The 105,235-nt window shown below is 41.0% G+C and overlaps 3 protein-coding genes across 4 annotated transcripts; all 3 read left to right on the forward strand.

Annotated features, from left to right (window-relative positions):
- The first annotated feature begins 537 nt into the window (after positions 1-537).
- mlxipl (MLX interacting protein like) lies at positions 538-18,282 on the forward strand. Of its 2 annotated transcripts, none has more exons than XM_072374666.1 (17): positions 538-1,064; positions 2,041-2,147; positions 2,916-2,998; positions 3,071-3,160; positions 4,106-4,147; positions 7,882-8,056; positions 10,133-10,213; positions 12,420-12,571; positions 12,724-13,294; positions 13,377-13,453; positions 14,493-14,754; positions 15,294-15,409; positions 15,553-15,675; positions 15,886-16,013; positions 16,114-16,237; positions 17,616-17,745; positions 17,874-18,282. In XM_072374666.1, the coding sequence occupies exons 1-17, from the start codon at positions 718-720 to the stop codon at positions 18,020-18,022; spliced, it is 2,757 nt and encodes a 918-aa protein (XP_072230767.1). In that variant the 5' UTR covers positions 538-717; the 3' UTR covers positions 18,023-18,282. The 2 variants fall into 2 exon arrangements, with proteins under 2 accessions (XP_072230767.1, XP_072230768.1); XM_072374667.1 differs by having other exon boundaries at positions 539-1,064; positions 14,496-14,754.
- Positions 18,283-18,877: 595 nt separating this feature from the next.
- On the forward strand, positions 18,878-87,066 carry srrm3 (serine/arginine repetitive matrix 3). The gene is made up of 14 exons (XM_072375119.1): positions 18,878-19,092; positions 52,020-52,318; positions 60,563-60,664; positions 66,627-66,713; positions 67,214-67,294; positions 67,526-67,594; positions 70,022-70,057; positions 70,287-70,331; positions 70,898-71,005; positions 71,311-71,473; positions 79,671-79,966; positions 80,097-80,348; positions 80,441-80,566; positions 82,887-87,066. Exons 2-14 carry the CDS (start codon positions 52,032-52,034, stop codon positions 83,161-83,163), a joined length of 1,929 nt encoding a protein of 642 aa, XP_072231220.1. The 5' UTR covers positions 18,878-19,092; positions 52,020-52,031; the 3' UTR covers positions 83,164-87,066.
- A 1,730-nt stretch (positions 87,067-88,796) lies between these two features.
- hspb1 (heat shock protein, alpha-crystallin-related, 1) lies at positions 88,797-93,938 on the forward strand. The gene is made up of 3 exons (XM_072375411.1): positions 88,797-89,278; positions 93,194-93,257; positions 93,733-93,938. The coding sequence occupies exons 1-3, from the start codon at positions 88,888-88,890 to the stop codon at positions 93,881-93,883; spliced, it is 606 nt and encodes a 201-aa protein (XP_072231512.1). The 5' UTR covers positions 88,797-88,887; the 3' UTR covers positions 93,884-93,938.
- The last annotated feature ends 11,297 nt before the right edge of the window (positions 93,939-105,235 follow it).

The raw sequence follows: 105,235 nt of genomic DNA on the forward strand, positions 1-105,235 counted from the left end.
TCTGACCCCGTTTGTCCATCATGGTTACACTCCTCTGTCAGCTTTGTCCTCCAGCAGCATCTCTACGGCCAGCTCTGCATGTTCCTGCTCTTCCAGATCACACCATGACTTTCACTTCTCACTTGACATTAAGTGAAACCTGCAAGGTGGAAGCACTCATGTGATCACTTTTAGCCTCGACATCGGTTATCACAGATTTACAGCGAAAAGGGTGTCCAAACATTGTCATTATCATTTTTAACATTGAAAACAGTGTTCAGTCCTTTAAAGTACAATAAAGGAACTGCTTTACTGTGGACTATAAATGTGATTATTTTCTCTGCAAAATTCAACTAAATGTGTGATTTGGAGGCTGAACTTGCACACAACTTCATGACACAGTCTGAGTAAAGAATATTTCATGTTGGGGTTTGGTAATGGTGTAATTATACAAGTAGTATTTTAGAGCTTTGGCCTATTAATAATTACCCTCCTCTGTGGTTTCACTTGAAAATTTTACCACCGCAGGAAGTTGACACAGTGATAGTATGTCCTTACACAACAGTGCGCTCATATTGTGGTGCTGAAGTGTGTGTTGTGGTGCTGACAGATGAGGCACCTCACTGCAACTGGAAAGTAGCTCTACCTTGAAGTAATATTAGCAAACAGGAGGAGGGGGGCGAAGGGTTAGTCAGCTGAGGAGAAAGTTCAGAAGCCACTGCCGAAAGAGAGCGCTCAATGGCGAGCAAAGGGGGTGGTTGTTCGGCCCCAAAGAACCCGCTGCAGGACTCCTCTGAGTCGGACTATGAGCCGGATGGGGGTCTTGCTCGGCTGGCGGGTTCCGGACCTTCGAGCAGCTCCTTTGCTTGCGCCCAGGTCATCCACAGCGGACACTTCATGGTGTCGTCGCCCCACAGCGACTCGGCGGCCCGCAGGAGGAAGAGCGGCGGGTCGCTGCGGTACGACTTCGACACGGTGAACAGGACGTGGTGCCAGACGTACCGGTACGGGCCGCTGAGCTCCGGGAGCCTCAGCATCGACCCCACGCTGACCCGCCTGTTTGAGTGCATGTCTCTGGCCTACAGGTGGGTTCCAAGCCAGTTACTCTTTCATATAGATTTTCCACACTCTTTCTTTTCAACTTTACCCCCTTCTCTGGTCACTGGAACTAACATTCATTCACCAGCCTGATATGCTTGATGTATTTTGTGGTAAGATGAGTGATAGAGGCAGAAATGTTGAATAAATAACCGTGCAGGTTACATTTGTTGTGTCCCCCTCTATGTTTAGTTTCTGTACAGATGTTTAGGCTCAAACAGCTGTGGTCGGGGAAGTCTCTGTAAAAGTGTGTTTCCTAACAGATCTCCCCTTTGAAACTGATAACCAATGCTGTTGTTGTGTGTGTGTGTGTGTTGTCAGAGTCTTGTGCAACAGCTTTGAAATCCTCACTAAAATCTGGACTTTGATTCTAGTTGGCAGGAATGGAAAGATTACAGCATAACTGAGGGAAAGGAGAGACACTCCTGAAACGATGCCACAGGCTTTTCCTGATGAAGATGTACAGAAACAGTTCATTTCAATCATTTCATTTCTTTAAATAAATATATATATATGCTTTAAATATGTCTTGCTCTCCTGCACTCCTCCTACACAGCATTTGCCATTAATATGAAGGGAACTTTTCTTTTTTCTTTATTTATTAATGGTCTCAGCTCTTTGAGGGTAAGTGACATGCAGCCATGTTACTCCATTAAAAGCATGCTGGCGATGATTCACTTGGCTTCCTAGCAACTTCCAGTGCACCTCACATTAGGAGCCCTTGTGTCAGCACTCGGCAGGTGAGGGGATGTTAGATAAAAGTGCAAACAGCCTCCTAGTGTACTGAGGAGAAAGCTGATGGGGTACAATTAGTCAAAATCAGGACAGTTTTCCAGCAGGGTAAGGCAGTCAGGCTACATTTGTTTTTCTGAAGACAATTTTCTCTGCAAAGCTGTCCCTCATACTTCTCTTTGCACATTTTGCCCACACATATGTTCAGCTTTTTCTTTCTTTTCTATACAGTGGCAAGCTCGTCTCCCCCAAATGGAAGTCTTTCAAGGGTCTGCGGCTGCTTTGGAGGGATAAGATCCGTCTGAACAATGCAATCTGGAGAGCTTGGTTCATTCAGTGTGAGTCCACCTCTCTTAACCTCCACTTACTGCTGCTGCTAATTTTCTATTGTCACAGTTTGACAGTCACATAAACCAATATTAACACCTGGGAACTGAGGAGACCAGTTGTTGGACCTTTGGGGGAGGAATGTTGTTCCATCCTTGTCTGATTTGGGATTCTGGCTGCTCAGCAGTCCTGGTTCTTCTTTGTTGTATTTTGTGTTTCATGAAGCTCTAAATGTTTTCAGTTGATCAAAGGTCTGAACTGCAGGCCGGTCAGTCCGGCACCCGGACTCTTCTACTATAAAGCCAGTGTGTGGTTTACTTTAGTTTAGTTTAGCAGGTTTTGAAAGTCCAGGACTTCCTGGCAGAAGGGATCTCATACCTCAGTGGGACATTCTTGGCTAAATAAAGGAAAGCTAAAAAAAGACGTCATTGATGGTGTCTTTTCAGATGGGCAAGTTGCTAGTTCCATAGTCACTAATTCCCCCCCACACAGAGTTGCATGCTTTTGAACTGAGCGATCTCTACAAGCCATCAGACTGAAGATGAGCTCAAGTTTTTCATGAACTAGTCAAGTGTCTCACTTCAACATTTGAGATGTTTTCTATCTTCTATTGTAAGCTAAATGTTGGTTTATGACATTTCCCAGTCATTACATTCTGTTTTTGTCTACATTTAACACAGCGTCCCAACTTTTTCTGTAATAGGGATTGCACGCTATGAACATAACCGTACGCAGGTATGAATCTGCTGATTCTGTTGCTCTGTGTCTTCTGCGCTCAGATGTGGAGAAAAGGAAGAACCCAGTGTGTGGGTTTGTCACCCCACTGGAAGGCTCAGAGGCAGAGGCACACCGAAAGCCCGAGGTGAGGGATCTAATGAAGTGTTGAGGTCGCTAAAACATTTCTTCTCTTCTAAAAGTTGTGTTGTGTCAACAGGCGATCATATTAGAGGGCAGCTACTGGAAGAGAAGGATTGAAGTGGTGATCAAGGAGTACCACAAATGGAGGATTTACTATAAGAAGAGGGTGAGAACTCATCCTTTACACAGTGCATTTTCAGCCTTTTACCAAATGATATTGGATTAACAAGTATCTAATAGACATGAGCCTAAAGCATATTTGCAGCTTTAAGGAAGAAGGAAATAGAGTTCTTTAAATTGTGCCACTTTTTTTGGAAGGGGGGTGTTGTAATGTAGTTGACTCAAAAGCCGTTTCATGTTTAGATGTAACCGATTTGTTCATTAAAGCTTCGTCATTTAAGCAGGTAAAACATATACTGTAGAGTCAATTCCCAATACAGCATTTACACTTGGAGGCTGTTGCTGTGCTCATGTCACAGGTGGGCAAAGGATTTCTCAATGCAAGTGAAACAGGCCGTAAAAACAAAGCTAATCCATCAGAGAGACAGACTTCTGTGACAGAAGAATCTAAGATCAGCCTGAACCAGAATGACAAGAAAAACTGGCCCCTGATCCCAAATCCCAAACATCTTGTACAAAGATGTGAGAACAGTCTCACTGCATGGGCATCCATGACTTCCAGTGGCATTACGTCAATATTGTCTATCAATGACATGACTGAATAAAGAAGCATCCGGATGAATTCTGACGTGTAAATTTACAGAGGGATCGGGTTCAGCCTGTGCAAAAAAGCTGAGGGAAATTGATTTGAGTTATACTGCAAAACAACTCCGAAGATTTTAAAGGTAAACTGGTGAAAAAAAAACTAAATAAGCAACCTAATCTTATTCTGAATGTCACTTTTTGAGTAACTAAAAGCAGAACGACCTACAAACTTTAGGCAGTAATTTCCTAAAAAAAAGATTAATCGTATCAAACGAAAAGAACATTTTATTTTTGGTTCTGTTAATTTGACCCATTATAACTGAGCCAGTGAACCAGATTCGATTCTGAAGTGAAGTCTCTTTCATTCTAAATCAAACGTCATCATTTCTCCTATTTCCTTTTGCAGCTTCAGAAAAAGAAGGATGACATTCTGTCGATGCTACACGAGGTATGTGAGAAGACCTCTCTGGGACCTCCTCTGATCTTGTTGCAGTGTGTGTTTCTGTAGGTTGTGAAATGCATGAAGGTGGACTAATATTAATATTGATTTTCGAAGGCTGAAGTTGGCCGTGTGACCCAGCCCACATTCTTTGGGGTGGTGACCTTTAGGTGACCTACTAACATTATTCACATCCGCATGGATTTGAGTCAACGTATGAACAGTATGTCCTCCGAGGGACTTTTTTTAGCATGTGGATTGAGCCTTTTTTTGGTTAACGTGACAGGAAAAGAGAAGAAGAGAGAAAAAAGAACAACAAAACAGCTGGAGTCGTGCGTCACAGCCTGACATTTGTAGGCAGTTGACACACATTGATTGCCAGAAGTGACAATACCTCCAACACTTCTGGTTTTTATCTTTATTCAATTGAAATAGCTGCGAAATTTAAGGTAATTTAATCAAATCTGACCTACTTCCAACAGCACTTTGTAAGTGTTTACCAGAAGAGGAGCAGCCAGTTCGACAGTGACGCCATGGGAGTCAGAAACAAAAGATTCAGAGATGGAGGGACACTGGGGAAGGACCTTGTTGCACCTGACGGTGTAACACTGGGACTTAGACAGCTTGCAACATCAGCTTTAGTTTACATTAGTTTAGTTTACGTTTAACTGGGGTCAAAATTAAGGACACTGTATTCCACTGCCTGCTGATGCTTGCTTTGTGTGGCACTTAAAAGGGAAATTATCAGCCGCTGACAGGTGAAAGATCACTAATCCACGTTTTTATGCTCCACGTTCCCATAGTGTTATCTCACTTGCACATAAAAAGTTACATCCAGTTGCTGGAAAAACACTCCAGTCAAACCAAAAGGCTGTTTTTTATCAAGTTAGTATTTGTACCATTTCTGTTAAAACAGTTTTCATCTTTTGACCTTTAAAATGTAAGAGCAGAATCATTTAGACGCTATATTTAATTTAATTTAATGTAGTACAAAGACACCATATCTCACATCGGTACTGAAACCGATGTTAGAAATAACCAATAGCTGAAGCTGATTTTTTAAATAGTTTTTTTTCCTTCCTTCAATGTTAAGGAAACAATAAAATATGTATTATTAAAAACAAAGTAACAGAGCAGTTGGTATTTCAGCCCTATCTGTGAATGATTTCATACAGATGCATTAAACAACCTTTATTAGAACCTTTTACACGAGAAAAATGCTTTGTGTGAAAGAAAAGAACAGTTTCAAAAGCCGTTTTACCCTGGTAAACTATTACCTCCTTATTGGTTGGCCAAACAAAGCGTTCTTGTGAAAAATAAATTGTTGGCATTGGCATTAGGCTGCCACCTATTGGATATATGCTGAACTTGCAGCTCCAGGCTAATCGCGCCAGTTTCTGGGCAAAGTCAGTGCAGCATCAGATAAACATCGGCCACTGCAGTCGATTTAGGTTATCGTTTTACCAACAGGCCAAACGCAGTCAACAAAGCTGAATATCAGTTGATATCGAAGTTAAGCTGATGTATCTGTCCACATCTCACAGCTATTAAGGCAATTAGCAATGGGTTAGAAACCTGACTGGGATCCAGCACTGTGTGAAACACCATGTGGGTACACCGTTTAACAACTTTAGAATGACGCTTCTCAACATAAATTTCATGATCTACATCACATAATATCATTAAAAGATTCAAACAAGGCTGAAAATGAATAATGAATGGCGGTGGTCATCTGAGCCTCGGGCAGCAGTGCATTAAAAACAGAGAGAGTTCTGTAGTGGAAATCAGCGTATTAGCTCAAGAACGCTAACACAACTAATCACTGCTGTGACCAATGAAAGTCAAACCTCTGTCATGCATTAAGGAAAAGGGTTTGGCTTAAGCTTGCAAAAGTTGGACTGAGACAAACTGGAAATTTTACTGATGATCAGAAATTCTGTTGGTAAGTCATAGATGCTGCGTCCTCCAGGCAGCATAAGTTAGGGACCTTCCAGCTTGTTATTGGCACAGCGTACACGATGGCACGAAGCTGCATTAGTGCGTACAAATTGGGTAACTAGCACATCTGTAAAGCCACAATTAATTCTGATACGATATGATAAAATACGACAAAGGAAGACTTGAACCACCGAGCAGCTGAAATCCCATATAAAGCAAGAATGAGAAAATATTTTGCTTTTTTAAAAGTTTGAGTTTGAAGTAAGCTGACAGAGAGCTGTTAAAAGAGCAGATGATGCAACACTAAAGCAAACATGAACCCGTCCAAACTTTCCTTGAAACATACTGCTGGTATCAAATTCAGAGGTATCACATATTTTCCAAATAGGGCTGTAGTAGAACAGAGCTGGATTATGGACTGAAGTTACACACGAAGCAGTCCATCCTCAAATGAGAACTCAGTCAGTCTGAGAGCAAAGTGCAGTTCAGGTGACAGAGTCAAATCAGAAGATAGTAGACAGCAAAACCCACGAGGAGTCTGCACTTTGACAATGATTAAATATTTGTATTGATTTTTGGCCAAGCAAACAGCGTCGCTACAGTGCTGGAAACATTTTGATTGCGTCTGAAATATCATAAAATTCACTGGAAGGGCTACCATGAAACTTCCTACGGACTCCCAGAACACAAATCTGTCTGATGATCCTCTGAGTTTTACTGAATTTCTGACATGATGCTGACGTTTATGATCAAGGGTCAAAACTCTGATTTAGCATGAAACTTCTATCTACCCTCAGTATTTGACATTAACAAAGATTTATAGTGATGTGTCACCCAGCTGCAGGAAACCCTTAAAAAAATTTAAGCACTCACAATCGGAAGTGAGAAATTTGAAGGTTTCTAGGTGTGTTTTTCCCCACCTCATGAGTGAGAGCAGTTTATATGGGCTGGGGCCTCAGGTTTTCCTGTTTGCATGCACGTGTGCATGAGACTCCCAGAATTAGGTCAGGGACAAAAGGCTGCCACTTTTATTGAAATTGTGAGACATCAAAATAAAGCCACATAATGAAAACCTGTAATGGGCTTGTGTTTTTGAACAATATATCAAAACCGCTTTTGTATAATGCAGTACACACATAAACACACACACACGCGTGCAAACACTGCAATCTTCTAAGAGGGGATGTCGTCTGCTCAGACGTAATCAAAAGAGTTTCCGGCTCAATCCGGGCTTCCCTATAAAGAGCAGCTCCCGATCTAGAGTGGAGAGTAGAAAGAACGGCAAATATCAGGTGGAAACAAAGCAAGTTGCACAGGGGGAAAAGACCTGGTGAGTTTTTCAGTTGTTTTACAAGAGAAAATGCTTAGTTTTGGGGGGAAATGTTATAAAGCGTTTCTATCTGGCTGTGATGCAGAAAGACATTTGTTTTTGACTTTGTGTAAATTGATATTGATCAATTTTCCTTAATATCTGTCTTTCAATGTCTAGAGTTGTATTTCTAAGTTTAGCCTGATGCACAAGATTTGAACTAAACGAACAACTTAGACTTATTTTATCAATTCAACAAGAATGATGTGGATGTGTTCAATAGTTTTTATCGAACAGCATGCTGTACATGTACAAACGGAGTGAATCAAATAGCATCAATCCATCACTTTCTAACTTTTTCAACTCTATCTTTGTAGGGAGCCCTCTTATGGCACTGATTTGATATGCTACCTTATAGATCTTAGAATTGCCATTCTGTGGGAGGGTTCAAAGTGGTTTTTTTTGTTTTTTTTAATTACTGGCTGATGTGTTCCAGGGTCAGATCAGCCAAGCCAAGCTGGAAAAACGGTCCAATCAGATATACCAGATGCCCGAGCCTGCCCCAGTGGAGGCCCACATGTTTGACCTGGACTGCCTTCTGTCTGACATCTCTGACACCCTGTTCACCATGACACAGAAACCTTGCCCCTGGACCAGTGACCGACACAACAGTGAGTAGTCCACTTTCTCAAGCTTCCAGGGTGATATTCAGCAAAAGTAATTTATGGGTCCCATTTCCTCTTTTAATGCAGTGATTGTCAGAAGTGCTATCATTAGCTCAGCGTATTCCCTTCCATGAAGTGGGATGACAGACTTTAAAAATAACATAATAATTTGTTTGTTTGTATGAATATGTGCAACCCTCCTGTTTCGAAAAGTTTGGTATGCTGGATTGAAAAAATAGAAACAGAGTGCAATGATAAACTTTAACTCATAATAGAACAAAGATGATATATTAGATGCTGAAAGTGAAACATTTTATTATTTCATGAACAATATCAGCTCATCTTAAATTTGATGGCAGCAACACATATATAAAAAGTTGCGACGGGCAACAAAAGGTTGGAGGTACATGTTATAACTACTGTATTTAAGTTAATTTGTAACCATCATTTACATGATTGGTTACATTTTAAAAGAGCACCTTAAAGAAGCAGAGTTTCTCAGAAGAAAGAAAATTCAGCAGTTTGCAAAAACCGCATCTACAAATTGTGGATAGGGCTGAAGCTAATATATATATATATATTTTTTTTAACTACTATCTAAAGATTAATTTTCCAGTTAATCTCAGAATTATTTTTGCCACTTAGTTTATTCAAATTGTGATTGATTTACCAAGGAATAGTAACCATAACTTCCAATAATCTTTCACCCAATATTAGGCCTGCTCGATCATAGCTGAGATCATAATCATGAATATTTAACTTTCAAAGCAGCATTCATTTGTTAGTCTTTTCAAATAAAGATTGTCTTTTCAACATCAGATTTCATCAACTGTATCAACGGTAAAGCACTGAGAAAAACAGATTTTTAAAAACACGTCGCTGCCATCAAATTTAGCATGAGTTAATATTTTTCTTAAATTGGTTAATCATCTCACTTGCAACATTTTATAGGTTTTCTATGTTCTTTTGTGAATAAGATATTGGTTTATGAGATATGAAAATCATAGCTTTCAGGTTTTTATTTACATGGTTTTTATTTTTATTGACATAATATTCAACTTTTTTGTAATATACAACCCCAATTGTTACTATAATAAATAGTAACATATGGAAAAACTTGAAAATATGCAATATTAAATATTTCAAAGCTTTTCAAAGTTAGTGTTTTACTATGGAATGACATAGTAGCATACAAATGTGTTTTTTTTCTACAAAGAGTTCAACAGGGTTTCAAAAGGGGCTAACAGCTAGCTTGAATCTGGCTGAAATTCACTGGCTATATTAAGGTTTAACAAAATATCTGGATGCCGTAGCCTCCTTGAGTCTTTGTAGCTTAATAAAGACCAAATAAACAAGCCTTAATTATTGTCCTAGAGGTGCTGTCAGGCAGACTCTTTTGTCCTCAGGCAATCTGTTTCTCCCAGTTTTCTTTGCGCTAAGATAAGCTAACAGCTGCCTGCTGTTGCATAATGTTGACAGAAATGTGACAGATTTTGATTAATATTAGGGCTGCCAAAGTAAAGGCATCAATATTGTGTTCAACTTTAATGCTGTTGAAAAAAGTAAAAAGAAACATTGCCTGTGTCTGCTAACCGTTGCAGGCTTACTGTAGCCTGGAACACCAATCACTTGATGTTACTATTTGGACCCAGCAGGGTGTTTATTTCCACTTCTGAGATACTGAACAGTGTATTAATCTTGAATAACAATGTTATTTTGATTTAGTCTATCTCAGTCGACATGCATTCATCAGTTACAGACAAGATGTGTTCCAACAGCATTTACAGTCAGGTTATTCATGATGCCACCTCTATAAAGGGGAAGGCTTGTCGGAGTACCTTTGTATGGATAATATTTGTAACTATCTTTCATTTAGGTACAGTTATAACAGATTAGAAAGTAATGATTTGCAGGTTTTGTCGCAATTGATTTTGATTAACTACAATAAAGAAATGTAATCACTTGACAGTCTTAATAAAGATACTTTTGGGCTTATGCATCTCAGCCAATGGTACCCACCCTATAAATCAGAAAATCCCCTTTTAATAAAAGATTGGTTTTCTATGTTCTCTTTCTCCTCAGCATACACCAGCAATGCTGACATTATTCAGCCGGGTCTGACTCCATTGCAGCCCAACCTGGATGATTTCATGGATATACCAGGTACGTTTTACCCATTTGTCCCTCTGTGTGTCTGTTTATTGGCTGATTGGATCTTCACGTGTCAAGCATATCATCAGATATCCGTCTAACTGCTTGTGTTTGTCCAACATAGATGATTATTTAGACTATTTTACTCATTTGCGTTTGGAATGCTGCAAGAAGTCAAACAAGATCTGATGAAGTATTTTAATCATTTAAGATTTATTTACTTAACACAGACTTTACAGGGCATTTTATCAAATGTTAGTGTTTTTCTAAAAGATGCTAATGTCTCTAGACTTTATTATGTGTTTCCCAGAGGTTAAAGCGTTACTACTGGCACGGTTGAGCTGGAAACAGGAGAAACTGGGAAATAGAAGAGGATGTGTTTGGTTACTGTTCTAGGCTTTGCCATTATCTATAGAATACAGTGAGGCGTTAGAGATCATGAAAATGATCTAAAAAGTAGCACAGGTGGCCTGAAGTAGAAGGAATTACATGATTACTTGAAAAAAGTTTGCAAATTGTTGGTTTGTGATGGGATTCACGCACAGTTTTCTGTAGGCACTTAAAAACTGATCAAAATCAGTGTTTTGACATTTTGTATTGACCAACTTAAGTGTACTATGAAAGGATAGTTCTTAGTGTTGAATGATCAGTTTCTGATTAGATTTTCAGGGCTGAATGGTCCTGAGTATAGTAGTCATGTTTTGATATTTGTGGCCCACGGGTCTTTTGATTTCACTGCTCTTATTGTTACGTCTATTTTGCTACGTTATGGAGCCATTTCTAGTTAAAACGCTGCATAAATGTGTTATAAACTACCTGCTCTGTAGATTACATCTGATGTTAAATGCTACTATTTGCTATTTCTGTGTCTGCTGCCTCAAATTCCAAAAAAAAAAAGCAAATTCAAGTCCAAATAAATATCTTAGGAAGGTGTTTAAATACCACATCAGGAAAAAGAAAATGGTGCACTACAAATGGTGTACAAGTTAGCATCCAATCCAATCCAATCCATTTTATTTATAAAGCACAGTTTAAGTAAACACAAAGGTTCTCAAAGTGCTGTACAATAAGCATACCTGTTGTGTGTGTGTGTGTTTGGCAGTGTTTGCTCCCACAGAACTGGCAGCATCTTTGTAGATCATCTGTCTCTTTTGGTCACAAGGTCTATGGAGTGCAGTGTGTTTCTTTGTGCTACTCTTAAATGCAAATACAATATTTTTTTCTTACTGAGATGAAAAAGATGATATTTGGTATGTGTTTTCAACTCAGCTGTCATGCTGCAGTTGACATACTGTTCATGTTACTGCCAGACGTTTGCACCTCAGAGCAAAAGCATGATATTAAAGCATGACATGATATTTGTTTGTGCAGGCTTTGTTTTAAAGTCAGTAACGTCTGATGTGAAGAAACTGATTCTAATCACTGATGGCAGCTTGTTGCAGTCAGTTGCCAACGTGGCTCCAAGAATATGAGACCTGTCAGACACGAAGCACATACCCTAAATAAACACCACCTTTAGAGGGCCTGTTTGATGTTTTGTCTGTGTGTTCACGCTTTCTCTTTTGTTGCTTGAGTCTCTGAAATCTCTAGGAGCAGATTGACTTTGAACCTGCTACACAGATTCACATCGTTTGTGATGGCAAAAATGAACATTATGAACTTGAAATGAGAACTTAAACTTCAAGGGGAATTTATTGTCTAGATTTAGGTTATTCAAGTAATTTAGTTGCCTTTCGATCCATATTCAGATACTTTTTTCCAGTTTTGTATTGTATTCCTTATAAAGTTAAGATATGGACACATTATTCACAGTTTAGTCATCAAAGGCTGATGCAGACCTTCAATCATACATGCAGTATTTGTTTGACCAAAAGTGGAGTCTATCCCAGCTGACACCGGGTGAGAGGTGGGATACACCCTGAATAAGTTGCCAATCCATGATGAAACATTGTCACTTATATAGTTATTCCACCAGAGAGCACTGTCCCACTTTGTATGCATCTTAGTATAAAACAGTACATAAAAAAAGATCTGTTTCAAGATAAGTTTTTGAATAAAACATACTATTTGTCTTGCAATTTTTAAAACTCCTACATATCAGAATTGGTATTGCCTTCAGTACTTTTTTCTGGTCTAGAGAACATTTTTTTCGCATTATATTCTGTTCTCTTTTTAACTGACTGCCAGATTAATACGTTAATGCGTGTGTTTTTCACAGATATTTTTCTGAACTATCGGGGCCAGCCCAGCGAGCAGACTAGTTTTGTTGACTGTGGCTATTTCGAGAGCTCATCAGGCACAGCATTTGCTCCAGGTCCCTCCGCTGTGGTAACAGCTTCTCAACTACTTATCGACACCCAGCTGACTCAGGTAGCGCTGCTGATAATATCCCCTCTTGCTTTATATTAGAGAAATTACTGCAGAAACCTTTCATCAGAAGCTTATGTTATTATTGTTGAATCAATCAAATTAATTGAATCTTTCTTAATCAGGTTTCTGATAATAATATGCTTTTGCCCCAGCCCTCCACATCCAGTACTCACTCAGACCAGGCCAGGCCAAGCCAGGATTGCGGAGAATACCACACGTCTAGCATTGTATCAGGATCCATGCCATATGGCCATCAGCCATACCATGATGCAGCTGTTTCTATTGCAACAGATCAGCCGACACCTGCAAGTATTCCTTTTTTGCATGAACTGCCATGCCACAAGTTTGGTTACTTCACAGCAACCAGTGGGACCTCCTCTGTCATCACTCATACTGCCTCCACCATGAGCACTCAGGGCGCTGCGCACCAGCCTCTTAGCTACCCTCTTGCAGGGGACGCATACTCCCAGTCTCACTGTGAGTCTCTCAGTTACCCATCCTCCACACCTAACCCGGTCCATACAGCGCTTCCCTCTGCCACAGCCGCCCACTGCTTCTCAGTCCCAGAGATGGTGGCTATTTCAGGGGTCAAAGGGAAGCACAAGCAAAAGACAGGAGGAGCGAAGACAGTTGGCCTCTCTGCAATGCCATCTGGTCCTCCGTCCACTGCCTCCATGCCCGCTAGCTGCCTGGCTAAACTGCTCTCCTCCAGTGCACGAGAACGTGAGTCATTTCAAACATACGATTCATCTCCTGCAATAGTTAGTCCCTGAAAAAAAGTTACTTTTGTTTCTTATGGTTTCAGGAAAGCCAGCACTTGCATTTAATGATACTACTCTAATGACAGCCAAAGGTCAGAGGTCAACATCGAAGAGTTCTCTGGTGAGCCTCTCATGAAATTTAATCAAATGTTGATGTCTAACTTTTTACAGTATCTCAACAATACATCACTTAAGTTTAGAGGAACCTTTTCATAAAAGATGTGCAAAAGATGTGAAGATATGAGAAAACTGACATAACTCATGCCAGTGCACTAGAAATTTAAATACAATATCAGCTATTTTGGATAGTTTAGCCTAAACAACAAAGTACCGTAGTTGGACTGACTACTCAGTGGAGCTATCTGCTTGCTAACATCTTTAACAGTTGTTATTTTGCATTCTCATTATACAGAAACCAAAATGTAAAATGGAAATGTTGCCGATTTACAAGGAATTCCAGTATTTTTTATTTGAGCACAGTCACGTCAATGAGTCTTTGCTAATTGTCAGATGAGTGTCCAGGATGTCATTTGCCCAGCTTAAAAATGGGCTTTTTTAATAGTTAAGACAACTGATGTATATTCGTGTTGTATAACTGAATAGATTTAAACATAAGGTTAATCAGGTTTACAAGACTACTGGTTTAGCTTAGCTTAGTTTACCTCATCTCATCCTAGCTTAGTTTAGTAGATTACAAACAGATGGGGAATAGCAACAATTCTGTTTCCTTTCAGGGCATTTAAAGCTTAACTAAAGTTATCTGAGATTTTCTATACTTTTTTGTACAAATCAGCTCACTGAGTTAGTTATGCTGTTTTGTCCCATTTGCCACAGCAGACCATCTGTGATACTGCTGAGCTTTATTATTGGTGAAAAATAACCAGCATCTGTCTTGTGCTTACATTTGTTTCCACTAATTTATCCTTGCTGTTTGTTGGCTGTGATCCAAACACTAACATGTCTGTCATTAGAGGACTAATACCTTTTCCTTTCTTTTGGGGGATTTCTGTTGATACTTAATAGAAGTTAGAAGAAAAAGAAAGTAATGTATAGGCTCTTCATCAAATACACTTGCTTTGTTGCTTTGATTTACTTGCCCAACATCAACTTTTGCGTCAGATTGTATTTCTAACTGGACATTAAATGTATTATATGTTCAGCAGACTAGCAGCACTGCTCACCTTGGTGGAGTTTCCTCACAGCTGCAGCACAGAGTCGGTTGGCCTGCAGTGTTGACACCACTGGTCAACCAGAGTGCCACTCGGGGTCACAGCGGAGCCCACCCCAACACGTCCAGAGACTCAACTGTGTCCTCCCTGCTCACCCACGGCCCCACACACACCGGCACAACTCTCCTCATTCCCAAAACTGAGAAACTATCACCTGTCCAGCTCTACGGCACGGACAGGAACAGCTTGAACAGTACGCTCTCACTGCTCCAGTGAAACACATCTCACAAGCTCTCATAAATCACACATTGTCAACGCCAACATAGCATATGTAGACATTCAGCAGGCATTTTAATTATAGTTTTGATTTGCATACAAGATTTTGTAGCAGCTGATGCAATTAGTTAAAGTAAACAGAAAATTGCCTGCAGCACATTCTGACTGTCTTGAGGAAAATGGGGATGTAATACAGATGTTTAATGTGCAGTTGCATGAGTGAAATAATAACAGGATATGCATTTAGAAAAAGTAATTCAAAGCAGGTAATGTTTTCTAATCTCAGAATAAATCCAGAAGATCATTCATAAGTTTGTTTCTGTTTCACAGAAGATGTCAAAGTGTTGTGAAATGTAATTAAACATGCCAAATCTGGATCGGAATACATCAACAAAGATATTAATTTCATGATTTTTACTGTGCGTCATAATTACTAATTAAGTTTATACATAGTTTACAGAAGTAATACCACATGTAAATTTGATCATTTATATTTATATGTTTGTTTCTTTTTAGTTAATTTTACAACACATCCAGGCCAGACATCTCCACCAAACCCTGTAGAGAAAGCCTCCAACCCCGAGTCCCCACAGCCAGGCTTCTCAGGCCATGGAAAGACAGAATCAAGTAAGGTAGGGCAGTCTGTTTCTTTTAGATATAAGTATAACCAGTCCTTATTGAGCTTCAGTGAAAAAATTTAATTGACTCATCTGCTGTGTGAGCGTTGGTGTGAATTATGATCTATGTACATTGTTCTGGGCTGTGCTGTCTGCAGCAAACAGAGACGAGGAGGATAACTCACATCTCAGCTGAGCAGAAGAGGCGTTTTAACATCAAAATGGGATTTGACACTTTACATAACCTTGTGACAACACTCAGCTCTCAGCCAAGCATAAAGGTACTGTTCAAAGATGTGCAGCTGCATTACAGATAAATGTGCTGAAAGGTGGAGGCGGTGAGCATCAAAGAGCTGGAGCCACTGCTGAGCTCAACTGGTAAACTACAATATATGCATTTTAAATGCAACTGAAGAAACGTGTCATAGCGAATGTAAGCATTTTAATGTTAATGATAATTAGGGTTGTATTCTTTTTGTGTACCGGCTTAGATCAGCAAAGCCACCACACTGCAGAAGACTGCTGAGTACATCAGTAAGATGCAGCAAGAGAGAGCTCAGCTCCACGAGGAGGCTCAGCGACTCAGAGAGGAGATCCAACACCTGAACTCTACCATCAAGTCAGACCTTTAGCTAAGCTCAACTTCTGCAAATGAGTTTTGCTTTCACTGGTTGTGCCAAAATGATGAAACTGATGAAAATGTGTGTCTCTTCATGCAGTGCTTGCCAGCAGCAGCTACCAGCCACCGGCGTCCCCATCACACGGCAGCGCTTTGATTACATGAGGCAGAAGTTCAGAGAGTATGTCCGGGCCCAGACTCTGCAAAATTGGAAGTTCTGGATCGTATCCTGATGAATGTGAATCTGCCAAAAAGGTTATTAAACATTACACTTTCCCTCACAAGTGTTTGAACAAATACTACCCTCCATTCCTGTGTGAAGTTATCAAGTTTACCGATCATGTTTTGTTTCTGAGCTTTTCCTTTGAATATAGATGAACGACATACTCCCAACTTTATGCTGGTCAGACTGGACACAGAGAAATGTACCGTGGTTGTAAAGTTCATACCACACACGCTACCTTTCCAGACCTAGTTTATTTGCACATATTTGAATTTAAATTCTGTGTTTTAGCTCATAAAAGTATGCCAATAAACAAGCAGTAAAAAAGCTTCTTTGATGTAGAAAAAGCATTAAATGATTTTATTCAATAAGCGTTTTCATTGATGATGAAAACCCCACTTTTAAAAATGTTGGGTCCCTGTGTAAAATGTTAAGAAAAACCAGAATGCAATGATTAGCTTAATTCATTTAAACTCTATATTCAGTTGACCATACTACAGAGACAACAAGACATCAAAGCAAGGAAATTGCAAAATGCTTATTTTGAATTCGAGGCTTGGAGCACCTAAAAATCAGGACAACGTGGCTAATGCTAACAAACAATCACCTGAAGGATCATCTCATAACTAATTTCTCCTCTTTTCAAAGAAAAAGAGAGACGGGTTCATCACTCTGAAAAACTGTGAGGGTTCAACAAAGAGTAAAATGAAATTGGGGATTTCATAAATTACAGCACATGATATTATGATATCTTGCTGTATGCAAAAGATAAAATACAGAGTTTGAATTAATTCCCTACTTTTTTGGACATGAGGTTGCATTTAATCCTTTTCTGTTGCCTCCCTTATACTGTGTGCAAAATAAAGAGTACATCGCTCTTCTGTTATCTTTATATTCTACACAAAATCACCTTTAGGTTGTTTGCTCTCTAGGAATATTGATTTATTTTCCCTCAAGAGCTTATGTTTTTATTTCAGTGCAGTTATTCTGAATTAATAGATGGTCCAATAAAAAGTGCCTTTCAGCTTTTTTATTGACTAAAATAACCATCAGAAAACATTATTAAGAAATCTAACCAACGGACTCAATCATATTAACAAGCATTGTGAGTGTCTATAAAACTGTGAGTCCCTAAAGTCTGTTTCTTCTTTCACTGTACCATAGAGATAAATTGTTGTTCAGAAATATAAAAAAATACGAGTGCTGCTATGAGTATTCACTTGTCCCCATTTTAATCCTGTTTGAGTAACTCTGTCTACTGCAGGAACCAACCTGCATATGTCAGGTGTGTTACATATGCACATGGTCGACTCTGTCTCCAAATATGGGAAAATGTTGTGTGCCACTTTTAAACGCATCCTTTCTTAACTCAGTGTCAGTTCAGTATCATCATTGAGCCTTTGTTTGAGTCCTATAATGGAATGGTATCCACCGCCAGTGTGGAGGACCTGTGTCGATCCACTCTGTCCTGGCTGGACCAGCACTGTGCCCTGCCTGCACTAAGACCCAGTGAGTCAATTGCAACTTCAGCACAGATCTCAACTTACTGCCACCTGTTCCTAGGTTTCGCATTATCCTGTCACATTGGCTGTAACCAATGTTTTATTTCTTCTTTATTGTCTTGTGTGTTCCTTCAGTGGTTCTGAGTTCACTCCGTCTCTTAAGTACCACTACAGCCATCCTGACAGACCCAGGCCTACTGCCAGAGCAGGCCACACTCGCCGTCACCCAGGGTGACCCCGCTGCCTCCATGGCCCACTCCTTACAGACTGCCACTCGACAGTAGTGCACAAACTTGTTGGACCTTTGAAGAAAAAAACAGAAACTGCTACAAGCTAGAGACTCAACGCTCAGCTTAAAGGACATCAATGTTAAATAACTAAACTGCATTTCCAATAAAACTCACCATACAACAAGAAGGATGTATTCCATTACACCCAAAAAATGTGATCAATGCTGAAAATCAAACCTGTGTGTAACACATATTATCTGTAATATATGCTAATTTATGAACCTCAAATGAAGATTTTTCAGCTATTACTGTTACTTTGGATGATTTATTGATTTTTATATATATATATATATATATATTGTGTAGTCTAAAAGATTGGTAAAGGCAGTTATTCTCCACTTCTATCAGGTTATCTTTTGGCTGTTGTCTTTAATTGTAAAAAAAAAAAAAAAGAATATATATGAATGTATACATATATGGTCAGCATCTTATGTGATCTGCCTGGTGCAATATGTTAGTGTGAGTGTTTGAAACAACAAAAAAGAGTCCACAGACTATCAACCCTAGCAAAAATAATAATAATTTTGTTATAACCTGCTATTTATGTGTGAAAAAGACTGTTTTGATTGGGACTTTCAGCCTTTAGCAGTCCAGCTTCTACTAATACTTTCCCCACTTTTAGATGACAACATGTCCACATGTTTTGAGAGATAGGACTTCCAATTTAGTAATTTTTTGGCCCCGTTTTGGCATACATGGCTGAAGACACAATTCTTCAATCAGAAACAAAGGGAAAATCCCCCTTTTGTGGGCGTCTTTCTCCGAGCTCAATGTCACCTTGTGCTGCAAGTTCTCCTCCGCTCTAAGAGGGGGCGCTGTGGTGCAGGCGGACAGGAGAGCCGCAGTGTGGGGGTTTTTGTTCGCAGAGCTCCTCGGTGCGCTGTCCACTTCAGCACCACAAGCCGAGCGGAGGCTGCGGGCTAGCTAACGCAGAAGAGGGACGGAAGACGGCTCGCCATCAGAACCAGCGCCGACCCGAGTCCCGAATACAGAAATTACTGAAAAAGAAACACCGATATCGACCAGAAACGCCGACCTCAACGAGGCATAAGAGCGGAGGAAAGGTAAGAGTTTTCGAAGAAGCTTAAATAGGATCAAGTTGGAGCATGATAACGGGCATCCCTTAGGAAAAACACGCTCCCCCTCCCCTTCCTTGTTCATAAATACTGCATGTCCGAATTGAGGCGGTGTTAACGTCCAATATGAGCCAAATATATTCATCCTATGGTTTGTTTTGTAGAGACAAAGAGGAGCGCTTTGGTGACACAAGGCGGGTACTAGACCGTGGTTTAGCCCGGCTGCTTCTCCTCGCTTTGCAGATGCTGAGGTTTTATAATTGGTCGGTTCCCGTCTTTTGCTTCACTGTGGTCAGCTGCCTTGTTTTTGTGTTGTTTTTAATGTGCCTCTGTCTTCGCTGCGGGACACTTAATATATCCGTGGACATTTGTTATGCGAATTAAGAGTATTGTTTATTTGAACCACTTTATATGCATTTGTGGAACTAACCAGCAGTCCTGACGGTTTTGCTGATTTCTTTATCCAAATAAGTGGATGATTTGTTTTCATCTGTAACAAAGACACTTATATCTGCCAGTGATGGTGAATAATGTGTGAGAGTAATCTGGTTCTGTATGGGTTTTGTCAGTAAAGTGAATGGGCTGTATTAAATAGCAGGAAACTCCGTGTGTTTACAATCATTCTCCCAAAATTAGACTATATTAGTAGTCATTTAACGAATACCATTCAGGCCCATTATTTTGGTGATGCAGATAACTGCATCGGTGAAGTGTTGATTAAGGGATATTATTATATTAATAGAAGAAAAAAACAACTATGACCATGACCATAGATCTTTTAGATTAACAGTTAATGTGATATATTGGTTGTGATGGTTCCTGCACGTCTTCAAAGGGATGTTAGGTTCCACTATATAAAGTCACAAATAACAAGACAACTCTGCCAGCACGAGGGGGAATTGTATTTGGATATTATAGAGGTAATGTGGCATAATGCATCGGAAATCCCTGCAGCGACGGAAAAGAGACAGATGCACTGTTGCTGTGCCCGTTTCCCTTATCCACGGATTATTACAAAGAGAAGTGATTAGTCAGTAAATCCTTTAGTCGATTGACCGTATATAAATCGGTGACTATTTTCATAAATTGTCAGACAATTTTGGTCAAAACTTGTTCCATAAAGGTGAGGACTTGCCCGTTTTTCTGATTTGTGCCATCGTAATCTCAGTGTTTTCAGATTTTTTTGTCTGTGGCACAAAAAAAAGCTATCTGAGGTTACGGTTTCCTGTGCCGTCTGACAGCTTATAAACAAATAAATAACTGCGAGAATAATCATTTGCTGCCACCCTAATTCCCAGTGCATCGTGCTGCTGCACATTACATTGCGATGTGGCAAATTGTTGTTTAGCCTAATCTTTATGAACATCCCATAGTTCGGTAATCGGTTCCCAGTTTGGGACATGCTGCTCAACTCAAAAGGGAAAGTCAGCAGGAGTTGTGTGAGTGGCAGCGCTGACCTGATACTCAGCACTACTGTGCTGGCCAGGCCAAGCCAAAGTATCGAGTGCATATTTGAAAGCAGCCTTCCATTTTGTCACAGCGCTGCCATTGGCGAGATGGGCCCAAGTGAGGTAAGAGGCTGATAGAGGGATTAGCTTGCATTAGGATGTGGTTGCTGATAGAGGTACGAGAGAAATGCCAGTCACTCTCGCTCTATCTTCCTCTGCCGTCTGTCTCCCAGACGCTCCTTTTCCTCAAAGCATCTTCCTTTTTGTCTGCTCTACATTCACGTTGTTCCAAAATGAGCCGCGATAACCCTCCTCCCAAAACCACCCCACCAGCATCCCAGCGGTTCTCCTCTCTGTTCTTCTTTGCCACATACAGCCACCGCCAGCGGACACCTCCCTGTGCCCTTCTCCTCTCACATCCCGCTGGCAGACACACAAACACACTGCTCCTCCTCCTGCCCTAATTCCTCTTTCTTCAGCTCTCCTGAAGGGCGAAGCCCTGAGGGTGGGAGGAAGCAGAGAGAGGGGAGGGGGGGCAGCTGAGCGGGCAGCGGAGGAAGGATGTAAGGGTGGTTGCCAAGTGTAAAAGCAGAAACACCACACATCGTCTCACGATGTTGTCTGATAATGTTTTTATTTTTAAAGAGATGCTGCAGTTTTAGAGCACAGCAGGCGTGTCTGTGCATATTCAGAGAAAGCTGTGCCGGATAGAGTTTCATTCAAAAGAAACAGGGATATCTGCCTGAAACATCACTTTCTGATTGGCATTGAGACACCACCTCAGCTGGCAGGTCTTGTCTGGTCAGTTTGTTTCTGTCTCACATCTGGATTATTTGTAGCTAAAGAGTCCAATTTGCCTGCTGCATCACGAGCACGTGGTGGATTAAAAGCATCTTATAAGCAGTTTGTCTGATGACATTTCAACGCACACATAAATTCAATAACAGAATCCCTACGTAGCCAATCAAGATTTCTGGGTTTTTTTGCACACCATTCACACCGCTCCGCTTTCCTCATTAATTGATCATATTATTTTCATGAATGACACATTAATGACTAGCTGTAAATTATACTGAACACTTGGGTGACCAAAGCAAAAAATAAATAAATAAATGAATGAGTGGTGACAAATTGAATTCCCGCTGTTTTTTCTCTTTAGTGTAATTACAAGGATGCACAAATCTAATTGAAACTACTCCACACAGCTCTGAAATGTGCACTATGCTGCATAATATTAGACATTAAACTGGTTAGAGGAGGTTTTTTTTAATTTTTTTTATTATAAACGGAAACAAATCTGACAATGCAGATCTGTTTCTGTGTTACTTTCTCACATCCACCCTTTTATTCCTTTACGCCGGAGGTACAAAACCCAGTTTCCATCCAGTATAAAAACTAATTCCAGAGACTTCAGAGGTATCGGTCTTTGAATATTTCTCAAAATTAGTTTTCTTTCTGTGCGTCATTGCTCAGCTGCGGTGGAGGAGTAACCCACAACTGCTGAAGCCTCAGATCAGCATGGGAATAACCATGAGAAGCACATTACAAACCCGGATCTCATAGTGGTTAGTACGACTACAGCTGGCAACAAATTCCTCACCGACATTTCCTGAATGGAGATCTGTTCCTTAATAACAATGAGACCAAAGCAAACATCACAGGTGTTTTGGTGAATCACTGTTCTGAAGGATTTCAGGCATCTCTGGACTGGTCGTGTTGTTTTGTTTGTCATTTCCAGAACCTGCAGATGCACAGCTGTAGGCAGCCCCTTCCTGTCTTCCATCAGGGGTGCCTGAACTGAATCCTCCTCATAAGCAACCCCCCCAACCCATCATTCGGCCTGCGTCGCAGCGCTCAGGCAGACAAAACAGCCCGCCGCTCCTCCCATGTTAAAGCACATCCATTTTTAATCTTTCCTCTAAGAGGGCAGCTATGCAAACAACGATACGCACTCTCCTGCTCTCTGTCTTTTATCCGATTTTTCACAGTGTTTCAGCAAAGCGTATGTGTCATGTGTAGTTTCTTCTGTTTTGTGTGATTCCAATACAACTCTCTGTGGGAGACTGAGTTATTTTCACTCCGTTCTGCTTCCCTGTGAGATACAGCTCGCACATCCACATCAGCTATTGGACCAGGCTTGTGTAGCCATAGAGTATGACTCATTCTGGAATCCAAATCACACTCTGAATGCCCAGGGAGATGGTGAAGATGCCAAGATTAACTATAGTAAAACTGCTCTCCTATCTCCACCGTTTGGGATTATTGACGTCGACACATTTGTTATGAGAGCCAATCACCTCACCTCCTTACACACACACAAAGACGAAATAAAGAAACATCCAGGCTTACTTCTCACCCCACTACAGCTGCTTTTATAGACTTACTGTTGATTAAAGTACTTTTTAGTGAGATAATACAGATTATTGACACCAGTCAGAGTACGATGAGACATGTATCTTCCACAGAATGTATGTTTGAGAGACAAAGCGGGAGGACGAGAAAGAGGAGAAGTGATTGCAGCTTATCGCACGCACTGTTTCTGGGAGGTATTTTAAACAAATGTCAGGGTGGTTACTTTGAAGTTTAAAAGGTTAAAGATGACCACAAAGCCGAATCATGTAACAAAGACTTAAATCTGTAATTTGTTCATTCATTTGAACTGTTGTTTTAAGATAAACGAGAACAAAAGACACGATTTTCAACGCTATGTTCCACACTTGGATGGGTCGTCGCTCACCTCTTACTGCAGTCAGTATCCGCTGCATCCAGAAATGTAACCTGAAATTGTGTTGCACGAGGAGGACGCCCCAGCTCTGACCACAAACTCATCTCTGATCAGCACAAAGACAGTGGAGACGTGTTCGGCGGCCAGATGAGTCTGCTGCTTTTTGGGAAAAAGTTACGTTGTTGTCCATGAATAGGCAGATATTGGAAGTTTGGAGAGACACCACTGATGCGACGTCTTACCCCAGGAGGCTGCAAAGTCCTCTACGTTTTATTTATGAATAAATTTCACAGCCACCTACCCAGCGTAGTCTGCTGGTTGCAGGCATGGCCGACTCAGGCTGCTTAGAGAATCCCACCTTAATTCGATCGGTAGTTTAGAAGCAGTGCAGGAGAATCAATCCCAAACGAGATTCATGATTAGAGTGTATACTGCCAAATACATGGAGCCTGTCTACATCTAGAAACAACTCCGTGTAAGTCATCATACCTTTGGTGTTTATGCATTCAAATTTGGCCTCGTGGCTTCTCTTCTTTTCTCTTAACTTTTTCAAACAGGTATTTTAAATCTTTTTTATCAAGCTTCCGTAACACATTGCCTGTCATTGGTTGACCTGTGCATCATTCCCTCTCACGTCCCCCTTGAGATCGCCCCTGACATTTAGAGGTCATTTGGATTTAAAAGCTGCATCTCTGGAATGTAACTTCAGGCTTTATTTCGGTTTCCCTACTTTGAGAAGCATTTAAACAACTTGGAAGATCAAGAGAACGCCCGCGTCGTCTCCTGATCAAAGGGAGCTGAGCCCCAGATTCTCCCTCATCAAGAAGCAAAAAAACATTAGATAAAATGTAGATCAAGCTATAATCTGAATAATTTAGCCAAGCTCATTTTAGTCAAGATGGGGGGAAGGTATCTTTCTAATGTACTTTATTCTTTGCAGATTGAAACATATTAGATAAGAGAATGTTTTATTCATTAGTTTCCTGTGTTGTAGTATTACATAACTGAATATTAGTGCGTTCTGGAGCGATTTCGATCAGTTGTAGCAACCGTGTGTGGCCACTGGCATGTCCGTCAGTGTGTGTGTGTGAAAGAGAAAGGTGTGTGTGATACAACAGATACAACAGATGAAACAGCGTCATTGAACAGTCAAGAATGAGCCGGGCTCATTTTAAGTCAGGCCCTTTTGAAGCTTCATGCCGTTACTGCTCAAACGGCATGGTCTGACTGCTTGTTAGCTATCTATGGGCTTTGTATGTGCGCGCGTGTTTGTTGTAGAATACCCCCAGGGATCCTCTTTCTCTATGGAGAGGCTTTGAAGTTTCTACTTGGAGGGGAGGTGAAGAGAAAGACGTGGAGGGTGCAGCAAAGATTGGCTATCCAAAATGGTTGACTTTCATTCCTGCACTCGGTGTTCGTTGCTGGGCATTTTGCCACGATCGCCGTCGTGCAACAAAGTGTTGATATGTCAGTGACGTGGGTGCAAAAATCACTGTGGAACTGCTACTGAGTGAAAGACGGACGGTGGTCGAACTTACAGGACCTCAGTGTGGTCATGTACATGGGTGCTCTTGATCAGCTGATGAATAATCGAGGGGATCAGAGTCCAGTTTCATCAGGTGATCCAGGTGTACTTTTCAACAGCCGTTTGTGTGTTTATGTGAGTGTATATTGAGATGGGTGTGATAGTGAGAAGAATGGAGAGAGGTGCAGTGACAGCAGCTGCTGGCTCCAGCACACCGGCCACACAAAACCATCTGCCGTGCTGACTCCAAAGAATTACCACCCACACGCACACACACACATACTCGTCCTCCTAAACACAAACCAGATACAGAAACAAGACAATCCATCCATCTATCCGTGCATCCCAACAGTTTATTTAACTGATTTATTTTTCTCTATATTTGCGAATTTCACTGGACAGTAAAAAGTGTATTTTCAGTGTCAGCACCTGCATTCGTGAACTGTAGGAAGCTGCTGGATCTGCTGTCACGTAAGGGGTTAAAGTGATAACTCAGTTTCTAAATTATGTAGTAGCCACCAAGGCAGGAGCAACCCAGAAGCTGTGTTTCGTTTCACAGTGCACATGAACAACAGTCCTCCCTACGCTTGGTTCGCTGCTCTGGGAGTAGGGACTCTAAGCAGAAAGAGCCGCTCCGGCATCCACAAGACAGTCCAGAGCGTCACCGTTGAGCTGGAAGTCAGCTACCACGAAGCAACACTGGAAGAGCAACTTTAGCTTTTGGAAACAACATTTCAGCAACAACTCTTGAAACGACCCAACAGAACCTGATATGGGTTAAAAAGACAATCAGCAAAGTATTTTGTATGGCTGTATCACATGACCTGTCTGGCAGTTTAGATTTTCCCAATAGACAATTATATCAAGTGCAGGCATGATATCAAATAAATGCCACTTAGTTGGGTTAGCACTGTTGTTGGTCCTTCAGTTTTGCTGTGTTGTTGTGGAAAAGGGGGGGGGGACCGTTCACAGCAGTTGATTCCACTACTCTGAATTGTAAAAGTTAATTGCGTGTGGGTGGTCATATATAGTTTAGTGGCTGTCTGTATACTTGAGCAGCCCATCCAAGTATTGAGTTTGTGTGGAAAACCCTGCTTACTTACATACTTCCCGCTTCCAACTATTTGAAATCAACATAGCTGAATAGCATGTGCAGGACAGTCACATGGGGACTGATCTGGGTCAGCAGCGTCAACATAATTTAACCAGCTGCTGTATAAGATGACCACCTAAAATATCTATTTAGAGTGTTTTTCACCCTTTTATCTTACCGTTAAGGAAACACAATCCATGTGGGAGTTGAAATTGAAGCATCATAGAACAATATTTTTTCCTGGCTATATACGAGAGGACATGAGTAGACATGAGTCATTCTTCATTATAAATTATTACAAGGCAGTCGCTGTGGGCTGAAATGACCTGCTGTACTGTTCTTTGTTGCATCGAAGCTGAAGAAGCTTCTGCCTGAACAGTTTATGTAGTATACAGGATGGGCAGTGTGGTCCATTATGTTCATCAACAGAGCGGTCCTCAGCACAGAGCCAGTCTTCTTTTTGGCTATTTTTAATGGTATTTTCTGTTAATTCTTGATTTTTACCCAGCTGCAATAATTACTAGATAATTACTTAGTTGGTATTAAGCTTTTACAGTATATGGATTTACATTTTTAAAGAAATGATCATTTCAATGATCTATCAATGATATTAACAAGCTTTACCATTAAGGTGAAACAACTCAAACTTCCTTCATGGTTAAAGCTGATTGCACAGGGTCTGAAAACCCCATGTCTGCCTGATGAATGGACCAATAGAATAGAAGAGAATGGATTAGAAAAATACTTTATTCATCCCCCAGTGGGGGTAATTCAAATAGATGAATATTTGTGCATTGACTTGTAGTATTTTGGCCTGCATACAAAGAGAAAGGAGTTTTTAGCCCTTGTCAATAGCAGGACAGTATATATTGTATGGGTTCAGGAGATCTATTTCAATACAAAGAAATTTCAGCTGTTTAACCTCTAACATGTAGACAGTGTGGAAATGGATGGCTCAAATATGTTTTAGTGACACAATTTTCTTTATCGAAAAGCCCAGAAAAGACAAACCACTTCAATCAGTAGCACCAGCCCAAACCAGCACAAGTGATTTATAGACTACAAGCGACGTGCAATAAAGCATCATCATCAGTGCCGCGGCCATGCAGGAAGTGCAGGTGACTGTTTTTGTTTCTCAGAATTCCTCCGAGGGCTCACTTAATCCAACCGCAGTGGTAGACATTGTAGATGGAATAAGAGTGAGTGGGAGACTCGATCCTCTCAGCAGTCCTTTTTCAGCTGTCATAATCCTGAGTGGGTGGTGTTGTGAAGAGGATCAGGCTAAGATAAGAAGATGACTCAGGGAGCAGCTATGAGTTGAGGAAATGAGACAGAGGCTCAATAAATATGACTTGTTTGGTGAAAAGCTGACTTCTCCCTCTCACTCATTGAATACACTATTTGCAAAGGGAGACTGATATAATCCTTCACCATCCTCAGATTGAGCTGTATCTGGTTTATTTGAATCAAGTTCAGTCTTAGTCTTAGTTTATTGGGATCTCACATGAGCTTTTGAACGAACACATTGCTTCAGTGCTTCGGAGAAACCGTATTTTGGGTGTTTGTAACGAGTGACAAACAGCTGCAGATGACAAAATGTCATCGGTGCTGTGCTGAGCTGAGCCGAGCTGAGCTGCGTGGTAGCATCTTTTTATTCATCCCAGTGAGACAGGAAAAAAAGTCCAAGGACGCAGAGGAATAAAAGCAGGAAAAGGTGATGCTGCGAGCCAAATCTCTGCTGAAAAGATGAATGCCAGTTTGACCTTTTCCATCTTTTCTTTGCAGAGCATACTGGGAATTTCTATCAGCTCTCCCCGCAGCAGTTGTCACGCAGCTTTCCGCTATTTACAGCAGGCCAGAACTGAATTAACAGCTTGTTCCCTTTATCCTCAGCTCAGAGCTGGTGTACACTGGTGTGTGCATGTAGCAGACTGACCTGGGTGCAAAGCCTATACCTGTGCGTGATTTTGAGTTACACTGCTTTTCGTATGTTGCGGTCAGAATTATGTGTTCACAGCAGCTTGTCAGCTCAATCTTCCCTGCCATACAGCTGCTGTGGGGGAGGGGTCAACCAGTCATTTGTGGTTATTTCAGATTGTTTGTATTTTGTGTCTTTTCCTCATGCGTGGCGTGTGAGACTGAATGATCATCCATAGTCAGACCATGAGCAAGTGGCTCTTGTAAATAATAAATAACCCATTTAACAGAAAAGACCCAAGTACTCGCTGAGTTTTAATTTATTCATTGATTGCTGTGTAACGTGGATTAATGGCCTCTTAACACCACCACGACCCTTTTTATTTGAATACAAAGACTGGTTTAGGAATAATAAGGATGTTGCAACAAACAAATACATCTGCACATATGTGAGAGTTAGTAACAGTTGTCATTGCAGCCAAGTGAGCATGTGATATTAACTGGATTTTAAATCCATTTCAATTGATGCTAAGTTCGTAACAGCGTTACTTGTTTGTCTTTAAGAAGAATGTTAAAAACACAGGAAAAGACCGGAGGAGCAAAGACAAACATACTGGAAACACACGGCGGTGCTGAGGTACAGTGGCATGCAAACATTCAGGTACCCCATCTTTAAAGGCTGTTGCAAATAATGAAGAGAAGAACTATTTTGCCAACATTTCAGGCAGGATTAGTTTTTTATTTGTATTGCCTCTGTGACCCTGAATTGGATTGATCAGGTATGAAAAATGGATGGATGTTTTTGTATTTCACAATACAAGACCACATAGATCACATTTCTTTAAAAAAATAAGTTTCGAATACCACCAGCAAGTGTCAAAGATCTGTAATGTTACATTTTTTCAGCATTTGTGACACCTGTGTCACCATGGGTCCTTATGGGTTCATTCCAGTTGATCAGTTGAGTATCAAAAGCTGACTGCACACTTGAGTTACACTGGAAAAAATCAGCCACTCACAATAAATGAACACACAGAGGAACAGCAGCAAACATTCCTTATTCATCCCGTGCACTTTTAGAGTTGGTGAAAGTAGAAGCTAAAAGCTCAACATGGCTGTGCCCCTTAAACAGCAGGACCGCCTGTTTGTATCCTGTGATACCCTCTTCTGAGAGAGAGGGTTTGCAAATAATGGCCTTGGATAGTGGATTGTGAATTATTTAGGTGCTCCATGAGGCAGCGTCTGCCAGACAAAGTCCCACACTGTCAATTCAAACCTGATATTGGGCTGACATGCAAGGAGTGGAAGATCCAAAACCCGTTTCTGAGCTTAGATCGGATCGGAGCGAGGTAACATGCACTCTTTTATTTCTGAACAAAGTAAAGCACGTGTGAGCGTTTTTTTTTCCTGCCGAGTGGTGCATTAGGTGTTTTGAAGCGAGGTATTACTGCTGGCAACAGAGGGCATCCTCTTAAGATCTCGTACTGTCACCTCCTTTAATGTCTTCAAACCTTTTTCACCACTTTGATCGAGCAACCACGAGCAATTTCTCAGAGTAATTGTTTGCAGTTCACAGTATGAAAGCCTTGGCAGGCAAAAGGCCCCTTCATCAGGGCTGCTAAATGGAAAATTGATGCAGCCATTTGCTGAGATTCTGACTTGTTTACCAAGCGGCAGATACACGTATTGTACAATTTTATGCAGTATTGTCCGACGTACATTGTGCAGTTTATTACTTTTTGCTCTCCACTGTATTACTTTTGTATGCAAGCATGTGTTCAGCGCATTACTAGATAAGAAAAGAAATAACTGTTTAAGCCTCTGAAGTAGATTATATCATTATAGATAATATCAGGGGAAAGAACTTAATGAGTCCTTTTTTTTTTCAACAAAATGAGTATGTTTCCTATCTAAACTTTTTTCTATTATTATTGTAGCTCTGTAACATTTTGGATTTTTGGGCAAAGTTTGGTCAGTTTTCTCCTGAGAACCTGAAGATAAATTGGCTGCTCTGCAACTTTTTCCTCAGTATTCAAATATGTGTTTGCTGTCCTAGCGCAGGACATGTTTTTGACTACAGCAGCTAACTGCTTGTTTCATGTTGTACAAACCTGTGCTCAACGTGGGCAGGTGCTGCTCAGAGTGGAGCCTGTGTTGGTGGATCATTATCCCGTCGTTGCTCTTTGTGTCCCGGCTGCTCATGAATATAGGAGGTAATTGTGTTGTTTCGGCTCAGTGCTCGCAGAGGAGCTCTGTCAGCTTTAGAATAAGTGAGAGAAATAAAAACAGTTTATGCATCATACGCACACTTGAAAAACCACATTGAAATCATAAGAGAAGAGACACAAATTTAAACAGAATTCAATATTCTCCGGCTGCCCACCTGCTCAAAGTATTTATTGATGCATGTTGGTATAGTTTAGCCACTTCCACGGTGTTCCAGCTCCTTGCTGCCGTCCTGGTCGATATCTGGTTTTATTGTCGTTTTCTGATCACTATTCAAACAATACATTCTTAGATTAAAATGATATTGATATGAGGAGAACTGTGTACAATAGCAGCTCCTTTCTAGTGATTTTTGGACCATCCCTATCTGAAAGCTTTGTTAGTATTGTAAGAAACTTAAACGTGTGCAAGTTTAAGTTCTATTGTGTTGTACAAATTAGGCAGATTAAACCAAAGGCACAAAGCTGTGAATAATGTCCCGTTTATCTACATACATTAGGCTCAAGCGACTACAAGGAGGCATATGAAAAGAGTCATAATGAGCTAGTCTTCTAGAAACAATAACACAAAGACAGTGGAGCTCAAGAAAGAAAGACAGAAACACATATACTGGGAGCTCAGCGAGGCCACACAGCAGCACCCGGCTGCAGCAATTTACATGGCAGAGAGCCAGAGATTTATGCACCCTGGTTGACAGCTTCTTGCAACGTGAATATTTTGGCTTTATTTCTCTCTGTGGAGCTTTGCTGGCAGGATAAACGGGTTTGTTTGTTTAAAGGTTGGCGCAAAGGTATGAAGAAGCGGAGGCACTGAGGCTGTTGTGTCGCCCTTGTTAGGTTACGGGAGCCATGATATGGCAGGAGCTTCAGCAAAGAAGATCGAGATAAAGCGGGGCATTCTATCGTTGCTATTGTGTTTGAGGTGAGCCGCTCGTTACCACAGGGGCTCATTTATATCAAGCAATCTGATAAAATGGACACACTGACAGCCTTTCTGTTTGAGGGCTCGCAGTAGCTATAAAAGGATTTCTGTTGGCTCACATAATGGAGAAGTGTTATAGTAAAGACTGACTTTCTCAGGAATAGGAGGTTACAGGCTGTATAGCCTTCTTACATCAGCGGCTTAGACTTTTCAGTCTTTGGATTCCCTGCAGTGCTATTAGTTGTTCATTAATGTTTAGTAGCAGGGGGAACTTGAAGCTGGCCTCATCAGCGAAAACTCAGAGTCAAAGGAGTCGAGAGGAGAATCAAAAAGAAACTTAAATGTTTGTGTTAGAGAGACACTTCTTCGAAACTGATCATTTCTTAAATAGGTTTTGTGTCAAGATTTATCAAACTGAAGAAAAAGTTAGGCGTAGATACATTTTAGCTGAAGATCGCTCAAAGTATGAATAAAGTGCAGCATCATTAGTTCCAGCGGAAATAAATGAATGTCATTAACCACACGGTGCGTCACATTTCACTTTTTTACAGTTGATTAAAACGGACCAAACTAGCAAACAAACAAAAAACATATTTCTGTCACATATGGAGGCTTGATCAGAACTTTTTAAGCGTATAAGGAGCATATTTTCTGACATGCAAGACAGTCAGACAGACTAAAGCTGAAGTGAATATAGAATACAGTTTGAGTCTGTGCCAAATAAATAAGTGGTGGTTCCTGCATCGAATCCTTTCTGTTTGGATGCTTGCATGTTCTCCCTGTGTATGCCTTGGTTCTCTGCGGGTACTCCGGCTTCCTCCCACCGCCGAAAAACATGCATGTTAGGTTAATTGGCGACTCTGAAATTGACCTGAGGAGTGAGTGTACACGGCTGTCTCGTTTGTCTCTGTGTGGCCCCGTGATGGACTGGCGATCTGTACAGGGTGTACCCTGCCTCTCGCTCAGCGACAGCTGGGACAGGCTCCAGGGAAAGTCGTGGCAGGTACATTGAAGCAGTCATGTTTAGTACTTTGTTGCATATCTCTTACACGCGATGACTGATTGAACTTGGCGATGGATGACATCACCGGGTGCTGAGGATCTTCTCTGGTGCTGCTCTGCCAAAGCTCTACTGCAGCTCCTGCTTGTTTTGAGGGCTTTTCTCTTTAAGTTTCTTCTTCAGCATATAGAAGGCATCCTCAGTTGAATTTGAATTAGGTGACTGACTTGGCCTTTTGAGAGTTTTCCACATTTTAGCTTTGACAGACTCTGCTGCTGCCTTAGCAGGATGTTTGGGATCATTGTCATGTTGCAGGATGAAGCACCATCCAATGACTTTGGAGGTATTTACTGGAACTTGAGCAGATCAGATGTTTCTATCTAGCTCAGAATTAATTGTGCAGCTGCCATCAGCAGTTCCATCTTCAGTGAAGATAAGCGTGTCAGTACCTGCAGCAGCCGTACATGCCCAAGCCACAACACCCCCTCCACCATGTTTAACAGAGGAGCTGCTATGCTTTGCTGCTAAGGCAGTTCCTTTTGGTCTCCACACTTTCTTCATGCAGGTTCATCCTGATCTCATCTGTCCAGAACACCTTTTCCTTTTCTCTGCAGGCCCCTTTAAGGACTTTTTTGCAAACTGTAATCTGTCGATGCTGTTTTTGTGGCTAACTGGTGGTTAGCATCTTGTAGTGTAGCCTCTATTTCTGTTCATGAAGTTTTCTGTGGACTGTAGCCTCTGACAGAGACACACTTGCCTCCTGAAGAGTGTTTGTGATCTGTTTGACAGTCCTTTGAGGATTTTTCTTTACCATAGTGAGGATTCATCTGTCGTCAGCCGTGGAGGTCTTCCTCGGCCGATTCATGTTGCACAATGGCAACTAGAGACTCTAAATTGTAAAGTATCGTATCCCTGCACTAATGAAGCAATGAAACACAGCTGAGTAATCACAAACACCTGGAACACCTGGAGCCAAACATTATGGTGGCCTGAAATGAGAGGGACTGTGTATAAAAAGTGTTTTTTCATCAGTAGAACTGAAGTGTATGAAAGTTACTTTAAATTCAAGTCAGAAATGAGCACTTTAATCATGTCTGAATTGTTTGATTTAGAATTTTACACTGAGGAGCAGAGGAGGAACTCAAAGAAAGATGTGATTCGGTCCCAAACATTATGGAGGGCTCTGTAAATCAGAGGACTTTCATTCTCTAGTAATCGTTACCATAATATTGTTAAACTGGATCAGCTCTGCCGTCTGACACAGTCCGGCTGGTGCTTTAGCTGCGCCTGACTGGTTCAGTCAGATAACCCTGGCCCTTTATTTGAATATATGAAGTGGGAATGAAAAAAAAAAAAGGAATAAATGTAGCGATAGACGATGAAAGTCCTTCTGAAAAAATAAAATGTTCTATTCTTAGGTTAAAAAATGTTTGTTCACTTATTTTCATTCATTAGAAGTAATTGAGATCACAGCCAAAGGACCTTGGCTCATTCAAAACAGGGATTTGAATTTTCTTCCTCTTTCTCACTTCAGACTCTCATCTGTATTCTCTCCTCTGTCCTCCAATAACATTGATTAACCCTACAGTGTAGAGCAGATCTTTTGCTCAGGTTTTAAGGACTCAGCTGTCAGGGGAAATTTCATGGCCAATGCCTTTTCCATTAGGGAGAAATAGGAGAATCCACCTGACCAGAGGCATGCATCTGAAAGTTGCGGACCATGAATGCTACTGGCTGTTTTAAAGCGCACCTTTTGAATCAAAAAGCATGCAAGGTCATACAACTCAAAGAGACACATAGAAAACTGTGCAGTGTTTTGTATTCATCTTGTCAGTAGCTCAGTGATGAATGTACGGAGCCATTCATCGTGCTGAAGGTATTCAGGCTTTTTCAGCTATACAGTCGCTGAAACATAAGAGTCTGTGATGATGTAAGCCGTTAATTCAGTGGCGGCAAATGTAATTACCAAACATAAAGTGGGAAATGTGAGAATGACAAGATTGTAGTGAGCGTGGAAAGAAGTAAATCTATGATCTAGTTATTTTCTGGATAAGTGTGTTAGAATTTGACACTGAATGAATGCTGCAAGTGGACTGCATTTAGGAAAAGGGAGGCTGGGCTTGTTTGCCTCTCACTGCCACCTGACCACAGCGACTACATTTCATTCTCTCTCAGTTTAAAAGACGAAACACTGTTGACCCAAAACACAAGTGACATGTTTACTGCAGAGGGGCACTGAGGGAATTTCCTGAGCTGAGATGATCTGCGGTATTTTAGTATTCTAGACAGGGAGCCCAAAATATCAGGAGTACTCTCAAAGTGATGCTGGATTGGAAACAGGATCCCGGGAGGCTCTTCTGCTGTGTAGAAGAATTTTTTTGGTTTTAACAACAGCTGAGACAGTGCACACTTTCCTTATTTTCTGTTTAAATTCTCTCCTTCCTCAGATACATGCACTTACGCCAAGAGGAGATGCTACAAAGCTGCTGTGATGACGGCTGTCTGGTTAGAACAGAGCGTGGATGCTGTTGCTCTAATTTTCAGCTTCTTTGTAGCCACTTTTTTTATTTCACAAAAAATGTTTAAACAAGCTATGAATTGGGATTTTAATTCTCATTTACCGTAGTACAAACTTGTACATTACAAGAAGGGAAGGAGAGGCCCAGGCTTTGCGGGGGGTTAAGTCAGAGTGCTGGGCAGGAAACAGATGGCAATGGTGGAGGGAGTGGGGGCGGGTGGTGCATAGATAGATGCAGTGCCTGGCCACAGAATGTCACAGAAAGCCTGGACACACTCATCCTCTGTCTCCTGCCTCCCAGGGGATTAATAAGCCCATCATGGCTGCTGCCCATATGGGAAACCACAGAAGGGAAGTGACACTAAGGGTATGATTCTGTAACTGGTTAGCCATTTTGTCTGCTAATGCTCGGGGACTGCGCTTCTGTTTCACTTTGACTATAATTGGAGGCAGAAGAATAGAGTCAGACAGGGGGGAAAGGCTTTGTTTTAAAAATGCCTAGAGAGCAACATTTGTTAATCATTGAGGTTATTTTTGCATTATTAGAGCCAAACAGGTGGTCATGCATAGGGGGATCATAAACTTGCTTCTCTAACTGATAACATTTTTTCTCTCCGAGTTCACCGAAATGGCCTTCTGACAAAGGCTCTTGCATTCTGTGCAGCAGCTGCTGTGTCAGTATTGACTTTGTCTGTAGCTCTGCTGGTGCTGGTGCTGGTGACATTTCCTGTACTCTCAAATCACCTCAGGTGCAGCCGAGAGCTCTGTCTAACCTTTGTGGCGCCAAGTGGTCGCCCATTGAGGCGCAGGAGCCAGCTCACCTGACCTTTATGGCTGCTTTTATGGAGCCCCAACCCAACACACACTCTTCTCTCCCAAGCAATATTCTGGCTCCACCACCCTCCCTATAGCTCCTCAGAGACCTGGCCTGCATCCACAGCCCATCTCTAGGTGTAGGCTTGCAGACAAGGATGGCAAAGAGGAGCAAACAGTGCAACTCACCTCCCAGACAGAGGAGATAGATCGCCTCTCCGAAAGTTTGCAGAGGACTCCTCTCCGAAGGGTTATGCTCCATATCACCGATACTTTATTTGTGTGTGTGTTTATGACTATCAAAATCCTTTCAAATATACTAAGCAAGCTTCTTTTTAATATAACAATTGCATTATGCTTTAACAAAAATAAGAAATGTTGTATTCTTGGTGTAGAGTAAAAAGTACTACAAGCACAGTCTTTGCTGTTGTTATTCAGTATGTTAGACAAGGTTCTGACAAAGATGTCTTCCAGACACAGCCATCACTGCAAGTCACTGTGACTGTGAAGTATTGAATTTTACTCTGTAGTCACAGTGAGGATTCACAATATTAACAGCAGCCACACGATTCGCTGCATGCATGCTTTTCTTTCTGGTTTTGCCCTGAGATGAAGAAGCGAGGACATTTGCTTAATTTGGCCCAGACTGACCGATTAAAATGGACATTACATCCATGATAAAGATGTTTTTTCTTGGGGTTATTATTGGCTCGCTTCTTATTGGACATTTTCCTGACTGATCAGTTCACTTCATGCACAGAAATGACCTGCAACTGCTTCCCTTCCTCCTCTGTTGTATGAATTTATACAAACTCTTCTTTGTAGTGAAGCTGGGGCTTACAGATGCTTGTTGCTTAGAAGCCTCTACTTTTTAAAGATTTTACCCAATATCAGCTGCTTCCGCAAGCATGTAAGCACATTTCAACACCGATTAGCCCGCTAGCGTTGCTTTGGACCCTTCTACCTAAAAATACAGCTCTCATGAGATATCAAAGGAAAGACCGTGTTCATACATGCATTTATCTTCACCAGGGGCAGTTCAGTGTTGCCTTTGTTATTGCTGGGATGTGTGTGTTGACGGCGCTCTGTAGCCCACTGGCACATAGCACTCCCTGACAGATGGCCGAAGGAGATGGGAAATTTGAGAGGGTTGAGAGAGGTGTGAAGTCCAATCTGGCTTCATGGTTTGTTGCATGCTATGTCTGTTTTTTTGTCATGACCTGGGCTTTTTATGCACTGCTGCCCATGAGCGCACAGGCGGAAAGGTGAGCAACCTCCCCATTGTGGTCTGAGGGAGGTTTTTAAAATTTGCTTTTAACCAATCCCTGTCCAGATGCTGTCCAGCTGCACACCGCCCATGTGACTCTGCAGGACAATGGGCGGCGTGAAAGGCTGATAGTCGCTGTCACTGACATATCTGTTCACATGTCTTCATCTCCGTCTTTCTCATGCTCTAATGGAGGCCTGATTTTCTCTGTTATTGTTTTTATTGTTAACAAAATCAAGACAGGCTTAAGCTTACAGATCAGTGATAGGGATGAACCCTCTTTTGCGTCAGTCCTCCATCAAAACGTCAGTTTCTCTTCCACTTCACCCTTCCTGTTTGACATTCTCCTCTTGTCTTTTCTCTCTCCGTCCTCTACAATTTCTGCTTTCAGTCAATATATGAGTCAGATTCATTTTATCCTTATCTGTGACTACCTTCCGTTGCTGTTAGTCTCCAGTCTGCAAGAGCCGGTCCATTACTGATAGATCCTCTTGAAACAGAGCTCCTTGCAGGTTTGACCTTGATTTAGTGAGAGCTGTTATCTTTGAATCAGCGGGTGACTCCTTGCTTTGAAGAGCTTGCTTCCTTATCCTGACAAGCAATGGAGTTTCGCTGAATGTGAGGGAAGAATTACGAACCAAAAATATTGTTGAGAAAGGCCAAAGCCTTCACTCGTCGTTCTCCCGTGGTTCAGCCTTGTTTTTGATCTGTCTGATTTCTGGTGCAGCATCAGTGGACGCCCTCCAACCTCCCTCTCTACATATCATAACGGCACTGTACTATACACACTCATATTGGGAGGAGAGAGTGTGGTCCCTCTCCTGCAACTGAACTGCATGCATCTGGCTACAGGATCAGACAGTTTGGATATCTTATCTTGATGAGGAGAAGGGCGGTATGTGACAGCTGATACATTATGAAAAGCCTTCCACAGTGACACTTGTTCCCTCTCATGCCTTGTCTGCTCCATTATTGTCATGGAAGCTGTCTCGATTTAAGATATCACCAGCAGTCATCTCTAATTGGAGCTCGCATGCAAATTATAATCTTGTTCCTTCTTATAGATGATTACATCCACGAGCATTCAGACGTGAAATGTAAACCGACATGCTACCAGCTACCAGCTGGAGCGAGTCAGCTCCGGAGGATTTCAATGGACAGGTCTCGCCGCATGTGGGGCCAACACAAGCTCCTTTTTTTTTAAGCTTCAACAAACAAAGAGAAAACGTCCACAGCTTCTGCACGAGCAGGTTTACCATCACCTTCAAACAGCCCCAATCAAAGCAACATTCAAACACTCCCCTCGTGATTTCAAAGGCAATGGACTGAAATTTTGGCCTGTGAAACACTTGGAATGAAGCCTCCGCTGCGTGCTCGATTTATCGAAGTGCTACTGTCCAAATTGATCTGAGATGGAATGTTGCGGTTGCCTTGGAGACATGCCGAGGAGAGAGCCTGCCAGTGTAACTCACCTGGGCTGTCACAGAAAAGGATGCGTCTGCATGTTGACAGATGAAATAGTCACTTCATGGTAGGTGGTGGGGAGGAGGACGAATGATAATGGAGAATAGTGAGGATATGTAATTACCATTGATGTTTCTGAGAATATGTGCATGTACAGCTCATGCTGGATAAAGTTATGCACACAGCCCGGGTCATTATTTGTAAAGGACGTTGCTGGGCTGTTTTTTAATAAATGACTTATTTTATATTTGCTATTGAGTCTTCTATAGTCATTTTCGCACCATCAGTTTCCCTCCATTTCTAGGTATTTGGAAACTTGTTAGACTTGTTTTGTCAGCATTTATTATGATTGATTTGAATGGATTATTGAACAGAATAACATTCAACAGGCACATAAAACTGTATAAGATACAATTGAAAACTGTCCACAGTTACTCATGGACTGTAAAGCAAGCTTAAAGAATACTTACAATAAAAAAGCAAAGTAAACCCACTTAAATTAGTCTTTTTTCCATTCAATTCCGTTTTGCCTGTCAGGAATGAATAAAAAACAATCTGCTGGTCTTTGCCACGTCTTAAAATGAGCAAAATGTATCCTGATCAAACAACAGCATATGACATATTACATATGTAGTTATTTTCTCATCAAAAATGAGCCAAACTGCAGAAGCACTGTGAAAAACTCAACTACAGCCCACGTTTCAACAGCTTGTAGAACCACCTTCAGCCGCTATAACTCGAGGTAGTTGTTCGCTGCATGACGTTATCGGTCTGTCACATCGTTGCGGAGGAACTTTTCTTTCATCGTAGCTGGACCAGGGCATCTCCTTGATTCTTCTCTCTTTCAGACATTCTGTTGTGGATTTGCTGCTGTGTTCGGGATCCTTGTTGCATGATCCAGTTATTGCTGTCAAACAGATGGTTTCACATTTGATCCTAGGTCACGATCCACTCAAAACAAGCCCAAATCATCAGCCCTCCACCGCCGTGCTTGATGGTTGGCATTGTGTTAACACACACACCTGAATGCTCCAGACCAGAACACCTTAGGTTTTATGTAGGAGCAGCACCGGGCTGCTACTTGCCATCTGAATCCCTACAGAACCAGTTTTTGGCTCTGTCTTTGTTGAATAGATAATGACATGGTGTCATATGTTGTTGTTCATCTGAGGTTTCATTTACTTAATCTTATGACTTGGTAGAGATCAGAAGATGTTTTTCTTATACCTTAGAAATAAAAGAATCTGTAAGTTCCACTCTAATGACATCATTTTGCAGCAGTCTTTCTCGTTGTTTTACTTTAGCCTGCTACTGTTCCAAGTTTTTCTGCTGAAGTCACAACTTTCCTCTAATTAGGAGGAAATGCCTCTTCAGCTTTTTAGATACAAGTATGTATCTCCTCTTACCATCCTCTTACAATAGCCTGTTGGCGTTCAAAGTGCCACAGTGTTGTCGCTGCCTCACCTCAACATGCTGAGAGTCTTTCTGTGTGTAGCTGTCCCAACCTTTGCTGCTTGTCTCACTGCTATTCAGTTAGCCAACAGTTAAGGCAGTCCCACTAATGCTGTGTCTGATAGCTTTGGTTATTAGCTGAGACAGCTTTAGCTGAGTTTACGTGCAGGCTCATGGCTCCAGAGCCTTTGGCTGAATGCCGTGACTCGGGAGATGGGCCGACAGCTAATGCCTCTTGTAAAGTCTGAATTCAGTCTGTGCCTGTAATAAAATAAACATAAGATAAAAATAGACATTGATAATGGCTGGTTTGCAGGGTCAAATCTGTCTTTGCGGAAGCTGATGTGAATTTTATATGATGTGAAGCTTTATAGATCCATTGTTGTGATTAAAGAGAATATAGTTATTGTAGGGCGGACGGTGGTGTGGTGGTTTGCAATGTTGCCTCACAGCAGGTTCCTGGTTTGAATCCTGGCTGGAGCCTTTATGTCAGAGTCCGCATGTTCTCCCCCTGCATATGTGGGTTGTCTTCAGGTACTCCAGCTTCCCCCCACCGTCCAGAAACATGCATGATTGGATGATTGGATGATTCTAAATTTACCCCAGGAGAGAGTGTGAGCGTGCCGGGTTGTTTGTGTCTGTCGGCCCTGTGATGGGCTGGCAACATGTCTGCCTGGTGTACGTCTTGCCTGATGGCAGCTGGGATAGGTTCCCACCTCCCCATGAACCCGAATTGGATTAAACGAGTTTAGCAAATGGATGAATGGATTATTATTATGTATTGGCACATAAAAAAAAAACTTTCATCCCCTCCCTCCCATTTATATGACAGTATATTGTCTTCATGTCACTCTGGTGTGTTTCTGCCTGAAATGATGAAATTAAAGCTGATCCTTAAAGCCGACTGAATGAAGAAACTCATGATTTTTATTTGTTGTGCTTTGTAAACGCTGTAAAATTCATTCTCCATGACCATAGCACTTAAAGAAATGTAATGCAAAACAATAGTAGATTATGAGCAGGACACGCCAACAGTAATTTGGCGTATTATTAGGACTTGGTAAATGATGGAGACATATTGATCCAGTCGTATTTAATTCTTTCATCACTCCTTTGACAAATCAGTTTGATTCACTGAATCTGTTCAGTTCTTTGAGACGCCTGCTTGCCTGGTCTCTTTTAAAATGCTGCTGGAAGTGGTGCCCAGTAAAGCACTTTCTCAACACCTCCTCAGACTGTGTGTTGATAAATGGTGTGTGGTTGCCCCTGTCTGACCTGATATTCACTACCACTTTTTTTCTTTTTTCCTTCCTCCAACTGTTTTGAACACTGTTGCAGCGGTGGAGCTCTGTTCAATGTGTTGTACTCCTTGTTATCCGTTGTAAACCCTGTCAGAGGAGTACCACAGGTGCATTTGATACGTGGTGTACAGAGTGTGAAAGAAAGGCTGATATCGACCACTATATTGATTCAGGGTTTACTGTTGATCAATAAAAAGAACCTTGAACACAAGTTTCTGAGGTGATTCCCTGCATTGTTTTGTTTGCTTTACTCACCAATGTTCTGCTGCTTTTGACTCTTTTGGCCTTTGATTGGTGGATATGCGTCTGTTTATGCTAACTGATTCTCCGAAGCTCCTGTCACGGCTCTGATGAAGTTTCCACACACTCACGTTTGCGATGACAGCTGCCACTCTCGACCAGGACAAAACCAGCTCTTATTTGCTCCATACTCTGGCAGAAGAAAATGCTGGCTCATATTCTCATTCTGCTTCCATGATCAATTTTTCTACTTCACTTTAAACTACTAATGGTTACGATTGCGACCTAAATGTACATGGATAGGGGTAGAATTAATGTACTTGGTTAGATTCTCATTAAAAAATAAAAAACATCTATGAGGTTTTAAACTCATTTGTCGTGGCATGATGCTGGATCCATTGTTGCATTACTGTGAATGCAACAATGCTGAGTGTTAATTGCTCTTATTGACAAGTTTGAGCTGTGATTCCTGAGTACAGCGTACTTTGTAATCAACACAGCCACGTGTAAATGCCCAAATCAGGCACAGGTGGAGGGGGTGGAAGTTTGATGGAACTGATGCGTTGACAACTTGTCGCATAAATGTGTCTGAAAGCTTCACAAAGAATTATTTCTACACTCCCAACAATAGTAAACCTGACCAAAAATAGCCATTGCTTTGTTTTCTCACCTTTTGATTTACTGGGCTTTCCTCTCGTGCTTCAAAGAAAGTTTTTTTCAAAGAAAGAAGATTTTTTTAATGGAAAAAAGAAGTCGAACTATGAAATATCAATGAAAAAACTGTTTTTTTTATTAATGACTTTTATTAATGACTATTAATGACTGGAAAAGGACACCTACAGTGATTATTTGACTTGGTTTTTATCAGGTTTTTTAACGCTTCAGACCTTTAACGTTTTAACGAGTTTAACGATCTAACATGCCTCATTCAGCCATAATAATGATGTGTTTATCATCATTAGCACACTGTCTGACTGAAATGTAGAACAAAAACCCCTGGACTTGACATTTTGTGCACATATCTGCGTTACCCTCTGAATGTCCTCTGTTTTTTTTGGCAGTTTGCAGCCTTTATCTTTTGCCATCAGGTCAAAATTTTGACTTGCTTTAGTTCATGACCAAGTAACCTGCAAAGCTACTGATCTGCCCGTCACAGATAGCTTACTGCTGCAGTAATAATCAGTAACATTATGCCCTAAACTAAGATGATGAGCATAAGACCCGCGGTACAGCGATGCTTGGATGTTGTCGTAGTGATATTAAGTTCAGCTCATAACATATTCTGACATATAAGTTTTGATGGTTTGCTGTTGTGAAATAACAAGAATCCAGTCTTTTTAAAGGTTGCTAATACTTATTAGAAAATATTCTGTAATTTGATAACTATTTATTTTACTAATTTAATAAAAAAAAGACCACGATTGAGCACCAAATCTTATCGTTTCATTTGATTTGTGACATCAAACTCATTGTTACTGTTTGGCTGCCATTTACTTCCCTGAAACTAATCGTTATTTTTCAGAATTATGGAAACATGGGCCGTCTTGCTGTTTTACAGGAATTATAAGTGGACCCGCTGCCTGCTTTGAACATTTTAAAATGTCAGCGCATTTTCTGTAATGGTCGCTCGTGTTTGTCACTGAGAATACAGGATCTGTGGGCGAGGTCTGCATACGCTTTGCAGCGGTGAAAGAAACTGTTCTGAATGTCACTTAATCATCGGTGAGTGTCCTTTCAGATGCCTAGCTGTTATAATTCCCGATGAAAAATGCTGAAGCGATAAAGGCAGCTGACACTTAAAACGTCAGGGGGGTTCAGTTGTTCTGTTTTTTTTTATATAATATCAGCAACGTTGATAAGACTAGTAAAAATCACAAAGAGACGATAGTTTTATTCAAATAAAGGTGGCTTTCTTGCTCTGATAAATAAAAGTGTCGTGCACCGGATCGGCTTTATAATGCGAAGCTGGAATGTTTAATGTAAAACAAGCAAAACCGGGTCTTACCTTGTATAGAATTGATAACAAAATCATTTGATTCATTCATCTTGAGCGAAGTAACAGGCAGCTTTAGCCAAATGTGTAATTAACCAGAAGTTTGAGCTTGTATGAATTATTCTACCCATAAAGCTGTGTGACGGCAGTAAATGGCTGCAGTCGGCTGCTTATTTCAGCCCTTATAAGATGTAAGCTGAAATCCTGTATTTTGAACTAAACCTCCGGCTGAAATGGGAACAATTTCTGGTATTTTTTGTCCGTGTGGAAGGAAATAATGTCTGAAAATTTAAGAGATTTTTCTGTCGTTTTGCCAATTTTTGGTAGAAACTGGCTACTGTGAGGGGTTACATTGGGTGCTGTACTATGCAGGAGGGGAGGTGCTTTAGTTGGAGAGGTCTCAGGGGTATGTCCAGCAATCAATGATGGCAGCCAGGGAATGAACATCTGCTGGTAACTGACAGTCATCACTTTGTATCAGGAGGCTGATCGTTCTGTGCTGTGTCAATTAAATAGCAGCAGTCCAGGCAGGTGGAAAAGAGGACAGCCTCATTTCAGGGCTGCAGCCGGCTGGAGATTGGCTTCAGATTGCTGCAGGCATCGACTCTATTCAGCCCGCTCTCACTTTGACTGGTTCAATCCCCCACGCACAGCAGGCAGGGGGATAAGAGAAAGGTTTCATCCATATCAATACCGCGTCTTCAGATGTCTTCAAAGCACGCAGACTTCAAACATGATGAAATAGTTGGAGTGCGGTGGGATATTGTGAGGATTCTTCTCGGTGGTTTTAACGAACAGCCTGAGATCTAAAGAGGAAAAGGCAGTTGTGATGAGAATGTTTGTCTTTATGTTCCTCAAGACCTCGATGGCTTTTAAAAGTCAGAAACTTTGGCAGGCTGTGCTCCTTCACGGCCACATCACCTCCTCTGTGTCATTTTCTTGAATTTGTCATTGTCACCGTGACGGGAATTTTATTTCACTGTTTGCTTTCTGTCTTTTAATATATGAGCGCTTCAAACAGGACTCGGGGTCGTTGGCTTGCTGCACAACCCCATCTGCACTTGCGGATTAACTCACAGATGGATGATCAAATATCCTCTATCTCTGGATTTTCAGCCAAAGAGCAGAACTCATGTTTCCCTACATGCTTGAGCATATGTAATACTTTGTTTCTTTCTTGGATTTCTGTTTTCAGTCCACACCGGATGTAGAGCTCTGTCTTCCATGCAGTTAAGCCATTTCCCCCTCAGCGCCGGGTTCATCACACTCTCCCAAAAGGTTTAAAAGCCAGGTTGTAAGTAATTTCAGGAATAGCAGTATTCGATTCCACGACACATTCTGGATTTATAGGGAACATGTTTTTTGCTTTGATTTCCAACAAGAGTCATGGAAGTTGAACAAAAATGGACATCAGAGATTGGTCACATTTTACCTAAAGATATGTGTCTGTGTGTTAAGATTTGACAGCGTGACGAGCCTTCGGAGTTAGGAAACTTCCTCTCTGGGCTGTTAACCTCACATCTCACACTGATAATTCCTCTGTGAACCTTTGAAGAACATGCCATGTTTAAGCCACCCAATGCTCAGGCTGTGCTGGTTCTGCTAACTTTAAATAAGATTCTTCTTTGAAGCTAACTGTGTCATGACAGTTAGAAGCCCTCGGGCATCGTTGACCCTTTGAGGAACTTCGATGGAAGTTCTTCTGCAGTTTGAGCCAAAATGTTTCTTGGAAATATTAAACGATGGATAATTGCATCTGATGAAGTCTGCAAAATTAAGCTATCGGGAAATAGTTATGGAGGATGAATATTCATGAAATGTAGCGAGATGGGCTGAATGCACTAGCACAAATCAACCAGTGACTGCATGCACAAAGGTGCTTGCATGTATGATGATGAGCTCATTTATGTGGAGAAATTATGAATTCCAAACTGGATGGAAAGTGTGTGGAGCATGCTCGGAAATGACTTTTGTCTTTCACCTTGGTTAATATCTTTTTTTCTACGAGTCCATTGTCTACCCTCTCCTGCTCTCTCAGTCAGATGAGTCATACGGTGCAGTGTAGTTTTACTTCAATTGTGCAAGCTTCCCTTTTCCCAAAGGGTTTGAATCATACTTTAGAGTGACAAAGGATAATTTATTGCCTCCTTCTCAAAATGAAATATGTATTTTTGCAGCCAGATTTTAATTTCACTCAGAGATGCACACTGTAGCAGTATATATATATATATATATATATATATATATATATAAAAAATAGAGAGAGAGAAAATAACTGCTTTGCTGGCTAGAAGAGCATTGAAGCTTATAGTAGGGGTCAAACTGGCTGAACATCTGAAATGCAGCTTAAGTTACATCTGCTGAGTAAGGAAGGACAAACTATAAAGGCTGAATCCATTAAAATACTGAACACGGGCTGACCTGAAATGATATGGAACGGGACAACATTACTTTTTTTTTTTTAATCATTTGCTTCAGTTCCATCCACAGCCTCACATGAGAATCTGAAGAGTAAAGTTAGACTGCACTTTTAATGAGGCGTGCTAACGTTTTTATGTCTCCACGATGGCAGAAATCACACAGCAAACACAGGTTGTTTTGAGCAACATGCAGTTAGATTTAGAAGTGTAGCATCTTTATCTTTTCAGAGTTTTCAGAGGCATTTTCCTACATAGTCCATTTACATTACACATATTGGAGACAACTTGCTTATAGCTTAAAGTGTTAAGACAGAAGGACTGTACAGATGTAACAGCCCTCTGGCAGTTTGAGTAAAAAGCACAATCAGTGCACCAGCACTAACATAGATTACCAATAATGCAGTTCATTTCAGATATGTAGGTGTTTATACTGGTCAGGGCTACAGTCGCCTCGAGCTAACTGGACACGCCAGATGGTTTGTTACGCAGGAGCCATCTGGGAAGTCTTTATTGAAAGTTATTTAGAAAAGGACAAGCTCTTAGAAGAAAAAGAAATACTTGTCTATCTGTGTCAAGAAGCATCTCATGCGTACTTCAGCCAGTCAGATCAATGATGTGGGGCCCTGTAGACAAAAAATGTTGTTTCAGATAGCGGTCAAAAGAAGGGCAAAAATATTGTTTTCCACATGGAAAAGACCTCAGTGGCTTATTTGCTCTTCCATCCATGAGAAAATACTCTCCATTTAGCCTTTGCAGAATTGCAGAGGACCACGACATTCCGACATGTGTTGTGGGGGTTTAAAATGTTTACCTCTAAACAAACTGAGTACAGTAGATTTATGACTCATGCACTCACAGTGGATTAACAATGACTGAGCTTGTTCCCTGATGTCAATTCTCATAGTAACTTCCTGGGCTGAAGCCAGACAACACAGCCAGTTTCACAGTTAGTTTGTTTATTTGAATCGCTAAACATTAGCAAGAAAAGCCAACACAACCTTATTAACAACAACATGTTTTTATGAAAAGTGTCTTTAGCTCTCCCATACAGCTTTGTGCTGATGGGATGGATAAACCTGTCGTCTTCAATAGAACCTGAACTTAGAAGCTAACTAACTTAGTGCCGTCTTTACGATCTTGCTTCTGTCATGCAGAGATTAGAGAGGTAATTAAAAATGATTTGGTATCAGTACACCTGCATAACCATTTTCTTGTTTGTTTGGCCTCTGCTCAGCGCAGTTGTGCAGTGTTTTGACAGGTACAGGCTGACTCAGGCACACAAACCTGAGACCATTTCTCCCCGGCCAGTGACCTCCTTAATCACATCAGGAGCAGTTCTATGCTAATCCTCTCTCCCAGAAGACATTGCACATGGCAACACAATTGAATTTATGTGCCAGCAGACCAGACTATTGCAAACTCAGCTCCGAGTCCTAGCTTGCATTCCCCCGAACTGTCAACTCACGGCTGAACCACATCTCCAGGATGAGATATCACTGTGGAGACAGCATCTCTGTCGTCCTCTGAAGCGAAACGTTTCTTACTCATTATGAAATGGGCTGAAGTGGTTTATGTTTGTTTATGTCTGACTTTTTCACCAAAGGCAAATTAATTTCAGCTGTGATTTCACTTAAAGTCACTATGTACTTGTGCAATTAATTTTGAGTATGTTGATGTGAGACGTTTTGATGTTATTTCGATGCCTAAAAGGCTCTTGCTTGGAGCACCACATGAGTTTTTGCCCAGCTTTTGCGCCTGAAAGAGAGAAAATGTTTGCCATTCTAAATGCTATCTCAGGATTTTTGCAGACTCCTGCAGCAATTTGCCACTCTGCTTCCAGCTTCCAAAGCTTCTTAGAGACGTGATTTGTTCCTATTCTATCATGTCTCCTTAATAAAGCCAGTTTAATGATGGAATGTGCTGTGTCTAGCCCTTAAAAAGCTAAAATAGAACAGAGGATTGTCCCTAATGAGCTTTCATACGCATCGGTGAATAAGGAACGTGGCACATTCAAACGTAAAATTTCTCATTTTGTATGCACCTCACATCCCATTACAACTAAAATAAAGGGGATAAATACAAAAAATAACAGTCGAGATCACTTGTTTCCCAGCACCCAACAGCAATCCAGCGTGCCTGGAATGAAGACGGATGACCTTGCAGGAGCTGAACACATCCTCAGGGTGCCAAAGTGTTAAAAACAAAACACCCGTTTCCAGCCGAGGGGGAGGTTGTTTTGGAGAGAGGAAAGGTGTGACGGAAAGTTGGAGCTATGAGGCAAATGTAGAGGGGCAGCTTTAGTTTAAATATCCAGAAGCAGACAGCCACTCAGGATGTTTGGCAGCTACTCCCTGCCAGTCTCTATCAAGGTCAGGCCCCTGTTACTGGCACCCTGTAATCATGGCTGAGGCGCATCCACTACTGACGGGGATCCAATCATTGTGCACAACACATAGTGACCTATAAGAGAGGGGAGACGAGTTGGAGGGGAGCAGTGAGAGGGAGAAAAGTGGCTTAGTCCCTTTTCTTTTCTTAGCTTTTGCTTTTTTTTCCTTCTGAGTGTAGCTGCTGAGATGGAATCCACTTAAACAGGCAGCAGATTTTCAGAGGCACAACAGACACTGAAGCATGCCTTTGTTTCAAAGCAGTTTTCCACTTGACTTACCAAGTCAGCTGTCAATAGATTTAGATATTAAAACAGGGACATGGATGTAGAATTATTCCTGGAGTGATGCTGGATTGCTGCAGAGTGCTAACATACATTTTTCCTTCCTTATCTATGCTATGTCAGTGTTAGCAGATGGCATTCAAAAATCATTGTTGTCCGCTTACAGTCAACTTCAGACTTAAACTTCCAGGGATGTCATTGCTCAATATGATTTTCTTCTCACTATACCTACTGTACATAGTACATACTTTACTGCGTTTTCACTGCAGTCAAATGAAGACCAGCCTGAGGCTAATTAGTAATAAAGGGAAAGCACTGTCAGTATAATCGGATGGAAATGTCATGTACATTTTGCAGAAAGATTTACCAGGTCGGAAACTGTCTGAATGTGACCCAGATTTCCACAAAGCCTGGAAAATAAAATGCTAATTAAATTGTATTTTCTAATCCACTGCTGGAATGAAAATATTGCAGAGAATTCAACACAAGGAGATGATATGATTTAAAGAGTACTGTTCTTTAAATCATATCACTGTTCAAACCTTTTACGACAGTTACTACTGTGGAAGCCTGGCACTTGTGTTTTTCATCCGTTCAGCAAAAAAATCCAGTTTAAATCACAAGGCTGCACCAGGAGCTCGTATTTTCTGTCCGTTAAATTAAATGCTGTCACTTTTTTTTTTCTGGCAGGAGCAAATAGTACAAAAAGAAAAGAAATCGGTAATCTGCGTTATTCGAGCCTGAAATTAATTGTTAAAACTGGGGGAAATTCCCTCTTTCACGTGAATGGGATTTATACACATGGGGGTACGAGTTTCGAGCTGCCTTGGACGCCGCTGAGGTGGTGCTGTGCATGTTGAATTCTGGGGTTTGCTGTTCCAAAGTATCCCACGCATTTGCAAGTAACTGATGCACAATCCATCAAAAAGATGTGGGTGACGATGATTCTCGTGCAAAGCCTCACCTCAAGTAACCCACTGAGTTGGTGCTGAACACAGGCGGTACTTCCACAGTGTCGGGCCCTCTTTACATTAACATCTGCACACATCAACACAGTGCAGACACAGACATACACAGCCAGAGACAGCGCTGACAAAGAAGGACGAGGAAATGTATAGATTCACCTCTAACACAGACTACATGCATCCTTTGTTTTTGACTTCTTTCACCTTTTGGTTTCTGGCTCGTTAACTCGTGAAGTGATGAGACTGTCATTTTCTTAAATAAAAAGGCATCTGGTGCAAGTGCTGTGTGGATCGTGCCCTGATCAAGATGAATTGTTCTTTTATGTTCAGGGCAGAATGTGTTGCATGAGAGGAAGGGTTACGCTGGCCCACCAGCCTCGGTTATCCAGCACTGCCTCCCCTCCCTCTAAAACTAATGGCTTCAATTTTCGCAAAGGGGCCTGAAAAGACCAGCCGATGCACTTCATCACTGTCACACAAAACAAAGTTGAGTCAGGATGATGCTGCAGCTGCATGTGCAGAGCTCTGGAACAACATCTCAGCCCCACTTCTGGTTTCTGTTCATCAAGAGTATGCTTGTGCTGTGTGGTCAGACAGTTCTGTGCTTTTGAGCTGCTTCTGCTAATCTTTGACTGATTAATCGGGGTGCGCTTGTGTTTTGAAGCGCCGCGCGCTGGTAAACGAGCCGTGCATGTGTGCGTAGCGACGCTGCTATCGCCTGATAGAACAGGTGGCAGGACAGCAGGAGGCATCATCTCTGAATCTATTATGCAGTAAATCAGCACTTGATATTCAGTGACAGCAACCTCTCATCTGCACACGCTTGACTGCAGGAGACTGTATTGAGAAGAGCTCTCATCAATCAAAAAGGACTTCAAAATGACATTCAGATAGACTTAAAAACACAAGGCTCTTTGAGCGTGTACAAAAAGACAAAAAAAAACCTGACGTACAAATCATTCAAAGATATATTTAGAAGTGATAATAAACAGCTTTCCTTACACGGAGTACCAGTTTTATGTTGTGAGCCTTTTAAAGGACACACAGTTGAGTGTGTGCAACAATACTGGTTTAACTGGTGTGAAATGAAAGGTTGCTCCTCCTGCTTCCTGTCCTTCATCCTGTCCTTCCTTCTCATTTCTACATGAGGCGGTCAAGAAGAGCTTAAAGATGGTGTTTTCCTTCTATGTACCGCAGATAATCATGTTTGTGCTGGATATCACACACTGTCTTGCGGAATCACTCCCCACAAATATGCACCCAACCAACCGTTAAAGGCAGGTTCAGCTGACAGAAGCTGATAATAAACGAATAAATCATCTGAAAATTGGAAGGAACCTTCTCCACAACATATATATATACATATATGTATATATGTATGTATATATAAATGTATATTTATATATGTATATGTATATCGAGCAACCTCATTGCACAGTCACTTCTGTGATGGGCACAAATCAATTTTCTTTACAGTCAAAACAACTAAATCCTTTAATTGTTTAATGACAAAAAAATATGAGCAGAAAGGGAGGCTTGTCAGAGAGCTGATAAGGCAGCAGAGAACACAATTAATTGTGCGCAAGTCCTCTACAGGGACCGAAGGTTATCGCAAGCTGCTCTATTAATGCTGGCACCAGCCTTTTCTGCTGTTACAGCGAGGGCGTATAAGAATGTCACATCAAGACAATCACTGACTGTAATTAGTCATTATGCAATGCGAAGTTGTACAGCCACATGCATAAAGTGTCATAATAAGTTACTTTCAAATTGTTAGGTGATAATATCCTCTTGAACATTCAACATCTTGTTTTGGGGCTGTGACACTGATTGCTGTTATAATAAAGGAGCTATTAGCTCATGACTTCTCCCCACCGAATGAAAGGAGATGGCTGCATTGTTCTCAGCCTTTGCCCATGGTTTCCTCTGCTGCTGCTCTTTGTGCACTGCGGCCTGTCTTCTGCCGACATCACATCTCAAACAAGAGAAACAAAGCGAGGAAACGTGGGGAAAAAAACAAGGAGAGTACCAAGACTTGAGCAAGAGTGTAATTACGGTTAGGGATATTCATCTAAACATGTCATTAGCCCTCCCATAAGGGAGCAAGAAAACCAGGCAGGTTAATGTTGGCAGCTGGTGGCATCTCGGCTGTGATGTAGCTGCATCGGCTTGTTGTGGCAGCAGATGAGTATTTGTGGGTATGATCATCTACAAGATCAGGTTGGTGAAGGAGAAGGTTCTCCTTAAAGTGCTAATAAGTTATGACATAGCTCTTCTCGTCCTCCTTTGTCACCTCTTTCATTGCCAAAGCCCCCCCCACACACACATACACTTCTATCCTTTACCTCTCCATGTTACATATGTAGAATATGTGACTTTTAATTCCTTCTCTATACTTCCCTCCATCTGAGCGGTTTAAAGAGGAATCACTCTCTGTCTCCTAACCTGCCTTCAGGCATTTCAGTGCTGTTGACTCATGGAGCAAAAGTTGCTGCCAGCGCTGTCTCTGGCTGTGTATGTCTGTGTCTGCACTATGTTGATGTGTGTGGATGTTAATGTAAAGAGGGCTGCGCAGTTCAAACAGAAACGCTACAGCTTGTTCAGAGACATTAGCATGACACAGTCCACGCCTCTTTCATTCTGGGACCATTTCTGGCTTTCTATTGGTGAGGATTTGTTGTTATTTACACCAAATGTAAATATGTAAAGTATATGTGAAAAGATTTTGAAGCAGTTGGCAGCTTTACGGCTGTCATATGGGGGTCTATACAGAAGATTTTGCTTTTAGGCATTTGATTTTCCTGAATGTGAGCCATGTGTAGAGACAGCGCCAGAGTACAGTAATTAATCAATGACAAACTTTAGAAAATCATTATTATGAAGCTAGGCTTCCAAACATCCCTCTCTCGTCTGCTCTCCCTGCTCACCTTTTGTGTCTCCATCGTTTGTGTTTCCACAGATTTAAGCAATCATGTACGATGCTACGAGGGTGCCGTCTCCCAAAGATGGTGCGAACGGGGAGGCCCAGCCCGTGGTCCCCGGAGCAGAACCGGGAACAGCTGCTGGATCGGGGGGGCCAACGCTGACTGCGGTGCTACAAGCTAAAAGTGAGGAGGAACAACCAGGTGCAAAGGAGGAGGAGCCTAAAGTAGAACCTGTCCTGGTGAAGAAGCCACACAGGGAGATTCTGGACCATGAGAGGAAGCGGAGGGTAGAGCTGAAATGTATGGAGCTCCAAGAGATGATGGAAGAGCAGGGGTGAGTAGATGAGTTACAACAGGCCTGTGCAGACCCACAGAGAATAATCTCCTTTATCTGCAGCACCCCACAGCTTGAAAGAGCTTCATTCAGAAAAAACAGAAACTACCTTCCAAAGATGCAGCTTTGGAGCTGTGTGTCATGTGGCTCACCTTGTGTGTTTAGATAGCTTGAATATCTTTTGTCATGTGTGTTTTTCGAGGCCTTTTATGTGCACACAATTTCCCATAAGCCTGAGATGTTCACCAGGAGATTGGGAGGTCGGCAGAGATGAGCTCACGGTGTAACAGTAAGCTTTGAATGCCTGTAACAACAGAGAGGATTAAAAACGATTTAGACGGCACAGGTTATTACTACACAGTAGAAAAATTACTTTAGAGGGTACCATTATAGATTATGGATGAACAGACGAAACCACATTACAATGATGCAAGAACCTGCTCTGACATCACATGTTTTTTTCATTGAGTAATATTCAAATTCACAAAGCCTATCATTTAATAGCAAAAAATCAAATCAAGGAACATTTTTCAAAACGACACACTTAATATGAGATGGCAGCCCTTTTTAGAGGAAACATGTTCAATCACTAAAACCTTTCCTGCTCAGCGTCAAACACAGTTTGTGACTGGCTGGTAAAAACGTCGTGAAATAGCGAAGCACAAAGCAGTTAAAGAAGCAGATATCTCCCTCTGGGCCTGTTAAGACTAAAAAAAGATTAAAGGGGCAATCAATATTTTATCAAATGTATCAATCCACACAGGGTTAGGGTTTAGGTACAGCAATAAATGTAGGTAACTGGTGTTTTGAGGCCCAACACAAAGGGCCGGTATAGTTACACAATTAGAACTGAGAAAATACAGATGAGGTATAAAAAAATGGGGGGGATCATTGATGCATATACACCAAAAACAGAGGTGGAGCTCAACATGAAAACTAAATGCTTTTAAAACATAGTAAAAACATATCTTAAGAAAGGCAAAAATAGAAAATAGCTTAAACGAGTTTAATGGTTTATCAACTTGCTTCTTTTATTTGCATTTATCACTTTTGTCCAACTGTTCAAAGAAGATTCTGCCATTACAAGACAAACAAGTCTTGCCTATGATAGAATTTGCTGTATGCGAGCACAAATGTATTGGTTTACAATGATTACAAAAGATTTGGTGTACAAATTATCGGAACAAAGTAGAATACACTGTTGCGGTGAGACTCCGACATGATGGATGACAGCAATGCCTCCAGCAGTCGGTGCAGAAGTGGACAGTTGCAGGTAGAAACAAAACACACTTTTGAGCCAAGAGAAACAAGAGTAATGTATGAATATGAATGGAGTTTCTAATCGTCATCTCATGGAAGCGCCACAGTTGAAATATTTAGAATAAGGTGAACAGTTGGAATATATTGCTGGGTGTGCACTGTACAGCTGCTGAGTTCAAAAGCATTGAATTCAGAGTCTGTTACCTACCAAAAGTAATGTTCATCTCAACTGTGGGAGAGAAGAGAAAAACAAGGTAGCAAAAGGTATGGTGTTTTTGGAAGGAGATGGTGCATAGCGGACATGTTTCATAATCTGGACATTTTTAGCGGCGGGGTATGAAAAGGTTGTCAGCAGGTGTGAGCTGTCATTACACATTGTGTTGAACTAAAATACTGTTTTGATAAAAACTGAGTTGATAAAAGGAAGTGAAGGAAGTGACTTTTGAGCGTTTATAAAATGGTCATAAAAATGTGCAGGAATGACTCACGATTAAAAAAGTTTTTATTATCTGAATTCAAGCTTGCGAATAGGTAGTAAAATTACATGTTTTGTGTTGAAGGGGAAAGTTAATATTGGTCATTCCTTGCACCAAATTCCAAGTGCTGCCAACACTCGCATTTCTGTCCTCATCTTCAAGTAACGATTGTTAGTGATGTTGCCCAGGAGACAGTCAGTGAAGAGCACAGGTCAACCCAGCTCAGACTCTCTAATTAGCATCCAGCACAAAGTTAGGAGGAGAGATGGGAACTGTAGAGACTGCAGTCACCCTTAATCCACAATCTCAGGGTTTCTCCCTGGTGGATTTACTCACATTAACACATACACACACACACTGCTGCTTGAATAACCACAGCTCGTTGGCGTTCTCCAGGCTGGCAGAGACCATGATTAATGACGAGCTCTGTGATCCCGTGTTAGTGCGGGAAAGACTCACTTTCCCACTGATACTTTGTGACATTTTATTCACATCACATTTATGATTTACAGAAAGCTGGGTAATCCTTAATGTATAAGGGGAGGAGGATTTAAATGAATTAAAGTCAAGCTAATTAGGGAGCTTTTTAGGGGAGTCGACATATGAGAGGTGGCAGAAGGTATTAGACAGAAGGTGGTGCTGGATTAGATTTGCATTTTCGTCCACTGATTTTCCACCCATCCCTCCTTGCCTGACCATGACCGCTCTTGTCAGGCGGCGTGGTCTCATTAAGACTGCCTAGTAGTGGTAGAGCTCCTGCAGATTAATGTGGCTGAAAGCAAGGGAAGAAAAAGAGTGGGGGTTGTGGGTGCCCTTTTCCCCATCTGTCAAGACCCACGCCTTTCCAGGCCGGGAGCAGTCGTTCGTGGGTTGAGAGCAACGTAAAAGAGCCGTGATGTCTGGTGGATCAGTGCAGTGGCAGGCGACAGCTTGGCTAATTATGACAGAACACAAGAAGACCAGAGACCCTTGCTGACTAGCTCCACTCACTTGTCAGACAGCACAAGTTCGACTGGCGGAAAGTTGCTTTTGAAGGATTCCAACTGCTAAGCTGAGCGTTCAAGTTCTGAATGGACTCAGCTCATCTTGTGAGGCTACAACAAAAGGAGAATTTCATTTTGTCTCATTTGGCTCAGCCTCCCCAGCCTCTCCAATTTCTAATGTGCCTCTTTAAATAAGAGAGTGTGTGTGCGGAGTTAACCGATGGAGCAAAGGATGAAATACTGGGATAGAGTGGGAGAGCATCGGCAGGCATTAGACCCAACTGAGATGGTGGCTGCAGACTCCACTTTTCTCCTCTTGGTCCTGGGTGAGGTGAAGGTGGATTCCTGCCACCTTTGCTGCTCCATTGGAATTGCAGACACGCCCCTCTGCCATTTAAACCCCTCCCTCCCATTCAGCCGTACCGCTCTCCTGTGAAAAGACCAGGATAAATGGTCTGTCTTGAGTGATGGCCTCACCACGGGAGCCAATTAAACTGGCTCGGCAATTAAAGTAGTCTGTTCATTTAGCAATCCAAAGCCTGGCAGCATGCCTCATTCATTTGTCCACTGAGTGCTCTACTGTGGCAGGGAATATTGCCATTATAAGCATATAAAATGGGCTGGAGGTTCAGGCCATTTGTACATGACATCTGTCTGGAAGAGCATTATGTATGATCTGTGTGAGAAGCTCTCTGGATAAGATGGCACATAACAGACTCAACAAGAGTCTTTTTTTCACTGCGTAGTGTCTACTTTAAAGCAGCTTTGGGTATCGTAACATGGCTCACTGACTGATTTTCAGTTCAGTGGCTGTTGGTTATACAAGGTTCCAGACAATTCAAGGGTTCCTTTTTTCCTCAAACCTTATTGAGGCATAATGATTGTGCATGGTTCAAACTCCTGTGGTGCCTGAGCCTTTTTATAGCTTTTTAATGAGCTCTCTCGTCATGGGGCTTCAGTCAGACTAAACTGCAGACCTTTTAAACTCGTAAACGCCACATTTATGCATGCAATGCATGCAATCATATGTAAATATCTACAGAAAGACAAGAAGATTATATTGATCATCCATGAAAGAACATGTGCATTGCCTTCTAATGCAAGCACAAAACTGTTTCCCATGAGCACTAAGTGGCTTTTGAATAAGAGGAATTCAAAATTTATAGTAAAGTTTGAAGGTCGAGATGAGCTCAAGCGTGTAAAAAAACATATTACAAACTTTTTACATCAAAGAACATGTACATTATGACGCACAAGTATGAAAGCAGTTCAGACAGGCAGGAAAATACTTAGCTAAGAGCTAAATTATCTCTCTGGTACTGCTTTAGTAACATCTGCAGCAACACTTTTGGATTGCAAGAAATGTAGTGTGCTAAGCTCCGATCTTATTAAGAGAGCTGCTCTCAGAGTTTTTAGAGGGCAGAGTAAATAGCTATTTCTGCTCATATGGAAGTTTCCCAGCACACCAAAGCCAACGTCCTAGAAAACTGAAGATGTCTGGTGAAGGTCCTCAGGGAGACATTATCACCACAGGGCACCAGATACAACAGAGAAGGTTAGTGCTGGGCCAAACTATTTCAAGTGCACTTGTTATAGGAGTCTGAAAGAAGGCAAGCTCTCATGTATGGTACATTGTGCTGCTCCAGCCTTTGATGAGCTTTAACTGTTGGCAAGGTGAAGAGGGCCACTTTATAAAGTGAGAGCAAGGTATACTCTTTCTTTGCTGCCCTGATTGTCTAGTTTATCTAGTAACCTAACCAGAAAATCTATGACTGGAGAGCATCAATTGAAAAACCTTTTCTCTTGAGGATTAAACTACCGTAATGTATTTTAGCGAAAGCCTCTGTAGGTCTCTTTAAATCTACCCATGAAAAGGTAATGTGTGGATATTCAGGTTTGCTAACAGCAGCGCTTTCACTTTGCTTCCTCTGTTCTTTCTCTCAGGATTGATTCCTGCAAAGTTTCATAGGTGTTCAGATCTGCCTGCGGACAACTTGTAAGGAAAACCTCATCAAAGATCAGATGTGGAGACATCACTGGCAGTTAGACGGAGCACAAGCACATTGGAATAAGCCCCAGACATTTGCACTTCTCCTCGAATCAATGTCTATTACCATAAGGATGGTCTTGGGGCCACAACTATTAATTTTCCTGGATCACAAGTTAATGGGGGAAATCTGTACCTACTCAAAGCTGTCTAATTACTCTCATCAAGTTCTTTAATCGTGGTGCTTTTTCATAGCTACAGTGGTAAGGAGGACATTGCTCAGATCGATGTCCTCTGTCTCTTTCCGCCAAATCTGTGGTTCTCAGCGGGCTGTAGGCAGTGGGCCTGAGCTAATCGGCCTTCATTTGGCCCCATTTAAGTAACTGTGGCCTGTTAACAGTCGCTCATAGGCATAGACACACAATTATGAAGATACACAGCTAAGTACACAAAAGTACTAATTAAACCTGCAGTGGAGATATGTGACCTTTCAGCGTGAACATCACAATCCAATGTGAGGCCGTTTAACACAGATAGAATCAGAACATACCGTTGTGGATTTTCTGACTAACTTCTTTTTGAATGCACCACAGAAGTTTGGCAGTCACGGAGGAAGGAATTTTTTGACTCTTTCTGTAAAGGACCACCATTCACCAGGATGCTGCAGGCTATCCGGTGCATCAGAGGATCTCCCGGCCCATTCTTCCTGTACTGCAGGCTCTTTGTTAAAGCAGCGTCTCTGCTGGGCACGTGCTCTCTGACTTTGGTTTGTAGGCTAGACAGATCAAATACAACCTAACTTTGTTGTGCCTCGCGCAGCGAAGCTGTGCTGTGCTTCAGAGCGATTCAGCAGAAGGATAATGGAAAGAGATGTGGAGAGGGGATTATGTGATTCTGGAGATTGTATGTCAATAGCCACATTGTAAATTGTGAATTCCCTTTCTTTTTGGTCAGATATGATAAAGAGGTAGCTTCTAAAGAACACTCTTACTATATTCAGCGCAAAAAGAAATAGAAAACCTTACAGGCATGCATTTGTTGGCCAGAACCATTCAGTTTTCATAGTATTGTGTCCCCTCTTCAGTCCACAGAAAACAGCTGCTGCTGTAGAGATGACTAGAGGCAGCTAATCTATAGTGATGGCTCTTGTACTGTGAATGGAAAGCCATGAATACAAAGTGTTCGGGCTCTCCATTGTGCTGAGCTGACAGCTGCTGGGCTGAGAGATTGTCGTACAGCAGGACCTGATGACGCTGTCATACCGACCAGCTTCCTCTCTGTTGGACCATCTTCCAGCTCTCTCCACTCTCTACCACACTTTTCTTAATCTCATTCTCCGCACCATCAGTGTGCAAATAGCGACCAGCTCAGAATATGTGGTATCGACTGCTATATTTAATCTGAGAAAAGCAAACTCCCCTCAGACTAATGCTATTTCTACGCTGATATGAGCCACGGGTTGATTTACATTTTGCCTTATGAGCTGCAGTTAAAGAGAAGGAAGGAGAATCTGTTGCCATGAGCAGAGAACCGATTCCCCGTCTTTTACTTCAAGCTACTGAAGCTTGGCACGATCTGTTTTTAGAAATCTAGACCGGAGCAGTGGTCCCTTCTCACACAAAACCAAGACATTCGTATAGGGTGTTAGGGTGAGGGTGAAAAAAACAAACCTTTTCCAAATGATATTTTCAACTGTTAAAGCATTACTAATGATTTTTCTGTGTTTACGTGGCCCGATTAGATTTTTTTTCTGTCCCCAACAAAATTAAATGTTGATGCAGTTTGTCAGTTTCAGAGAAAAGTCATTGCCACATAACCAGGAAACACCAGATAAACATCAGCCATCAGTTTATGTTTTCCTATTTGTAGATGGGGCGATTGCAGTCAACAAGCTGAATATTGGCTGATACCAATGTTAGGCCCATCCCTAGTAATAACGGTGGCCTTGGAGGCTCATTAAACTGCTGGGTGGATTTACTGTTGCATTATATAAGATGAATTAAACCTATAGATGTACTGCAGGCTGTAACGTTTCTGTTTGCAGAGCAGTTTCACATTTTTGTCCAGAATTATTTTAATATGCATGTTTTAAGGCAAACATGAAATTCAGATAACCTCTCCTACAGAATCCATTATGTCATATAGCTATTTATTTTGTTTTGCTTTTCTATCATATTGCATTTATTATGCAACTGTGAAATGTAAACACTTAACTTTTAATGAGACCTGAGGCAGAGCTCATTTGTGTCAGATGAATCTGAATGTGAAATATTATTGAATGTCTCTGAATGTAATTTGGGATATTGCAGAAACAGTAATAGAGCTATCGATTTCCTGTTGTTGCAGACAGTTGGAGACAGAGCAGTTAATGAGATTTACACATTTACAGCTCTCCGCTACTTACTGGATCCCCTAAGAAGTGCATTAATCTGGGTGTGAATGAATATAAGAACAAGGATATCACATCAGAAACCCACACGTGAAGCTACCTTAAATAGAAAACATCACAAATCAGATGTGAATGATGACTTAAAAGGCTTAATTCTGTGTACCCTATTCACTGGTAATGCAGGATATCTGTCATTTTGGTTGTGAAGTGATTCCTGAATCTTCATGGGAACATCCTGCATTTCTGTAGTTTGTATATGAAGCAGACATCACGGTTCATGGTAGTGGCTTCCAGTCAGTCTAACTTTGATTCTAACCACCTCCAACTCCTTCCAGCTCTCTGTCATGTTTCTCCTCTGTAACTCAGTGCAGCTCATTCCCTCAGACTGAGCAGAGTGTTGAGAGGAGTTGAAGATGGTCTGAATTCACAGGGACACTGGTATACAGTGCACTGAACATGGTCTCACACAGCTGTCCTATGAGAATCTCTAAGATAGAGCCAGACTTGTTTGGACAGCCTGGTTGAATTATTACTGTGTCTGTTGCAGAGCTGTTGCCGGTCTTGCTGTGGCAGCCCATGACAGCTTCTACTTGCGTTATTCACAAACTGTGAGGATGTTGCCCAAGGCTGTATGCATGAACAATATCTGCCAACTGTGAATTATTTTTTAGGTTTTGCACCGTTAAGACCACAGCGAAAATATAGCTTCTCCTCCTGTTATTACACCTGTTATTAAAAAAATAAGGCTGTCGTTCAAAATGATATGACAGAATACAAAATCTGCATACACTGATTTCTTTTGTGTGTGTCTCTGCAGTGGATTGCAGTATTATGTCTGTGTCAGCTTGTAGAGAGCTCAGCAGGATACAGCACTCACTCGCAGAATAAAACATGCCGTGTTGTGCAGGCCCGCCTGGGGCGGAGGGTGACAGTGAGTCACCAGAATGTGCATCATTTGGCTGAGTGCAGTTTTTGATCAAGACACGATCAAAAGACAGTATTTGCCAGTTGTTCAGACTCTGATGGAATGACAGCTTTGACAGAACTCCTGCAGCATTCGTTGCCGTTATTTAAAGCTTCAAGTTGTCCTCGTTCATTCGCTGCGGCATGTGTCTTCTTCTCTTAACTACCGTGTCTTCGTATCCTCAGGTACATGGAGGAGGAGATCCGACAGAAAGTGAGCACATTCAGACAAATGCTGATGGACAAGGAGGGCGTTATCACCAGAGAGGGCTCTCATACACAACCAGTGTAAGTTACTTCACAACAGGTTCATTCTGTAATTCTTTATCTGTATACTGTGTGTTCTGATTTCAACTCGCCTGCAGATCTGCATCATAAAACCTCTTTGTGCTTGGCTTTTGAAGCATTGAATTAGTTGGGTAAAATAAGGAGAAGGCTGAATATTACTGCAGCTTGCATGCATCATTATTCACTTCCTTGCTTCGCTCTCATAAAAAAGTTTCCATCGACATTATTGTGCAATTCAAAAGGTTTTATATCCTTGATGATAAATCAGTTGCAAAATTAATACAGATGTTTCACAATGAATTAATAAAAAAATCTAGACAGCAGTAAATATCAAGTGCAAGCAGAAATTGACTTTAAAGCGGGGTATGAGAAATGATCTGTTCCTCTAATAATGTCCTCATGCGGTCAGTTCCTGTAATGGGAGCTGTAATAGCATAAGTTCAACACGTTCTAATTAAAATCTTTGGCTTTTGACTGTGAGAGCTTTTCATGGATACACAGAGGACGGTTAAAGCCAGCTGCTTTCAAAACAATTAGTGGCGTTTAAAAGTCTTTTCTAAACGCTGTTGGAAGCCAATGAGGCAAAGATTGGCATGATAATTGTTAATTTGTTTTTCCCCTCAAGCTTTGAGCACGAGGTGGGAGGGGAAGTGCCTCATCTGACGCACAAAAGATGGAAGTAAGGCAGTCAAAATGGAAAAAAATTAATAAATTCCATGCAGTCTTCATTTACATCACGGCAAGATGGAAAAACGCGCTCACAGAGGCCACAGTTACAGCCTTTAAAAAGCATGGTGCGTGTGGTGGCCCTCCTGAGTCAGTCCATCACACTGAATGTGTGACAGAGGCAGGTGGTGTGGGGGTGACGTGACCTACTGTCTGTGAACTTGTGACTGGTAATGAAGTTGATGCTCGCTGTCTCTACAATATGGTTAATGATTCTCCCTCCTCTGCACCTAATCTGGTGTCTGACATTTAACTTCAACACGATTAAATGAGGAGGAAGGTCGTTACCCTGGACAGCTATGTACAGTAGGATGAATCTATTAACATTTAATGCCGAAAGAAAGCGAACTACTGTTTCAGGTCAGTTTTGAATGTCAGCTCAGGCTTCGAACTCTGCAACACTCCCTCTCCATAAAAGCCTTGTTATCGTCCCACTCCTCTTCATCCTCTGTACTCACACAGGCCCCAAACACGCTCATTGTGTCCAGCTATCTTGAAGTGAAATACTTACAGCAAGCATGCCTTCATTAAACTCCATTTACTGCCAATGGATAGGCTGATCACATCCCCCTGCTTTAAAGGGATAATACAGAAGGTGATCCTCACCCTGTTGGTGTGTGTCCCAACACCTTGTGTTTAGCTGTGGCTAAACCTCTTTTTGGCCTCTTTATCTAAGCTGTTGGGATAGCACTGGGGATGTCCATCACATGTCGACGTCCATCACATGTCGACAATTATTGGGGTAAACAGCTGAAATTGTGTCATCAGATGCACACAATTTCATGTCTACTTTGTGTTTACTTGGTACAACTAAATACTTTTTAAATTAATTTGAGTGTTTTCCCAGCATAAATATCAGCAACAGTTCTTAGTTCTTAGTAATTATAAAATAGTAATTGTGTAGAGTTGTTGCTGGGGGCAGGAATGATGACCGACTGATAGAAGATCAGAACATCTTCCTTCAAAGATTGAGGGACCTAAACATTCTCAACAGATAACGTTTTTGCTGTATCTTTATGAAGACAGCCTCGATGTTGTATTTTTAGTCCGGTTTGTTGTCAAGGTGAACCCCATGTTTGGATTTTACCTAAAATCCATAATAATCTCCTTTGTTTTTTCAGATTTAAGATGCAGGCCACAAAGTGATTAACCCTTTTCCCTGTACTCAGCCTCGTGTCCATCATTGATACATCCAGTATTTCTGGATATAACAGGAATCTGAGTTGTACTGTATATCTGTTTATATGGTAAAGAGAAACAAAGACTACAGTCCCCTGTGGTGCTCCTGTGCTGCTGACCACCTTCTCAGACCTTTCTTTTTGTCTGGTAGTCAATAAACCACCTCGATTTTCTGAAGCTTTTCACATAGCAGCACAAGGTAAATTGTGTTAAAAACTGTAGAAATAAAAAGTATATGATCCTCACAATGCTTACCGCTATGTCCAGAAAAAAAACTGTTGGAAATTCATGGGAGATGAATGACATCATTTTCAAAAAAGAATAAATATGATATATCAAGGCAACATGAATGACTCAAGCCAGTGCAAACTATTGTCATTTTTGAATTTTTATTAATTTTGTATTAATTTGAGCAATGGATTTTAAAATGTTTACCCTTTATCTATCCACCCAGTTCAGTTTAACTTGTCATACTCTCTGCTGACTTTAAAGGTTAAATATCCCATAACCCACTTTCTTCGACCAAAAAAAAAACTCCCAAAGAGAGAAAGATATGACCAGAGTCCACGTTGTTCTAGTTTTCCTAAAATAGAGAAAATCATGAGCCGCTTCAAGGGCTTGAAGGGTGACATCTTTTTTTTTTTAGATCAGATATTGGACTTAAGAAAAAAAAAAATATATATATATATATATATATATATATATATATGATACTGCTGCATCAAGTGTGTATTTGATAAACTGAGGTGAAAGTTCAGTTCATGCTCTGAAACTGTGCTCCGGATGAAGGTGTTCAGTCATTTCTACAATTTAAAACCCCCACAGTGTTGTCACACTGCTGTCACAAGCAATCCTTTCCTGTGATATGAAGGGTCTGGGCTCTGACATTTTTAATGGTGAACGGGGATTTCATCCACCATGATACCGAAGTTTTCATCTAGTGCTAGTTCATAACTCTGTTTGCTTGTGTCCATATTGATTTTCTGGAGAATGTAAGGGAAGTGTGAGAGAAGGTATGCAGTGCATAAAGCTTCCCGTAGTACCTCTGGCTTACACATGGAGTCTGTTTGATTCATGCAGGATCAATGAGGAAGCTGATCCTGGTCTTCACATAGCTGGCAAATATCTGATGAAAAGCCTGAGACAGACGTTTGTCATCAGGGAGCAGAAATAGATTTCTTTTAACACTTGTGTGAAAATCTAATCACTGTGCAACCACTGCATCGTATTTTGCCCTACAGTCACAGAACTGATCGGTTCAGCTTTAACAGTCCATGTGCTTCATGTTAATACGATAACACCCCCCCCCCCCCCCACACACACACACACACACACAGAGAATGAGAATTAATGAATCCATCTTCCATCTACCACTCCCCAAAAATAACACGCTACACTTTTCTGCAGCAACAGAAATACAACCGGGCCCTCGGAAAGGATATGAATGAGTTGTACCACTTTGTGCTGCAGCCCTGAGGATGGACTTGGTTGTAGTCTATCACAGCCAGGTCCCAGGGACAGTGGTTGAACGAGGGAGCCTCACCAGTGCAGCTTTAAACATGGCGACACTCACTCATCTGCCTAACAGGGGCACTGTCTGGCGAGACAGATGTCTCCTGCATATTAGAGCTTGGCATCAATTAAGAGATTAGAGACAGGGCGGGGAATTAGTTGATTTATCATCAGTGACTGAGCACGGGGGCCATGAGATAGTTTAAATTGCTGTTAATTGCTTTTTTCTTTTGGCAGAGTTCATCCTACAGGAACTCTGGCCTAAGGCAAATAGACACAAAGATGTTGGTAAAAGTTGTATTTTGGTTTATCAAAAGCCAAACTAAGATATTAAATGTAAATATAGCAGGTATTAAAAATGCAACCATGAATCCAGATCATTTAGGCTTTATTTGTGTCAGATACATGCAGAAGCTAAGGAAGACTTCCATGTTCATTGCAGCTGCCTGTATTTTTGCAGTGATAAAGGTGGCATCATCATCTCGCAATCTTTACTTTATCTGAGGGGTCCTTTAGTCTGTATTTATTCCAATTCAAGCGCATAAACTGTTACAGCTGGTTACCTCTCTCTGCAGTCTAAGACTGTTGATTTTGTTGCTCAGTGTCCAGTTAAATCTATGTCAAAAAGCTTTTAGTGTGTGTGCGCGTCACGTGTTTGGAAAAGGTCATATCATGGTGAAGGGAGGTTTTTCTGCTGCTCTTTGGCATCCCTGCTGTGCTCATCGGTGCTCAACCAATTAAGGACTCTGTTGCTTCATGTTTTCCTAACAAACCACAAGGCATAGCTTTAGTTCAAATGTGCTCCCCTCTCGACCTCAGGATACTTTATACCATGAATGTTTCCTTTTATTCTACCTCTCCTGCTCTCCTTTCTGATCTAATGTGAAACTTCCTCTTAATGTGTGCTTGTGTGTGTTTGAGCTCCTCACTCAAGTTGCATCATCCTTTGCTTTATTAACTTGTTGGTGCAGCTTCTTCTCATTATCCCTTCCTGTTTTTTCCCCTGCTAACAGAGGCTGCATGATAAATCATTGAGGTTAGGTTTGTGTTTTCATCGCTGTTCAGATAATCTCTGCAAATACCACCACATGCTAAATATCTGTGCTATACAGTCAACAGAATGACATGCTAAGTTTGCAACAATAACAAGGCTGGAGGTTCGTGGCAGTGTGAGGGGGAAAATAATCACTGCTGTGTGTACTTTATAGGTTTCTAAAGCATGTATGGAGATGGTAATGTAAGGTTTGATGATTCAGAGGGGGGCATATAACGGTATAGCAGGACAGAGAGGATTAGGGAGGAGACTGCAGCCATCTGTCGGTTTATACAATCCAGAGTCTGAAAGACAAATTGGAAAATGTGAATCCTACGAGTGAGAGCCGATCATTCATTCAGGGGAAAATTACAAACCCCCCTTTAAAGCTTAAGTCATAAAGAATTTTAGATGTATTTAATATATTTATTAAAACCAAATCAGATACTGTATAAGTGTCTATAATTGTTTCCTCAGTTATTTGCTCAGTTTGCAAATGATGTGAACCTGGAAGAAGCAGATGGGGTTTATGACAGCAGTAAAAATAAAAGGTTTGCTCAGGGACCCCTGAACAGGTTATTCCAGCCATGCAAGCTAAACTGATTGGAAAATTCATAATTTGACTGAACTTGTTGAATACCTCTTTGGAGTGGCTTTAGATTACTTTTGTTGTTTATTGGTACTACATGAATAAGCTGAACTGAATTGAACTGAACTAACTGATTTCAGCCTCAGTTTTATTTTGTCTGGTGCTACTTGGCAAGGGTTAGCATCTAAGTTATCCCAGTAAATCATAAAGGACAAATACTTGTGCTGTTTCATGTGATGTATGACCTTAAGTTTTCTCTTAACTCTTTTAATTTAAAGAAATGGGTTTGAGATGATTTGGAGACAGTATTTCAGTGACAGAGTTTGTGCCTTGAAATACTAAGAAGGGAGTTTCTCAACTTCAAAGGTCACTTACAGAAGGTGTGTTGGTTATCACTGAATACTTTAGAGTTTTGTTGTTGAACAATAAATAATCGGATCTTTTAAACTCTCAAACCTTGATATCAGAGTTGTGCTGCTGTCCAAGTCTAAGGTGGGCTACAGTAAACCGGATCGACCATCAGAACACTTTTTACTTTACGACAACATGGACGATTTCTGTTTTGAATCTGATGGCACTTCTTCATCAAAAGAACCCTTCACACTCCCCATGCTGGTAACTATAACTATTGTAATTTATAATGCCAGAGGGAATGGTCAGACTTTGCAGCTGATGTTGCTGTATTTCTCTTCATCGATCTGTCTGGACTCTGCTGATGAAGATGTGAGTTATTGAGTTGCTGATAAAATGATCTCATCTATTGTTTCTGTTACTATTGTGTCTCTGGTTGTCACGGTCACAAAGCAAACAGCAGCAGCACGTGGAAAAAGCTGAACCATTTCTGCGTCGGTGCCGCTGTCAGTCGCTGCGTTTTCATTGAGAACTCTGGAGGCGCTCTTCATCTCACGGTCTCGTGTTTTCAGGGTGAACCACCTGCACTATCAGCCTGACGGCTATGAAGAGGACCTGGAAGTAGATGGCTATGAAGATGGAGACTGTGACCATGGCAGGTTGGTTGCAGTGTGTGTAATAACCACCAGCTGTCACGTCTCCAGTGATGAATTCAGTCATTTTTTCGCAAGGCCTCTGTTTTCTCTGATAAGATTCAAATTCAAGGACAGAACTGCACTTTGGATATAAATGCTCTTCAAACATACCAAGATAGTTCATGCACAGTAATAGTGAGCATGTAGAGGTAGCCATTATCGATTTCAACATCATAGCACAGATGGTCATTCTGCTCCCACCTCCTCGTAGACAAGATCAGGTTTAATTTCTCTGAAGCGATTTCCTGTTTCCAGGCCATTGCACAAATATTGTGTTACGGCCGAATAGATTGAGGAAATGAGAAAACATACACATGCCATCTTGTTATCGGAACAGCACAAAATAACTATATTCAGAAATTGAAAACTGCAAATGATTATAATAACAATCACCTGCACATTTGTCCTTTGTTTCTCACAATGCCCCCTGTCCCTCCTCTTGTCTCCTTCTTCTCCTTATTCAGATTGAAAAGGAAATCAAGCAGCTCTCCGTCACCTCGTCCAAAGAAAAGAAAGAAGAAGAAATCTGGCCGTCGAAGGAGTCGGTGAGTGGAAACAGCGCCTACTATGTTTTGTGAAATGGAATGGAACTTTAGCAACTGAGACTTCAGACACTGTCAAGATGGGGTGCAAAGTGATTAGCAAAGCATAATGTCGGCCTCAGTTTTCTTTTGACCAGGTCAGCAAAAGGAAACAGAGAGAGACTCGGTGGGAGAAGATGTTAGGTTCATTTTGCAGTCATTGCATGAATGCCTCCCTCTACTCTCCATCAACAGATTTGGCAGCTCCTCACCCACTCGCAGAGAGAAGAAGAAGAAGAGTGGGAAGAAACACAAACGAGACAGGTGAGTGTGTACATGCTGCGAGTGTGTCAACAGCAACGTGTTCTCACGACTAGAAATCAAATCTGACATTTCAAGTGTTCACCTCCCACGTTAATGTGATGTTCACAGATGCGGTTTCACTTATCAGAAACATAAATATAAAAAGTAGATTCATCATGAGACGGATATGAAAAGTTTCTGCCCTTTACTTTCTTATTTTTATGTTCCATTTTACTTTTCTTCTGGCATCTGTTTGACACTTGTGGAGAGAGAAATCAATTAGAAAAAGGAATGAAAAAGCTGAAAAAGAATAAAAAGCATGACGGACAAAAGCAAGCAATAAGAAGAGAATAAAGAAAGTCAGGGCCAAGAGGTGCAAAGGCAGCAAGAGATGCAAGAGAAAAGATAGGAGGAGTGGAGAAAAGGAGGGAAAACAAAAAAAAGGCAGGAAGAAATATAAAGAAAATGATAGGAAAGATGGATTAGAAAGGAAGACTTTAAAAGGAAGCGTATTTTAAACACTAGGAGAAATCTCAAGATAAAAGCAGAGAAAAAGATTTAGAAGGAAAGGAAAAGCAACATGAAGACAGAAAACAGAAAGAAATATTGTAGAGCATTAAGAAGAGGACAAAGAAGAAAAATAGGAAGATTAGAAAAGGATAAACTGACAGGGAAAAAGAATGAAAGATGCTTAAAGATGCGCAGACAGGATGACAAAAGGAAAAGGAGGTAAAAAAAAAGAAAAGGGAAGAAAGGAGGAAGGAAAGAAAAACAAGAAAAAGAAATTAATAAAAAGGATGAAAAGTTGAAATACCAAAGGATAAAATAGAACAGACAAGAAAAAACAAGAAAAGAATGAATGGAGAGATGAAAGGAAGGAACGGGATGATGGGATAAGTGACCCATTAAAGGAAAATGATCAAATGGGAAGAAAAGGGGATGAGAGTAAAATGAGGAAAAAATTTAAATGAAAGGGGGTGTAAAGACATTAAGGAGCCGAAAAAAGAGGAGAAGAAGAGACAAAACGAGAACAAGCTCATCAAGAAAAACTTGCAATGCCTTGGGACATCATAACAACAATAAGCACGTCTAGAGAGGCCTCCTCCTCCACTTCCCCTCATTCTGCGCCTGACTCGGGGGGGAGCGGGGCTAAATGTGCTGCTCTAATAACCCAGCCTATATGGGGACGCACAACACAAGAAAAATGAGCCTCTCACTAAACTGCCGAGCATCTCTGCGCTGCCCCACTCTTGTTTCCCACCTCTCATCCATCCTTGCACATCCCAGTCCCCCTCCTAACACACCCCCCAGCCTCACTCCAAAGATGCTCTGCATTGCAGGTACTGTTGATATATGAATAATATATAGAAAAAGCAGGGGCGGGGCAACATGCAGGGTTCCACCCCACAGATATCCTCCTTTGATGCTTCTTTTAAAAATGCATATTAGGAGGGAATCACAGAGTGCTTTCATGTTAGATTTCTGCCGGTTGTACTTTGCAGCTCACTTTAAGATGATTGCCTCAGCGCAGCAACTGTCCACATAGTTTCATTGTGAAGGGAAGGAAAATTCCCTCTTTGAAGTAAACAACTCATATACAGGAGTCCCCATCCAATTTTCCCTCGTGAGGAAACACGGGCTGCAGCTCTGAGTCCCATATCAGCCACATATGTTACTGTGACAGCTTTATTACTCCCGTCTCTGCAAACCAACACACATTGTGCTGGTGCTCCCTCCCACTACATTCTGCATGCTGCAGGTGTGTAAAACAGCAGGGGGGATATTCAGGAAAATTAAGCAGACCAACCTCACTAATCACCATAGTAACAGAGAGGATAAGAAGGCAACATGTCAGGTTTATACGGAGCCCCCTACTCCTGCTGTGTCACTGAGACCAACATCATCTACAAGCAGACACTTCAAGGAATAAACTGCAACGTCCAAAAGCTGTCACAACCTGCTGTGAGGACTCGCTGTGGGCATTGGTATTTATATGGATGCATGAGATTTGGACTGCAAGGACGATGCCCATCATTAAAAGAAGCACATGATTAGATATAATTAGGACTGACTGGCAGCTCTACACTTAAACTGCTTTGTGAAGGCTTTAAATATCATAGAGATATGCAACAACAGTAACTTCATCCAACTGACTGTGTGCAAGAATACAGCTAAATAAAGCTCACCTGTATGAGAGGCTACACATTTCCAGGCACACGTAGTCCCAATAATCCTCCATCATCACATTTTCCAAAATGCCACCATAAGCAGGTTTAGTAGTTTCTCTAACACCTCAAATCTAGGACATTACATACATTGAAAGATTTGGAGGTGCAAGGAAAACCCGATTACTCGGTAAACCTGCTCCCTGAATCAATTGATGTGGCATGAACTCTTTAAATAATTCAGGTGAGTGTTATAACACGCTTAATGATTTTGTTTTTGCAGGTCTGCATCTGGTTCCAGGAAAAAGAGAAGATACAGGTGTGTATGGCATTGATGGATAAAAAAAAAAGCAAAAAACGTCGCAGTGTAACCACATTTGGCATCCGTGCAGTCTGTCTCCGATTAGTTCTCCTATGTATTGTGTGTCGTTGTCATGTCTACCTATTGATTACCGTTGGTTCAAACAATAATGTCGGTGAGTGGTACGCTGAGTTTCCTGCTTTGAATGCACGCAGCTTCATTATCCCACATCTGACTTTTGTTTCAGATCGGGCAGCAACAAACACAAAGACAAGAACAAACAAAAAATGAGGTGAGACACCAACAGAATCACTTCTTCTTTGAAGATCCCCAATATGTGTTATTATAGAGTAGGTAGAGAGCCCTGTTGCTAGGTTAATTATTACATTTTAAGGAAACCTTTTCAGTGTGCTTGTACAGTTTTAGTATTGCAGATTTGTCCTCTGTCTTCATTAAAACAGACAGTGAACCATAGTCTCTTCAACAATAGGAACAATGGGAGTCACTTTGAGTCTCTCATGAATTTATATTGGCATTGTGCAACTATTATCCAGGGTTCAGACTTACATTTAATGTAAGCAAATGGAAAGTGCGTCTTCTTAGCATTTTGTGTGAGTTCAGCACAATTTTCGAGCCGCACACCGCAGCCCACGTTGATTAGAAGGATATTGAAAGTGTTTTCCGATGCATGAACAGTCTCTCATATCACTAGATTGACTACTGAGCTTGCTATGCTGTGTGTGTCCCCATGTGTATGCACGCGCACACATGGCTTTGTGTTTGTGTGTGTTCATGTACGTGTGTGTGTGTGTGTGTGTGTACGCGTGGTGCGTTTGTCCGTCTGCTGTCATCCATCAGGTCCCCCGGCGAGACTCCTGGCAGGAGCTCCCAGCGCCAAGGCAGCTGCTGCAGCTCCCGCAGTGCCTCTCTGTCCTCCACTCGGAGCACCTCCAAATCTCCCACCAGGTGCGCACACGCTCAAACTTACACTTACACTTGAAATTGCTCTGTTGTAAGCCTGGTAACTGCCTTTCATTTTGTATTGGTAGGATATATTCGGATACAAATTGCATTCCTTAAATCCCATTTGAATAGCTGTGATATCTCACTCTGTGTAATGTCCAAAACTCCCTCAGAACTTACTGTTCTCACTATGAACGTATAACAAAGTGATAGTTCAAGTGGTCTCAGAATGTCTTAACATCTTAAAGGGAACTTCATTGTTGTTTGCACCCCTGGTTAAAGCATCTGTTGTGGCTGTGCTCTTCCAGACTCAACTCCAAACACAAGACAGACGGACAGAAGGCCTCCGCCACCTCGCTGTCCCCGGGCCCCAACCATCCTACCACGTGGCACAACGGGGACCACACCCAACAGAGCCGCAACGGCAAGGCCGGCAGACTCAACCACGCCGAAGGCGAGAAAGGGAATGATGTATGTAATCTCCTCTATTTTACTCCCCCCACCCTCCCCACAACCCACTCCAGCGGTATCTGCAAACCTTTAACTTTCTCTCTTGTGATGGTTTACATGAATTCTCATCTTCTAGATACTGAAAGAATTGGTTGAATCTCTAAACAGTCTTATTTTTGACATGCAGAAGACACTCCTGCCCTGTGTAAAACTCGCTCCTGCTGCTTTGTTTCTGGCTCTATTTAACTCCTCTGCCATCTTATTTATTTCATTTGATTTTTTTTTTTTAATTATTATTTTGCTTTATCTCGGTTTTTGCCAGTAACAGAGGGAGGGAGCAAAGAGAAGAAACAGTTTTTGTGTTTTTCTTCAGCACACATCCTCTGAGTCAAAGCACAACATTAGCATACAACACCTGAATGAAAAAGCAGCTGCCTGCTAATGCAAAAGAGAACTTAAAAAACAGAGACAGGCTTGACTTTTTTAGACATTTCCCGTGTTTCCAAAAAAGCAAGATAAATATAAAAAACAGAAAAACAAGATGCACTGTTTATTCCGATGTTATCCACACATTAACAGTATGTCCCAGTTCACAGAAAACAGCATCTTTACCTTCTGTAATGTCACGTATAATCTGCCTGATATTGATAACGCAGTCAAGGCTGAGATCTGAGCTGCTGTCAACTTACACCTATATAACCACAAGCTAAGTGTTTTATATGTTACTACTCTGTTATTTATATAAAAACAGCACCACATAATCACAAGGGGCTGGGTGAGGTGTACTACAAAGAAAGTTTAGGAGTTGTTTGTCAGCTGGCTCAACAAAACCTAAAGCTCCTCTTTGGTATAAAGGCTACCACAGCAGTGATCGTGTTTGTGAAATACATTTTATAGATTGAATATTCTTGCTATTAGGCCTAAGTTTCTAATCTGTGTCAGAGCCAATAGCAGCAGTGTGGAAGAGACTGCAAAGTGGGGAAAAAACTATAGATTAATCGCTCATTCTGGTTGACCAACTGAATACATGGTTGCCATAGTAACGTGACACCCAGCCTGCAGTTTGTTTGAAAGGTTATTTGGCGGGATAACGCACAACTCCACAGGTTTCCACGTTACGTGTTTCCTGAGCTAAGAATCAGCACAAGTTTAGCTCAAAAAGGCAGATTTTTAGTTCAGGCTACCAACAGTTTCATGGGTTAAATGCTGAAAAGCTGCCATACTGTCGTGATTAAATTTGGCCATTAAAATGTCAACATTTGAACAGTCTAAATTCACTGACCAGCATTTAAGGTGACACTTTTAACCATTAATTATTTTACAATCCAACCCTGATTAAATTTCAGCCAAGAGCTATTTGAGCGTTTATGCGACATGATGACATTTTAATGGTGATTGATTCTGAATTTGCTGTCTTGGATATCATCAGAACAAAAATCAGTGAACGGATGGTTTATTTTTTTTAATTAATTTAATCCTAAACTGCTCCGCAGCAGGTTATGAGTCCAGCCGAAGTTACCATGGGGATGTCGCCAGGTTAAAAATCATACCTCGCTCTGTTTAACCTCCCCTGTGTAGCCATTAATCTTGCTTTGTAGTACACCCCTGCTTTGTCTGAAACTGCTCCATGTTTGTTTTGAACATATCCATTTCTGCTAGGCTCTGATTACGTAAAAGACGACGCCTGTGATGAATTTTAAATAGATTTGTGCTTTTATTTTAACAACTTGCTCCTCCCTACTATAAATGGATCATCAGAGCTTCTGCAGGCTGTCAGATCATGTTGGAATTAAAAAAAAAGACGTCACCGACAGGGGATCTTGTGATTAAACCTTCTCTGGTAAATATGTTCCTAAACTTGTCAGGAAACCCTCTGTAAACACTAAATCCTTAGATCTGATCTCTCCTATTTCTACTCCAGCTTGCATGTGTCTTTGAGGTCTCATCTGATCACCATTTGAGGTCTCATCTCATTCATTACTGTTTTTTCCCCATATCAGTTTACGTGGTATTTGCCCATGATTAAATGCCCAAATCTTTCTGTCTCATTTATATAAAAAGCGCTCAAATGCTTTGGAACTGGACCAAGTAGGTTAACTGGGTATGTGTAATAGTTTCTTCTTGTCAATACAGTTGTCTTTCTTCTCAAGCACATGCTCTGCTCAGCGATAGATCCTCTTCTCCTTCAGGCATCCAACAGCTCCTGCCAAACCATCAGGGGTTAATCACATGCTCCTCTCTACTGCTTTTGTTTTACCATGTCAGTGTGCATGTTGCCCCTAGGTGGCGGTATCTACTCTGTCCCTGACCTGTTTGTTTCTCTGTGTTCAGACCAGTGGAAAATGGCAAGCGAAGTCTGTTTGATTATTTACATTTGAGCTACTGAGTTGGGAAGAGGAGCATGAAATTGGCTCATATTTTTCGAGCAGCATCTCTGTAGCATAACGTGATGCTGCCATTTCTATGCGTAGCCAGCAAAAGATGGAATATTTCAAAAGTACCAATCCTAAAACTAAATTTTGTACAGGAAGATGGTCTTGTGCGATCCTGGATCTAACTGAAGTTTGATTTTGCTGCTGCAGCTGTGTGATGTAGCAAATGTTCTGTGTAGCAGCTCTGGTTTCACTATCATCTGAGTTTGTGTTCCTGTAGTCGTCCTCTTGCCCTGTTTGGAGCTTTCTCATCCACTGTGTGGGAGGCAGCGCTTCAGAAAACTCACAGTAAAGCTTGGGACAACAGCTGTGCGCTTACATGCAAACTAACAAGGGAATCCTTTTCCTCTAAGCCTTCTCTCCTGAAAAACTTAAATGTGGCGTTTGAAAATGGTTTCGTCTATCGCTCCTTGCTGCTCTCTGTGGCCTCGGGAGGGAAAACATCCACTCCAGCTGAGGATTTTACAAATCGTAGTAACAGGTCTCAGACGACTATCATTCGACTGACACAGAGAGTTGAAAACATCATTAGATTTGCTTTTTGTAAGTGGACTCGCTGGTTGGCCTTACAAGGTTAACAGTAATGTAGCACAAAAATAAAGCAAACAAAGGTGGGCAAGTATGAAAATCATCAACCTCAGTCTAACCTCAAACTAATTTAAAGATCACTAGAGTATAGTACTCAAATGGACTTGGTAGGACAGTACACAGGGGCTGAGGGCCCTTTGACACCCTTCCTTTTGCACTTTAGACTTGATCCTCATCTCAACAACAGACTTAAGGTAACTCAACCATTTCTTGTATTTCTTGTTTAGTTGCCATGCTGTTACACTGACAAAATGTGGCGGCAGATAAACGTTAACAGTGCTTAAGAGTGCTTAAAACCACTATTTTGATAGTTCTTGTAATAGAAAGTGCAACCAGGAACACTTTTTGCCATTAAGACACACACACACATACGCAATATAATACAATGCAAGGCTCAAAGCTAGAATGACCTCACAAGTGGTCATATCAGATCACGATTATGAGTATTTTTTCTTTAGATAGTCCATTTGAATTATTCTTGTAAAGCTAAAAGTTACAGAATCAGATTGTGAAAATCATATCTCATCAGTATAATTTGCACACATATACATATAAATTCATATACATGTATATGTATCTTTTTTTTAATTTCCCCCACTGGGGGAAGTATTTTTCTTTTCTATTTTTTTCTATTCTATTCTATTCTATGTATTCTATGCTCTGGGAAAATACCAGATAATACAGAGGATAAAAAAAAAGGCATTTTCAAAGAAAAATTGATCAATTTCACAGTAATTGTTTGTATGCCCACAAACATGAACAAATATTAGCTTTGTTAGCTCAGGTATGGTCACATGACCCACATTGTGCGCCTGTGGAGGTCAATCTGTTGGATGTTTACTGCTCTTCAGCCACGAGGGGGGAGCAATGAGTCCATTTATGATTTTCACACCAGAATATATCTAAAAACAACAGATGTAAAAGATGCTCAGGTGATTTATCAAAAGTGCTTTATTACACCACGTTTTTTTTTTTCTGGGGATGAAACTTGGAATAAAGGACTAACTAATCCACCTCTCATTAAGAGCTGCAGCTTCTCTAAGCTTCTCTGTGGGAGGCATCCATTATTACCTCCTACACGGTGGAGGAAAGACTCCAAAAAAGGGCCAATTGTCTTCTTGTTCATTATTAATGGATGTCTTCAAACACGAGTACGTGGACTTTTAAATAACTAGGACATCTCACACATTTATTAACACGGTTGTTATTTTCAAAAAGGGACCCAAGCCATTTTGAAAGTAAAGTCCCCCTCCCTCTAACAGGTAAAACAGCAGCTCCATGAGGCGCCCTCTTACTGTAGCTGTGTTTATAGTGATGAATGAATGGGAAAAAAAACAAAGGTAAAAACTGTGCCTAGAAGAAAGCTGGGCCAACATCCAAAAAGCACAGAGTAGAAAAGTGTTGCTGCTGCTGGAGAAGACCCGCGCCCAAATGTGACTGGGGTCCCTTTCAAATGTACTGACTCTTTAGTTTGTCCATCTTAGCAGTGACTGCCCCCTCCAACACTCTCTGCCAACCCCCCCTCCTCCTCTGCTACCTGTTCATCTGTGTCCCGTGTGACTCATGTCTCACTCTCGTTATCCCTTTTCTTCTCACATATCTTTCACATCAGCCAGCTCTGCATGCCCTCCTCCTCCTCCTCCTCCTCCCTTCCTCCCTCCACTAATATAACAATTAACTCTGTCCGCTTCCCTCTATCTTCCCTCTCCTGTTTTGATACAAATATGGCTGCATTTGTACAAGCGAAAAAGACAAAGCAAATCATGTAGTTTATAGAGTCATCCTTTGTTTCTGATTTTAGTTTGGTTTTGACCTCCATCTTGATCTTTTATTTTCTTTGCTCCCCTCTATTTTCTTTTGACTTTTCGTTTTGTTCATTCCTCCTCAGTCTCTGGACTAAATATGTAGCTTTGATACTAAAAGAGGTCATTGTCTTTTTCCCATTTCGCTGCGGAGAACATTCCTTTCTCCTTTTTTTCTTTTTTTCTTTCTTTCCTTTTTGTTGATATTGCATACGTGTCACTGATTGAAATGAAAGGTAGGTAACGCTTTGCCTACGCACGTGATCTTTATGCAGATGAGAATGTGACAAGCACCCTAGCCTGAGTGACGTCAATGTTTCTCTCTTTCTCTTTCTCTCTCTTTCTCTTTCTGTTGTTTACCAATGGTCTCTAACCAAATTCATTTGACTTGATCAACTATGATTTGACTCTTAAAAGATTGGATTACATAGAGCTCTGGTTTTTCTCTTTCCTCCTTAACTTCATTCTGAGGTCCAGTATCCCGCTTTATCTTCCAGGTCCATTTCTTTCCATTTTTGTTTTCTTTCTGTTCTGGTAGAATGCATTCCTGTTTGTCCAGCATCTCTCTGTATGTTGGTGAATTAGTACATTTGTCTTATGATTTTTCACCATGTTGATTTCCTCGACTGTTTCTAACAACTGTCATGAGCACCAGTGGTTGTGTGTTTTCTTATTATACCGCTTAGTTGTCCCAGTGAAGAACAGCTCCTCTTTCTGCAAGCATCAGTCGGTGCTTCTTGTCGTAGCTTTAGATTACGGAGCAGTTCACACAGCACTTGATAATGCATGCTGAAGAGCCGGCTACATCTGCTTTCATATCAAAACGCCTTTTGGAGATTTGCCCTCTTTTTATGACCTGCTTGCTATGAGCAGGGTGTTACTGTGTATTACGAGTTTCAGCCCTTTAACTCCAACTGAATCGCTAACCTAGGTTCTATTTTTCCTCAGAGATTATCTCTGCCGTACTCTGTTTAAAGGATAATGCTGGCATCACAAAGTGTTGTTCTTATCTTGATCAAATCTCTTAAAAAGACCAAAGCTAACAATGTGTTTGTCAGGGTTTTCTTACCCGGTCTTTTACACTCACTCAGTGCATTTATATGAACAGTTCACTCAAGTTACAGCATTTAGATGTGGCCCTCTTAACTGAGCTACTCTCCTTCATCCCAGTATACAGACACAGTTAAGGGAGTCAGATCGCTAACTTCAATGTGTCAGAGGCCGTGGACTGAGTGAGAAAACAACATTCTCTGTGTAAGATCATCATACATGTGAAGAAAGCCGAATCCATTGCACAGATGTTACATTAAGTTACTTGAATAGTGATTTTTTTTAGTATAAAATCAGGATTAACAGTGTTGAGATGCTCAAAGTGCCCACAATTTGACATGGGCTCATTAGCCGTCTGGCAAAAGAAAAAATATGTAAATAAGAGCAGCTTTATTAGGAACTCGGCTCTACTAACACACACCAGTAAATGAAATGAATGAAATCTTAGTAGCTGAAATTAGTAGAAATACTCCTACATGTATAAACTCAACTAGACTCAAGCTGTCCTTGGCATTCTGCTTCAAAGTTCCCTTTCATTACACAGAAGAAGAAGAATGTTAGCTTCACAATAGTCGTACAATAGTGCTTTCACACAAAATACAACTGGTACTCTTTCGACTTATTTGCTGACAGTCATATGTTTTAAAGTGGACATCCCTCCTTTGGAGTAGTAAAAGCTTTGCTACTAAATACCTTCACATGAACATAAGCCCATCAAAGACAATTTGTTACTATACATTAATGCATACAATCGCTCCTATTACAGGCATCTTGTTTGCAGCACACAGCCAATACACATCCATATTTATGACATAAAGAGAAGATAACACTAGGATTCTTCATCTGGGATGTGTGACGGTGTAATGTGTTACATCACTGATGTTTCTATTGTAGGTTTGGACAAAATGGAGTTTTATTGTGCTGTCCTGGTAGAATTACTTAATTGCTGGTTTTGGTCTTTTTTATTATGATTATTATTTACTACATTTATCAAAATATATATCAATGCCTGCCTTATCCTTTAAAACAACGGTTGTTTTTTTAAACTGCCAGCTACACAGTTGCTATGATTCATAACTATTTACCATGAAATCTTAAAGGATACTATCATATTATTGCTTTATCAGTTAGATACAAGTTCCCTGACTCTTCTGATTGTCAAGAAATGTGGTTGAAACCTGGAAAATGTCTGTATTAACGCCCACTGATGTTATATAGCAACAACTCCCTGGAAATAAAAGCTAATCTTGCTATTGCAAGATCAATAAATGTCCCGTATGAAGGAGCCACTGAGCAAAAAAAAAACCCAGAGGTAGTTAGATCCTCAGGTAATTTAACACTGGGTCCGTGGTAGATCCTTTATGGGGAGAAAAAGGTAAAGAAAATACCTTGAACTCTCACCAGCCAGTTGCTTTGTGATGCTCAGGAAGGTGACCGGGTCCAGAGGATTTACTCTCTGTGTGAGGGACTCCCTGCACATTGTGGTTTTCCTCTTTGCTTTTTTGAGTTCTTTTCTCTTGATTTCCATGCATTGTCTCATGAGTCACTGGCAGGGAAGGGTTTTGTGTCTTTTTCTCTTGCATTTTGTGAATCTAATGATGCACTTATGTTGCCCCACTTTTCCCTTTTCTTCATACCTTACCTACTAAAGGAGGGAATACCACTTTATTGGTAAGTGGATGTTAACCAGAAGGGAGTTAAACAAGAGTAACCATTAAAAAAAACAAAGAAAATGGGTCGCTGTTCACATCTCAGCAAATGTCTTCAGGGAAAAAAAAAATCCACAAAGAGAAAATTGAGTAGCAGACTATTTGTTTTCTGATTCGATTGATTTGATAATTGTGATCTTTATTTTGTTCCTTCCATTTCTGTGATGTTTCGTCAAGTTGTCTTCTCTTTCTGTTTTTGTTTAATTTCTTTAGCCATTACTAAAAAAAGAATAATCATAATAATAATAATTTTAAAAAAGTCCTCTTTTTCTACTTTCCAAATCTGTAGCTCTGTACTTTCTGCCTCTGCTCTAAAACCTTTTTTGGTTCACAATTTTGTTTTCTTTTTCCCTCTCTTCCTTCTCTTCCTAGTTCTTTTGTTTGTTTTTGCGATTTTGATTTCTTCAACTCATTATGGTTTTGCATGCCAAGTATTGCATGTGCTGCACCATAGAGGACTATCTATAAGCCATATGGAGAAAACCTAGATCTTTTTCTTTTAGATGTTTACCTTCTTTTGGCAAGTACACCGTAGCTCTCAGTCTTCAACGTGAAAACACTCTGATGCTATTTTTGTCCTTTTTCTTTTTTATTTTCTTTGTTTTTGTTTCCTTTGTTGGTCATCGTTTCTCTGCAGAAGCTCCGTCTGCTGACTGCTAGCTCTGCAGGCATCCAGTCCACTCTGCTGAGAGAGCACAAGCTCCACAGCGCCCCCGGCAGGAACCAAACGGGACAGATCTGCGCGGCAGGTGATGATGGGAGTGTGGATGACAGGATTCCAGCTGTGGGGAGCTCCCTAACCCAGACGTCAGGGAGGAGAGGGGGCCAGAGAGGTCAGAGGAAAAGCTCCCACTCCCCTGCTCACAGCAGCGATTCAGGCCACTCGCAGCACAACCACAGTCACAGAGGGAGGAGCTCTCGTCACCAGAGAAAGTGAGCCTTGTGTTTGTCTCACTGTGGGCTTATATTTCCAGACTTATCACTTCTGGACCTTTCATTTCAGTTTTGCCTTTGAGGGGGAATCATTTTGACATTGCCTTCATTATGCTGCCCATTGCCTCAGGACAAAAGGCGGACACTCGTCAAAGCGTCGCCACCACTCCAGTCGGGGTCAGGCGCATCACCGGAGCCCGTCGGCATCTCCGGGACGCCAGTCGCACGCGTCGGGCAGGAAGAACGAGGAGTCGCGGAGCAAAGCAAACCTACGGCAACGCAGCAGCTCCTGGAGCAGCGGTCGCTCATCATCGCGCTCCGCCTCCAGAGACGTTGGCCCCAGCAAGGTCAAGTCCCCTCACAACAGACAGAACAACTCCAGGTGAGGCCTCGTGGTTCTCCTTCACCCTCCAGTTTCATTTTGCTGTCATGGGTTGTTGTGGCTGCTAAGACAGCGACTTGTGTGTGACGCAGAGAGAAGGACAGCGCAAACCGCTCCGACACAGACAGCCGAGCCCGCCGCCGCTCCCGCAGCTACTCACCCATCCGAAAGAGAAGAAGAGATTCGCCCAGCTTCATGGAGGCGCGGAGGATCACCAGGTAAACACTATTTCACGTCATGTCCCAACTACCCTCCATCCAGTGCGTCTTTTCAAGGAGGTTTTGCTTTTTAGTTCCAGCTTTCACATTTTGTGTTACATGCTTTGAGGTATTCCAGTTGAAACGTGTCCCACAGTTTGGGAGTCCGCTGAAATTGGGACATCAGTCAGTCTTTCTCCGCCTCAAAATGCAAGAAAACGTAAAATAAAGTGAGGGAAAATGTTCCTGTTGTAACTGAAAACTGATAAATTTAGGGACGCTGTTACGATGCATTCAATGGTTTGTCGGGAGTGAAGTTGAAAAACTGCCAGTACAAATATATGCAGTCAGTACCAGTTTTATGCATCTCTATCTTTGTAACAATTAATCCTAAGAAGTTACTTTATGTTTAGTGATAATGGAAAACACAATTTAGCCAGTCTTCGGGATTATGATTTACTTCCACGTTTACTTCTCTGTCGCTGCCTTATCCCTGATTACTTTTCATTCATGTCACTGAATATTCATATGCACTCTATGCAGTATATCAAGTGTTAAAATGCAGAGGAAAAATGTTTTTCATCTTAGATTAATGGCCCAACCACCTGTGGATAAGACAGCCTCTGTGTTACAATAAGCTTGCTGTAGCTGCTGAAGCTTCGGTATATATTTGGCAGGATGAGACGCCTGGACTAATGTTTATGTTTAGTCCATGAAAAGAAATAAAAAAACTACAGTGGCCAACAGCGTCTGGACTTACTGCCCAGAGGAATGTGTTGCTGACAGTCACATAACAGGATAAGTCCTGTTAGAGAATTCATTTGTCCTCCTACCTAAGCTAGAAATGTGTAATCTTGTTGGTGTTGATAATCCTTGGTTCCCTGTCAGTATGTTAACATGTGATGTTTTTTTCCCTCTCCTTTCTGTCATTATGGTTAGCGAAGGTAACGTTTTCCTGGTCCTAACGTCATATTTAACTGGCATATATGTGGATGTTATTAGATCTTTTTGCATTAGTTTCTTAAAATGACATTAGTAGGTTCCCGTGAACGTGGAAGTAGTCCTTTAAATTGTGTCATATCCTTGTGAAGTGTTTTTTATCACATTAATGCAGTGTATTTAAAGTAATTGAATCAAAACATTAAGTTTCACACAGTGAAGAAAGTGCTTCTGTACAGGATGAGAAAAAAAAGCAACCACATACAGCACAGAGGAACAGGGCGTAAAATTGATACAGAAATTAAGAAAAGGATAGAATTGATTTATTAGAACGGTTGAACTGACATTAAATTAAATATGAATCAAAGGATTGCTTTAAACCACATTTAGCTCCTCTGCTCTGAGAGCACATTCATATCTTGATTCCTCTACACTTTTTAAAGGTATCTTTTCATTTATTTGATCAGTTTCATCCTTAATAGAAACATGTTTTACCATTGTTATACTTGAAATAGACTGTTACTCACACAGAAAGAGACTCCTGCTAAATGTGTCTCTGCGTCACTTCTGCTCCCGCTCACACAGGTGTTAATAGACATAAGTGAAATGTGTGTACTTTGTTGTCTTTTACTCCAGTCCTAAAGGTCCTCACGCCAAGACAACAGGATGCTGCTGAACTCAGCGGCTGCAGGCTAGTTACCCTGGTAACAGTTGCCATGCAGCAGGACCCTGCTAGTCTGACTCCTGAAGCAAAGCTGAACAGGAAACCATCAGAGCTCCCCTGAGTAAACCTGGTCTCCTCCTGTTTCCTCTCTCTGCTTCTTCATCTCGCCTCTGAAACTCACACCAACTTTACACCCCACTGTGGCTCGGGCTTATGTTGTAACACAAGGATGCAGAGATTAAAATGCTATCAAGGTTTACTTTAATTGATACTGATTGATACTAAGGTGGAGTTCTCCACAACCCCTCTGGAATGATGAGGTGTGGCAGACAGCTTTAAGCATCAGGGATACCTTGATAGCGTTTATTTGTCTCGCACTGTTGACTGTTGATTTGTGTGAGTGTTGGCCTCCACTGAGAAGAAGAGGTTCTTTTGGGAGCTAACAGCTAATTACCTTACAGGAAGCACATCCACGGTGGCTATTAACAAGGCAATCTCAGCTTAAGCTTCATCTAACAATATGCATTTTTCTGCTGTGTGTGTGTGTGAGTGTGTGAGCTGATTTTATAACCCTCATAGCTACTCTCTTTCAGATTCTGTCCTGACCTAACACCAATTTGCATATCCTTTCTTAAAGCATCATGTATCAGATAAAATCCTTTTAACATCTCACCCGTTGTAACTGGTCAAACTGCTGTCCTTGTGCTTCCTTTTTCTTTATTTTTAACCTCTCTCCAGCGCCCGGAAGCGGCCGATCCCGTACTACCGGCCCAGCCCTTCGTCATCCAGCTACGACAGCAGCCCGTCCCGGTCCAGCCGCAGCCGCAGTCGCAGCTACAGCAGCTACAGCAGCTACAGCCGCAGCAGAAGCCAGAGCCGCAGCCACAGCAGGAGCCGGAGCCGAAGCCGGAGCTGGAGTCACAGCCGGAGCCGGAGCTGGAGCCGGAGCAGGAGTCGCTCCCGTAGCCACCACACTTACTACAGCCGCAGCAGCTACGACAGCCCGGGCTTCTGACCGCATCGGACGTCAGAGGAGAGGAAGAAAAACAAAAACAAACAGATGAGAAGTGCTGCGAGAGTTCCTGCACTGCAGTTCAGTCATCATGTCTCTGTAACAAATCCTGCAGTACACTCCAAACTTCTCCACCCTGGACCATTACGTCTCTATGACAGAGCCTGGAACAAAAAGAAAAACGTATTTTGATATAGCACATTTCAATGAAATTAGTTTTCCCTAATCATGTCTTCACATAGACAAGGTGTTCAAATAAAAACAGGTTTCCACTAGTCAAAAAGGAATTTGCTGAGCCCAAAGAACAAATCTCTCCCTGTGTTAGCACTTTCCTTCTCATCTTCCACGAGGCAACCAAAAATGAATTTGTTAACAACTATATACTATATGAATATATATAAATACATATATCTTAAAAGAGGAGATGAGTAGAAAACAAAAAGAAGAGAGCCACACAAAGAAAAACAAGTTCATGTACATTTCAGAGAATCAGACTGTTTTTTCCTTCCATCATTATGTGCTCATCCCACCAGACTTCCATTCCATCGCAGCGCCGATCAAAAAAGTGAGAACAAAGGAGAAGTCGGAGGAGGCAAAAAAAGTAAAGGAACTTTTCTATGATTAAAACTTTATTGTATAGATTTGTCTGTATCGACATAAACTCTCTTAAGTTCCGGCTTTGTAAACTATGCACTGTATATTTGATCTAGCCTGAGGAGGTTTGTTCGGCATGACGCATATGGATGGACGCACTGCTCGAAGGAGAGCACCTTTTTGAATAAGAAAAGATAATGGGCCTCCTCCGGTGTGAGTGGGGGTGTGGGTGGGACAGGGGTTGGTGGGGTGGAGCCTGCGACTCTATGTATTGTGTTCTTTTTACTCTCTTCCTCCTTCGTCCTCCTAACCCCGTGTGAGTGTGTGCACACCTCCTCTGCAAAGATCAGCGAGTACTCTGCACTTGGACTGCAGTTCGATTCTCCACAGGAGTCCTCTGCAAACAGTTTCCATGCACACATGCATTGACCTCAGCTATTTATGAAATGACTGTATTTATTTGTTTATTTATTGGGTTATTTATTGTTTAATTTATTTATCAAGTTCTCTGTAAAGCAATTTTTATCCATGCTTTGAAGATGAGATTACTGCAGACATATTTCCATTTGAATAACTGTACATTACACGTCCATGTTTGACTCGAAACTCGTGAGGAGGGCTTACTTGTGTTATCAGATTAGCAGGCAGTGTGTAAAGTCACTGCTGCATTTTGAAGATGCTGATGATTATAGCCAGTGGACCTGAGTCTAATGGGTCTTTGAGCCAGTTCACATGTGGTGCTAACCTGCATCCTGGATCAAACCTACAAAAACAGTCACCTGAACTCGCTTTTTGTCATTATTTTTCAGCACGTTTCAGATTCACTCGAGTTATATTTACTGTAGAATCATTTACACACATTTCAGTGAGTTCGGTTATATAATAGACATGATATGAGAGAGGCGAAGGAGCTCAGTGTCAGTTCATCTCTGCTGATTAAAAACACACCCTGAGGCTCTAAATTGCTGAAATTCCAACAGCTCACCAGCAGACAATCAGCCGTTTTCTACATGACTTAGCTGTGCACACAAGTTGTGCGTAGAAGTGGCTGCACATGCAATCAGTCAGCACACAATCAGCGCCAATAACCAAAGATCAATTTACTGATTGATCTTTTTTTAATAGACAAGGGTCCCGCAGATCCAGTTCAGAGGAAAAACATTTCTTCAAAGTATTCCCTGCCTCATCGTTTCCATAGCGCTGACAGCTGTGCCTAATCTTCCATCTGCTCTCTCTATATCTCTATATAAGCATGTAAACATTGGTGAAACTGTGATTTCAAATATTGGCCGTGTCCTTAGCTTTAGACTTACAGCTTTGATAGAGATTATAGGAGCATATCCACTACACTTTCCACACACTGTGGGAAAGTGCACGGTCTTCTTCTGCCATGTACACACCGTGGCAGCTCTAAACAAGCTTGTTCAGGTAAAGGTCGGTTGAATTAAATTACTCCCGGGACTAACAGGACAGATCTGGAGGTTTGGGATTGAGCTCACAGCTGCCTCTGCTGGAATGAAGATAAAAATATGTCCTGTGAGTATTAACGCTCCGTATTGCACAATGTGATTGCTTTTTTGGAATCTCGGAGAATGAAAAAACATCCTGGTGGTAACTTTGCTGCTTGCATGGAGTCCAGTACAATAAATATTTGTTCCCAGAAAGTGTCCCGCGACACATGTTAGCACCAGATGTGAACGGCCCCATCGTGTCACGAGCCACTCTGCTGCTGCCTGTGTCGAAGAGCAAGGACTCGGCTGGGAGCAGGAGAGTCCGTGTTCTGCTCTGTCCTATGTTACCAATCACTGTATACTTCAACCCCTTGTATAATGGTCTTCACTGTATTTCTATCAGAGGTCCCCTGGTTACCAGCTTCAAAAGAACACGTTGGATAGCAAAGCAAAGGCAGCAGCAGGCGCTGTCTGAAGCTTCAGACGCAAACAGACTGGCGATGCAATCAGGGATCACCCCAAGTCTTCCTTTCCATTCGTCCGGTCTCATTCCACTCACTGTCATTCCTAGTGTAACCAGACTTAAGCCAACTATGATACTCCAAGTATAGCATTGCCCCTTTTGTTCAAATTATTCTTTGTATTGTACGAGTGATTATACCTGACAATAAACAGAAAAAAATAGAGAAATAATCAAACTCCTGTGTTGATCTTTTCTCTGATTTCATGTGCAGTGATGATGTTGAAGGCGTTGAAGTCTATACTGTATTTGTTTTCTTGCAGCTGACACTGGTGACATGATTGAAAACTGGAGCGCTGACCTGAATGGACCAGAACGTCCTCCAGCTGTGTCAGAAGCAGCACCGAGGGGAGCATGTGGTCTAATTTAAAGACAGATATCAGAGAGCAACACCTCGCACCTTTACTGGCAACACTGCGGGATTACATTCATCTCACTGAAACTGACCCAAATCTGCCATGTATTGAATAGATATAGACAATAGATTGAGGAAAAACTCAATTTTCCTCTCACTGATGAGATTATTACCGCTGCTGTCTTTTATTTGCCAGTTTTCATCAGTTTCCTCCTCTTCCTCTGCAACACTGAAACAGAGCTTCATCCGGTTTCACGCCTCAGCAGAAGAAACATCAGACTTTCGTCATCCATTACGTTTCTGATACGTAAATCTTCAAAAAGTATCAATCAGAATCTTGTTTACATTTTGAATCTGTGCCCCAATCTACTGACTGTGTTCCTACTCTTCCTCATCATACTTTTGTTTCACCTCCACAGTTTTCTGTTTGTTTTTTTCTTATCTTCCCTGACCCTCTCTCTGTGAGAAAACCACGGGGCATCACAGGACTGCTATGCACTTTAGAGGTGAATCGTTTTCCGGACCAAGATCAGGCAGATATAAACTGCCCTGAGGTAAGGGCTCCATTTAAAAAAAAGACAAAAAAAACCTCCCTTTTTTTTAGAAGGACTGATCCTTCTAAAGTCTGTCAACCCTTTAAAGACCTGCTCGACCGCTTGATAGAGCACATTTTCACTGACCTGCACTGTGTCTTATTGAAAATATGTTGAAGGAAAACCTTTGTGACACATTTTACCACTTTGGGTTTGGAATGCAATGCGGAAAATCTGGATATGTTTGGCCATTTTTGTAATTTGGATACTTTTACCATTCAGTGACTGATCAATTTGTTAAAACACAGATTCTTGTTAGTATTGCCCAATGTAGGTGCTTTTGCTTTTTTTCTTAGTGTGGACAAAGTGGTATTCATGAGAATCCTGCAACGTGACTCTCTTTAAAGGTCTTCAAAAGTTATGGAAAATTCCAAGTGATAGAGGGGGAAGGGGCACTGATGGGGGGATGGGGAATGATAGAGAGCAAACAAAGAGAAAGCCAAAGTGTGTGACCGGTTGGTCAGAAGTAGATTTACCCTCCTGGAGGAGATCTCATTTTTCTTCCAAATACTTCTTTATTGTTTTCTTGTGATTTACTCCAGCTTATGAAGTTTCAGATAGAAACACACCAAACCCACTTAAGAAAGCATCGTAAACAGAAGTGTTGAGAATGGTTAGTTGTGCATAAACAACAGAGATTATCACATCACAGAACAAACGCAGCGCTTATTGAATAGAAAAGTCCTTCAGAAGCATAATTGACCAATTATTACTTGGATGGATCAAATGTTTAAAAAGGATAGAATCAAGACATAAAACGCCACATTACTGAAATGTTGTCGGGGTTTCTCACTACATTTGTTTCTTTGTCTTAGAATAAAGTGATTTAATTAGTTTTCTTTTAACTTTACAAAGAAGGAGTGGAACATTTAAATGTTTAATTTCTGGGATCTACAAGGCGTGGCGCACCATCTGCACATCTAATGCTGAAACAGACTCCCCAGCTCATGTGTATTAAAAAGAAGAAACGCGTGGAAGAAATTTTGAATCCAAAGAATCCCAACCCCCACCGCACAGCACGCGGAGCTTTCAGGACAATGATTGGATTCAAACAGACGCTGAGAACCAGGCTCTGGTTGTTAGACAGACAAAAACAAAGGAGGAACCACGTTTAACAACAGATTTAAAAGAAAAGGGTAAAACTCATTTTTTCATGCTCCATTTTTGGAAGACAATGGCGCATCTTTTTGACACAAAGAGCTGAGGAAATTGGAGGTTTTCCTCTGATGGTTTTCTGTTGTTTTGGTTTTTCCAGCTTCACATTTCTCAGACATCACACCTTCAACATCTATTAGGACCAGACTTCCTGGTGTCTGTGATGGTGATGGTTTTTCTTTTTACTCTCCCAAACAGTTTTGTAAATTCTCATCTTGGCAGAGAACTGAACAAAAGGCAGCCAACATCCAAAGAAGAGCTTTGGGATGTCCTTTAAGAAGCCTTGAGAACTATTCCTGAAGAATACTTAAAGAAATGACAGGAAAACTTGACAAATGACAAAACTAAACTCTGTTTTTGTCTTATTTGCTGTATTTACTTTTGTATTTATGTGTAAATATTTAAGTGTATAAATAAACAGCTGAACAAATTTCCCATTTTTTCTTCAAATATATAAGAAATTGGGATGACTCCAGACTTTTAAACTCTACTCTTTATAGCAAAATATCACAAGATGACAAAATCTTGGGATCTACATAGTACTCGAAAAGATTTACTGAATATTCAACATGAAATTATTTTTGCATGAGTCTTAAGTTCACTTTTGCAATCTTGCTACAAGGTTTATGATAGCATGACACCCTCATGCGATGTATACGTCTGCATCACCGTCTATAAAAGTTGGTCTGGTTTGTGTGACCTCAGCAGGCCACGCTCACAACAGCCCCCCAGATCCTTCTGGCTCAGAGGCGCTCAGAGGCGCTCAGAGGGGGGAGGAGGTGTACCGGGCAGCTGTTGGGGTCGGCCATCCTGCCGGATTCCATCTGAGCGTCACGTCTGCCACAAATAGATATTCTAGTCCTTTCCAAAACATTTGGGGGGTGTGATCTGGTGGGGCTTGAGTCAGAGGGGAGGGGTGTTTCGACAGGGGTGGTAACAGAGTGTATAAAAGCTCTCTGCTGAGCGGTGCTCAACACTTCGAAAGAAGAGTTTTAGAGAGGCCAGAGAGCTCTTCATCTGCAGAAAGCAGCACTCTTCCACCACCTGAACACCGGTCCCATGGCTGAGAGGCGTATTCCGTTCACCATGCTCCGCAGCCCGAGCTGGGACCCATTCCGTGAATGGCACCAGGCCAGCCGCATCTTTGACCAGGGCTTCGGCATGCCTCCCCTGCCTGAAGACTTTGCCACATTCCCAAGCAGCCACTGGCCGGGCTACATGAGGCCATCGGTCCTGGGCCCGGACATGGCAGCCATGATGCCCCACTCTCCCGTCATGTACCCCAGCCACATGATGGCCCACAACGCTCGGGCCCTGTCCCGCCAGATGAGCAGCGGGGTGTCAGAGATCAAGCAGACTCAGGACAACTGGAAGGTGTCTCTGGACGTCAGCCATTTCTCACCTGAGGAGCTGGTGGTCAAGACCAAGGACGGTGTTTTGGAAATCACAGGTGAGCACTAATCCACTGTTTCATACAGCACTGTAGCCTCCTGCGTGCTGGTTTAAAAGTTAGTTTGATCAGTCTCACAGACTTAAAACCTGAGGTGATAGTTAACTGTTTTCTTTAATGACCAATCTAACGATAATACACCTGATGTGGCTTTATTCGATATATAGAGATACGCGCACAGAAAGTCCTTAAAATTTGTCACGGACCGTCCTCAAGTGCCTCTGTTTCTTATGCAAAACCAAATATACAACAAAAGTGACTAAATTGAGTTAAAAGGCAGGAAACTAGGTGGAGTACAAGGAGGATGCATGCCCGTAGAGTTGCGTCACGTTTTGAGACAATAATCTGATTCCAGGACATGGGAGGGGAAAGTTGGCTGAAAGCCTGCTAGATGCAAAACAAAGCATCCAACAGCTCCACCTACACGGAGCAACTTTCACAGCAGTTCAAAGTTTTCACTGTCCATGCATTCTTTGGAAAAATGAAGTACTGAAGCTGCCATAATCAAAATGAGTTATTTATTGATTTTTGAAAGTATCTAAAAGCCTCATTAAACAAGTTACAATATCAATAAGTGCTACTAAAGCCAAGTTCAAGCTGTATTGATTTAATTTACAGTAAATTCCCTTATTTATTAACTTTTTAAGTCCAATTTTCAATGTAAATGATTGATTTAGTCATTTATCAATCTGTTTATACTTTTAATCGCTGTATTTACTTCCCCATAGTTTTTCTTTGCACTTTTTCTCTCTATATTTCCCTAAACGTATTTATTTATGCATCTTGTTGTCACATTACGATGTATTTTTTGATTAAATAAGAAATAAAAAACACCAAACTAAATGCACTTGGTGAAATTAATAGGGGGAGAAACTGCAGAGAGGGAATACAGCAATCCACGTTTGGAGGTGATTGAATGCATAAATGATCATTTATTTAATATTTGCAGCACACTTTGAATAATTTATTGCCTCTTTTATTTGCATTTATTTATTTCTTATAGCAGTTTCAAACCTCCACAGAAAAGGGCCAAGGCAATTTTACATAAAAGTGTCTGATCCTTTAATAGCTTTGCTCTCTGAAGCTCAGTGCTCCCTTTCTCAATATCTCTGTCACTCAAAAAGAATCACTCTTTCAGCAGGGAAGTTTGCTGTTACTCAGTCACTGTATGTGTTGCTTTAAAAGGACTGCTGGATCTTTTCCATCTTCACAGTCCTGACTATGGCCAATATCTCTCTGCTGAGTAACTGGACCTGGTGAGGAGTACAGAGTTAAACAAAGCATGTGATTCAGTCCAAGGGAATTTGCCACCTCATGTTTAAAGATGACATGCCTGGCTTAATTAGGAATTTTGTATACACACCAAAGTACAATGTGCCCAATTGTTTTAAAGCTTGCTCAGAACTAATGGCCCTCCATGTAGAAGCTGGAAGAAGGCCTGCATGGCAGAGTTGGACACACTCTGTTAGTTGTTCTTGTGAAAAGATGGCAACCTTGGCCTGTTGTCACAGCAAACACATTTGTGTATCTGCAGTTAGAGTGAAGGGCAGTGTTTCAACATCACATCATCTGAGAGATGAGAGGATGACTGATAAAGCCCAGTGAGGATATCATGTTGATCCAATGGCCTCATGAATAAGAGCTGGATGAGATATAAATGCCACCACAAAAGCATCCACAAACAACATTTAGATGGCCATTGCACTGTGCACAGTGTTGATGATTCCTGTTACACATACAGTTGTTATATTTTGGGAAATATTTTGGTTTCATGGCAAAAGTTAGTTGAAAACTAACATCAGTTTTGATGCCTCCATGTTTAAGCAACCTTCAGCTAACGAGTCATCTAAATTACCATGGGAACTGATGGAGTTAAAATGCGACTATCAACTCTGAGAATCCTTAAATATTAATCTATAAATAAAAACAAGTGGCTTAATTAAGTTAACTAAACCAGTTTTGAGCGTTAGCTTCTTGAAATGTGGTTGTGTACCAGACTATATATTTCAGACTGGCTGCCTAAGAACTGATAGAAAGTTTCCAGAAATTATTTTTGAGCTAGGTTAACTGAATATTCTTATACTTATACTATCTTCTCTACCAGACTGTTATTATATGTTCAGGATTTTAACTCTACTCTGTATGTGTAACAAGAAATTTCGATAAACTACAGTCAGCTAGGAGCTTGTTTAGCGTAGCATTAACAGGGAAAACAGCTAAACCAGCTCTGATGATGACAAAGAGCAGAAACAGTAACTTCCATTTGTTGTTTTTATACTTGCATTTTTGACAAATTAGGGAGAAATTACACGTTAAGTAACTTTAAGAGCTGCTATTGGGTTTTGTCGTATTCTGTAGTTTTGGTGATAAGCTAAATTAGCGGCAGCCTAGACTCCCATTAGGAGAAGTTCATCTGTACCTCCACATTTGTATACCAAAGTGCTTTACACAAATATTAATAAAAGTACCATGAAACAATAAAACACCTTAAAATAAGAACAGTAAAATAAATAGCTTTACAAATATGTGTATCACAGACTGCACTGTGGGCTACAAGTTGTAGCAGCAGAAGTACACGTGCAGTTAATGAAATTATGCATGGTTGCATTTCAGTTTGTTTATGCATTTAGCAGACGCTTTTTATCCAAAGTGACTTTTTTTTTTAAAAAAAAGCTAACAATAAACTACAATAAAGGAACCCACTAGTCAGAGGTGACAGAGTAGAGATGGAGTGCAGGCATAGAGGAAAGTACAGAAAAATAGAGGGGGTAGGTAAGTGCTAGGATAGGAGATGCTCTCTAAAGAGCTGGGTTTTCAAGAGTTTATTGAAGATGGACAGGGACGCCCCTGTTCTGGTAACACTCGGTAGGTCATTCCACCATCGTGGAACGACACATTAAAAGAGTTTGGATTGTCTTAAGCGTGGTGAAGACCCTGCTAGACGACAATCCTGCGACGACCGGAGGGACTGAGTTGTGACATAAGCCTTTGCCAAGAGCATTCAAACAGATGGGAGCCGTTCCTTTAAGCACTTTGTAGGCTAACATCAGTGACTTGAATTGGATGCCGGCAGCTAAGGGTAGCCAGTGGAGTTCAATGAACAGAGGGGTGACGTGTGCTCTTTTAGGCTGATCGAAGACCAGACGCGCCGCCGTGTTCTGGACTATTTGCAGAGGTATCACAGCACAGGCTGGAAGACCAGTTAGGAAAGCATTGCAGTATTCAAGGCGGGAGGCTGCAGAAGTGTGACCAAGCCAGGATACTTTGAATGACCGACCAGTGAGGTATGATTCAAACCAGGAGTGTGCTCTCCCTGTGATGCCCATGCTAGAGAGTATGGACAAAAGACTACTGTGGTTGACAGTGTCAAATGCAGCCGATAAGTACAGAGGACTTAGCTGTCGCTCTGGCTTCTTTTAAGGCTTCTGTCACAGAGCCGTTTCAGTGGAGTGTCCGCATTTGAACCCAGATTGGTTTGGATCAAGGAAGTTGTTATGTGAGAGGTAATCAGTGACCTGCTTAAAGATCGCCCTTTCAATGGTTTTAGAGTTGCTGCAGAGACCTGGGTACAGGTCTTACTTTTGGCTTGAGATAGCATGGAAAAAAAGTGGAATTAACTCCATTAACAGTCGCTTTAATCGCTTAAATGTCGTTGTGAGCCATGATGGTGAGCCAGCATGTTCACTATGTAGATGAAGCTATTGATTATGTTTATGAATTATATATTAGCTTTTTTCTTGAAATGGCTTGAGCACTAAATTAACGGAGTAATTATGAATTATACGCCACTGTTTAAGTATCGTTGAGCATCTAATTATATGAATCTCCTAAATTAGTTAATTAGCTAATGTAGGTGGAGCGCCGTACGAATGTTGTATCTAAAACTGCATGAATGAATGTTGTTTGTTTCCATAGGAAAACATGAAGAGAGGAAGGATGAGCATGGTTTTGTGTCCAGATGCTTCACCAGGAAATACACGTAAGTAGTTAATTATCAAAGAATAAGACCACTCTTCATCTCTTTTTATTAATTTGTGGTTTGGTTAATGAAATAATCATACAATAGGTCAACCTGATACCTGATTTATGACCAAAATGGGCTTTTGTAGTGCATTGTTTAGTCTGGTTGCTGTAGTTAACCTATCATGGCTCTGCTGCTGTGCAGCTCCAGAGCTTTAGGCTGGCTCAGCTTGTAAAGGACTGACTGCTGCAAATAGATGAAGCTCTGAGAAGCAGCAGCATCCTTTTTACTTTTGGATGTTTTTTCTGTAGAGCTTTGCTGCCATCCAGGGGCCATAACACACACTGAACAAGCATAGTGAGCGTCTCCTGGATCTGATTGTATTCTGTGAAGCACGCTTAAAGCCTTGGCAATTCAGTCAGTCCTTGTTTAAGTAGCTGCAATGTTACCTTTTGAAACACACGTTTGAGTGTGTGTTATTGCTCCCCTCCAGGCTTCCTCCTACTGCTACCATCGATAAGGTGACCTCATCCCTGTCTCCTGAGGGGATCCTGACTGTCGAGGCTCCTGTGGTCAGACCGGCCATTGAGTCCTCTGAGACCACTATTCCTGTGAACGTGGAGGGTGCCGTGGCAAAGAAGTAGTCTTGTACACAAACTATACAGCCACTGAAACAACAAATAAAGAATACAGTACCCACTGTGTCTCATCTTTTCTGTAACAAATATGGCTTTTTTTATTTTTTTTATCTTAAATCTTTATTTTAGCGGGATGATACTGGGTTAGCTGTGTCTCATCTCATGGAGCTGGCTTGTTGAAGCAAACGGCGGTGCTGCGTTTGTTATCCGTCTGAAAACAAAAGGATAATCATTTAACGGAGAAGTCAAGCTTCTTGATGTAGTTTCTTATGCTAAATTATTCATCCGATGGTCATCCATGCAAAAGAGAGCAGGTAAAATATGTCAGTCCCGGTGAGTGATGCAAGCAGCTCATGCTTAACAATGTGCTTCATCTCTTTAACATTTAACAACGGTGCTCCCATCTGACTCAGTGTCATCCCCAGATAGTTATAAAGTTTGACCAGCAGGGGGGAGGTAGGTCCATAACTTATGAGCTGGAGAATAACTGATAAGGCAGTTGATGTATGAGAGGACTGTCACTTGTTCAAAGAAACGGCTGCATTCAGTGCATTGACACTGAAATGTTTCAAATGAATAATTTATAACAAGACAGATAAATAATTGAAAAATCTTATCTCAACTGAGCAAGTCTGGATGCCACTTGGGCAATGAAAATAAACCTTCTGAATAACTAACCACATATTTAGTAAAGACATTTATAATTCTTGGAGGACTTAGTCGATTGACTTTTTAATTTTGGGGACATCTTTGGCAGAGTACAGCCCTTTGGGGTTGTCTCATATGTTTTTAAGTACCGGTATATTTCCTCTTTACAGGATGAAGCCTTTAGGCTCAGAAATGTGCTGATTTCTTCATCCGGTGCCCCAAGCAGGTCAAAGTGTTTGTTTCCTGTCAAATGTCACAACATCTATTAAACAGATTGGCAGAAATGACTAGAGACAATCAAGAACCGTGGCTTGATCAAATATATTATCTTTGGTGACTGCTTAAAGGCAGCTCAAGCACAATATTCTTTAAAAAAAGAAAGAAACTCATGTAAAAGTAGTCGCTCAATCCTCTTTTATGGCCCTCTAAAAGAGTGCAGTGGTGCATTTCTTTATAGATCCAGTCCTCTTTGCCTACATATCCCCCCAGTTTTCTTCTTATTTTGTTGTATAAGGGCCATTTTTCATCTTGCAGTGTCATGACCCGTGCCTTTTGTGTTTTGAATTCCTGTTTTATTTAGTAGAGTTTTCTCCATGATTATTCTTTTGAGTCTTACTTCCTTTCCTGTGTCACACCTGGTTTTTATTACTGATTGTTTCACCTGCTCTTCGTTTGTAAATGACTCCCTCCGTATATTTACTCCTGGTTTTCCACACTGTTTCAACTCTCTGGGTCTTCACTGCTACACTACATATGCTATCTGATTAGTTTCAATTGTTACTTATAACTTAATTCAGTTTACAGACATTGTCTGATTTACTTGAATTGTGATTTATGACAGGTAAAAACAGGATTTTATCCTGCCACAACTCCAGATGCTGTATAACTATAAATATTTGATTCCAGCTTAGATTTCATACAATTTTGGTCAGACTAACATGCTTAAATGCATTTTATAAATCTGATTTTTCTCTGACAAACGCAATAATTTGCTCTTTTCTTGTCAATGTATACATCTTTAATGTAGAGTCGAGCTGAATTATCTGATGGGTGAATTTCTACAACATCTGGCAAGTCTTCTTTTTTCTTTTTTTAAAGATGAATGTTAAGATACAGTAAATAAACATAAAATCACACATTATTAGCATATATCTATCTAGATAGATATATAGATATAGGCTAACCAGGCCAGAGGAAGTCCTCACCAATCCCTACACAACAATCAATACAATGTATAGCTGCCCGTGTGAAACCAGTGCATGACATTTTTGGTCATCTCTTTTTAGTTTATCTGTGTGAATAAAACGAAATCGACTGCTGCACAGCTGATGACGTCCTAAGAGGTTGGTTGTTGCCATCACTTCTATTTCTTCCTCCCCGTCAACTTGCAGCCATTCATGTTGTGTGCCAGCCCGCTAATGCACATACTAACTCTACTCTTGACTCCAGAGCTGCAGGGGATATCTATTTATAGAGTGCTCTGCTATGCACTGAGCCTCCAGCATGTTGCATGGTTTCACAGGGTAGACAGCAGGTTTATTTCTATGGCTCTTGACCTGTGGTGACTAATTGGTTGCTTTTCAGGCGATCACTAGGTGCATTTCAGTTTCTTTACAACATACGACTGTATGAGCTAAAGCAGATGTCTGTTTGCTGAGCATCATATTATATAATATATAATGTATATACAGACGCTGCTGCCTGAAGACAAGGCAGCAGTCTCTAAACCACTTAGTGTTTCAACTTTTCTTCTTCCATGAGTCACCATTTCCTTCCACTTTAATGTGGGCTTAAATTATTCATGCCAATCCCCATCAATCCAGGAGCTATCCAGTCCTTAAACTTGGAGAGTGTTCTGTGTAAAGAGCAGTTAGCTACAAGGCACTTTCTGCAATTTGGCCAACAGAAAAGACTCTTACATAGATGTTCTTGTGTGATCTTAAAGAGTATCGAGTACAGACAATTTAGGAAATATTCAGTGAATATTAATTGCTTGGAACAGAGAGAATATTCAATGTATTCCTTGGCAAAAACTGTTATTAGAGCAGTGTATGTATTTATTTCAAAGAGAAATCAAAAAGAAAGCTTCAGTTTGTGAAATTCTTTTATTGACTGAAACTGAAGAAGCTGGGGATCAAAGCACAAACTGTGTGACTAGAAGACAATCTGCTTAATCTCCTGAGTTCCAACCACCTAACTGTGGGTGATCCATTTATTCTCTATATCCAATTCATCCTGTTCTCAGTGTTGGGCAGAGCCAGAGCCTTTCTCAGCTGCAGTTGGAAGACTGAACAGGTTACATGAGGCTAACGCACCCCCACAAACTAACACAACTCTGTATCCTCAATTTAGAATTACAAGGCAACCGGCATGACTGGGAAGAGACCAGTACAGGAACAGGGAGAACATGCAAACTCCACATCCAACCAGTGTATGAACCGGGAACCTCTTTGCCCTGACATGGGCGGTAGCTACCAATGAGCCCGCCGGGACACTGTGTGAAACGTAAACAAAGTTGCTTATCACTGCAGTTCATTTGTAGTCTATATTCAACTGAAAATTATACAAAAAACATATTAAGTTTCTTTTATTCTTGAAAACATATATTTTCTTGTCAATGTCTCTGTGCACGCTGTTAAAGTCAGCCTCAAAGCAAAACAGAAGCATTCTTTTTTTTTTTTACTTTGGCTTCATGTATGGGGAGCCATCCCGTTATCTATGCTTGTGAGCAGTTATTGATTCAGAAACTCACACCTGCCTTATTCTTAGCACTCTGGGTTCTCCAGTAGATAGGGATAGCGGTATGTGATCAGCTCAGGTTAAGGCTAAGACAAGTTAATTCATTTTGAGATCCACCAATTAGCACTTTTATTTCTTAAATATTCAATGCATGAAAGTTATCAGATTTGCTTAAATGGCATTTTTTAAAACATGAATGTGTCAGATATGGACAAGATTTTAGGAGGACTGGGAGAAGAAATAGAGGTAGTGGCTGGCTACAGATACAGCACCTGGTTGTTCACCAAGACAACAGACTGGACTAAAAATAGAATATCAAGATTGTCTCCAAGACGGAACAGGAAAATTTTAATTTTCTTAGGAAGCTTAGGTCCTAAAATGTTTGCAGGAAGATATTGCATATATAAAATAAGTCTGTAGTTGAAAGTGCAATTGACTTTGTAGCATATATTGGGGAAGCAGCAGCCAAGGGACTCAAAGAAGCTAAACAAATTGATTAAGATGTCCGGGTTTGTGCTGGAAACAGCTCTGGAGCTCATTATGAAAAGAGGTATATTGCACCAGAGTTTAAAACATAAAGGTCAAAGGCTGCACATCCTTTACACAAAATAAGGACCACACAGCCAAAGTGTCTTTGGTCAGAGGCTTCTTCTGTTCGGCTATAATAAAGACTGGTACAGGAGGTCATTTCTACCTACAGCAGTGGTGTTTTACAATGAACCTCTGTGCCAGGAGAAGGGAGTCCTTAAGGATAGAACTGATAATCTACCTTTTTGTCTGTTGTTTTTTTTTCATTCTGTAACTAATTGATTTTTTTTTACAAAGGTGAAGAGGTGACATGCTGAAAGGTAGCATTGTGTTTCATCTTTGATCATTTACATCTTCACTGTGTTGGTGCAGAACTCTTTGTTAAATGATAAGGCCTGAGTGCTGATATCATAGTGCTGTATGTTGACCAAAGTCCAGCAGTGATAAGACTGAAACAGATAAAAGTGTGAGCAGGCTGCACAGTAAGGCTTGGTTGTAACTAATGTATCACACAAAGTTTGATATAGTCACCAGGCCAGCACCAACAGTAAGTATCTTGATAGATTACTCATCTTTATCAACCTTTCATGTGCAAAGATTGTGCTTGACAGTGGTGTATTTGTTCTGTTTACTCTGGTGGATAACTCAGGTTAAGCCTAAAGGAGAACAAAATATGTAAACGTCTTAAATTTCTAAAAAAGTAAAAAGATGAAGCCGAACTTCATCTTTTCATATCAACAGACTAAAAGTAGCCTATACATGTTTTGTATTCTGATGCAGTCTTACACCAGACTGAAGTTACTGTCTGTATATCATTTATTTAGGACAATAAGACAATTAGCGCTAACCCTACAGTAATTAATTTAAAGCTCCACATCTGATAACCATCTCTGCAGAAAACATATGCTGACTCAATGGCTCATCAAACTTTCTCATCATAAAAGATAAGTTGAATTTACCAAAGGAGTGGTATCTTCACTGGGTGTGAACCCTTGTGCAGGGCTCTGATTAAAGGCAGGTGGTGTCTTTTTTTCTCTCCTTAGCAACAACTGTGGGTGTTGCTTTCCCTGTGACCAATTAGGGCTCACCAGCTGTATCCAATATTTACCTCTCCCTCTGTGACTGAAGATGTTAATCTGACAAATTACTGTTCCTGACTGATATCATGTTCAAGTGTCTCCAGTGGAGTCATTCTTGGTTTCATCAGATGTATGTATTGTACTCACAGAATATTTTAACTGACTTACCTGTGCTGATGTTAAAGCAGTAATTTAAATAAATCTTTAATTTAGGGTGCAACTGCTGACCTATACTCTTTCCCAGATTGATGATAGTAAGGCTGCACATTTCCAGTAAATAATCTATGAATGATGCAAACATCAGATGAACTGAGTCAGGAATATTATCTAAAGCTATCATTAAATACAGATTAAATCATCTTGATATAACCAAAATTTAGAGGAGACTGGCAAAAAAAAATGGAACTCTAAAAATGGTCTTGCATATCCTTTAAATGATTCCTGCAGTCATTTTTATTAGAGCACAATTGTCTGTTGACCACTTATCTGCTGCTTTCCATACTAAATCAATTGAGCTATTAATGAGTGAACCGACATGGCATGTGACAATTAATTTGATCAAATTGTAGGTCAAAGCAAACAAAAATAAAACAAATACCTAGCATATTTGAACTTTAAACAGGTCAAATGACTTGCCAATATACTGAACTGCACTCCTTTCCAGTCTAAACATGTAGGCTTCTCTTTTTAATGAGCATGAAATGCAAACTCAAATGAACAAAAACACAGACATTGTACTGGATTATACTGGAACAAAAACCAAGCCAAAATGTAGAAGTCCTGTGTGAAAAACTTTTACTGCTTTAATGAGAATTATGATGGGAAAGTAGCAGAAAGGTGCTGCTAATCAGATGCACTTGATTAGCTGATTATGTGCAGCAGTGAGCACCTCTATAAAATGGTCTGGAGCATTTAGGTGTGTGTTAGTAGCAGTAGCTACTGATGTGACAGTAACAATTTATAGTTTTATTGAACTCTTGAGCAAAAGCAAACTGAAAGAGAGAACACGTCTATCATACATATACCTCACTCGATGTCCTGTGCCCTATGCGAATTGAAAACATTTATGTGAAATTTACCTATATCTGAATAACTGAATGTTTTGAAGTCATTTGGACGTATTGACGAAGCCAGCCACTGCTTAAATGCCGTGTCTGAAAAGAGCGGCAGGTATGCATCCCTTTTTAAGCTGCAATTGGCAAATGTTTACATGCTAATACATGAAACCAAGGAAATGGGGGTATAGTTGACTTTGAGGTATGGCAAGTACACTGATGTTTAGCATCAGTAAGCGATACACTAGCTAATGCACTGTGCTATCTGCCAGCATTTGTTCAGTGTTGCAAACTATTGCTAAAATAATGTAGCTAAAGTCACTAAATCATGCGAGATGACATCACATGCTAACATCACCTTTGCATTTTCTTTTCTGCACTTGCAAAAATCAAAATAAAACTGAATTCATTCTCATATTTTCTGTCTCTGCTGTCAGAGGTTGAAAAAGTCTAAAATTGCAACTGAGAAGCAGCCCATGTATGCTCAGTGTTTAGCCATTGTCCATTTGAAAGCATTGCAAGGCTTCTAAAATCTTGATCTTTGTAACCACAGCATAATCTGATGAAACAACCAACCTCTTAAACTGAGTACAATTTCTGTGCAGTAATTTTGGCTTTATTTACATGTAGGCTACAATGACTACTGGGGGAGATGGTTAGAAAAGGCACAATGTCTTCAACATTTTCTCAATGTTACAGTTAAGTTACAGAGAATGCGAAAATGCCATGTTGTATGCTGGGACTTAAGGGATGCTCTCACATTACCTCAGTTCATGACCATTGTTACCTGGTTAGATCTTGTTTTGTTTGGCTAAAAATGGTCAGTTCTAGTGGAGAATAGAAGAGATGGATGAAGAAACAAGGAGAGAGAAGACTAACCATACTGAGAGTGACTGAATCACACAACTAAATGCGAGATCTGCTCATTCAGAAGCCATTATTTTCCCTATACGCAATCTGAATCGCTTCTTTTTTCAAGTAAATATTACATTCAGTGATGGGATGATTCTATGGAGTCTTGTGTGGTGAATTTTATGAGTCACTATATTGATTCAAAATAAATGTGATTTTATAAAACTCATCAAAAATGTGCTTTTTACTTGCAGATAGGTTTAACATTTGGTTATGAGGATTAAAAATCGATATTTTTTTAGAGGCTGATACTGCAGTTTGTGAGTAGAAAAACTATCCTGAAGTTAGAGTCTAGGGTCTGTGCACAAAAAAAGACAACGCACAATTCACATGCAGCAGACAACTAAATATTGTCCTCACAGAGCAATATTGGTCACTCTCTTCCCTATGAAGTTGTTAAGATTTGTCCTGGGTTTAAAGGAACTGCAGTAGGCTAGTTTAAGTCTTTTCCTCACAAACCAGATTTTGTCATGAAATTTCACATGGTTCTGGGCTTGGACTGAGTCTTTTCACTCTATACATGCTTCCATTAGGTAACATAATTTGACAGGAGTGTATATGTTTCCATTGCTATGCTGATGATACTCAGCTATACGTATCCATGAGACCAGATGAAACCAATCATTAGACTACAAGCATGTCTCAAAGTCATAATGATCTGAATGAGTGAATTTTCTGCTTAAATACTAAAATTTCTGTCTTTGGACCTAAGGGATTCAGGAAGACACCATCCAGCTATATAGTTACCTTAAATGGCATTTCCTTGGCTTCTAGTACTACAGTATACTCACATATAAAACAGGTTTCTAGGACTGCCTTCTTTCACCTTTGTGATATTACCAAACTTGGGAACATCCTGTTCAGAGCTCTCAATGACTAAGCTCCATCGAGTCTAAAAGATCACATAGTAGGATACTTTCCCAACAGAGCACTTCATTCTCAGACTGCAGGTTTACTTGTGGTTCCCAGAGTTTCTGAAAGTAGAATGGGAGGCAGAGCCTTCAGTTATCAGGCCCCTCTCTGTGGAACCAGCTGCCAGTTTGGGTTCAGGAAGCAGACACCCTTCTACCTTTAAGATTAGGCTTAAGACTTATTAATAAAGCTTGTAGTTAGGGCTGGCTCAGATGACCCGTAAACATCCCATAGTTATGCTGCTATAGGCTTAAACTGCTGGGAAACCTCTATTGATACACCTCTCCTCACTCTGCTGTCTTTATTCTCCATGTACATATGACATTATTGTTGTCATTAACTTGTGTTTTTCTTTCTCAGCAGGTATCCCTGGTCAGGTGCAGCTTGTTGTCGCCTCTTTCCTGTCCTCTCAAACCCCAACCAGTCGACGTCGCAAATTCTGAGTCTGGTTCTGCTGGAGGTTTCTTCCTGTTAAAAGGGAATTTCCTCTCCACTGCCACTCGGTCATGCTCAGGTAATGGGATCGAATCAAAGAGAAGATTCAATGCGATCTATTGGTTTATTTAGCGAGGCACCTTTTTTTTTATATAGATATACTTTTCTTTTTCTTTTTAACTGACACAATATGAATTGAGCTTATCTGGATCTTAATGAAATTGATCTGATTGGATTCTGATTGTATTACAATGACTCGGATTATAATTGGCTTGAACTGGACTGTCTTTCAAGTGCCTTGAGATGATATTTGTTGTGATTTGGCACTACATAAATAAAACTGAATTTAACTATATTGTCCAAAACAGTTGCTAGGTTTGTCGATAATCACTTTAAAAAAAATCAATGAGGGGTTGGAAAAGTAGTTTAATCAGATAAGTTGTGTGCATTTAAAGGTCCAATGTAACATTGAAGTGACATTGGCAGTTTGGCATTGAGCGCTAAAATTGACATCATAATAGCTGGCACTCCAGGCCCTTTGGTTTCTTTTTGGCTGGTTGTGCACTTCTTGATTTTTGTAACCTGGCGCAAGGGGCGCATTTACGGGAACAGGTCCGTCTCTAGAACTCTCTGTATGACCCATCAAAGCCCAAGAAGGTACAACTGTTGTAAATGTTACAAAAAAAAGAGCTTAAAAGTGAAACAGACTTTACCTTTATCTATGCGTATTGTACTTTCTGTACAATTTCCTCTAAAGCCATACCTGTGGTGTCGGGGCACAATTTTCTCCTATTGTTTAAGAAGAAAACTGTGGTTACTCCAGTGTGCCTGAGGTGCACTTATAAATGGTTATGGTGCTGCGCTGACGTCTCACTTTGCCCACACAATGACCACAGCAGCGAGTATAATCACAGCTTCACAATACCCTTCCAAGCATGTAGGAAAAACACTTGTATAGCATTGTTCCTTTTGGGCTACTGTAGTAATGTGCCAAAGAGGTAAGATAAGAAACACACAGTGTCTTTGGATGTAAATTATCATTATAAAGTTACTGTGTGGAACCTTTGTATGCTTTCTCTGGCAGTAAGAGCAGTAAGACCCGTGCTTATGATGTGACTAATCCAGCCTAAATACCACAGCTGTTTTTGGGGGTTATGAGTATTCTGAATAATCAAAGAGATGTAACAGTCCGCATTTGGCCCAAACTACTGGATGATGATATCCAGCTCAGTAACGTTACATTACACTGACCCTCAAGGGTCCACGGTTCACAAACAGTCACAAAAATACCAAGAATGTCCGCAGTTAAACGAATAAATCAATGTGATGATACTGAAATATAGTTATTATGAATATTTTACATCTACCTACCTGTTGAAGAGCAGTAAAGCAAGAAGGTGTCTTTCCTTAGTCCCTGCTGTTAGAGCTCCCTAATGAGCAAAACCCTCAACAATGACAAATTGTGTTTGTTAGTTTTTAAACTGAAATCGTTCACATGAACGATTGGCTTGTTTTTGGGTTTTTTTGTGGGGGCATTAAAAAATTCAAAAGTTGCCCCATTCTTCACCCCCGACCTCTGTCCTGGTTGACATAAATCGCATCACTTTGCACCAGCACAGGAACGTCCACTGGTGAAAAAATAAAGGATTCTGAAAAGTACAGAAAGATTCACCTTCTTCTAAAAAGGCTTAATCAGCATTATGTGAACTCCTGAAATCTGAAAAAGAACCAATTATCTTTAAGGCGAATGAGTCTATATTATTGAAAACAGGTATGAACTGTAGAGAGTCCTAAAAGTTACAGTGGGATTCCTGCTTAGTGTATATATTAGGTGCAGAGTGGAGGAATACTTTTTTAATGTATTCCATAATACTGCAGTTAGCTCTGCTTACCATCATCCCTGATTTCGGTGATACTAATGAACCGAGCCACAGAGCGGAGGTAGGAAAATTCAGTGACTCTTTCAGTGTGGTCAGATTAATTTCAATCCAGTCATTTTACTTCCTTTCAGAAATGACCCATCAAATTTTCTGTGTGCATGTGTTATACCTAATTTTAGTCAGTATACCCATCACTGAAGGACTAGTTTCCGTTCAGTTGAGCTTAACTCTCCTGAGATTTGAGAACTGATGAGCTTACTTCAGCGTAATATTGCGCCACAGTAGATTTCCAGTGACACATCTACTAAGAGGAGCACTGAGAATATAAACTGAGAATATGTTTTACCAGTTTGCCACCACTCCAAACGATGCCTCCATCACACTTTTGTTTGTGTGCTATATTTCTTTTTTAAGGAATTCTTGAATTCCCAAACAGTTTGCTCTCTTTAGTGCTGTGTCATTTGTGGCATTTATACATCAACAACATCTCACAAACGTACTAAGGAATATTAATAAGTCTCCTGCTGTACCACATCAAAACGTGTGGTGTCAGTTTCAACTATTTGTGCCCATTGAGAATTCCCATTGAGAATTTCTGAGTAAAGTAACACTAAAAGAGCAACAGTAAGCTCCTAATACCTGCTGAAAATGATTTTACCTTAAAATACACTTTAGTTTCTAAATGGAGGACTTTGAGGTGTTATATTGTGCGTCTGGAGGATGAAATGTTCCACCTCTGTTGGCTGAAAACTGGCTGAAAAATGTCATGTTAAAAAGGGTTTTACATGTAAGAACAAAAAGAAAAGAGAATCATCTGGTACCCACCAGGCCTAAAAATGTGCTAAATGCAAACTCAGATAGACAACAACAGTTTACACATTACACTGTCGTCATTTAAGAGCTGCACCAAATTGTAAAAGCAGTCAGTGTAAAACTAAGTACACCCTTAGTAATGTCATAGGAATTAAGATTGATCATCATTAAGTGTGAACATCTCTATAGAAGCGGAAGTTTAGCCAGTTTGCTGGTCTCGAGCATTCAGGTGTGTGTTAACACAATGCCAAGGAGGTAAGACATCAGAACTAATCTTAGGGTTTAAGGCCATTTCCAAACTATTTGGAGTCCATCATTCTACAGAGAGAAAGGTTATTCATCAGTGGAAAACGTTCC

This window comes from Leuresthes tenuis, unplaced genomic scaffold (genome assembly GCF_036924035.1).
Source record: "Leuresthes tenuis unplaced genomic scaffold, fLeuTen1.0.hap1 SCAF_21, whole genome shotgun sequence".
NCBI lineage: Eukaryota > Metazoa > Chordata > Actinopteri > Atheriniformes > Atherinopsidae > Leuresthes > Leuresthes tenuis.

What these genes read in the sequence shown, in the direction of transcription:
- mlxipl (XM_072374666.1), top strand. Translation starts at nt 718, where the DNA reads ATGGCGAGCAAAGGGGGTGGTTGTTCGGCCCCAAAGAACCCGCTGCAG. An exon ending in GGATTTACTATAAGAAGAGG is followed by an intron (nt 3,161 to 4,105) that starts GTGAGAACTCAT and finishes TTCCTTTTGCAG; the next exon opens with CTTCAGAAAAAGAAGGATGA. An exon ending in TTCTGTCGATGCTACACGAG is followed by an intron (nt 4,148 to 7,881) that starts GTATGTGAGAAG and finishes GATGTGTTCCAG; the next exon opens with GGTCAGATCAGCCAAGCCAA.
- srrm3 (XM_072375119.1), top strand. Translation starts at nt 52,032, where the DNA reads ATGTACGATGCTACGAGGGTGCCGTCTCCCAAAGATGGTGCGAACGGG. An exon ending in GGAGACTGTGACCATGGCAG is followed by an intron (nt 66,714 to 67,213) that starts GTTGGTTGCAGT and finishes CTCCTTATTCAG; the next exon opens with ATTGAAAAGGAAATCAAGCA. An exon ending in GAGGCGCGGAGGATCACCAG is followed by an intron (nt 80,567 to 82,886) that starts GTAAACACTATT and finishes ACCTCTCTCCAG; the next exon opens with CGCCCGGAAGCGGCCGATCC.
- hspb1 (XM_072375411.1), top strand. Translation starts at nt 88,888, where the DNA reads ATGGCTGAGAGGCGTATTCCGTTCACCATGCTCCGCAGCCCGAGCTGG. An exon ending in CGGTGTTTTGGAAATCACAG is followed by an intron (nt 89,279 to 93,193) that starts GTGAGCACTAAT and finishes TTGTTTCCATAG; the next exon opens with GAAAACATGAAGAGAGGAAG. An exon ending in TGCTTCACCAGGAAATACAC is followed by an intron (nt 93,258 to 93,732) that starts GTAAGTAGTTAA and finishes GCTCCCCTCCAG; the next exon opens with GCTTCCTCCTACTGCTACCA.